The following is a 144179-nucleotide window of genomic DNA, read 5'->3' on the forward strand; positions in this document are numbered from 1 at the left end:
GACTTAGGCCTATTTTAGTTGTGTTAACTATTTTGGGCCTTTATAGTTTTAGGCTTTGCCTTAGGGAGCAAGCTAACCTAAATCTATAAATAGAGGAAGTGACCCTTATTTCTGTAAGAGATAACTCATAATATTGTATTCACAGAATTTTGCAGTTGCAAAATGAATAAAGAAGTTTTCCTCAGGTTGTGGGCAGAGAGAAAACTCTGCATAAAATGTTCTTCTTCTTATCCATCATTCTTTCTTTCTTTATCAACTGTCCTTTTATTTTCATTGTCATCGTGTGATTGATAACAATCTTGTTCATCAAGATTGATTGAAATTCTCCATAGGTTGTGGTGGATTTCCAACATCTGGTATTTAGAGCTCCAGTTTAAGCGATTTGTGAGAAGAAAATCACGATGGCAACGAATCATCCAAACAGGCATTTTCCAGCGAATCTTCTGATTCTCAAGAATAATAATTATGAGAATTTGTGCAAGTAGATGAAGGTTGTGTTCTATTATCAAGATCTTTGGGATCTTGTGAAGGAATGAGTAACAGCTCTTTCAGAAAATGCGACGAATCAAGAAAGGGTTGCATATAAAGAATTGAAAAAGAAAGATTATAAAGCTCTCTTTATAATCCATCAATGTGTTGATCCAGATAAATTTGAAAAGGTTAGTGATATAGAGTCAGCGAAAGAAGCATGGGAAATCCTAGAGAAGTCGTTTGGAGGCGGGGAGAAGGTGAAAGAGGTGAGGTTACAAACTCATAAAAGGACGTATGAATTGCTTCAGATGGAAGACAATGAAAGCATAACTGATTTCTTCACTAAGGTTACGAAACTGGTGAATCAAATCAAGGTATATTGAGAAGTGTTGACATCAAGATTTGTTGTTGAAAAGATCTTGAGGTCGTTGGCTCCAACGTTCGACCATGTGGTAGTAACCATAGAAGATTCAAAATATTTGTCAAAATTGACAAAGTAAGAACTTCAAGGGATGCTTGAATCTCATGAACAAAGAATGGATGAAAGAGCTGCAGGAAAGTCGAAAAGTGATATGGCTTTGCAGGCGCAATCAACAAAAGAAAGGAAAGGCAAATGAAGCTGGAATGGCAACAAAGGCATAAGAGGCTACAACAATTCGACTGGTCGAAATCAACAAGAAGGAAACTGGCAGAATCAGAGAAAACCCTAGAACCAAGGCAACCAAAGAGGTGATGATGCAGGTAGAGGAAGAAGTGGTGGTCAAAAGATAAATAAGAGTCACACTGGGTGTTACAATTGTCAGAAGTATGGTCACTATTCTAGTGATTGTCCAGAAAAGCAGAAGAATCAAGAAACTTATGCAAAGCTGGCGAAACATGAAGAAGAAGAGATATTACTGATGGCTGCAATGAGAGATGAAGAGAGATTCAAGGACCAGTGGTACTTGGACTCAGGATGCTCATCACACATGTATGGAAGGAAAGATTGGTTTATTAACATAAATGCCTCAATGAAGAACATGGTTAAATTTGAAAATGTCAATACTCTAGCATCTGAAGGTGTTGGTGATGTTCTGATTATGAGGAAAGATGGAAAAAGGTCAGTCATTTCAAATATGTTGTACATACCAGGCATGAAGAGCAATTTGCTCAGCATAGGGCAGTTAGTCGAAAAGAACTACAAGGTGTCGATCAAAGACAAGATGATGAGAGTTATCAAATCAAATGGAAGGTTGATCTTGAAGGCTCCAATGCCTCAGAATAGAACCTTCAAGATTGAGCTTAATGTGATGGAGCATAAGTGCCTTGCAACAGCAACCAGTAGAGATGAATGTATATGGAATTATAGACTTGGCCATCTCAATTTCAAAGACATCAATGATTTGAAGAGAAGAAATATGGTTTCAGGATTACCAGAAATTGACATTCCAAACAAAGTGTGTGAAGAATGTGTGCAGGAGAAGCAGCACAAGAACAACTTCAGTGAGGATGCAGGAAGCAGGTCGAAGGCAATTCTTGAAGTCATATACTCTGATGTATGTGGTCCTATCCAGGTGGATTCGATTAGAGGTAACAAATACTTTGTTACATTCATAGATGATTTCAATCGAAAATTGTGGGCTTACCCGATCAGGAAGAAAAGTGAAGTGATTAAGGTATTTTCCAGGTTTAAATCTATGGTTAAAAGACAAAGCGGCCGAAAGATCAAGATTCTGAGGACTGATGGTGGTGGAGAATATGTGTCGAAAGACTTCGCCGTATTATATGTGAAAGAAGGGATTATGCATGAGGTGGTGCCACCCTACACTCCACGACATAATGGAGTTGCAGAAAGGAATAATAGAACCATCATGAATATAGTGAGAAGTATGTTGAAAGGAAAGCTTCTACCCAAACAAGTATGGGGAGAAGTTGTGTCGACTGCAATATATATCCTGAACAGGTTTCCGACGAAGAAGCTAGAAGGAATCACGCTAGAAGAATGTTGGTCTGGTGTCAAGCTGAAGGTGTTTGGATCTATAACACATAGACATGTGCCATATCAGTTGATAAGAAAGCTTGATGATAAGTCGAGTTAGATGATCCTGATAAGATATCATTCGACTGGAGGATACAAGTTGTTCGACTCAGTGAATAAGCAATTGGTGACCAGCATGGACGTGATCATAGATGAGCTTAAGGAATTGGATTGGAATGAGAATGTTAAGAAGGATTTAGTGAGAATATTATGTGATGAACCAACTAGTGAAGTCGAAAGAGAAGTTCGACAAGAAGTCGGAGGTGAAGCAAGCCCAAGCAGACCTCAAAGAATAAGACACATGCCTGCAAGGTTGTGAGAATGTGTGATTACATCAGATGATATGGTCAATGAAGAAGGTGAGCTGGTACGTTATGCTTTCTACACATATGTCAAACCAGTTAATGCAGCTGAGGCATTGAAAGATTCATAGTGGGTGAAAGCAATGAACGAAGAACTGAAGTTAATTAATGTCAACAACACTTGGTCACTTGTCGAATTACCCAAAGATAAGAAGGCAATCGACGTGAAGTGGGTATACAAGGTGAAGTTGAATCCCATAGGAGAAGTGAATCAACACAAGGCGATACTTGTGGCGAAAGGATTTCTTCATAAAGAAGGAATCGACTTCGAAGAGTTTTTTGCACCTGTTGCTAGGATCGAAATAATCAGGTTGGTTGTTGGTCTAACAAGCATGAACAACTGGAAGATGTGACAGATGGATGCGAAATGTGCATTCCTGAATGGCCCCTTAGAAGAAGAAGTTTATGTTGCACAACCAATTGGGTTTGTGAAACAAGGCGAAGAAAGAAAGGTGTGCAAACTGCATAAAGCCCTGTATGGACTTAAACAAGATCCAAAAGCTTGGAACAAGAAGATAAATGGCTTTCTAAGGGATAAGTAATTTGTGAAGTGCACACATGAACATGGAGTATGTGTAAGAAGAAGTAAGAGTGAATTTCTTATACTATGTCTCTATGTTGATGACTTGTTGATAATAGGTAGCTGCAAGAATGAGATCAAAGACTTCAAAGGTGATCTCAACAAGGAATTCGAAATGTCAGATCTGGGTGACATTTCATATTTTATTGGCATTGAATTCTACAATAGTGGTAGAGGTTTGAGGATGCATCAAAGAAGGTATACATGAAAAAAACTCAAGAGATTTGAGATGCAAGATAGAAACACAACTTCGACTCCAGCTGAGCCCAGATTACAACTGTCGAAAGATTCAGAGGAAGATGATGTCGACCAAACCCAATATATAAGACTTATTAGGTCACTTAAATACCTTTGTCACATAAGGTCTGACTTAGCATACAATGTAGGTATGGTAAGTAGATTCATGCAGAAGCCAAAGGTATCGCATCTAGAAGTGGCGAAGAGGATACTAAGGTATCTGAAAGGAACCCTCGACTATGGAATTTTGTTTCCTGAAGCTGATGAAGGAAGAGAATGCAAACTAGTGGGATACACTGACTTAAGTTGGTGTAGTGATGCTGAGGACAAAAAATCCACAGTTGTCTATGTGTTTATGCTAGGTGGTGCACCAGTTGCTTGGAGTTCGAGAAACGAGCTAGTAGTAGCATTATCGTTGTGTGAAGCATAATACATAGCTACTTTCCTTTATGCATGTCAAGCAACATGGATGGTGAATATGGTCGAAGAGATAACAACAAAGAGTCATGGAGCAGTTACCATGAAGATCGACAGCATGTCAACTATCAATCTGGAGAAGAATCTGATTGCACATGGTCGAAGCAAGCACATCGAAATGAGGTTCTATCATCTGTAAGAGCAGGTAGCAGATAGGAAGATGAATGTGGAATACTACAAAACTGAGAATCATATTGCAGACATCATGACGAAGGGAGTGTAGGTCAAAGTGTTCAGAAGACTAAGAGCAATGATGAATGTAGATAGCTTAGACACAATGAATTAGGTGGTGTGTTGAATCGCAATTACTTGTGTTGAAGCAGGTTGCTTGACAGAAGCAAGGAAGTGTTGAATCACCTAGTGTGTTGAGTTGTATTAGGGTGTCGAAGTGTCGAAGCATGTTGCTTCACACAGGATTTCGACTTAGGCCTATTTTAGTAGTGTTAACTATTTTGGGCTTTTATGGTTTTGGGCTTTGGCTTAGGGAGCAAGCTAACCTAAATCTATAAATAGAGGGAGTAACCCTTATTCCCGTAAGAGAGAACTCATAATATTGTATTCACAGAATTTTGCAATTGCAAAGTGAGTAAAAAAGTTTTCCACAGGTTGTGGGCAGAGAGAAAACTCTGCAGAAAATTTTCTTCTTCTTCTCCAACGTTCTTTCTTTCTTTCTCAACCGTCCTTTTCTTTTCATTGTCATTGCGTGATTGATATCAATCTTGTTCATCAAGATTGATTGAAATTCTCCATAGGTTGTGGTGGATTTCCAACACATATAATGTTGGACGAATTTTAAAGTATCCAACATACTTTGTGTTGTTTGGGTTGTAATTGTAAACAACTGCTGCTGAATTATTAAATCAAATTGGTCTCAAGTATGAATGTAATTGCTGATAATAGCAAAAAAATTGTTTATTAAAATAAGATTCCAATTACATAGAAGGTCATCAGCTGCCTTAATATGGAGAAATATCAGATGGTAACATATTAATAACATTGTAATAAAATTGTTGAACTCAATGAAGTTTCTTGTTGGCGGTTTATTTTACTAGGTAAACAATTATTACATTAGACAATTAATACCATAGCTGTTTTTGACATTAACTAAACTCAAACAGATTGTGCATAGGGTAGTAGTCTTCGCGAGGAGGCTTTTGAGTATATATTCAATATTGGAGTATAGGGTAGTGGTTTTCATTATTATGAAAATGGAAATTATACAAATATCAATAAAAAAATTATTGTTTAGAAGATTATGTTGATTATTTATGATCAACCATATTCCTTCTTGAAAAAATATTACAGACAAAGATTCACTAGAAAATGGATCTTACCAATGATGATGAACATTCCAATTTTATACGTGGAATTAAGAGAATGAAGGCTTCAAAGGCAAGGGTAAATAGAATGAATGTACTGAGACAAAAGAAATCAAAGAGGATGAAGAATGTGAATAAGGAGAATGAATAAGGATTTGCTCCACGTGTTGAGCAACGATGTTTGGGTTTAAGAACTCCATTGGCAAGCATTTAATCTAATTATTCAACTATTGCCAATAGTAACATGTTATCACCAATAACCAACAAAATTACATCCATTTTTACTCAAAATACTCAACATATAACATATTCCAGAACCCAACCCAATACAAGGGGCAATTTCAAATTCAAAAAAGTTTCGTCCTTTCAAATAAACAAATTAGGTGTTAATTTGTCAAAGAGATTTGATACCACATTAGCTAATACATATGTTGTTCCTAAGTCAAACATAACTTCTATTGACACCTTCTAAAAATAATGATCCATTTATGGATTTTGAAGATAGCAATTCTAACAGTAGTTTTATTTTATACCCTGCTTATAGATATACAATTTATTATAATAGCTTACTGATCGAGTTGGTAATGTGTTTGGTTTTAATAGGTTATAGTTCAGAGTCAGATGATGGATCTTATGATGACGTTGACAATAATACAACAAATTTTACAACTAGAACTTCTTCTGAAGCAGGTGTTATTATGATCATGTTATTGTTTAAAATTATAATCACAGTTGCTTTAAAGATACTGATGAAGGTTTAACTGTGTTTTGTTTTTATTTGTTGAAGGATGTTACTATGACATAGAAGATCCAATTGTTCAACGCCAGGAGTGTGGTGCCAGTATGTGGTATTAGGAAAGAAAATATAAGATTCAAAATGATGCGAATCCTATATTTTCAATGTGTTGCGGAAATGGAAAGATTTAACTTCCTTTGCTAAAGATTCTACCTAAAGTGTTGCAGGACCTGCTATTTAGCAGTGAAACAAGTGAATCAATGATGTTTCAATAACACATTAGAATGTACAACATGATGTTTGCGTTTACATATTCCGGTGCAAAAATGGATAACTGTTTTAATAATGGTAGAGGTCATCCTACTTTTCGTATTCAAGGTCAGTCCTGCCACATGATTGGTAGCATGTTACCATTGCTGGGTCAAAATCCTAAATTTGCGTAGCTCTATATTTATGATACAAAGAATGAAATTCAAAATATAATTAATGCAATAAGGTATGTCCTATAACATGGTTTTTCATATTTGCAATGTATATTATGTTTACAACAATGACAAATAATACTTGAAATCTATATTTCTCTTATTGGCTTATAGGACAAAAAGTGGAGTTGACGTCGAGAATGTTTCTAAATTATCTGAAATGTTGTACGAAAACAACGTTCATGCTCAATCATTTTAGATGGCCAGGGATATATTGAAACAATTAATGTTTCTGATTTGAAACTTCATCTTATTTATGACTGGAAAAGTGATGGACGAATATACGACCAACACACTGTGTCTGAGGTGGCTGCTTTGATTGTGAGAGATGTTAATACCGCAGAAAAAAGAGATATCATAATGCAACTTACATAAAAAGATATCTCAGACAGTAACTCATTGGGTTCTGCTTATATAAAAAGTTATATAAAACAAACAAAGAGGGTTATGTCAGACAATGACTCATTGAGTTCTGCTTTGGCTTAAACATGTTTTATTTTGTACTGTTAACATATATGTATACCATTGAGTTTCAAAAAAGGGGGTTGCCTCATGCGCACATAATAATCTTTCTGCACCCATCTAACAAATCTCCCACTCCAGCTGATATTGATAGGATAATTTCAGCTGAAATTCCTAATGCTAAAATTGACCCCGAGTTGTATAATTTGGTTAGATCCCATATGATACATGGGCCATGGGAAGTTGTATGTTGCAATATCAAGAGTAAAAATCAAAAAGGGCCTTAAGATATTAATCCATGACAAGGAAAATCAAGAGTTGCAAACTACCACAATGTTGTCTTCAAAGACGCTTTTGAAAATGTGTAGAATGTATTTACAAAGTATTCATTTATTAGGTGTTTTCATGTATTAATTTTGACTTAACTATATTTTAGTTTCATTTTATTATCTATATTTTATTGTCCCACAATTGTTGGATCATATTGTTTCTGAACAAATTATTTCCCAACATATTTGTTTTATTATTATGAATTATACAGTATGACATGATATATGGATATATGTAGCAGATGCAAACATACACGAGTAACTGATATTAAATTTCAACACATATTCAATAATTAGAACGCATACATACACCAGTTTGATATTATCCATAAGTACACAACATCATACAACAACAATTTGATTACAAAGACTGGATGATTTTGAAACTATTATAAATTAAACAAAAGCCATGGCACATATAAACATGTAACAACATAATAACGAATACATCATAAAAACTAACCAAAACTTGATTATATAACTTATACAACTTCAAAACCAACCAGAACGCAATTTATATTTGTAACAACAATAACCCAACACATGTACCTTTCACCAGATGAACATATATCACATATGAAAATGGAGTTGTGCTAATATTAAACGTTTCTACTATTAATTGTTGTGTATACTCAAAACAATGAAAGCAGAAGCATTGAATTGACAGTAACACATCATATTCGCTTTTGCGTGAAGTAGAAAGCATGATACAACAGTAACACATCATTTCCCAATACAAATATTAAATATTTCTACTATTAACTATTTTGTATATTCAAAATAATAATTTTGAAACATCGAATCCTGCAAAATGGTATCAGTTTATGTTATTATGGTTGCAAGACAAAGTTATTACGATTTCCAACATTAAATTTAATACATTGACACGTTATTTTTTAATCATCAAAGATGCATTATAGCAACCATTACGCAAAATCCATTTTCACAAGCAACTGCAATATACATCAGTTAAATGCAGTATCAAAAAAATAGACTGAAAGGTGGTTGTTATAAGCAAAATAAAAAACCTATTTGCTATTTATATGATATGCAATTATATCATATAAATTCAATTCCAAATATAATATATAAAGTATTTTAAAATGTATATTGTGTGTTGTGCGTGGAATTTGAATTAACCTAACAATGTCTTCTTCTACTTCTAATGGGTAATATGTGTTTAGTTCAGTCATTATATTTTATGTATTCAAGTCTGATTTTTTTACATGCATTTCTGTTTGTCACATACATAATATATTTCATTCCCATCTATGAATTTGCAAATTGTTATCTTTTGAAACAAATGATATTTATGAAATCGTTGGAAAAACAGTTCAAGAAGTTAACCAACCTCACAATGATGTTCATGTGGATGAGAGCTTTCCTGAGATCAATTTGGCCCAGTCGAATGGTCTCAATGTACAAGTGAATCAGAATGCAGCATCGCAAGTTGATGCACTGGAGCCTGAGATCAATATGGCTCAGGAACATGGTTTGGTTGAGCAGGTGAATCAACATGTATGAGGGTTGGAACGTGATCTGTTTTGGGAGAAAAAAATACCAGGTCTCTGAAGGGAGGAAATCAAGTTCTGCTATTAAGTGACACAAATTATAATAACAAAAAATGTATATAATGTTTTGCATTTTTGTAAACAAACTTAAATTCCAATACTAATGTTGACTTGCAAAAACTCATACTAATCAACATTTCACAGCTAATGTTATAAGTAGAGGTCTTCTTCCAAATCAAACTCAATGTACCCCCATGGATCTTGAGACAATGGACTACTATGACTGTGAGATAATTTAATCGAAGAGAGACAAAATGGAAATTTACATCGGCTATGGGTGGTATGAATCCGCCAAGGAAAAAATATCAAGGTGGGAGATACATTGTTATGTCACTACCACTCTGATACTCAGATGATGTACATCAATTTGGTGATGCATGCCGAAGAAACAATGCTTGAAGGAAATGTTGCACTTTTCATCTGTCTGTTTAATTATTGTAACTAAAGTTTAATTTTGTTGTTTTAGTTGTTTGTTCTGTTAACTTTGTTGGAATATTTTATAATTTAAATAACATTTAATTATTATATTTCAATAGTTATTATATGGGCATATATATTTTAATTATATTAGTTATTTATCAAATTAAGAGTCTTAGTTTATTAAGTGGTCAAATAAATGTATAAGGTTAACTAGATTTCTATTTGGTAATTAATTAATTAATTAATTAGATATGGACTCAAATATGATTGGATGTCAGGATGATCCATTTCGGAATAATGGGAACCCTAATTGGTAATCACCTTATATATCGGCTATGGTCCCCAATATACCGTAGACAAATATATTATATATTCTCCCCATCTGAAGAGTCATTTCGGAATAATGGGAACCCTAATTGGTCATCACCTTATATATCGGCTATGGTCCCCAATATACCGTAGACAAATATATTATATATTCTCCCCATCTGAAGAGTGTTTGAGACATTAGGAGTATCGGTTGAGAAAGATCCACAAGCTAACAAGTGTTAGTCACTTGTCTTTATATTTTTTTATATTTTAGGATTATCTTTATCGGTGCCTCTAAAGCTTTCTTTTTGGATCCGTCCAGATATTCTTATACTCCTTAATAAATCAATATGTCATAGATCATAAGGTTATGTGTATGCATGCTTATATGTTTTTTGCCTTAAATTATGATTATAGATTTAATATTCGTAGTTAAGCATGCCTTGTATAAATTAGTTATTAAATTAATTCTAACAAGTGGTATCAGAGTGGGTCTTCATATTTAATTTATTAAGGTTGAATATTATAATTCATGTTTGATATATTTGTTATAAATTCATGGATGAATTGATATATGCTTATAATGACTATTTTGAGTTATTTAAATCCGGAGAAAATAAATATTGGTCTTTATCTTTTAAAGATAATATTTGGTTTTTGTTTATGGTTGTTGACAAGAAAGGAAAAACTCTAAGGACATGTTTTTTTTGCATTTTTTTTTTTTACTTTTCTATGGTTGATCGTAAGTTCATGAAACAAGGGTATAAAATTATTATTTATTTTGTTTTATTTGTTTATATCTCTAAAGGCTGATAATTATCTATTTGATTGGTTCATGATATTATAGAAGAAGAAATAAAAAGAAATTTAAATAGTAATAACGTTTTAAATTGAATATAAATATTATATTGTAATATATATTATAAATTTTAGATTTGATTCAAATATAGTTCGTTTATATGAAAGAAAAGTTTTTTAAATTTAAATTTGATAAATATATGATTCACAATTAAATTTAACTATATTTTTCTTGGAAGAAATGAATTTATGCAAATTCTAATTATTCTTAGGAGATATGTTATTTAATATATATTATACTAAGTATATTTGAAATCATATATATGATTATTATCGATGATTGAGAATCATAAAAAAAAATATTTTTAAAGTGTTTTGCTTTTCAATACTTTATTTGTGGCCAAAGAGTATATATTTAGAAATATATATTTATGACAATCATTTGGGAAAGATAAATATTGAATTTAAATTTTATTTTGGTGATTTAATTCTTGGTTTTAAAAAAAAGTTTTATTATCAAATCATTTTTATTTATTTTTAATTATTGTTTTATCTTTCAATTTGATTCATATAAAATCTGCACATTAATTTAGATTTTGAAAAATAAGCCAAATACTAATTTATTTAATATATATTTAGTCATTATATATTATTTATGGATTTTTTTTGAATATTTTGAATCTCTCAAAATTATAAGGTAAAACTAAAGATTCGATTCTTTAAATTATGGATACTTTGGATTTTTAGAACTTATTTTGTTGATTTTAAAGTAATTTATTTAAAGAATTATTTAGTGTATATGTGAATTTGTTTGACATTTATTTTAGATATATAAATATTAAATATTTATATGATTTGAAATTATACATTTAGCATGATTATGTTATTTGAGCTTATTATTATTAAGTTTTATGCAATAATATTATTTTTTTATCATGCAATTTGTATAAATCCATAAAATTTATGTTTTATTGTGAATTTGTTTTCACACTAAGTATTGTCAATAAATATTATTATTATTATTATTATTATTATTATTATTATTATTATTATTATTATTATTATTATTATTATTATTGAGAGTATGTTAAATAACTATAACTTACATTTGTGAGTAACGCCTTGTAAGTTTAAGACTCTCCCCATTTAATTTATTAAAATGTTTAGTAACTTTGATTGAGTTGGTTAATACAATAAATTGCAAAAGTAATATCTGTTGTGTAAATTTGATTCAAACAAATTTATAAAAGATGTGTTGTGTAATTATTCATGCGAACTGTTATCTGAACAATTGCATACCTATGATAGTAAATATGTAGTAATTATTAATTTTATCCATATGAGTAATGATTGATGTCAAAGACGTCAATTATCTGACATGACTTATTATTAATGTTTGATCATCACATAAGAGTACCGTTTACCGTTAATTTTTGCAATCAAAGATTGAGAATTAATGGTGTGTTTGGTATCTTGTTTGAGTCTTAATTTATAAGTAAAGATGAATATCTATATAATAATTTATTGACATATCAGTAATGATGTTGTATAAGTGTAAATCGTTCAAGTGTTTATTTGATTGCACTCACACATATAAGCGAAACATGTGACGAGGGTAAGAATCTATTGTTTATCAATATTAATTGTCAGTGTTTGATCATTGTAACAAAATATCATATTATGCACTTGGTATTTTGGTGAGTACATTTTCTTTTGTTCTCTATAACTAATATAGTTTATGTATCTGCAAAATATGTTAGATTTTGATTCTCAAAAGTTCTAACTTTTAGGAATAAAATATGAACATTATGTTTTTTTATCTAGACCTTACATAATGATGGAGAAACTCAAATTCTCTCACAATTTAGTATATTTAAAGTGAGACTCAAGTTTAAGAGTGAGTGCACATCAAATTACACAGTTCTATGATCTTAAAGCTTTGCAATCCAGAGACATTAGAGGTGTTATTTAAGATGAGATACATTTTGTCATATTATCTTTGCTTAAATTCCTGTGCTTCTAAATCATGCAAGCAAAAGAAAAACTATCATTTGAGTGATGACTTTTCTTTTATATTATTAAGCAAAGAAAATATCAGAAGCACATTATGAAACTATTTAATTTTGCTAATGCGCTATATTTCGTCAATTAGGTGACTTTGTCGAAAATTTAGTATATGCTATTCTTTTTGCACAATTAAGTGTATAACTATTAAAATTAGAAATTATTCTTTAATATAATAATTTCATAAAGTGTGCAATAAAGAAAAGATTGAAGCAAGAGAAAATAAAATAGTGCGCATCCAGTAAATACCTCAAAGGATAAGGGCAAATAAAGAATAATATGAAAATATGATTTGAACAGACAAATGTTCAATGGTGTTGAAAGATACATCAATTTAAAAATGACAAATTTGATGAAGATTGATAATTTTTATTTATTTTAAGTATTTTAGATTGTCATTATAAGCTTAAATTTGTATTTAAAAGACAATTTCGTGAATGAATAAAGTTTTGTTTTAATATTATAACTTCTTTTTTTAATGATGGATTCAATTGGTCTTTTAAAGTCAAATATTATTATAGTTAATTCAATCATGATTTATGACAATTTAGAATTGTTGAAAAGTTTGACAAATATAAACATTAGTCTCAAGTTAAAGAATATTTTGAGACAAATAGTGTAATGTGTCTTGAGAATATTGAGTTTGGGGGAAAGATATGGTCAAAGAACAAAAATGAGTGGGAAAGAATTGGTTATAACTCAATTCATATAGCTGTTATTTATATAGTAAATTTTGACTCTCGTACAGATATTATTGTTCTTTCTCTCAATTAAATTAAGAAATTAATTCTTTAAGATAAAACTCAACATCCTCAAGAACTAGAGCATCAAGTGTCATAAAGAATTGATTGAAGAGAGAAATTCTAAATGGCGACATAAGATGGATATCAAGTTAGCGTTTCTTAATGGCGACATTAAGAAATACAATATGATACAATGAGAGAAAATTTTGTGTAAATAAATACAAAGTTTATGGTTTGCGAACAGATAAAATCCATTTATGAGTTAATGAGATTGTCTCATTAGTGATACACAATATTTCATATGGTAATTGTCTCGTTTGGTTTTGAGATGTCTATTATGAAAAATTATTGGGTTTTACAAGTTCAGTAGGAGTAAGTTTATGTTCCTAGTTTAATGTGTCGATTTTATTTTATTTAGTCAGCAAATATATATGATTGTTGTGTGAAACTAAGAAATATCTAACAAAAGCATAGCGATGAAAGATCTTGGGGACATCTCCTTTTTATTAGGTATTCAGATACTTGGAGATTATTCTCAAGGCATCATCGGGTTATCACAAAAGATATATATCAATAAAGTTGAAAATAAAATTGACATGAAAGACAATAAATCAGGGCATATCTCAATTAAAAAGGGAGACTATTAAGTCCCAATCATTGTCCAAAATAAAAGAATATGGAAATTTAAAAAATTAAGTTTTTTTTTTATACTTTTTCGGTTTTGGGAATCTTATGTATTATCTTATGTATATGCATCCAGAATAAGCATAATATATAATGAGATCTGGCATATACGAAAAACCAAAAGTTGAATTATTGAAATGAGGAAACCATAAGGATTGTTATAGAGAACAAAAGAACTTGTGCTCACATATTAGAGATCGAATAATTTGGAGATCATTAGGATGTTCGACTCCGATCGTTTTGGATGTCTATATATATTTGACATCCTAAATGACTATTAGTATTTAGGTCACTTGGTTTCATATAGTAAAATTTTTTGAAAGACAACTCGAGCTATATTGTGAAATAAGTCAATCGAATAATGTTTCAACAACTGTTTTATAAAGTTCATTGGCTTATAAGTTGTTGTTGTTGAAGGATAGAACATATAAATAGAAACTTTATGCTAGCTGACTTACTAATAAAAATTTTGATAACTAAGGTCTTTAATATGGTTGTTGTCACTAATGATGTCTTAGATTAGTGGGAGTTTATCTTCTTTTATGTTCTATTTTTGTGTTTGATACATAAATAATTATGTTATATGCAGAAATAAAGTATATGATGTTATTATTGTGACAACCAGTTCAGTATCACTTGCGCAAATATTGAATTTGTAAACTTTAATTTGATCTCAATAAATAATTCAGTTGGAGAAGTTGGAAATAGGCATGATTCAGAGATCACATTACATGAAATTTCCATGTCACTCATCCATATTGATCTATTTCCTCAAGTACATTGATGTGGTGGTCGTCGAGGTTCTATCACGTTATACGTCAGTGACAACAACCACGGTGGTCACATTATTAATGTATGAGGTGGACCGAATTGTAAAGTTGAAATCTAAAGATAATAACATTCAGATGCGCGCCTAAAGAATTGTGATATAGTTATTAAAATTATATTGTCCAAGTGGGAGATTGTTGGAATATTTTATAATTTAAATAATATTTAATTATTATATTCCAATAATTATTAGTGGACATATATATTTTATATAAAAAATGAATTATTTTAAACATAAATTGAAAACATTTTGGTGATTTTGCAACTTTTATTAAAATGATAGGTAGAATGGAGATTCCTGTTATATATTTATAAGTACACAAAGTGAATTGGAATTTACCAACTTTTTACTATGAATATGTGATTAGCAGATTTAAAGAAAAAGAAAGAATTAAAGATTGAGAAGTTGAATGAATTTGGACTTATTTAATGAAAAAAGAAACAAGCTACCAATGCAGGAAAGCAATAGAGATTTAACATGTGCGATGTAGTAAACTGAGGTGTTTAATAGAAATAAATGGAAAAACAAGACTTAAACAAACGGCCCATTAGCTCAGTTGGTTAGAGCGTCGTGCTAATAACGCGAAGGTCGCAGGTTCGAGACCTGCATGGGCCAGTTTTCAATTTTCGCGTGTTATTTTTTACTCTTTGCATCCGTTGACTTCCTCTTTCCACCGAAATAATACACGCACGCGTTGCTTATTTAATGAGTGAGTCACATTCTTTTAACCCTGCTCAAGTGAATGGATTAAAACGTTGGTGTTCAATTTCCATTTCTAAAATTATAAATCTATTTATTTCACAATTCATTAACTTTTTTTTTTATAAGCATTTTACAACTGATTTGTTCCTCCTAAAAAATACATAACCACTCATAATTTATATAACATAAACATATTACTATATTTATTTTATATTCTTTTTTAAATATTTTCTTAATTACTATTACAGTAATTAATTAAAAAATGACAATTAATCTTTAATTTTCAAAAACATCTGGACCTAAGCTTAAATTATTAAAATGATCAGATTTATTTAATACTGTTTTTAAAACATTCTCTTAATTAATATTTGATTTTTCAAATTCTTAATAATATTGACTCATTCTATTTGATTTTATGTCTTGCTTATTCGAGCTCGGGTTATGGAAAAAGAAGGGCCTGATACGGAAATAGCAGCAACAACTGGGTTTATTACGGGACGTCCGATGATCTTCATATCAATCTATTATACGCCTTTGCATTTGGCATTGAATATACCTCATACATTATCATTCTTACTAGTACCGTATCTTTTATTTTATTTTCTATACCACAATGACAATCATTTCTATCGGTCGACTTGGATATCCGACCTATCTTCTGGATACAAGGATCCGTTTTTGGAGGATTATGGATATAAGAATCCAAACTCAATACGTAATTTGAGGATTTACAAAGTATTCTTCAATAATCTTTTGTTTCAACTGTTTTATCTCATTGTTGTTCCAAGTTCAATCTTACTAAGAGTAATGAACATTTATCTGTTTCGATCCAATAGTAAATTATTATTCTTAATAAGTAGTTTTGTTGGGTGGTTAATTTGTCACATCTTTTTTATGATATGTATTGGATTGGTATTAGTCGGGTTAAAACAAAAAAAAATCGATCAAGTCTAAGATAACTATGAGATTTGATAAATACAGTCTCCTACAATTGTGAAATTATACTGCACAAATGTTTGGAACTTTTACATTTTTCTTCTTTGCACTCTATTTAGACAACTCACCGTCCCCGTATTATTATGGTGACGAAATGGGAGACTACGACGAAACCCAGACGGAGGAAATCCAAGTTGCAATAGATGCAGACGAAACTAACCAAGAAGATATTACTGTTTATTTTTTTCGGAATGAGAAAAAAGAGACGACTTCCAACAAAATAAATATTGACAAAAAAAAACTGGCCCCGTTGGAAAAATATCTTGTAACGACTCTTTTCGATTATAATAGAGGAAGGATGCCTTTGCGATATATAGAAAATCATAAGTTTATCAGCGTTGAAAAAGATGAAAATTCACAATTTTTCTTTCAAACATGTGAAGTGATGGAAAATAAACGAATATCTTTCACGTATCCATATCTACTTTTCAGAAACTCCTAGAAAAAAAATGGATCTCTTCATAAGCGATAAAACCTCCTATAATGATAATGAATTATTTAATTACTAGAGTTCGATTAATAAAGAAAAACAAAATCAACTAAGCAATGAATTGTTTCAAAAGGCAAAAAATTTGGATAGGAAAGATAAGAAGAAAATTAATCATGCAGATGTATTTGACATTCGAAGGCAATTGTTGGATGATAAGCGAAAACGAAAATACTTACCTAAAATATATGATCCTTTCGTGAATGGATGCTTTCATGGAGAAAGCCAAAACAACGTTTCACTTGGACCCTTTATTACAAATGAAACTGACACAACAAACTCCATTTTGGTAAATAAGATTCATGGTCTCCTTATTTCTAGTAATAGTAATTCTCCAGAATTTGACTAGAAAATAGATCAATTTGATAGAAAGTTATTATTAACTGAAATTGGGTTTTTTGTTAAGTTAATCAGTCAATTTTTGGAAAAATAAGTATCAAGTTTGTATTTTGACGCGCTTCACTTATTTCTAGAACATGAATAAGGAAAAATGTATTCCGAAGAAAAAAAAACAAAAAGAACTTTTTTTTGACGCAATTCGGACTACTCATACCAGCGATACAATTTTCACTAGACGTTTATCTAGTGAAATAAATGAAATAAGTAAAGAAGTTCCTCGATGTGAATACCAATTTCTCGACGACATCGAGATAGGGCTAGACCCTATATTATACACAAAGGAGCCTCAGATTTGTTGCCGATTGTCGGGCGAGCAAATTTTTTTAAGTTGTGAGGCACTGTTCTTTAACACGGATGAGGCTCACAATCTGGATTTTGCGAGGAAGCATCCATCAATAGACCCAACTACGAAATTTGGTGTCCCGCACTATCTACTGGAAATAGATTACGACTGAGAGACTATCAGAGGATTCGTGTACGGTCAAAGGCGTAAAATAGAATTTTTGAAACTCTTTCAAGCAAATGTCCATTCCCTAACTTTTGTAGAAAACTACCCATTTGGTGGTCTTTTCGATGATATCGCCCAATATATGAAAGAATATTTCAGGAAACCTGGTACTGATAATTCACAATTTTTGCAGTTTCAGAAAGTTCAAGAAGAGAGACGGAAAGAGGACCAGAAAGACGAGATTGAAAACAAACTTAAGAAAATCGAAGAGGCCTGGGAGAGCATTCTATATGGTTTAATAATCATAAGCTTTGTAATATTATTCAAATCAATGTTTAGAAAATATATTATATTACCTTCATTGATAATCACTAAAGGTATAATTCCTATCTTATTATTTCAAAAACCGGAATAGTCAGAAAACTTTAGGGATTGGAGAAAAGAAATCCATGTTAAATGCACCTATCATGGAGTTCCAACAAGTAGCAACTCATTGTCATGCCAATGATTCTGGGACGGTCTTAAGATAAGGGTCTTATACCCTTTTGTTCTGAAACCTTGGCACAGTAAACCTAAGGTACGATCTACTGGGAAACAAAGATACGCTCAAAAAAGTGTACTTGAAACAACCGCCTTTGAACTGATGCTAAAAGATTAGAATTAAAAATGACAGAAGACAAAAACGAGGGGGTTATAACTGATGCTAAAAGATTAGAATTAAAAAAAATCATTTCCAAATTCTACAAAGAAGAAACATTCGATTAATCCGTAAATTCTATTTTTTTTTTTAATTTTCATGGAAAGGCTATACATACATATCCTTACTACTAATTATGTAGAAGGTTTCCTTACTTCAAGCATTGTACAAAGTTATCTTAATTATATTAAATTTATTTGCTATTTATTTGAATTAACAAATAAAATTGTAAAGAAATCCATTTACAATTACAATAAAAACAAAAGAACAAAAGGTTGAAAAAATAAATCAAAGTATAATTCCCTTTATGACTATAGACAAACCTTGGAATATGAATTCGGAGAATTCTTGTGATGTATCTTCTTTGTCACAAGCCTATGTATTGTTTAAATTATCTCAAAGCCAAGTTAGTAATGGATATAAGTTAAGATCTATTTTTGAATCTCATGGAAGATCTTTTTTTATGAACAATGAAATAAAGGAGTATTTATTGAGAATACAAGGAGGAAGACTAAATTCAAAATTAAGAGATAAGAACCGACCCGATTCTATAATGAATAAATGGACAAATTGGTTAAAGGTTCATTATCAATATGCTTTACCTCAGAGGGCATGGTCAAGATTAGTACCACAGAAGTGAAGGAATAGAATCCATGAACAACGGGTGGCTGAAAATAAGGATTTAGATGAATATGGTTCATCTCAAAAAACCCTATTATATTTTTCTAAAAAAGAACAAGTAGACTTAGTAGAATTAGAAAACGGAGCAGAAGTGAACTTAGTAAAAATGAAAAAAAACAATATAAATATGATATTTTCTCCTATCAATATATAAATTATGCGGATAATAAAAAATCCTATATTTATGGATATAAATCACAGTCTTATATCACACCTAAAAATCTCAAAGAATTATTTGATATAATGGGCGATAGCTTTATCCAAAATTATATAGGAAAAGACGGTGTAGATATGGATAGAAAGTACTTTCATTGGATGGGAAAAAGAAAAAAGAATTCCATAATGAATCAAAAAGTATTGACCACAAGATTTGTTTTTTTTTCAAAAGTAAGTGCATATAATAAGAATCCTCGGATCTTACCACTAGATTTCTTTTTTATGTCGTTTTATACAAATAACAACATTACCGATGTTGCGCGGTTAGAGTTAGAAAAGAAAGAATATGAGATTACATAAAATCTAAATTTTTATCTCGCAAAGTATTATACGATCCGTCCCCCTCATCCCCATCGTCGTCGTCGTGGTTCTAAGATAAGTACAGAAAGGCCGAATTTATTTAAAGAACATGATTATTTAATAAACAAATATTTGGGTTATTCTGTGGACTGTCCGCGTGACATCACAAACGATATGTTTCAGAATTTTATTATACAAGGTTACTTGCTTGAGTTGAAATTTTTTAAAAAGTTCACTATTTTGGCTATAAAAAAGGGATATAAATATAGAAAATTTGGTGCGTCGGAATAATACGGACTTTTCTTATGCAAACTCTAGGGACACAACAGATTTGCGGGACTACCTAATGTTTTTTATTGAACCCAGTCGTGTTTCTATAAAAAATTATGAACAAATCTTTATATATCAAACCATAAGCATAGCATACAAGCGCAAAATTTCGAAAAGAAACTCAAAAAGTAGTCGTCTTGAGAATTATGATTTACTTATTCCCAAAAATCTTTTGTCCCTTAGACGCGGTAGAGAATTGAGAATTCTAATTTCTTTGAACTCTAGGAATAAAAAGACTGTGGATAGAAACACAATAAACGAGAAAAAAAATAATTCTTCTCAAGTTTTGACTAAAAATAAGGATCTTGATAGCGATACAAAAAAACTAAAGAATTTAAAATTATTTCTTTGGCCAAATTATCGATTCGAAGATTTAGCTTGTATGAATCGCTATTGGTCTGATACGCATAATGGAAGCCGTTTCAGTATATTAAGAATACATATGTATCCTCGATTGAAAATTTGATTCAAAATCTAGATTTTGGTTCTATTTATCATTATCATAATTTTTCTTGTAACATATCTATCTAATATATATATATATATATATATATATATTATATATAATATATTATATATATATATATATATATATATATATATATATATATAATAAACACTCACACGCATTGTGGGATTGATACGAATTCAAAGATGTCTCCATTAGATAGAATGGATAGAGAGAAATCTATAGAAAAATTCAAAAAAAAAGTGTCATTACTATTACTGATCAATAAAAATATCTACCAAAAAGGAGGGGGGAAAGCTTTCATTTTATGATAAAAAATTCATTTATACCGGTTATTTCAACAACAAAAAAAGAGAAGAAAATCAGGGATCAGTTGAATTTCAAGTATTCAACTTCACTGATAAGATACAAAGACTTACTTCACACTTTGAATTACACCCAAACGACTATTTATCTCAAAGAAAAACAAAATACATGATAAAAATATAATAAATCAGTTGGGTATTCGGGATTCACAAATTAGGTAGTTTCAAGAATCATTTTCAATTATTCGATTTATTAGATACTGAATTTTTATGAATTTTTTTTTGAACGATTCATGGAAGAATAAATTGAGGAAAAACTTATGAATATCCCAGCTACAAGAAAAGATCTCATGATAGTAAATATGAGGCCTTAACACCCATCGATGCATGGTGTTCTTTAACTTATTGTTACTCTTGATGGTGAAGATGTTATTGATTGTGAACCAATATTGGGTTATTTACACAGAGGTATGGAAAAATAGCGGAAAACCGAACAATTATACAATATTTGCCTTATGTAACACGTTGGCATTATTGAGCTACTATGTTCACATAAGCAATAATTGTAAACGGACCAGAACAATTGGAAAATATTCAAGTACCTAAAAGAGCTAGCTATATACGAGCAATTATGTTAGAGTTAAGTGTATAACTTCTCATCTACTATGACTGGGACCTTTTATGGCAGATATTGGTGCACAAACCCCCTTTTTTTATATTTTTAGAGAAAGAGAATTAATATATGATCTATTCAAAGTTGCGGCAAGTATGAGAATGATGCATAATTTTTTTTGTATTGGAGGAGTAGCGATTGATCTACCTTATGGTTGGATCGATAAATGTTTTGATTTTTGAAATTATTTTTTAACAAGGGTTATTGAATATCAAAAACTTATTACGCGAAATCCCATTTTTTTAGAACCGATTGAAGGAGTGGGTGTTGTTGGTAGAGAGGAACTTATAAATTGGGGGTTATCATGACTGATGCTTTGGGCTTCCGGAATACAATGGGATCTACATAAAGTTGATAGTTATAAGTGTTATGAGGAATTTTATTAGGAAGTTCAATGGAAAAAAGAAGGAGATTCGTTAGCTCGTTATTTAGTTCGAATTGGTGAAATGGTGGAATCCATACAAATAATTCAACAGACTTTGGAAGGAATTCCAGGGGGGGCCCTATGAAAATTTAGAAATTCGCGGCTTTGATAGAGAAAAGGATCCAGAATCGAATGATTTTGAATATTGATTCATTGGTAAAAAAATCGTCTCCTACTTTTGACTTGCCGAAACAAGAACTTTATGTGAGAATTCAGGCCCCCAAGGGAGAATTAGGAATTTTTCTAATAGGAGATCATAATGGTTTTCCTTGGAGATGGAAAATTCGTCCACCTGGTTTTATTAATTTGCAAATTCTTCCTCAATTAGTTAAAAGAATGAAATTGGTTGATGTTATGATAATACTAGGTAGTATAGATATCATTATAGGAGAAGTTGATTGTTGAAATGATAATTGATACAACGAAAGTACAGGATATAAACTCCTTTTCCGGATTGGAATATTTCAAAGAGGTCTATGGAATTCTATGGATACTTATACCAATTTTGATTCTTGTCTTGGGAATCACACTAAGTGTACTAGCAATTATATGGTTAGAAAGAGAAATGTCTGCAGGGGTACAACAACGTAATGGACCTGAATATGCTGATCCTTTTGGAATTCTTCAAGCTCTAGCAGACGGAACAAAACTATTATTCAAAGAAAATCTTATTCCATCTAGGGGAGATATTCATTTATTCAATATCGGACCATCCCTATCTGTCATATCCATTCTAATAAGTTATTCAGTCATTCCTTTTGGCTATAACTTCGTTTATCTGATTTCAATATAGGTGTTTTTTTATGGATTGATATTTCGAGTATTACTCCCATTGCACTTCTTATGTCAGGATATGGCTCAAATAGTAAATATTCCTTTTTGGATGGTCTATGAGTTACTGCTCAATCGATTAGTTATGAAATACCATTAACTCTATGTGTCTTATCAATATCTCTACGTGTGATTCGTTGAAACCGAAAAAGCTATCCGATGCTATTACTATGCTCCTCTCTTTATAGTACTATATTTCTATATAGTACTATATAGTAAAGGAGGCTAATAAATGGAATAGATACCTTCATTATCCTTATTTTCTTTTTCATAACTCTGATTGAAGAACTAAATTAGATAGTTATATGAGTGAAATAAAACAACTTCTATTTAATCTAATTTCAAAATACTTTATTACTTCTAGTTAGTAGATAGTATGATCATTTGAGTGAAAGAGAAGTAAAAATATGGAGTCTCATTTTCTATGTATATGAATGAAATAAAATTATAAACAAAAGAGGTCATTTAACCCAAGATTGGATAATTTGTCATCATGTTTTGAAGCGGTCTCAAAAGATCAACCTTATTGAGTTTTAGTTACCATTTTTATGAATTCTCATAGATATATAAAAATAAGGGGGATTAATAAAAAAAAAGTGGATGGTTAGAAACACCAAGATACACAAAGGATTAGTAACACGGATTTTGTAAATTATCCAAAAGACAATTTACGTAGAATATAAAAAGAATACTAATTGGGGCTTTAAGTTGGTAGAAAAAAGAAAGCAGTACTCCCCATAACTCCGATCTAGAGTATGCTTCCATCCACTCACTAAATAAATTACTATCAGGAACGGAAAAATCCTTTAAAAATTTTGCAAGTCCCTTTTTCATAGCACAAAAAAGAAGAATAGGAAGGAAAAAATAATAATAAATCAAAAATGAAAAATAGATTTCTCTTTCTTTTTTGATTTATTATATCCATATTGATGCAGATCAAATACACATTATAATTAATAATTAAGAAAAGAATGTGTAATTATTTTTCGTCATTCAAAATCATGAGGATTATTGAGAATTATAAAAGAGTATTTTATTGAAGAATTTAGTTATTACTCAACAAAGTTTATTTTTTAGGGGTGAGATCAATTCAGAAGTGCCTTAATTGGATCTTTTATTAAAATAGATTTCTCTTTCTTATTTTGTTATTTGTAGAACAGTCAGAATTGAATTGGTCTAATTCAAAACCGTTTGATAGATTTTCATCTTCTATATCTTAGGGATATATCAAGAGATAAATAATCGACTCGGTCCTTAGATTTACTTAAGGCTTTCCAAGAGTCGTATGAGGTGAAAATCTCATGTACGGTTCTACAATAGAGATGGGAACAATAATGTTATCACCGACTAGGATTATTTAACAGTTTAAGTACAGTTGATATAGTTGATGCGCAATCAAAATATGGTTTTTGGGGTTAGAAATTTGTGGCGTCAACCTATGGGTTTCATCATTTTTCTAATTTCTTCGCTAGCAGAATGTGAAAGATTACCTTTTGATTTTCCAGAAGCAAAAGAAGAGTTAGTAGCTAGTTATCAAATAAAATATTCAGGTATTCAATTTGGTTTATATTACGTTGCTTCTTATTTAAACCTTTTAATTTCTTCATTATTTGTAACAGTTCTTTATTTGGGCGGTTCAAATATTCCTATTCCGTACATATTTGTTTCTGAATTTTTTGAAATAAATAAAACATACGGAGTTTTTGGAACTACAATTGATCTCTTTATTACATTAGCTAAAATCTATTTTTTTTCTTATTCGTTTCTATCATAACAAGATGGTCTTTTCCTAGGCTAAGAATGGATCAATTATTAAATCTTGGATGGAAATTTCTTTTACCGATTTTTGTCTTAATTGTTTTCGCTGTAAAAGAAAGATGGGTCTTTTATATTCATTACTTGTCTCAAATAAGAGAAAGAAATCAAACAAAACTATATTATTCATTGATATTTATGCTATGTTCCTTATGGTAATTGGGTTCATGAATTATGGTCAACAAACACTACGAGTTGCACAGTACATTGGTCAAAGTTTCTTGATTATCTTATCTCACACAAATTGTTTACCTGTAACTATTCAACATCCTTATGAAAAAGTAATCACATCATAATGTTCCCGCGGTCGATTCCATTTTTAGTTTGATAAATGCATTGCTTGTGAAGTATGTGTTCGTGTATGTCCTATAGATTTACCCATTGTTGATTGGGAAATGGAAACGGATCTTCAAAAGAAACAATTGCTGAATTATAGTATTGATCTCGGAATCTGTATTTCTTGTGGTAACTGTATTGAGTATTGTCCAACAAATTTTTTATCAATGACTTAAGAATATGAACTTTCAACTTATGATCTTCATGAATTGAATTATAATCAAATCACTTTGGGCCGTTTACCAATGTCAATAATTGATGATTATACAATTCGAATAATTCAAATAAAAAAAAGACAACTTTTTATAATTAAATACAATTCTTAAAAAAAATTAAAAAAATAATATTCTATATATAAATCGATAATATATAGAATATATAAATAAAATAATCAAAATAAAATGTTTTCAAAAATTGTATAAAAAATGAATAATCTAGTCGATATCAGATTAGGAATATTCTATAATTATTAGAGAAGTATACTCTTAAATAGAATATATCAATATATATTATTGAAATTGAAAATCTTATTGAATTTCAATAAGATTTTCAATGTTATATATGTTCTATCTACATTTATACTTTAGTTTTAATATCGTTTCAAACTACTCTTTCGTATAAAGAGTGGAATGACATTGATTATGTAACCCTAACTATATCAATTTAAAATACTTAGGTTTTTCAATGCAAAGAAAAGTTGAAGCATATAAAAAAAAATCCTGGTCATATAAATAAGGTCACGAAATTTCTATTTCTTTGTCTTTTTTTTTTTACATATAATGGATCTGCATGAAACGCTGCATGATTTTCTTTTAGTCTTTCTGGGACCGGGTCTTCTATTAGGAAGTTTAGGATTAGTATTGCTTACCAACCCCATTTTTTCTACTTTTTCGTTGAGACTGATTCTGGTTTGTATATATTTATTATATATTTTAGCAGCCTCTCATTTTGTAGCTGCATCACAACTACTTATTTGCGTGGGAGCTATTAACATTTTAATCATATTTGTTGTGATATTGATGAAGAGTTCTGAATATTACCAAGATTTGAATCTTTGGATCATAGAGGATGGAATGACTTTGATAGTTTGTACAAGTATTTTTGTTTCACTAATAACTATTATTTCAGATACATCATGGTACGGAATTATTTGGACTACAAGACCAAATCAGATTATTAAGCAAGATTTGATAAGTACTAATCAACAAATTGGAATTCATTTATCAACAGAGTTTTTCTTCTATTTGAACTAATTTCAATAATTCTTTTAGTTTCTTTGATAGGTGTAATTGTCATAGCTCGCCAGTAAGAATTCTTTATAAAACTAGTAATAGAAATCAAGATTATATCTGAAGCTAATAATCAATGGAAAGAACCCTTATCTTATTATAGTCTTAAACTTAGAGGAATTTTCGATTCAATACATCGAAACAAACAACCAGGAAAAAAACAAATTTTATTTTGTAGTACTTGATCTGGTCACTGATTGTGAAATTTCGTTGTTGTGTTCCAAGAAGGATAGCTATACTGATTGCATCTACTCGAAAGAGACCCTTGGTACTCCATTGATGATCGTAACACAAAAATTCAATTTTAGTAAATTTCTACTTACTGGTCTGATCTTTTATGGAATCGATCCCCCTTTGACTATATAAGTGTTGGTGTAAGACATAGAGGCCAATAATTTTGGTACTTGTATCGAATTATTTATTAATAATAAAAGGCTTTTTCTTTATTATGTTTGTTTAATAAATTCCCTAGAATAGCTAGTCCGTTTAATGTATCAAATGTGACTTAATCATGAGATCCCATTAAACATAAGGACATTATTCTTAAAGTATCTGTAGTCGAGCTTTGTTGTGAAATAGGATAACATTAAAGCATTAAGACTATTATGTATATAGACTGATGATCACATCTAATGGATCATGGATAAGGAGTTATCAAGTCTTAAACATAAGTATGAATATTAAGAGTAATATTTTTACTGGATTGACCCGCTATGAGAATACTATATAGAATGTTATGCAAAATGTCATAAGTTATTCTCATGGTGATAATGTTATATACCACCCTTTGACCTGAAACCACTATGGACCCTAGATGTAGAGTCGAGTGCCTTATTGTTGATCAAACATTGTCCGTAACTGGATGACCATAAAGACAATTGATGGGTACTCCATGAAGCATGCTGAGGGACATGAGTGACCTAGATGAAATTTGCACATCATGCGTAACAGGATAAATATCTACGGGCCCAATATTGAACTGGACAAGGATGACATGGTTTATGCCTTGTGTTCAATATAGACATAAGGGCAAAAGGGTAATTGTACACATAAGTATTATCACAAAAGGATTTGTCAGATCACATGACATTTTCGTGTTTTGGGTAGTAATGATGTGTTGCTAGATACCGCTCACTATTTATCATATTAAATACGTGATTTAATATAATTACGAATGTCGCGAGAACCTACAGGGTCACACACAAAAGGAAGGATTGATGAGAGATAGAGTAAATAAGGAACACCGTAAGGTACGGTGCACTTAAGTGAATTGTAGAACATCGTAAGGTACGGTGCACTTAAGTAGAATACTAAATATGGTAAGGTACCACGTGGTTAAGTGATTTTGGTATATCATAAGATATGGGTCACATACACTTAAGTGGGCTTTTTAGCTTACAACCTACACAAGTGGTTCTATAAATAGAACCCTTGCGCAGAAGCATTTGTGCATATGAAATTTCATTTCTCTCTCTCTCTCTCTCTCTCTCTCTCTCACACACACACACACACACACACACACACATACACACACACACACACACACACACACACACACACACACACACACACACACACACACACACACACACACACCTACACACACACACACACACACACACACACACACTCAAAGCCTTCATTCGTAGCAGCTAGCACTGAGATTGAAGGAATCTGTTCGTGTGGACTGAGTAGAGGTGTTGTCACCATTCAACGTTCGTGATCACTCCTTAGATCTGCATCAAAGGTTTCAATCGCCACAAGAAGTAACGATTCTATCACTGATCATTCCCATTCGTAAGGATCACTAAAGGAGAAATTTTAAATTACGTTGCGTTTTGGATCGCTATTCTCCTTCAATAAGAATATGTGGAGCTCGACATGTCTGGAAGCACAGGAGAATGTTATTTTGCTGATATTATTACCAGTATTCGATACTAGATTATTCATAGCATTACTATACCCTCCCTATTCATTACGGGTTGGTTATTTGTCAACACGGGTTTAACTTACGATGTATTTGGAAGCCCCCGCCAAACGAGTATTTTACAGAAACCCGACAAGGTATTCCTTTAATAACTGTTTGTTTTGATTCTTTGGATAACTCGATGAATTTAATATATCTTTTTAGGAGGCTCCAATGACCATAGATAAGACCTATCCCGTTTTTAGAGAAAGATAACTATGAAGAATGAAATAATTAATTCATATATTTTTTGTTGATTATATTATTAACTATTTCTTAATTTTATTTGGAATAGGAGAAACTTATCATTAATCCATTGATTGTTGCTGCTTCTGTTATCGTTGTTGGGTTGGTCGTCGGGCTTGCTTCTATTGGACCTAGAGTTGGTCAAGGCACAACTGCAGGGTAAGCTGTAGAAGGGATTGCAAGACAACCGGAAGCAGAGGATAAAATACAGGGTACTTTATTAATTAGTCTGGCTTTTATGGAAGCTTTAACTATTTATGGGTTGGTTGTAGCATTAGCGCTTTTATTTGCCAATCCTTTTTTTTAATATTTATAAAAAAATACATATTGTTTTTTCCATGGATTTTTGTTGCTGCTCTTGCTAATTTTATTTCTATTTGACTCCTACAATTTTTTTTCCATTCGGATTAACATACAGATTTACCTTATTCCCTTTCTTTAGTCCAATGACCCCCTTTCTTTTATTTAGAAAGTGTTGAAAACAACTAAGTATTTACTTCTAAGAAGTATAATTCTTATAGGAAATCTTTCAATTAACTAACCAATTCAAAATATAAAATAGTCTTCTTAGTATATTTTTATTCTTACTACTATTCATTATTAGTAAGAAGAAAAATAGAATAAGTTGATATATTCATATTCAATAATTCGATTATAGAATAAACTATCATATACAAAAATAAATTAAAAAAAACTTGGAATCATAGAAAGAAAATTAGTCTATCCATAAGAGGAGATGCGATCATATGAAAAATATAACCGACGGAAGTTTCGGGTTTGATACCGATATTTTAGCATCAAATCTAATAAATCTAAGTGTAGTGCTTGGTGTGTTGATTTTTTTTTGGAAAGGGAGTGTGCGCGAGTTGTTTATTTCAAAGAATAGATTGGATCCACCCAATTGCACTTTTTTTGTTATAACTAGAAAAATGTGCATGATTCGGCAAATGACTTCTTACTAAATAACGAAAAAAAGTAGTTAAGAACCATAACATTTTGCGATTCATTGGTAAATCTACTTTGATTCTCTATCAACCAAGAATTTTGGAACATTACCATGGTTAAAGCTAACGAGTTTGAAGTTTTGATGCAGTCTAGTATTCTTTCTACCACTATGTTAATAGGGAAATTATAATTTTTTTGATATAGAACACTCATGTCGATAAAATGACTTGAATTCTCTTTATGATGAAAAATAGGAAAAAAGGTGTTTTGTTTACACTACGCCAGAAAAGGGAAAAGAGGGCGCTTATTTTGGCCTATAACAGTGCTTTTAAGCGCCCTCTAAAGTGGCACTGGCATAGGTAAAGACAGCGCTTTGTTTTCCTGGAGAAAGCGCTGTCTAAAGTGGCCACATTATAGTGCGCTTTCAGGAAAAAGCGCCCTCTGGAGTGGTCCATAAAGGAACACCTTAGAGAGCGCTTTCTGGAAAAAGCGCCCTCTAAAGTTGTCAATGTAAAGTGTTTAGAGGGCGCTTTCAGGAAAAAGCGCCCTCTAAAGTTGTCAATGTAAAGTGTTTAGAGGGCGCTTTCAGGAAAAAGCGCCCTCTAAAGTTGTCAATGTAAAGTGTTTAGAGGACGCTTTCTGGACAAAGCGCCCTCTAAAGTGTTAGTTATTTTAAAAAAATTTGTTTGAAAAACAGTGGATATTTAATTGGTAACCTGTTCGAATGCTGCAAAAGTGTAAAATTCATATTGATTTCATCCTTTAATCCAATGTTATACACCATTAATCCATTGATATATACAACATGAATCCATTTATATACAACATTAATCCTCCATATATACAACATTAATATATGATTCTTTGATCAACAATATACAACAACATATTCATGATTTAGTAAAAGTACAACAACAATATACAACATATATACAACAACAGCATACAACAACAACATTCCATACATATATGTACAACAATATACAACCTAGCTATATGATTCTTTGATCAACAATGAATTGACACAATTCATCCTTCATTTCATCCAAATGAGCTCTTGAGTAAGATTTGTATTCCTCAAAGTACTACAATTAAGAGAATAAAACATATTCATGATTTAGTAACAAATTAGATGAAATATCTGGCAGACATAATTAAATATACAAATACACACGAATATTTAGGGGAATTTCACTTACGCGTCAAACCGTCTTCTTCATACTCGGATATTTACTCCAATCACCCGATAACGAATCGAGATTATACACTATTAGTCTCGAAAGATATATAGCAACCAACACCTAGTGACCACTGTATCCAAAAGCTGTCTAGTAGTTCTAACCAATACTAAACAAAATAACGCCCATCCACCCATGGTGAATAATAGCAAGTGTGCATAATAGGCAGGAGGAACTGCATACAAGATAACATTTTTGTTAAACTAAAGTTTTGTATAGCCTAAAACAAAAACAAGCAAAGGGAATCGAGTAACAAACCTATTGAGACAGATCGAGTACACCTCGCATAACTGAATGGAAAAAAATAGTATCAGAAGGCTTCTAAAATTAAATGAAAACAGTACAAGTTTAGAAAACATTAATTAAGATTAAAAAAGCAAATCATATCATTACGTGTAACACAAGTTATTGGTCAAACTCTGTAGCTGGTCTGCAGTGAATTTATTTTCATCATACAGCACATGATAATGCGTTGGTCGACTAGTCCCCTGCAAAAAGAACACGTCCAAATGCAAATAACACAGAACTGTCAAAAGGCGATTGAGCAACAAATAGTAAACAATGGCATAAAGTTAAATGACATAGCTAATATTACCTGAATTCCTGCATGGCTGTTAAGGTAAAAATCAAATTCCCTAGGGTGACAAATGCTGGTGTCTACCACGGTTCCTTTGACAATTTAGAACAACAAAATCAGCAAAAAGTGATAAATTCAAATGATAATATATACCAGCTGCGTTGAGAAATATATTGAAAAAACCTGGCATAATATTTCCACTTCTATCGGTCTCTTTGGGGTTGACAGGAAAGAGACGGGTGTGATGTCTCTTTTGGACCACTACAAAAGTAACTTTAGGTAGATACCCATCCTCTATTGAGACACAAGCCTGATGAAAAAAAATTAGTTGGTCTTCAGCACTCCAATGTACTTCAAATTTTACACCCTTGTCTCTTGCACGAATGATTGACTTCATAATAGCCATTTTACCTGTAATAAAGAAAACAATTAAAATCAGATGACAAATGTAAAAACAATTAAAATCATAAAAGTCATTTTACATGTAATAAAGAAAACAATTAAAATCATTTGACCTGTACCTTTTTCACTAAGTTCTCTTTCTTTTCTTGGTCGGAATATGTTCTACATGTCTCTTAACAACACGGACGGTTGGATTGATCCAAATACCCTCATTATGATCATTTCTAATATATGAATCATTTGATATAATATTCTCATCTTGATCATTTCTGGTAAACGATTCAATCTCAACATCAATATCACCTTGATCTCCAGTGTTTTCATCAATTACTTTGTTGGAAAAAAGAACTATAGGCCATTTCGTACTTTTCGGATCATTGACATAGAACACTTGTCTAGCTTGAGAGGCTAGAATAAAAGACTCATCTTTGTATCCCACCCTATTAAGATCCACTTGCAAAAATCCTGACTTATCCATTCGAATGCCGTTATTATTTTCAACCCACTTGCAACCAAATATAGGAATCTGAAACTTCTCATAATCAAACACCCAAATGCGCTCGATAACACCAAAATACGACAGATTTGCAAATTTGGGGTTTAAGTCCTTCACACTTGATATGTGCATTGCTTCAGCTACCACGGTGACACCACTATTCTGCATAGTACTTTTATCATCTTGTTCTTTGGTATAAAATGTGTATCCATTAATCGCGTATGCGCTATAAGAAAAAACATGGAAACTTGGACCATATGCTAAGCATCTCAACCTTTCTGTTATTGAAGCGGGATCTGAATAATACTTTGAATAAATATGATCCTTAAACCAAGGTATAAAACATCGATTGTGCTCTCGTACTATCCAATTTTCATTTCTATTGGGATTTAAACCTCGGAGAACATCCTTGTGAATTTCAACATACGGCTCAACCTCATTCTCATTGTGCAAAACATACAAATGCACTTGATCCCGTTCGACCCTTGATACTGCCACGATTTTATTTCCAATTAGATTTTTTCCTTCTTTCTTTTCGACAAGCTGAGACTTGGGGAGTTCGATTGACTGAACATTAGACAAATATTCAGTACAAAACTCAATCGCTTCTTCAACAATGTATCTTTCAACCATACAACCTTCTGGTCGACTTCGGTTCTTCACGTACCCTTTTAATATTTTCATATAACGTTCAACAGGGTACATCCATCTCATATAAGCTGGTCCACACAATTGTGTCTCTTTCACAAGATGAACAACTAGATGTACCATTATGTCAAAAATGATGGAGGAAAAAACATTTCAAGCTCACACAAAGTAATAACGATTTCTTTTTGCAACATTGGTAAGATCGCAGGATTGATCACCTTACTGCAAATTGACTTGAAGAAAGAACACAACTTAGTTATAGAGCTTCTTACTTTTTCTGGAAGAATAGAACGTATACCTATTGGGAGAAAATGTTCCATTATAACATGGCAATCATGGGTCTTTAAACTCTTTAACTTGAGGTCTTTCATAGACACAAGTCTTCTAATATCTGAAGAGTACCCTTCTGGAACTTTAACTTCACTTAGAAACTTACACAATGTTTTTTTCTCCTTTCTAGATAGAGTATAAGCAGCAGGAGGTAGATATGTTCGTTTTCCTTTCTTCAAGGGTCCTAATTCAGTTCTTATTCCCATCGCTATCAAGTCCTTTCTTGCCTTAAGGCCATCCTTAGACTTTCCTTGTATATTGAGTAACGTGCCAATAACACTTTCAAATACATTTTTTTCAATATGCATAACATCAAGAAAATGTCTCACATACAAGGACTTCCAATACGGCAATTCAAAAAAAACTGACCTCTTCTTCCACCCACTTTTGACAAGTGTGTGGGCAAAAGGCTTGCCAAACTGAGTATCCAAATCTTTCACCTTTTCAAAAATTTGATCACCCGTCAATACAGGTGGAGCTCTGCCTTGTTCTGTCTCTCCATTGAACGCCTTTCTCCATCCACGGTAGTGATGATTTGAATTTAAGAATCTCCGATGACCGAGAAAGACATTCTTTTGACCAAACTCCAAGTGCTTCCAATCTGTTTTATCTTCACAAATAGGACACGCACATTGACCTTTTATGCTATACCCTGATAGATTTCCGTATGCTGGAAAATCATTAATTGTGCCAAACAACATCGCCCTCAAGTTGAAACTTTCTTTCCTATATCCATCATAAACCTCCACACCGGTCTCCCACAAAATCTTTAAATCTTCGATTAAGGGCTTCCAGTACACGTCTATGTCATTCCTTGGTTGTTTAGGTCCAGAAATCAACATAGACAACATCATGTACTTACGCTTCATACATAGCCATGGAGGTAGGTTATAAATCATAATAATCACAGGCCATGTACTGTGTGAGATACTCTGGATACCGTGTGGGTTCATTCCATCAGTAGATAATGCCAAGCAAAGGTTTCTTGATTCTTCTCCAAATTCAGGATAATCATTATCAATTTTCAACCACTGTGGTGAATCTGCCGGATGTCGATACTTTCCATCTATAATTCTTTCATCTGCATGCCAGGTCAAGTGTCTTGAATCGGTTTCACTATGAAACATGCGTCTAAATCTCGGAATAACAGGAAAATACCACAAGACTTTTGCTGGAGACAACTTGTTCTTATATCGCGAGACACCGCATTTAGGACACTCATTTAACGATGCATACTCATTTCGAAACAAAACGCAATCGTTTGGACATGCATGTATCTTATCATAGCTCATGCCAATAGAGCACAACATCTTTTTGGTCTCATATGTTCGATTGGGAAGAACATTATCCTCAGGAAGCATATCTTTCAAAAGGGCTAATAACTCTGTGAAACTTTTATCCGACCACCCATTGCCCGCCTTTAAGTTGTACAACTTTAATACCGCAGACAATCTTGTGAATTTAGTGCAACCATCATACAAAGGTTTCTCTGCATCACTTACCAACCTCTCAAACATTTCGGGACAATCCTTAAGATCTCCTTCAAGTGCTTCTGCAATCTCTTCAACTCGATCACAATCGTATGTATCTGCGCCACTATAGTTTGAGGCATAGGTCGTACTATCCCCCGGTTCAACATTCTCGTTACTTTTCTCACCATGCAAATTCCAACATGTATAACTTCGATCAATTCCATGCCTCATTAGATGCGATGTCAACTGAACTGCGTCAACCCGTTTCCCATAACAACAACCCAAGCAAGGACATATCATTCTACTGGGGTCTTCGGCGTGCGCAACGGCAAACTTAACGAATTCTGATACCCCATTCTCGTACTCTCTCGACAATCGATTGGAAGACATCCATGTATTATCCATTACTAATTAGAATAAACAAAAAACAATTTCAGAAGAGTTCAAACACATTCGGACCTAGGCTTCTAATGATATTGGTATTGACACAAAATCATATGTTCATCGGTCGTATAACCCTAACTACTGGGTAATGTAGTCCCATTGCATGCGCTATCATGGTCACTAAAAACCAACCGTCAATTTCCTATTGCATGCGCTATCATGGTCGAAACAAACGTAGAAGGAGGAAACGCGCAGTAATAATGTAAAACAGAAATTGGGCAAAGCTAAAACAAAGAAATAACATAAAACAGAAATTGGGAAAAGCGTGTACCTTTGATTGGTAGAAGGAGGAAACGCGCAGTAATAATGTAGATCTAACAGAGGTGGAAGGAAAACGCCTTAGAACCCTAACGTGAAAAAGAACGAAAATAACAAAACGCGCAGTATGTTATAATTTTAATGTTTACTAAAGGGGACATTAGAGGGCGCTTGTGGAAAAAAAGCGCCCTCTAAAGGGGGCCTAAGAGGGCGCTTATGAAAGCGCTCTCTAAGGCTTTCCAGAAGCGCTTTATAAGCTGGAAATGCACATGGACTTATAACAGCGCTTTATTAAAAGCGCCCTCTAAGGGTAACCTTAGAGGGCGCTTTCTAAAAAGCGCCCTCTAAGGGTAACCTTAGAGGGCGCTTTCTAAAACGCGCCATGTATTGTTGTCCCTCTATCTCCTCCTTATTTTTTCGTTTCACCTTAGAGGGCGCTTGTGGAAAAAAAGCGCCCTCTAAAGGGGGCCTAAGAGGGCGCTTATGAAAGCGCTCTCTAAGGCTTTCTAGAAGCGCTTTATAAGCTGGAAATGCACATGGACTTATAACAGCGCTTTATTAAAAGCGCCCTCTAAGGGTAACCTTAGAGGGCGCTTTCTAAAAAGCGCCATGTATTGTTGTCCCTCTATCTCCTCCTTATTTTTTCGCTTCACCTTAGAGGGCGCTTTGTTACAAAAGCGCCCTCTAAAGTGCGCTGTCTATTGCTCCTTATTTTTTGCTTCACTTTAGAGAGCGCTTCTGTAATAAAGCGCCCTCTAAGGTGCGCTGTCTATTCCAGTTTTTGGCGTAGTGTTAACGCTTGCGTTTCTACTTTTCTATAATGCAGAATTGATGACCTACATATAAATTAATCAGAATTCTTTGGATTTCAAGAAAAAAATAACTTTGCTGACAATTATTTGTTTGGTCAGAAGAGTCCTCCCAATATTTGGGTCTTATGTTGATAATCATTTTCAATATTTTTAGAAATAGAGAAAAAAGGATAGGCTCATTCCATAATATGGGGAAATCTCCTATAAGGAATTGAGTGTGAGAGCCAAATGAATTGAAAGATTCATGTTTGGTTCGGGAAGAGATCATATACATTTTGAAATGAATGGAAAGTGAATCTACTTTCATTAAGTCATTTATTAGATAATTGAAAACAAAGAATCTTGAGAATTATTCGAAATTCAGAAGAACTGCGGGAAACCGCCATTGAACAGCTGGAAAAAGCATGGGCCCGTTTAAGGAAAGTAGAAATGGAAGCAGATCGATTTCGAGTGAATGGTTATGCCGAGATAGAACGAGAAAAATTGAATTGAATTAACTCAATGTATACAATTTTGGAACAATTCAAAAATGACAAAAATAAAACCATTCATTTTGAACAACAAAGGGCGATTAAACAAGTCCAACAAAGTGTTTTACAACAAGCATTACAATGAGCTTTGGGAACTCTGAATAGCTGCTTAAACAACGAGTTACATTTAAGTACGGTTGGTGCTACTATTGGCATGTTTGGGTCGATGAAAGCAAAAAATAATTGATTAGTTGTTCTACTATAGAACTGATTAGTTGTTCTACTATAATAGAGAGTATGAGGAGGACTTATTTTTGTTTTTCTTTGAAAAAGAATCAAATTTAGAAATATTCATGGTAATCAGTCGTGCAGATGAAATTAGTCAAATTATCCGTAAACGTGTTAAGCAATATAATACCAAAGTAAAAATTGTAAATACAGGTATCGTACTTCAAGTAGGCGATGACATTGCTCGTATTTATGGTCTTGATGAAGTAATGGCATGTGAATTAGTAGAATTTAAAGAGGGTATCGTAGGCATTACTTTGAATTTGGAATAAAAAATGTTGTTGTTGTATTAATGGGTGATGGTTTGATGATACAATAGGGAAGTTCCGTAAAAGAAACAGGAAGAATTGCTCAAATACTAGTAAGCGAGGGTTGTTTGGGTCGTGTTGTAAATGCCTTAGTTAAACCTATTGACGGCCGAGGAGAAATTTCAACTTCGGAATCTCGGTTAATTGAATCTCCCGCTCCCGGTATTATTTCCAGACGTTCTCTGTATGAGTCTCTTCAAACAGGACTTATTGTTACTGATTTTATGATCCCTATAGGGCGTTGATAACACTGAAATTTACCGTATTTTCGACTCCGATTTCACATGCATTCTAGTTGTTTTATTGTTATTTTGTTGTGTTATTGCTATGTTTTCCTTTGTTTTCAGGTTTTTACTTTAATCGGAGCCCCGATCGAGAAAAGGAGTGAAAAAGAGCTAAAAACCCTAAAATTCAGCATTTTGTACATGTGGCCTACCCCATGGCTGGCGCCATAGACCCTGCCATGACGTGTCCAAGCTCAACTTCCCTCAACTACCACATTCCCCACTACTTCCACTAAGGCGCCTCAGATTGGCCTTGTGGCGGGCGCCACAAGAGGAAAAGTTTTCCCTCCCATTTTCAAGTTGAAGGGCATCCTTGTCATTTCCATCTTTTTACTTGCTTATAAATAGAAACTCGAAATCACTTTTACAATCATCCAAACTTAGAACAGAGGCAAACTCAGAGCAACTTTGTTTCACTTAGGCATATATTAAGTATTATAAAGTGGTAACCGCTTCGCATTGGAGTGTTACCACAATTGTGTAATCAAGTCTGTGATAGAGTCTGTAATCGAGTTTGGAGCACTTTGGAAGGAAGTTAATCCTGCCGCCATTTTCATTTCCGCTTTGCAATTTATTCAACCCTCCGATTGGAGCAGGTTTTTATTACTTGTCTTTACTTTATTTATTTTCCCGCACTCGCTTTAAATTATTTATTTTCCCGCACTCGCTTTACTTTATTTATTTTCCCGTACTCGCTTTACTTTATTTATTTTCCCGCACTCGCTTTAAATTATTTATTTCCTCGCACTCGCTTTAAATTATTTATTTCCTCGCACTCGCTTTAAATTATTTATTTCTCGCACTCGCTTTAAATTATTTATTTCCTCGCACTCGCACTACTTTTATTTACTTTCCGCACTCGCACTACTTTTATTTAAATTAATGCACTTTTACTTTACCATGTCTAACTAAATCTATAAGGTTAGAATGTAAGAATCGTAATTGAACCGATAATCCGTACAATTGTTCGTAGAAATACTTAAGGGTTATTTTAACTTTCAACTTAAGTTTTCCCGCACTTCAATTCCGTTGGGTAAGATCGAAAGCCGTCCAACGTCTATCTAAACTTAATTGTTTTTAACTATTTCAAAAACAGCGAAAGCGCTTTGTTTAGTTCATTAGGAGTTTTTAACTTAAGAAGAAAAGAGATTTTAAAACTATTTTCGGATGCGTTTATAAGTTTAGAGTCTGGTTCGTGAGAACCTCTCTTGGTTAAGAAATCCAGGTTATAATACTTTTCAACTTAGTCAAGATACTATATTTCTTAAAAATAGGTTTACTACTCTAACGCAATGCGCACCTTTTTATAAGTGACAATAAGAGGGTTTGATTAGGGGGTACAACTCGGTTCTAAATACGCGAAAGCGACAGTTCCTGTTAAATTAGTTCTTTTCAAAGTAGGAAACATTGCCCATAAGTAGCTCTATTAGCAAGTACTTGGATTATTAATTGATTACGTGAATTACATTCGACCCTGTCTTTATTAATTAATCTTTATTCAACACTTTACTTTTCATTGCACACTCCAAAAACACCTATTTTGATTGCCTTTGATAAACACCATAACAATAGATAACGATAGATTGACACTTGGTCTCTATGGATTCGACAATCTTTTATATTACTCTGACACGTTCGTATACTTGCGAAACACCGCATCAAGTTTTTGGCGCCGTTGCCGGGGACCAATTTCGTCAAATTTCATTTTCCTGTTGTCATATCGTTTAGACTTAGGCTATTTCCCGCCGGTCAATTCGAAGAACTCGCAGCACCAGAAGTTTAAGCTTAGTATACCCTCTTGCGGAACCTGAACGTTACGCTCGCGCACGTTTATTCTTTCATAGAATTAAGAGAGCTATGACCGATGATTAAAACCAAAGACCTCTTAAGGATTTCGCTCAACCATCAAATGAAGAACCTAGTTCTAGTATAGTAAACCCAACCATCCCAGCTAATAATTTTGAACTTAAACCATCCTTGTTGCAACTAGTGCAACAAAGACAATTCGCAGGTCTCGCTACTGAGAACCCAAACCAACATTTAAAAATATTTCTTCAATTAGCAGACACTTTTAAAACCAATCGAGCTTCTCCTGAGGCAATACGTTTAAGATTATTTCCTTTTTCCCTCAGAGATAAAGCCCTATCATGGTTAGATTCCCTTCCATCCAATTCCATTACGACTTGGGATAACCTTAGAAGAGTATTTCTTGCTAGATATTTTCCCACGAGTAAGACCGCCGTTCTTCGAAACCATATAACTAGATTTACCCAAAACCAAGGAGAATCGTTGTTCGAAGCTTGGGAGAGATATAAAGAGTTGTTACGAGCATGCCCACATCATGGTTTAGAAAATTGGTTAATCATTCAAACCTTCTATAATGGACTTCATTACAACACAAAGATGACCATCGACGCTGCCGCAGGCGGTGCTCTGATGAACAAACCTTATCCTGAAGTTAGTGCCCTCATCGAAGATATGGCTCAAAACCATCAATCATGGGGAGTCGAACGAGCGACAGTTGAGAAGAAGGAAGCCCAAGGAGGAGTGCATGAACTAAGCTCTATAGACATGATGCAAGCTAAAATGGACACATTAGCCCTCAAAGTCGAGCATATGTGCATAAACCCGAATACTGTAGCCGCAGTTTCGTCGGATTGTGAGATATGTGGAACCAAAGGATACCAATCTGCAGAATGCAGTCTATTAAATGAAACCCACTATGAGCAAGTGAACTACACCCAAGGGAACCCATACTCGAATACCTATAACCCTGGACGGAGGAATCACCCGAACTTCTCCTATAAAAATAATAACCCTATTCAAAATAATGCACCTCCGAGACCTAGTTATCAAGCCCCTAGATCAAATCAACCTATACAACTTGTACCATCAAAGCCGAGCCTTGAGAAAATTATGGAAAATTTTATCACCGCTCAAACCCAACAAAACAAGGAGTTCATGAACCAAAACATTCATGTTAACAAATTGATTACTCAGTTAGGAACCAAGGTTGACCAAATAGTTACTCATACCAAGATGCTTGAAACCCAGATCTCTCAGGTAGCTTTAAACCAAGCCCCTCAGACTACACCTGGAGAACAATTCCCTGGACAACCTCAACAAAATCCGAGAGGACAAGCCAATGCCATTACTGTAACACCCCGATTAAAATAAGAGAATTATTTAATTGAGTTAATAGTATTTTATTAATTTAATTAAATAAAGTTGAATTATTGGATTATTATTATTATTATTATTATAGATATTATTTATGTTAATAATAATTAAATAAATAATATAATTGGAATATGAAGAGTGGAAGGGTAAAAGTGGAATTGGGTAAAAGAGGCCAAAGGAGATAACTGAAGGTTTTCATTTTCACGTATTTTGCCTCAGAGTCAGAAAAGGGAGAAGCGCTGAAGAGAAAGAGAAGGAAGAGGAAAAGACCAAAGATTGCTCAGAGCTTCCTTCAATCCAAAGAGGTAAGGGGTCTGAACCTTATTAAACGATAATATGCGAGCAATTACATGATATAGGATTGGGTTGTTGATAAATTTGGGGAATTTAGGGAGATTGGGAAAGTTGTGGTTTTTGAGAGAAATTGTCCGATCTGTGAGTATGGTGGCGTTATATACATTGTAATCGAAGTATGTTGTGTATGTATGATTGTAAATGTTGATATTGGGTTGTAGGCTTAGAAGCCGCGCGTCCACTGTTTCTGCGCTTAAAATCTTGTTTATGCACATAACAGCCAAATGACGTTCGCCATTATGCCTTTGGCGCTCGCCATTTGGGCCTTTTTCCAGAATAAGAGCGTTTAACGCTAATGGCGTTCACCATTAGCCTAACGGCGTTCGCCATATCAGTTTGACAGACAGTTTTCAGAATAAGAGCGTTTAACGCTAATGGCGTTCACCATTAGCCTAACGGCGTTCGCCATATCAGTTTGACAGACAGTTTTTCCAGAATAGGAGCGTTTAACGCTAATGGCGTTCACCATTAGCCTAATGGCGTTCGCCATATCAGTTTGACGAACAGCTTTCGCGTTTTAAACCCCTAGATGTGATATCGTTGTAATGTTGTTGTTGTTTTGTTGAGTTGTATGTCATGCTATTAATGATGATGATAACATGACTATATGATACTGTTGTTGCTATGTTGATTATGATGCATGGTTGGTGTGCATGCATTCATGAAAGGCCGATGCCTAGTGATGAACGGACTGAGTTCCAATGATGTTGTTGACTCCGGGCTTGTGGAGAGGCTTGGTTCCTTGCGGGGAACTCGGATTCTATGGTGATGAATCTGGGAGTGGTGATCCTGTAGTTGGTCACAAAATGGGTATACCGAGTCGTGTTGAGTCATGCATGGGTGTGTGCATTGCATTTGATATGTTGTTTTCTTGATGTTCATGAGTATGTTGATTATGATGATTATGATGAGCTGTGTTGGCATATGTGAAATATATTTATGTTTATATTTCTGTCGTTATATTATTGTTTAATAATGTAATTCTCACCCCTTCTGCATGTGTTTATGTTCATCTATGATGAGCAATGTGCAGATAATGAGGAGTAGCTTTTGTTGAGGTGAAGAATAAGTGTAGAGTTATTCTACAGAGTCGAGTCAATGCTCTGGTCATGTGACACCGGGGTTATGGGATTCAATAGAGATTATATTATTATTTAAGTTGTGTATGAAGACTAAATTATTGATATGTTTTGTTGAAACATTTTTATAAATCGTTAATTGTGTTGTTGTCCGCTGCGAAGTTTTATTAAAATAAATGAAATATTTTTATGTTGTAAAGTGATGAGTGTTAAGTTGAATGAAATGTAAACTCTTCTACATGTTGTACTCTGATAAATTCTTTAAATATGTCGTTTGGGGTAGAAGGGTGTTACAATTACCCTACAAAGTGGGAACGCTTATGATGAGCCACCAAACCCTAGATTGAGTGAACCCGAAACTTCTAAGGAATGTACCAAACCCACGGATGAAGTAAAGGAACCAGAGGAATCTGAAAACCAGGAAGGTCGAGAAAAAGGAGAAGAATATTTTCCTGCTGATGTGCGATGTAAGAAGGAGATGGAATTTCTAGAACTGAAGCAGGGTAACATGTCTGTTGCTGATTACGCTTCGAAGTTTGAGGAGCTGGTGCAGTATTGTCCTCATTATAATGCTGCTGATGCTGAGGAATCCAAGTGTGTCAAGTTTGAGAACGGGTTGCGTCCCGAGATCAAACAAGGTATTGGTTACCAGGAGATTCGTAGGTTTCCTACACTGGTTAATAAGTGCCGGATATTTGATGAAGATAGCAAGGCTAGAACTGCTCATTACAAGAGTCTTAGTGAGAAGAAGAATAAGGATCGTGGTAGTCCTTATGCATCTCCGAATGGTAAGGGTAAGCAGAAAGTGGTAGATGAGAAGAAGCCAAGTGGGGGAGGATCTTCCATAGCTAGTAAATGTTTCACGTGTGGCGAGCCAGGCCACCGTGCTGATAGCTGTACCAAGAGAGTGCTGAGATGTTTCCGATGCGGTCAGACTGGTCATAGAGTTACTGAATGTAAGGATGCTGGTCCGACATGTTTTAATTGTGGCGAGAAAGGCCATATCAGTTCGCAGTGCTCGAAACCGAAGAAGGCGGCTACTGCAGCTCATACTACTGGTAGGGTGTTTGCTCTGAGTGGGGCTGAAGCTCCTAAAGAAGATAATCTGATTAAAGGTACTTGCTTGATTAATAATGTTGAATTGCTTGCTATTGTTGACACTGGTGCTACTCATTCGTTCATTTCGTATGAGTGTGCGACCAGGATTGGTGTGATTATGTCGTCCCTAGGCGGAAGTATGGTGATAGATACTCCTGCTAATGGTTCTGTGAAGACTTCTGTTGTTTGTCGAGGTTGTCATCTGACGATCTTCGAGAGAGAGTTCGTGGTTGATTTGGTGTGCTTACCCTTGCACCAAATTGATATTATTCTGGGAATGAATTGGCTAGGATTCTATGGCGTGTTCATCGACTGCTATAGGAAGACGGTGCGGTTCTCTGAAGTTGGTGAGAATGATGAGGCAAGATTTCTATCTGCTAGGCAGATAGGGGATTTTGTGAAAGATGAAGCTCAGGTATTCGCTTTATTTGCGTCTCTACAAGCGGATAAGAAAGTAGTGAGTGTAGATTTGCCTGTTGTCTGTGAATTTCAGGATGTGTTTCCGGAGGATGTAAGTGATTTACCTCCAGAACGTGAAGTCGAATTTGCCATTGACTTAGTACCAGGTACGAGTCCAGTGTCGATGTCTCCTTATAGAATGTCGGCAACTGAATTAGTTGAACTGAAGAAGCAACTTGAAGAATTGCTTGAGAAGAAGTTTGTGCGTCCAAGTGTTTCTCCTTGGGGTGCACCAGTATTGTTAGTGAAGAAGAAAGAAGGTACGATGAGGTTGTGTGTCGATTATCGGCAGTTGAATAAGGTGACTATCAAGAATCGGTATCCATTGCCGAGGATTGATGATTTGATGGACCAGTTGGTTGGAGCTCATGTTTTCAATAAGATTGATTTGCGATCGGGTTATCATCAGATCCGAGTGAAGTCAGATGATATTGCGAAGACTGCTTTCCGTACGAGGTATGGTCATTATGAATACACTGTGATGCCGTTCGGTGTATCTAATGCTCCAGGTGTGTTTATGGAATATATGAATCGTATATTTCATCCGTACCTTGATGATTTTGTTGTGGTGTTCATAGATGATATATTGATATATTCTAAGACGGAAGAAGAGCATGCAGGACATCTGAGAATTGTTTTGCAGGTGTTAAGAGAAAAGAAATTATATGCAAAGTTATCTAAATGTGAGTTCTGGTTGAAGGAAGTGAGTTTCCTTGGCCATGTGATTTCGAGTGGTGGGATCTCTGTTGATCCTGCTAAAGTTGATGTTGTATTACAGTGGGAGACTCCGAAGTCTGCTACTGAGATACGCAGTTTTCTGGGGTTAGCTGGTTATTATCGCAGATTTATTGAGGGCTTCTCTAAGTTGGCATTGCCGTTGACGCAGTTGACTAAGAAGGGTCAAGTGTATGTGTGGGATGCAGCTTGTGAAGCGAGTTTTGTTGAGTTGAAGAGGCGGTTGACCAGTGCTCCAGTGTTGATCTTGCCTAATCCTGGTGAGTCCTTCGTTGTTTATTGTGATGCTTCTTTGATGGGTCTTGGTGGTGTTTTGATGCAGAATGGTAAAGTTGTAGCTTATGCTTCTAGACAGTTGAGAGTTCATGAGAGGAATTATCCTACGCATGATCTAGAGCTTGCAGCTGTTGTATTTGTGTTGAAAATGTGGAGGCATTATCTGTATGGTTCCAGATTCGAAGTGTTCAGTGATCACAAGAGTCTGAAGTATCTGTTTGATCAGAAAGAGTTAAATATGAGGCAGAGAAGGTGGTTAGAATTACTGAAGGATTTTGACTTCGAATTGAGTTATCATCCCGGTAAGGCTAATGTAGTTGCAGATGCGCTGAGTAGAAAGTCTCTACATATGTCTATGATGATGGTTCGGGAGCTTGAGTTAATTGAACAGTTCCGTGATATGAGTTTGGGTTGTGAAGTTTCCGCTGATGGTGTAAAGTTGGGTATGCTGAAGTTGACTAGTGGAATTCTGGAAGATATTCGGAATGGTCAGCAAGTTGATGTCGCTCTAGTTGATCATATTACTATGGTTAACCAGGGTAATGGTGGTAATTTTGAGATTGATGAGAATGGCATCCTGCGATTTAAAGGTAGAGTTTGTGTTCCCGAGGTGTCTGAATTGAAAAAGAGTATTCTTGAAGAGGGCCATAGGAGTGGATTGAGTATCCATCCAGGTGCAACTAAAATGTATCAAGATTTGAAGAAATTGTTTTGGTGGGCGGGTATGAAAAGAGATGTTGCTAAGTTTGTGTATGCCTGTTTGACTTGTCAGAAGTCAAAGATTGAACATCAGAAACCGACAGGTATGATGCAACCTTTGAAGATTCCTGAATGGAAGTGGGATAGCATTTCCATGGATTTTGTGACGGGACTGCCGAGGACGGTGAAAGGTAATGATTCTATTTGGGTGATTGTGGATCGATTGACTAAGTCGGCGCATTTCTTGCCGATGAAGATTAATCACTCTTTAGAGAAGTTGGCAGAGTTGTATATTGAGGAGATAGTGAGGCTGCATGGTATTCCATCCAGTATTGTGTCTGATAGAGATCCCAGATTTACTTCTAGATTTTGGGAAAGTTTGCAGAAAGCGTTGGGGACTAAGTTGAGGTTGAGTTCAGCTTATCATCCTCAGACTGACGGTCAGACTGAAAGAACTATCCAATCCTTGGAGGATTTGTTGAGAGCTTGTGTGTTGGAGCAGAGTGGTTCTTGGGATAGTTATTTGCCGTTGGTGGAGTTTACTTACAATAATAGTTTTCATGCTAGTATCGGTATGGCTCCATATGAAGCATTGTATGGTAGGAGGTGTAGAACTCCATTGTGTTGGTATGAGTCAGGTGAGAGTGTTGTACTCGGACCTGAGATTGTGCAGCAGACGACTGAAAAGGTTAAGATGATTCAGGAGAAGATGAAGATTTCTCAGAGTCGTCAGAAGAGTTATCATGATAAGAGGAGAAAAGCACTTGAGTTCCAAGAGGGAGATCATGTGTTCTTGAGAGTTACTCCGACGACAGGTGTGGGTAGAGCTTTAAAGTCTAAAAAGCTTACTCCGAGGTTTGTGGGTCCGTATCAGATTTTGAAGAGGGTTGGGGAAGTGGCGTATCGGATAGCTTTACCGCCGTCGCTTTCTAATCTGCATGACGTGTTTCATGTATCTCAGTTAAGAAAGTATATTGCGGATCCGTCGCATGTTGTTCAGTTGGATGATATCCAGGTGAGGGATAATTTGACCGTTGAGGTGTTGCTAATTCGGATAGATGACCGAGAAGAGAAGACCCTGAGAGGTAAGAAAATTGCTCTAGTGAAAGTTGTTTGGGGAGGTCCAGCTGGTGAGAGCTTGACTTGGGAGCGTGAAGATCAGATGAAGGAGTCGTATCCGGCTCTATTTGCTTGAGGTATGTTTTCGAGGACGAAAACTTCTAAAGTGGGGGAGAGTTGTAACACCCCGATTAAAATAAGAGAATTATTTAATTGAGTTAATAGTATTTTATTAATTTAATTAAATAAAGTTGAATTATTGGATTATTATTATTATTATTATTATAGATATTATTTATGTTAATAATAATTAAATAAATAATATAATTGGAATATGAAGAGTGGAAGGGTAAAAGTGGAATTGGGTAAAAGAGGCCAAAGGAGATAACTGAAGGTTTTCATTTTCACGTATTTTGCCTCAGAGTCAGAAAAGGGAGAAGCGCTGAAGAGAAAGAGAAGGAAGAGGAAAAGACCAAAGATTGCTCAGAGCTTCCTTCAATCCAAAGAGGTAAGGGGTCTGAACCTTATTAAACGATAATATGCGAGCAATTACATGATATAGGATTGGGTTGTTGATAAATTTGGGGAATTTAGGGAGATTGGGAAAGTTGTGGTTTTTGAGAGAAATTGTCCGATCTGTGAGTATGGTGGCGTTATATACATTGTAATCGAAGTATGTTGTGTATGTATGATTGTAAATGTTGATATTGGGTTGTAGGCTTAGAAGCCGCGCGTCCACTGTTTCTGCGCTTAAAATCTTGTTTATGCACATAACAGCCAAATGACGTTCGCCATTATGCCTTTGGCGCTCGCCATTTGGGCCTTTTTCCAGAATAAGAGCGTTTAACGCTAATGGCGTTCACCATTAGCCTAACGGCGTTCGCCATATCAGTTTGACAGACAGTTTTCAGAATAAGAGCGTTTAACGCTAATGGCGTTCACCATTAGCCTAACGGCGTTCGCCATATCAGTTTGACAGACAGTTTTTCCAGAATAGGAGCGTTTAACGCTAATGGCGTTCACCATTAGCCTAATGGCGTTCGCCATATCAGTTTGACGGACAGCTTTCGCGTTTTAAACCCCTAGATGTGATATCGTTGTAATGTTGTTGTTGTTTTTTGAGTTGTATGTCATGCTATTAATGATGATGATAACATGACTATATGATACTGTTGTTGCTATGTTGATTATGATGCATGGTTGGTGTGCATGCATTCATGAAAGGCCGATGCCTAGTGATGAACGGACTGAGTTCCAATGATGTTGTTGACTCCGGGCTTGTGGAGAGGCTTGGTTCCTTGCGGGGAACTCGGATTCTATGGTGATGAATCTGGGAGTGGTGATCCTGTAGTTGGTCACAAAATGGGTATACCGAGTCGTGTTGAGTCATGCATGGGTGTGTGCATTGCATTTGATATGTTGTTTTCTTGATGTTCATGAGTATGTTGATTATGATGATTATGATGAGCTGTGTTGGCATATGTGAAATATATTTATGTTTATATTTCTGTCGTTATATTATTGTTTAATAATGTAATTCTCACCCCTTCTGCATGTGTTTATGTTCATCTATGATGAGCAATGTGCAGATAATGAGGAGTAGCTTTTGTTGAGGTGAAGAATAAGTGTAGAGTTATTCTACAGAGTCGAGTCAATGCTCTGGTCATGTGACACCGGGGTTATGGGATTCAATAGAGATTATATTATTATTTAAGTTGTGTATGAAGACTAAATTATTGATATGTTTTGTTGAAACATTTTTATAAATCGTTAATTGTGTTGTTGTCCGCTGCGAAGTTTTATTAAAATAAATGAAATATTTTTATGTTGTAAAGTGATGAGTGTTAAGTTGAATGAAATGTAAACTCTTCTACATGTTGTACTCTGATAAATTCTTTAAATATGTCGTTTGGGGTAGAAGGGTGTTACAATTACCCTACAAAGTGGGAACGCTTATGATGAGCCACCAAACCCTAGATTGAGTGAACCCGAAACTTCTAAGGAATGTACCAAACCCACGGATGAAGTAAAGGAACCAGAGGAATCTGAAAACCAGGAAGGTCGAGAAAAAGGAGAAGAACCTAAAGATAAAACTTACGTACCACCCCCGCCATATAAACCACCTATACCATATCCGCAAAGACTCAAACAAACCCAGATCAATAAACAGTATCAAAAATTTATTAAAGTTATAGAAAAACTTCATGTAGAAATCCCTTTCACAGAAGCCATCACCCAAATACCTTCTTATGCAAAATTTCTCAAAGACATCCTTACCAACAAACGTAGACTTGACGATCCGAAGCCTTTGGAATGTAATGCTATTTCCGAGGACAAATTAGCGAAGAAAGATAAAGATCCTGGAAATTTCTCCATTCCTTGCCTTTTGGGTAATCATGTCATCGAAAAAGCTTTTCTAGACTTAGGAGCTAGTGTGAGCCTAATGCCTTTAGCAGTTTGTGAGAGGTTAAACTTAGGAGAATTACAACCCACTAAGATGTCACTTCAGTTAGCCGATAGATCTGTTAAATATCCGATAGGCATTTTAGAAGATGTTCCTGTTAGGATAGGTCAGTTGTTTATCCCTACTGATTTCGTTGTCATGGACATCAAAGAGGACAATGATATACCAATCCTTCTAGGTAGACCATTCCTATCGACTGCAGGAGCCATAATGGATGTCAAGAAAGGAAAATTGACATTTGAAGTAGGTGACGAGAAAATAGAATTTATACTTTCGAAATTTCTTATGGCACCTATGATGGGAGACTCGTGTTATGCCTTAGATATCATTGATGAATGTGTTAGAGAATTAGAACAAAAAGAAATTATAAAAACAATTAAGTTACCATCAACTCTCATAAGGGAAGATGATGACTTTAAGAAACCCTACATCGATGATAACCTTTACGAATGTTTATCCCTTACTCCAGATCATATGCCATGCCCTAGGAAACCAACATTAGAACTTAAGGAACTGCCTAAGAACCTGAGATATGAGTTCCTTGATGAAAAGATGAACTGTCCAGTTATAGTCAGTGCTACCTTGAGCCAAGAGGAAACGAACCAACTTTTAGACGTTTTACGAAGATATCCCTCAGCCTTAGGATATAATATCTCTGACCTGAAAGGTATAAGCCCATCCGTATGCATGCATCGGATTTCGCTCGAAGAAGATTCAAAACCCTCCAGGGAACATCAGAGAAGGATAAACCCTATAATGAGTGATGTCGTTAAAAAGGAAGTTCTTAAGTTACTTGAGGCAGGTATAATCTACCAGATCTCGGATAGTAAATGGGTGAGCCCTGTGCATGTAGTACCTAAAAAGGGAGGCATCACAGTCGTGCAAAACGATAAAGGCGAACATGTAGCAAAATGTTTAGAAGGATGATGGCGGATGTGTATAGATTATAGAAAATTAAATAAAGCAACTAGGAAGGATTATTTCCCTTTACCATTTATAGACCAAATGTTGGAGCGTCTAGCCAGACACTCTTACTTATGTTATCTAGATGGATACTCTGGATTCTTTCAAATACCTATCCACCCCGAAGATCAAGAAAAAACTACCTTTACATGCCCTTATGGAACTTTTGCCTACAGACGAATGTCGTTCGGCCTCTGTAATGCCCCAGCTACTTTCCAACGCTGCATGATGTCAATCTTTGCAAATTACCTAGATGGTATCATGTAAGTGTTTATGGATGATTTCTCGGTTTGCGGATTTGATTTCCACAATTGTCTTGTTAACCTTGAGAAAATCCTGGAGAGATGCGTGGAGGTGAACCTCGTGCTAAACTGGGAAAAGTATCATTTCATGGTGACCGAAGGAATAGTTTTAGGACATATAGTTTCCGAAAAAGGTATAGAGGTAGATAAAGCCAAAATAGAAGTTATAGAAAACCTAAAACCACCAAAAACCATCAGAGAAGTCTGAAGCTTTCTTAGACACACTGGATTCTACCGGCGTTTTATTAAGGACTTCTCCAAAATAACCAAACCTTTAACTGGACTTTTAATGAAAGATGATGAATTCATTTTCGATGAAAAATGTAATGACGCATTTAATCTAATAAAGCAAGCATTGATCTCAGCACCCATTATGAAACCACCTGATTGGTCAGAACCTTTTGAGATAATGTGTGATGCTAGTGATTATGCAGTTGGAGCCGTTCTAGGACAAAGGAAAGATAAAAAATTACATGCCATTTATTATGCAAGTAGAACCCTAGATGCTGCCCAACTTAACTACGCAACAACTGAAAAAGAATTACTCGCTGTAGTTTTTGCTATAGACAAATTTAGATCTTATCTAGTAGGAGCAAAAATTATAGTTTACACCGATCATGTTGCCATTCGTTACCTATTAAGTAAAAAAGATGCCAAGCCCAGGTTACTCCGATGGATTCTATTACTACAAGAGTTTGATTTAGATATAAGAGATAAAAAAGGCACTGAAAACGTAGTAGCCGATCACCTTTCTAGGCTAGAACATCTAAAACCTGAACTAGTACCCATAAATGATAATTTCGCCTATGATAGACTGATAGCTAGAGTAGAAACCATTGAAGATAATAACCTAGATCCTTATGAGCACTCCCAAAATTCCTTAGCAATAAGTAATGTACCCTGGTATGCAGACTTCGTTAATTACCTAGCTGCTGATATAGTACCCCATGATCTTGACTACCACCGCAAAAAGAAATTCTTCCACGATGTTAGAAACTTCTATTGGGACGAACCGCTCCTTTTCAAAAGGGGTAAAGATGGCATTTTTCGCCGTTGCGTTCCAGAAGAAGAGGTAAATAATACTATCAAGCATTGTGATTCTGCACCCTATGGTGGACATGCGAGCACCTCTAAGACATACGCCAAGATTCTTCAAGCTGGCATATTCTGGCCTACCATGTGGCGTGATGTCTATGCTCGCATTGTCAAGTGTGATAGATGCCAACGCACTGGAAACATTTCAAGGCGTGATGAAATGCCTCTAAGAAACATTCAGGAAGTAGAACTCTTTGACGTATGGGGTATAGATTTCATGGGACCTTTCCCACCATCCTTAGGAAACAGGTATATCTTAGTAGCTGTAGACTATGTGTCTAAGTGGATTGAAGCTATAGCTGCACCCACAAACGACACTAGGATAGTAATCAAACTATTTAAAAACTATATATTCCCTAGATTTGGAACACCACGTTTAGTCATAAGCGATGGAGGATCACACTTTATATCGAGAATATTTGACAAACTTTTAAGAAAATATGGAGTTAGGCATAGAGTAGCAACACCATACCATCCACAAACTAGTGGCCAAGTAGAAGTATCTAATAGGGAGATAAAACAAATCCTAGAGAAAACTGATTCTATTTCTAGGAGAGACTGGTCTTAGAAGCTTCAAGAAGCATTATGGGCCTATAGAACCGCTTTTAAAACCCTTATAGGAACTACTCCTTATCAACTAGTCTATGGAAAATCCTGTCACTTACCGTTCGAATTAGAGCATAAGGCCTATTGGGCCATTAAAACTTTGAATTTAGACTACCTAGCCGCTGGAGAAAAGCGTACCCTAGACATTCATAAACTAGAAGAACTTAGGCAATCTGCCTACGAGAATGCAAAAATATATAAAGAGAGGACAAAAGCCTATCACGACAAAAGAATAGTAAAGAAAAACTTCAATATAGGCGATCTTGTTCTCCTTTTCAACTCGAGGTTACGACTCTTCCCTGGAAAGCTACGTTCAAGATGGACTGCTCCCTTTGAAGTATCCAAAATTCTAAGATCCGGAGCCGTAGAAATCAAGAACGAAACCTGTAGTCCATTCATTGTAAATGGACAAAGACTGAAGCTCTACGAAGGAGGAGACATTCCAGCATACTACTCAAGTCACACCCTGATTGATCCATCAATCCCTACTACTACAGGTATATAAATTCTAATCGTCAAGCTAATGACGTTAACCAAGCGTTGCGTGGGAGGCAACCCATGGTTTTTCTTTCATTTTACTTTTTCGCATTTATTTTATTTTATTTTTATTTTATTTTATCATATTTTGCATTGAGACTAAAATTTGAATGGTTTTCACTTTCAGGATCACTTTCTTAACTTTTACAGAATGCAGGATTTCGATGACATGCACGTGGCCTATAGAGATAATGCTCAGAGAGAGCGCTACATCGCTCTGTATCAGCGCCCTATGGCACCCACATGTTATCCTGATCAGCACTGTATGGAGGCACTGGGTATCGAGCCGAGTATCTGATTCCTTAGCCACCAGCTTCACTAGGACGAGTTTGCTGATGACTTGAGTAACACCTACGGGAACCTGACATTGGAGTTCCTGAGTTCATTCGACTATGACCCATACTCTGGACCAGATGGGTATGCTGCTTTCAGGCTCTTTGGAGTTGAGTACTCTTTCAGCCAGAAAGAGTTCGACGACCTATTGGGCTTCCAGACCACTCCTGATGCTATCCCGGAGACACCTATGGGATATTTTATGGGTAAGGAGGTTGAGAAGTTTTGGAGTGATATATCAGGTGGCGGAAGCCAGGATCCATCTACGCAGCTATCTCATGTTATACATAACCCCGCCTTTAGATACTTTTAGATGATATTAGCACATTCCTTCCTGGGAAGGCCGGATGCAGAGACATTACTGAGTGAAGAGGAGATCTTCCTATTATTTTGTGCATCCCAGTCTCGCCCAGTAGCATGTGGGAACTTTTTATTATACAGTCTCAGCGGTATCTCCAGATCTACCGAAGGAGTCATCCATGTGGGCGGAATCATCACGCAGATTGTTGTCGCTTTAGGTCTGTCTCGCAAGCTGTTACATCTTCGGATCTACTGTGGGTACACTACCATGGACATCGACTTCTGTTTGACCAGAGGGTTGATGAGGAGAGCCTCTTTTCACCCATGTCAGTTCTGATTGCTGTTCGACAGCGAGGCTATCCATTATTTCACACTGCCAGATCCTATGATGACCAGTGTGCATGATCCAGCGAATTGGAGTTATGCTCTGGAGGGCCAGGGAGAGACCGTCGAGGAGCCGAGATCACCACCCATTGCTGAATACACGCCTACACCACCATCTCCCAGAATCACTATTTTCTCTAATAATCTTTCATTACAGACCCCCGATATCCGCACCCAGATTGGCTGACCTCACTTTACAGATGGGAGTGTCTGATCTCACCCATGCTACTGAAGCCGACTGTCTATATCAGGAGATCGCATAGCTCAGGCAGGAAGTAGCCATGCTCCGTGGATCCACTCAGGAAGACGACATCCCTACTATATGATCTCACCATTCCATCTTATTTTATCTTTCTTTTATTTTATTTTTCTCGTATTTACATAACTCATTTTATACTATCGCATTTGGAATATTATATAAACTACGTCTACACATTGATATTTCTACTTTTATCTATATATGTCTTATGTTTGTTTTATTTGCATTTTTTTTATTTTAGTTGTTTATTTATTTATTAGTCTAATATTTAATTTTTGTTTCATTTTTATTTTTATTTTTACTTTTATAAAATTATGCAAGTCAAGGATACTAGGAAATCACAAGACAAATGCTATTCGGACCCCTCAAAGCCAAAAGACAAGAGAAGCCCAAACCAAAGGACCAAAATCCGGCCCAACCAGATTTTGCCTTTTGGCGCCCGCCATAGACCCTGTGGCGCCCGCCACAGCGTCTGTAAAAGGTCGGGGCAGAACCCCTTTCTTCACCATTTTCACACCTTACAACCTTCCAAATCCATTTTTTCACCTTGGAAAAACATCCTTGAACCCACAAAAAGCTCATACTTTTCTAACTACCACACCGTACAAATCATTTTTCCGATTTCCATTTTCATTTTCATCCGTCAGATTTTGTAAAAATCCAACATTTTCACATTCCACTTCATCTTCTTCATCACTTTTCAAGAGCTTCCAAATGGAGTTTAATGGATTCATTCTTCGAGGAGGGAAACCGGGGGATAGACAAAGAAAAATTATCGAACGGTTGCAAAATCGGGAAATCCTCCCGACAAGGTATGTTGACGAAAACTGTCTCTACACTTTAGGTATCTATCATAGCATATTTCATTTATTAGATAATTTAGGTTTGCATAATTTCTTTTCCAACAAAGAACCTACCTATGAGCGGTTGACAATTGAATTCTTGAGTTCCTTAATTTATATTGTCAACCCTAACACTGCTAGCATAGTTGGTACTGTCAGATTTAGAATTTTTGCTGTTGAATATGAAATCAGTACCGACGAACTAGCCAGCTTGTTAGGAATCCCTCATGGGGACGGTGCTATTTGTGAGGCCCCTTTGGATTCAGAATGGTCAGTTGAGGTATTTTCCTTCTGGGAGCGTTTATCAAACACTTCCATAAACTCCTTTGAAGGAGTTCTTGCCTCAACTATCCATAACCCGGCCATCAGAGTTTTTAGATATCTGTTGGCATGCACTATTTTTGGCCGGGAGAATCCAAATAAGGTTAATGCTAGAGAGATTCTATTTTTACAAGGAAGCCTCACAAATAGACGAATTAATTTGGTCTCGTTCATGCTTGCTCATATGACTTTAACTTTGAATAAAACGGGACCGATTTCTTTTGGTGGATTGATTACATCTATTGCTCGGGCGCTTAACCTGAACAATGAGATGGCTACCCTAGACCCCTTACCTCCTCGCACAATTAACCTAAAATTTCTGAGAGACATGAAATTATTCCGTTTGAGGAGAGAAGGAGGCTATATGCTTATGGTTTATGGTGTATCCATCCCATCTGTTGTTTTACCGTGCACTAGACGTACAAATGTACGAGATGAAAGGAATTGGACCTACGCTTTAGATGCTCCACCTATTTAGGGTCCTCTTCCTCCTAACATTCCTGATGAGGCGGGACATGACACTGATGATGAATACGATCGGAGAGAGATCTCCCGTACCCCATGTGTCCCCCCATCATCCTTCACCATCACACACCGCACCATCTTCTTCTTCTGCAGGTACCACTCCTGGCTTTTATATTACGGAGGAGATGTGGCGAGACCACATGGCTAAAGAGCAAAGGCGTGACGACCTACTCTCTACCATCCAACAACAGCTGGTGAATAACATGAGCTTCATGCAAGAGTTGCAGCGGAGGACAGACAGGTCCTATGACACTGTTCTACAGTCCCTGCAAACAATCACAGATACACAAGCCCGTCAGCAACACCACCACCGTCAGCATATTGCTCTCATAGAAAACACTCAGGGTACCATTTTAGGTAACCTTCGAGAAGTGAGGACCGCTCAGGATGCCCTGCAGGCGAGGATGGATCAGAGAGACCGTCGTCGTACCCGATCCCGTCGCCCACCTCAGGATGGCGAGGGCACTAGTGGTTAGCAAGAGGTTGTCAGGTAACTCTTCCCTTATCTTATTTCGAAACATTGGGGACAATGTTCGATTTAAGTGTGGGAGGAGACTCTATCGTCTTTTCTTTATTGTTTTTCTCGTTTTTCCTTTATCGTTTTTTCTTTGCTGTTTTTAGATAGTTTATTTCCTTTTAGTTGTTTATTTTGCTTTTTAGTATAATGCATGAGTCTGACGAGTCACCAAATATAGTATATCTTTAGTACAATCCTACCTCCCCATACCTTTAGCCCCACCGAAATTTTTTTGCAAAAGAAAATAGTGTTATTCCGAAAGTTTTCAGGTTTTAAGGACATGTTTTGAGTAAGGATATGGTGACTTGGGAGAACTTTGCGAAACATCAGTATTATTTTAGCACCATAGACTTCGTGAATATAGGAATCACTCCCGAAACCCCATATATCATGGCCTTAATCATCAATTCCGTATAAGTCCTCAGTAGTTTATCTCAGCAGTCAGCTCCGGCCTACACATCCTCTACGTAGGGGACCGATGCAAATAAGTGAATGATCCAGCAAAAAAAGAAGCAAAAAGGCAACTCCGGTATAGGTGACCCTCACAAAGTCATTTAAACCAAAGAATTGTAAAAATTTGCTACAAAAAGAAAAAGAAAAAGAAAAAGAAAAAGAAAAACTTACCCACTGTTAGTTGGTTCAGAGGTATCTGGCACTGAACTCGGTAGGGCGGATTACGATCCGATCCCCCACAACTACAGTTGGGTCCAATAAAAGGGTTTACACATATTTATGTGCCAGAAACCCCAGACTCAGATCATAATCACTAACAGGCCACTCTACTATGAAGCATGTACGGATAACGAGCTTAATGTGATTGCGCCTGAATGAAAAGGACACAAAAAGAGATGAAGAGGCAGGCCTAGGTATTGTGGGATAATATGGGTTGGTTAATATAGGAATAAAGTTTATGTCCGTATTTGCGGAATAGTGTCATCATGATACCCTTAGTTCACTCAGTTAGTACCTATCACTACATCCCGACTCGAACTTAGAATTTTTACCTAAAGCACTTGTTTGCACCAGTTTTTCTTTTATGAGCTTTTTAATGTTTTGCTTGAGGACAAGCAAAGGTTTAAGTGTGGGAGAGTTTGATAACACTGAAATTTACCGTATTTTCGACTCCGATTTCACATGCATTCTAGTTGTTTTATTGTTATTTTGTTGTGTTATTGCTATGTTTTCCTTTGTTTTCAGGTTTTTACTTTAATCGGAGCCCCGATCGAGAAAAGGAGTGAAAAAGAGCTAAAAACCCTAAAATTCAGCATTTTGTACATGTGGCCTACCCCATGGCTGGCGCCATAGACCCTGCCATGACGTGTCCAAGCTCAACTTCCCTCAACTACCACATTCCCCACTACTTCCACTAAGGCGCCTCAGATTGGCCTTGTGGCGGGCGCCATGGCCTTGTGGCGGGCGCCACAAGAGGAAAAGTTTTCCCTCCCATTTTCAAGTTGAAGGGCATCCTTGTCATTTCCATCTTTTTACTTGCTTATAAATAGAAACTCGAAATCACTTTTACAATCATCCAAACTTAGAACAGAGGCAAACTCAGAGCAACTTTGTTTCACTTAGGCATATATTCAGTATTATAAAGTGGTAACCGCTTCGCATTGGAGTGTTACCACAATTGTGTAATCAAGTCTGTGATAGAGTCTGTAATCGAGTTTGGAGCACTTTGGAAGAAAGTTAATCCTGCCGCCATTTTCATTTCCGCTTTGCAATTTATTCAACCCTCCGATTAGAGCAGGTTTTTATTACTTGTCTTTACTTTATTTATTTTCCCGCACTCGCTTTAAATTATTTATTTTCCCGCACTCGCTTTACTTTATTTAATTTCCCGCACTCGCTTTACTTTATTTATTTTCCCGCACTCGCTTTAAATTATTTATTTCCTCGCACTCGCTTTAAATTATTTATTTCCTTGCACTCGCTTTAAATTATTTATTTCTCGCACTCGCTTTAAATTATTTATTTCCTCGCACTCGCACTACTTTTATTTACTTTCCGCACTCACACTACTTTTATTTAAATTAATGCACTTTTACTTTACCATGTCTAACTAAATCTATAAGGTTAGAATGTAAGAATCGTAATTGAACTGATAATCCGTACAATTGTTCGTAGAAATACTTAAGGGCTATTTTAACTTTCAACTTAAGTTTTCCCGCACTTCAATTCCGTTGGGTAAGATCGAAAGTCGTCCAACGTCTATCTAAACTTAATTGTTTTTAACTATTTCAAAAACAGCGAAAGCGCTTTGTTTAGTTCATTAGGAGTTTTTAACTTAAGAAGAAAAGAGATTTTAAAACTATTTTCGGACGCGTTTATAAGTTTAGAGTCTGGTTCGTGAGAACCTCTTTTGGTTAAGAAATCCAGGTTATAATACTTTTCAACTTAGTCAAGATACTATATTTCTTAAAAATAGGTTTACTACTCTAACGCAATGCGCACCTTTTTATAAGTGACAATAAGAGGGTTTGATTAGGGGGTACAACTCGGTTCTGAATACGCGAAAGCGACAGTTCCTGTTAAATTAGTTCTTTTCAAAGTAGGAAACATTGCCCATAAGTAGCTCTATTAGCAAGTACTTGGATTATTAATTGATTACGTGAATTACATTCGACCCTGTCTTTATTAATTAATATTTATTCAACACTTTACTTTTCATTGCACACTCCAAAAACACCTATTTTGATTACCTTTGATAAACACCATAACAATAGATAACGATAGATTGACACTTGGTCTCTGTGGATTCGACAATCTTTTATATTACTCTGACGCGTTCGTATACTTGCGAAACACCGCATCAAGTTTTTGGCGCCGTTGCGGGCACAAATAAATTAAAGATTAATTGTCATTTTTTAATTAATTGTTGTAATAGTAATTAAGAAAAGATACGGTACTAGTAAGAATGATATTGTATGAGGTATATTCAATGCCAAATGCAAAGGCGTATAATAGATTGATATGAAGATCATCGGGCGTCCCGTAATAAACCCAGTTGTTACTGCTATTTCCGTATCAGACCCTTCTTTTTCCATAACCCGAGCTCGAATAAGCAAGACATAAAATCAAATAGAATGAGTCAATATTATTAAGAATTTGAAAAATCAAATATTAATTAAGAGAATGTTTTAAAAACAGTATTAAATAAATCTGATCATTTTAATAATTTAAGCTTAGGTCCAGATGTTTTTGAAAATTAAAGATTAATTGTCATTTTTTAATTAATTATTGTAATAGTAATTAAGAAAATATTTAAAAAAGAATATAAAATAAATATAGTAATATGTTTATGTTATAGAAATTATGAGTGGTTATTTATTTTTTAGGAGGAACAAATCAGTTGTAAAATGCTTATAAAAAAAAAAGTTAATGAATTGTGAAATAAATAGATTTATAATTTTAGAAATGGAAATTGAACACCAACGTTTTAATCCATTCACTTGAGCAGGGTTAAAAGAATGTGACTCACTCATTAAATAAGCAACGCGTGCGTGTATTATTTCGGTGGAAAGAGGAAGTCAACAGATGCAAAGAGTAAAAAATAACACGCGAAAATTGAAAACTGGCCCATGCAGGTCTCGAACCTGCGACCTTCGCGTTATTAGCACGACGCTCTAACCAACTGAGCTAATGGGCCGTTTGTTTAAGTCTTGTTTTTCCATTTATTTCTATTAAACACCTCAGTTTACTACATCGCACATGTTAAATCTCTATTGCTTTCCTGCATTGGTAGCTTGTTTCTTTTTTCATTAAATAAGTCCAAATTCATTCAACTTCTCAATCTTTAATTCTTTCTTTTTCTTTAAATCTGCTAATCACATATTCATAGTAAAAAGTTGGTAAATTCCAATTCACTTTGTGTACTTATAAATATATAACAGGAATCTCCATTCTACCTATCATTTTAATAAAAGTTGCAAAATCACCAAAATGTTTTCAATTTATGTTTAAAATAATTCATTTTTTATATAAAATATTTGAAATATATTTTTATTAAAAATTTAAATTATATTATGCTTAAAACAATTGATTCCATAATTTTAAAATTTTACCATAATTTAATGCTTTGAGATTAGAAAGACAACATACCGAATTTGGGACAGGTTTTACCTTCTCGAACAATTTCCTTTCTTCGACAGAGATGAAGAATTAACATTCAAACTTGTCTCAAACTTTTTTAAAATAAAAATATTCATTTTTTCCAACATCAAATTATATTACAAATAATAAAATAAAACAATCTCAAAAAATTTCATACATACATTTCAAATAATAAACTATAAATCAAAATATCAAAGCATTGACCATATATTTAATATTTCAAATTATCAAAAACTAAATAATAAAATACATAATGAAATTAATGGAACAAGTTTATGGTGTGTACTAGTGTCTCGATTATCTGACACATTCCCATATTTTATAATCAAGAAAAACTCAAACAGACTCAAAGTTGGTTTTCTCCGTCAAACTCGGGGTGGATTCGAGAGTGTCTCCACCAGTACGATTTATGTTCTCATGTCATGCCTGCTTGAGACCAACTAATCCAATTGATAACAATTAATTTGATTGTTGAGATTTTAATGAAATTGTATATCTTGAAGCTGACTCTCACTTCTCAAGCCCTCACCAGCTAACTCGTAAGGGTTAAGTTTTATAATTAATTGGTCTTAGTTTGATAAAGTTATTTGTTTTAGAAATGGATTTTTTTACTAGATCCATTTCTCTTACTCGATCATTATAGAATTATGACTCAACAACCACCACCACCAAGCCTTATCCAAAAAAATCTCTCTAGGCACTCTATTATACGCCTTCTCCAATTTAATAATAATTAAGTGCAAGTCATGTTGGTCCAACCGATACCGCTCCACCATCTATCGTAGTAGATATATCGCTTTCATGGTCGACCTCCCAAGCATAAAACCAAATTGATACTCAGTAACTTGAGTCACTTTTCTTAGTCTCTGTTCACTCACTTTGTCCTATAACTTCTTGGTATGAATCATAAGTTTAATTCCCCTATAATTTACACAATTTTGTATATCCCCCTCAATCTTGGTGAGTCACTCAATACATCTATCTCCAAGAACTTTCCATACTTCAGTAAGTATGTTATCTGACCCAACCTCCTTACTATTACTCATAAAATATGATCGTCGCAACCAAAATTGAATCAAATTATTGATTATGCGGGGGGGGGGGGGGGGGGTATTAACACCCTACAATATCCATTGTAAACAACAATTGCCTTTAATTAGTTTCATGGGAAAAAAATGTTAGCCTTAAAGTGTTCAATTTCTCATAATTATCACGACGTATTTACATGAAAAGGAAAACATGTTTTTTTATTAAAGTATTTGACAAGACGTTTAATCTTACTCATACATATCCTACGAGTGGTAGAGAATTCAAAGCTACATAGTTCTTTATAGCAAAATCTTGTGCGTTGGTTGATTTTAAATAAGAAAAGTTTGATTAAAAATAAAAGGAATTTGCTCGCGCTAAAGCGGAAAGAAAAGTTGTTTGGTTGGTTGTAGTTGTTTTTAGAAGGAAGACAAATATTCAAACTAACAAACTATAAAAGTTGTGTCAGAATGCTCGGGATCAAAGATATATACATTCAATTGATCCTTTTTAGTTTGATAAAGGAAGAAAAGAATTCAAACAAACAAGCTATACGGTTTGTGTCCGAACACTTGGGATCAAAGATTTATATATCCAATTGATCATTTTTAGTGTGATAAGGTAACAAGCTCAAAATGAATTATGGTATTTCTTAATTAAATAAATTAATAATAAGAACTAAAAAAATAACTAGGCTTAGAACTAGGGGTCATTTAGCAATAAGATGTAAATCTAAAATAAAAAACTAGAATAGACTAGATCCAATAGTACTAAATAAAGTAAAAACCAAATTAGAAAGGTGTGAATAGTAAAACATTTCAAAATTTACTTGAACTTAAATAACAAACAAATATTAAAACTAAATGTAATAAATAATAAATAATAATATAATAATAAAAGGAAAAGAAAAAAATGGAATGAAAGAGGGAGAGAGAGAGAGTCTGCGTGGAAAACACAACAATCTCCCCTTATTTCATTTTGATAAAATGCAGGGGCCGTAAAAAACAACAACGCATTGTAATAATGCAAACATATTGGGATTATGGTGTGCTACTCTTTCCCCCTGCTTTCGTCATGTCGAAATTGGGCTGAACATTGAAATCGTGTCAGCATGTCGATTTTGTGCTAGCGTGCACTTGTTCGCATAAATGCTTGCTATTTTGGAGTTGTTTATTTTGAACTCGTTTTTGTTAGCAGTTTTGCATTATGATATATGATATGTCAGTTGTATTTTGATTCAATTATGATATGTGTATTCAATATTAGTGGCCTGCCTAATTTTTTTTATTCGGTTACGATATTTTGATGATGTAATATTTGTTTGTGCTACTGCTGCTCTTGTTTTTGTTGTGTTAAAATGGATTCCGAAAATATTACGCACATTAGCATTAGTTTTGCTTTTCTAATTCGATTGCGATGAGCGTGTTTTGCGTTAGTAGTTTGCTAAATATTACGCATATTATTATTATTATTATTATTATTATTATTATTATTATTATTATTATTATTATTGAGAGTATGTTAAATAATTATAACTTACATTTGTGAGTAATGCCTTATAAATTTAAAGCTCTTCCCATTTAATTTATTAAAATGTCTAGTAACTTTGATTGAGTTGGTTAATACAATAAGTTGCAAAAGTATCCTCGCTTGTGTAAATTTGATTCAATCAAATTTATAAAAGATGTGGTGTGTAATTATTCATGCGAACTGTTATAGTCCGTCAAAAGGAAGACACGGTTTGACCGAACAGTTGCATACTTGTGATGGTAAATATGTAGTAATTATTAATTTTATCCATGTGGGTAATGATTGATATCAAATACGTCCATTATTTGACTTTACTTATTACTAATGTTTGATCATTGCGTAAGAGTATCGTTTACAGTTAATTTTTACAATCAAAGATTGAGAATTAATGGCGTGTTTGGTATCTTGTTTGAGTCTTTTAATTTATAAATAAAGATGAATGTCTATATATTAATTTATTGACATATCAGTAATGGTTTGTATGAGTATAAATCTTTCAAGTGTTTATTTGATTGCACTCACACATATAAGGTAAACATGCGACGATAGTAAGAATCTATTGTTTATCAATATTAATTGTCAGTGTATGATCATTGTAACAAAATATCACTAGCAATTGATGTTATTGTCTAAAGAATTTACATGAATGATGCACTTGGTATTTTGGTGAGTACATTTTTTTGGTTTTATACAAACTAATATAGTTTATATATCTGCAAAATATGCTAGATTTTGATTCTCAAAAGTTCTAACTTTTAGGAATAAAATATGAATATTATGTTTTTGGATCTAGACCTTACATAATTATGGAGAAACTAAAATTTCCTCACAATTTAGTATATTTAAAATGAGTCTCAAGCAGTGGCGGAGCCAGATAAAAAAATTTGGGATGACCGCTAACGTAAAATAAAGATTATAATTAAAATGTAAATAGTATTTTAAATAAAACATTAAATTTAAAATAAATACAAAGTTAATTACTAAAAATTTAAATTACATGACTTAAAACTACCTTAAAGTAATGTTTTACGCGTTCCGAGTGACTTGAAATCGTCAATAATTGACTCCGAACTAATGCTTGCACTAATCTCCCTTTCAATATATACTGTCATGCTATCTCCAAGAAACTCATCATCCATCTTGTTTCTCAACTTAGTCTTAATAATTTTCATTGCTGAAAAAGACCTCTCAGTTGTGGTCGTAGAAACGGGAAGAGTCATGATAAAACGAAGTAGTCTATCAATCAAGAAGTAAGTTTCAGCCTGTCCAGATGCAACCAAACATGAACATAGTTCTTGAATAGTTGATAAATTATTCAAGTTTGATGCTTGACAAGCAACAAATAGAAAATGTTGGAGTTGAAATTGCAAATTATTCTTCTCTTGATCACTAAAATCCATAGGATAATATTTTTCAACTAAAGAACAAATAGTATCAATGTTAAAAGCTTTATATCCATCCTTAGGAGATAAAGAACAAGAAAGAGTTAACAAATCCATTGCCTGCTCACTGAATCTGCTATTCAACTCTTGTAACTGTTTGTCAATGGTAGTGAAAAAGATTTCAACGTAATGTTGAATTGTGACTTGATTCTCTTCAAGACGGGAGCGTCCAAATCTTGTTGTTGAATGAACATCATTAAGATCAGGAATCTCAATACCATGCTTTTCACAAAAAGATACCACTTTAGTAAACAATATATCCCAACCATTTTCTCTCAAACCTTGAATAAGATGTTTTGTTGAACGAACCAAGTTCATAGCACTAACTACATCTTGATTTTTTTTGTAAGGCTTGACAAAGCATATCTGTTATTCCCATGATTTCTTTCATCAAGTGCAAAATAAATATAAAATCAAATGCCTTCAAGTAATTGTAACAACTATCTGCATCCCCACGTGTAGCATAACTCCCTCTATCTTTTGCAATTTTTTTTAAAACTAAACAAGTTGCTTCATACATGTTTATCAAGCTAGAAATTGAATCGTAATGTGATCCCCAACGAGTATCTCCAGCTCGTTTCAATGTACCAACTTGATTTGCACCTTTACCAGTTACAATCTCATCAATCTCTAACAAATAAGCAATTTCTTCTAATTGGGCAGCTTGTAACTCATCATGACGCTTTGTAGAAGAGCAAACAACATTCACAACAAAGATCAGCTTCTCAAAAAATTTATGAACATGTTTGACTTCTCTTGATGATGTAACTAATGCAAGTTGCAACCGATGAGCAAAACAATGAACATAGTATGCATAAGGACAATCCTTCATAAAGAGGGCTTGTAAACCATTCCATTCTCCTCTCATATTGCTAGCACCATCATACCATTGGCCACAAATGTTACAAACATTAAGGTTATGTCGAGAAAGTATATCACATATTGCTTCCTTAAGAGTTAAAGATGTAGTGTCTTTAACATGTGCCACATCAAAAAATCTCTCTTGTATTAAACCAACTTTATCAACAAATCTTAATACAATAGCCATTTGTTCCTTTTTTGACTCATCACGAGCTTCATCAACAACGATACAAAATTTGGAATCACCAATTTCCTCACGAATACTCTTTTTCACCCTACTAGAAAGAATTTGCAAGAGCTCTTTTTGAATTTGATGTGAAGTATACTTGCAATTTTGTGGAGCATTTTCCAACACAACTTTTGCAACTTCATCATTGTAGGATGCTAAAAGTTTCAATAACTCAAGAAAGTTACCTTGATTTCTTGATTTGCTACTTTCGTCGTGACCCCTAAAAGCACAAGCTTGTAGTGTTAACCAACGAACAGTGTCAATTGAAGTCTTGAGTCGTAACCGATTATTCATTCTTTGACTTGAACTTTGCACTTGAATAACATTTCTAATATGACCATCTTGATTCAACAAGTCTTGTCAAACTTTCATTGCATTGTTGTGTGGTGAGCAAGGATCCTTCCCTATGTGTTTAAGAAAGGAACAATGTTTTCCATTCCTAACTTTCTTCCAATTTCTAAAACCCATAGAAATAAAGACAAGTGATCCGGGACGTCCACTTAGTTTTTTGATAAAAAGGTAACATGGTAAGCAATATGCGGCATCTTCAGATGGTGAATATAACCATGATGGAAATATGCTAAACCAAGTATGTTGAAACCTTCTCGGATGATCTTCGTTATCGGACAAATGATAGTTTTCTAAATAAATTTGATATGGACCCCATTTTAGATAAGCTCTTCGTATTGCATCCACTTGATTTGGTGGATATTGCCAAATCGGAGGACGCTTTCCAGGATCGCGTTCCAAAGAATTTTCAAAACCATGATGCTCTTCAATTGTTGGATTCTCAAGAACTGTTTTAGATTCGGATGTCGGGATTATAATTTCTTCATTTCTCTCTTCTCTTTCAATTTCACATGCTTTCCTTTTGAAAAAAGAATCAATTTTCCTATTATTCATCTTTACTCTTCCTATAATATCATATCAGATCCAAAAATCAATTTAGAGAACATAAAAATTAAAAGAGAAAAAAATTAATAAACTTAATTAATCAACTTTAATCCGTTTTCAAATACCGGTAACTTCACTATTAGAAATTAGCAGCAACAATGATTAAATAAACCTTATTACAGTGTATAACTATATTTGTAAATTACAGTGTTATGAATTGGCTTAATAAACCTCATATAGATTATTTTAACACATCAAGAAAGAAAGGAAATGTAGGAGCTTTTTACCTTATCTGTATTTTAACCTAACTTTGAATGAAAAAGAAAAAATAAAAATTAATTTTAATTTAAAATAAGGATGTTTTAGTAATTTAATATATATGAATTAAAAAAAAAAGTTGAGGGGTGGCCGTGGCCTTCCCACGTCCCCCTCAGTTCCGCCACTGGACTCAAGTTTAAAAGTGAGTGCACTCCAAATTACACAGTTTTATGATCTTAAAGCTTTGCAATCCAGAGACATTCGAGGTGTTATTTAAGATGAGATAAATTTTGTCATATTATCTTTTGCTTAAATTCTAGTGCTTCTAAATCAATAAATCGGAAGTAAAACTCTCATTTGAGTGATGAATTTTCATTAAGATTATTAAGCAAAGAAAATATCATAAGCACATTATGAAATTATTTAATCTTCCTAAAGCGTAATAGTTTCGTCAATTAGGTGACTTTGTCAAAAATTTAGTATATGGTAGCACAATTAAGTTTATAACTATTAAAGTTAGAAATTATTATTTAAAATAATATTTCATAAAGTGTGCAATAAAGAAAAGATTGAAGCAAGAGAAAATAAAATAATACTCATCCAGTAAATACCTTAAAGGATAAGGGTAAATAATGAATAATAAGAAAATATGATTTGAACTGACAAATGTTCAATGGTGTTGAAAGATACATCAATTTAAAACGGACAAATTTGGTGAAGATTGATATTTTATATTTATTTTTAATTATTTAGCTTAAATTTGTATTTAAAGGACAATTTGGTGAATGAATAAAGTTTTGTTTTAATATTATAACTTTTTTTTAATGATGGATTCAATTTGTCTTTTAAATTCAAATATTATTATAGTTAACTCAGTCATGATTTATGACAATCTAGAATTGTTGAAAAGTTTGAGAAATATAAACTTTAGTCCCAAGTTAAAGAATATTTTGAGACAAATATTGTAATATGTCTTGAGAATATTGAGTTTAGTGGAGAGATATGATCAAAGAACAAAAATGAGTGGGAAAGAATTGGTTATAACTTAATTCATATAGTTGTTATTTATATAGCAAATTTGGACCATCGTACGGATATTATTGTTCTTTCTCTCAATTAAATTAAGAAATTAATTCTTGAAGATCAAACTCAACATCCTCAAGAACTAGAGCATCAAGTGTCTTAAAGAATTGATTAAAGAGAGAAATTCTAAATGACGACATAAGATGGATATCAAGTTAGCGTTTCTTAATGGTGACATTAAGAAATACAATATGGTACAATGGGAGAAATTTTGTGTAAATAAATACAAAGTTTATGATTTGCGAACAGATAAAATCCATTTATGAGTTAATGATATTGTCTCATTAGTGATACACAATTTTCATAAGGTAATTGTCTTGTTTGGTTTTGAGATGTCTATTATGAAAAATTATTGGGTTTTACAAGTTCAGTGAGAGTAAGTTTATGTTCCTAGTTTAATGTGTCAATTTTATTTTATTTAGTCATCAAATATATATGATTTTTGTGTGAAACTAAGAAATCTCTAAAAAAAGCTTAGAGATGAAAGATCTTGGGGACATATCTTTTGTATTAGGTATTTAGATACTTAGAGGTTATTCTCAAGGTATCATTCGGTTATCACAAAAGACATAAATCAATAAAGTTGAAAATAAAATTGACATGAAAGACAATAAATTATGGTATGTCTCAATTAACAAGGGAGACTATTAAGTCTCAATCATTTTCCAAAATAAAAGAATATGGAAATTTAAAGAATTAATTTTTTTAAATACTTTTTCGGTTTTGGGAATTTTATGTATTATCTTATATATATGCATCCAGAATAAGCATAAAGATTAGTGGGAGTTGAATTGTTGAAATGAGGCAACCATAAAGATTGTTATAGAGAACAAAAGAACTTGTGCTCATATATTAGAGGTCGAATAATTTGGAGATCATTAGGATGTTCGACTCTGATCCTTTTGGATGTCTATATATTTGACATCCTAAATGACTATAAGTATTTATGTCACTTGGTTTCATATAGTAAATTTTTTTGAAAGACAACTCGAGCTATATTGTGAAATAAGTCAGTCAAATAATGTTTCAACAACTAATTGATAAAGTTCATTGGCTTATAAGTTGTTGTTGAAGGATAGAACATATAAATAGAAACTTTATGCTAGTTGACTTACTAATAATTTTTTTGACAACTAAGGTCTTTATTATGGTTGTTGTCACTAATGATGTCTTAGATTAGTGGGAGTTTTATCTTCTTTTATGTTCTATTTTTTTGTTTGATACATAAATAAATTATGTTATATGCAGAAATAAAGTATATGATGTTATTATTGTGACAACCAGTTCTGTATCATTTGTAAAAATATTGAATTTGAAAACTTCAGTTTGATCTCAATAAATAATTCAGTTGGACTAGTTGGAAATAGACATGATTCAGAGATCACATTACATGAAATTTCCATGTCACCCATCCATATTGATCTATATCATCAAGTACATCGATGTGGTGGTTATCAGGGTTCTATCATGTTATACATCAGTGACAACAACCACGGTGGTCCCATTATTAATGTATGAGGTGGACCAGATTGTAAAGTTGAAATCTAAATATAATAGCATTCAGATGCGCACCTAAAGAATTATGATATAATTATTAAAATTATATTGCCCAAGTGGGTGATTGTTAGAAAATTTTATAATTTAAATAATATTTAATTATTATATTCCAATAATTATTATGTGGGCATATATATTTTAATTATATTAGTTATTTATCAAATTAAGAGTCTTAGTTTATTAATTGGTCAAATAAATTTATAAGATTAATTAAATTTCTATTTAGTAATTAATTAATTGGATATGAGCTAAAATATGAGTGGATCTCAGGATGACCCATTTAGGAATAATGGGAGCCCTAATTGGTCATCACCTTATATATAGATTATGATCCCCAATATACTGTACATAAATATATTATCTCTTCTCCCCATCTGAAGAGTGTTTGAGGCATTAAGAGTATCGGTTGAGGAAGATCCACAAGCCAACAAGTGTTAGTCACTTGTCTCTACATTTTTTACAATTTAGGATTATCATTATGAGTGCCTACAAAGCTTTCTTCTTGGATCCGTCCAAGTATTCTATACTCCTTAATAAACCAATATGTCGTAGATCATAAGGTTATATGTATGCATGCTTATATGTTTATTTTGCTTTCACCTTACATTATGATTATAGATTTGATTTTCGTATTTAAGCATGCCTTGTATAAACTAATTTTTAAATTAATTCTAACAAACTTTTCTTGCATTTTTATGAAGAGATGTTCGTTTTGTGCATTACTATAATGTCTCACTTATTTCAGTCTTTGTTGCAGTTAATGTGTGAATTAAACCAGTCATAGCCTTTACTAATTATTTGATTAGAATTTTGGAGTTTGCTTGGATTTTGAATTTTGTTACAATATTTGCAATTAGATCAGCTGAAAAATGACAAGGTTAATCTGTATCGCATTGTTAGATTAATGGTAATAGAATTAGGATTTTCTAAAATTTAATTTTAAAAGGAATAAATGATGTTTTTAGTCTTCACAATAAATATATAATGCAGTTATATATCATATCAATTCTATTTTTTATCAATTGGATGTAATGATCAAGACTATTTTCTAGCAGTATCATTGATAAGTCATGCATACGGTCTATAATAATTCATGCACACACTAAAAATACTCAAACATCAACAACTAAACCATATCACATTGCATACTATTGTTGCATCAACAACAATGAGCTGCTTATACTGATCAATATAATAAGAGTTTGTACTTATAACAACTTTGAAGTTAAAATCCTCTCAGAATAATTACTTGCATTCAAATCTTTCAAACGGGACAACATAGATCAACCCCTTATTACAACAACAAACATATAACCTTCCATAGGACTCATGCTAAAATATAACATATCCCTAACTTCAAGCTTCTTATTTTTGGCTTCTTCTCTTTGGAAAATTCGTACCATCCATGGCCAATATTCTTCTCATATGAATCCCGCCGAGCTCTGTGAATAACACATTTATAACCTTTCTAATCTTCAATGTCAATCATCTTTATTGTATCCTGCTTTTCACCAAAATATTGTTTTGATATGTTCATTGGGATATGCTGCAAAAAGGAACAAAACACATTTACATAACATCTTTAAATACGATAAGAATAACAGCCAAGCAATTTGAGTGCCAAGACGCCAACCAACATATATTTCCCAGACTTATGTGCTTCTGTCAAGGTATAATCAACTTGTAATCGTTGCTAACATCGTGTGTTTTTACGGACTCATTAATCCAACCCTCCTTTATTAGAGCTTCAATTTTTGTATCCTGATCTTCTTCAAAATATTTTTTTAAATTGAATACATGTGCCCCCATGTCTTCATTACAGTAGCTTCGATGTAATAGAATTAATAATTCAATTTACTATAATTATAAATACAATTAAATTTCAACTATGATTAATTGGAATAAGATATTTGTAACAAATGAATTTTCAGAAAAATCAATCTTAGTTCCAATGATAGAATGTTGATGACATGAAAGTCATACATACCTTCCAGAAGCATACATTTCAGAGATGTTGCCAAACATAATTTCCTTTCTATAGTTCCAATGATAGAAAAGCAATGAGATGAATACCTTAATCCTTACATTATATGGCAAAGTGTATATGGGCTTAGACATGAATTTCAGCCTGCAGGCCAATTAATGAGCTTGAGCAATACAATACCCCTTAAAAACAGTTCTATAACTAACATCATATGCAATATGTATTGATATATTTATAGGTGATAACATATGTATTGTCTGTTTGCAAAACTAACTCATTTTAATTTTTTGTCTGTTAAACTTCAAATTACCAAAATTATATAAATATAACATGTAAAATACATATTTATATGAAATGAAACACATAATGCAGCTTCTACATTAAAATAACCAAGTTTACTATCATAATACATAAATATCAATTTCATTAAGGTACTTATTACAATTTGGTTCAGACATTCAAAAATTATATCAAAGTTTATATATATATATATATATATATATATATATATATATATATATATATATATATATATATAAACTCAAAAATAGACCATCCACAACATGTTAGAACTCCATGTCATGATCACCATAGACTCCAAATTCGATATTACAACTGTCCATCAACTCCTCTACAATTTTACATACTGTAGAGAGAAAAATGCAACATACTCCATGTTGGTTCTAAGTGTTGGCAACAGTTTTGGTAAAACAAAGAGTGTTCACAAGATGTTGTGTGTGATGTCTTAACATAAGATATCCTATGTACCTGCTGGAGTTCAAGAACATAATCATGCATGATTGTTTCAGAATGTCATACACGATGTCATGACATCTGATATTATGTACCTGCTGGAAATTATAAAAGGAATTATGGAATTATGCAGGATTGTTCCAGGATGTCAGACCCAATGTCATGACATCCTGTACACAGAACATTCAGTATGAATGTCTGGTGTTTTGTGATTGCGCATTTAATGGCAATCTATGTTTGATTGAAGATCTGATTTGCATGCGCATTCAATCATTGATTACAACCTGATTTACTTATTTTCCAAGGAGATCTAACCAGCTGTTATGAGAAAATTTAATTGGAAAATAGTTTTAGGGTTTTCAAGATGTCCAAGCCCAGTTGAAAGCTTCTATAAAAAGGGACTTGGAAAACCTGATTTGATACACAACCAATACTGAGCGAAATATTGAGAGAGAGCAAGGGTTTGTGTCTTGTTTAGTCGTGAGACTTGTAAGCCATTCAAGTCATCCAAAGATGATTGAATTGGTCTGATTTGTGGTTGTAATTTGTCACTCAAAGCTTGTAAGCAAGAGTGTGTGTCTACTTGATCAAAGTTGTTAAGCAAGATCAAGTGTGTGTCTACTTGATCAAAGTTGTTAAGCAAGATCAAGTGTGTGTCTACTTGATTAAAGTTGTTAAGCAAGATCAAGTGTGTGTCTACTTGATTGAAACTGTGAAGTAAAATCAAGTGTGTGTTATTGAAAAGTATCTTCTTTTCACAAGGAATTGTTGTTTAAAATCACATGTGTGATTGAGGGGGAGTGAGTGGGTTCTCATATCTAAGAGTGCTTAGGTAGAAATTGCACGGGTAGAGATTAGGTGAGAAAGACTGTAACTTGTTGAAGTGTACGGAGAGTCTTTGAACTGATTCTATTTAGTGGATTTCCTTCCTGGCTTGGTAGCCCCCAGACGTAGGTGAGTTGCACCGAACTGGGTTAACAATTGCTCGTGTCTTTTGCATTACCATTCTATATCTTTCTTCTGTTTGTGTTACTCAGATATTAGTGTCGTGACATTACCTTCGACATCTCATATCTGATACCAGAATTTCAATTGGTATCAGAGCAAGCATCCTGCTCTGGTTCTGGGTGAGATCTAGGGACAATACTTTCTGGTACAATGGAGAGAGATGGAGGATTTGTTCACAGGACACCAATTTTGGATGGTTCTAACTATGACTATTGGAAACCTCGAATGGTAGCTTTCCTAAAATCTCTTGATAACAAGGCTTGGTAGGCTATGTTAACAGGCTGGGTACATCTTGTAATTACTAAAGAAGTAGAAACCACAACTGATAAGAAATCTGAAGAACAATGGTCCAAGGAGGAGGATGATCTAGCCCTTGGAAATTCTAAAGCATTGAATGCAATATTCAATGGAGTAGACAAGAATCTTTTCAGGTTGGTAAACAACTGTGAAGTGGCCAAAGATGCTTGGGACATTTTCAAGACCACTCATGAAGGCACCTCTAGAGTAAAGATGTCTAGAGTACAGCTGCTCACCTCCAAGTTTGAAAATTTAAGGATGAAAGAAGATGAAAATATTCATGAATTTCATATGAGTATCCTTGAAATTGCTAATGCCTTAGGAGCCCTGGGAGAGAAGATGTCAGATGAAAAATTGGTAAGAAAAATACTCAGGTCACTCCCTAAGAGATCTGTTATGAAGGTGACTGACTGCCATAAAAGAGTATCAAGACATATCCAACATGAGAGTTGATGAGCTAATTGGTTCCCTCCAAACATTTGAGATAGGATTGAATGATGGTTCTGAAAAGAAAACCAAAAGCATGGCCTTCATGTCAAACACAACAGAGGAAAATAGTCAGGATGTTGATGAAGATTTGGCAAATGAAGTAGCAATGCTGGGAAGACAGTTCAACAGACTGTTAAAAAAGATGGATGTAAGATCTAAGGCAAATGTCAAGAACATCTCATCTGACATCAGTAAATCCAACAATGCTGGAAGAAGAGCAAGGTCAGATGATAAGCCCAAAGAAGGAAAAGAAGTACAGTGCTATGAATATGATGGGTTTGGACACGTTAGAACTGAATGTGGAACCTACCTCAAGAAGTAGAAGACGAGTCTTGCTGCCACTTGGTCTGATGAAAGTGAAACAGAAGAATCTGCAAATCTGGTAACTGCCTTGACTGGAAGACGGGGTTCTGATGAAGACTCAAGTGATGATGAAGTAACCTTTAAAGAGTTGGCCTCTACCTACAGAAAGCTGTGTCACAAAAGTGTAGAGTTGTGTAAACAGGTTGAAAGCCAGAAGAAGGAAATAACTCAACTTGAGAATGAAAAGGTAGAACACTTGGAAACCATCTCCAAATAAAAAACAGAAGCAGTGGTTCTGAATGCCAAGTTAGATGAAAGTCAACAAGTTGAAATACAGAAGATAGTACAACTGGAGAATGAGAAGGCAGACCATGTGGAAACCATCTCCAAGTTAAAAACTGAAGTTATATTCTTGAATTCTAAACTAGAAGAGATGACCAAGTATGTAAGAATTTTAAACAATGGATCTGACTCCTTAGACAAGATTCTCCAAACTGGACAAATAACAGGAGACAAATCTGGCATTGGGTATAATGAATCTAAGCCTGAGTGCAATTACACAAGTTGCAAACCTCAAGCCAAACCTAAGTGGAGCAAACCTGTTATGTCACATCATATGTCACAACATCAGAAGAGAAGACAACAGAAAGGGAAACACCAAAGATGGAGATGCCATTAATATGGGAAATTTGGTCACCTGAAGCCCTTCTGCTATAAGCTGTATGGTTATCCTAGCCATGTTCATCATCAGACTCACTATCAATCCAGACCCAAACAACACATGCCTGTCAACAAGAAGCAATGGGTTCCTAAGACTAAAGTTACAAGTCTAATAGCTCACATTCCCCTCAGAGTCTCAGCCAAAGAAGAGTGGTATTTTGATAGTGGTTGTTCCAGACACATGACTGGAAACAAAGACCTGATAACTGGTCTTCATCCTCATGCCATAAGCTATGTAACCTTTGGTAATGGAGCAAAGGGTGAAATCAAGGGGATAGGCAAGCTTGATTATCCTGGAGTTCCTAAACTTGAAAAGATCCTACTGGTTAAAGGCTTGACTGCAAATCTAATAAGCATCAGTCAACTATGTGATCAAGGTTTGAATGTTAACTTCACTAAAACTGAATGTCTGATTACTAACAAAGACATTGAAGTGATTATGAAAGGAATCAGGACCAAAGACAACTGTTACATGTGGAGCTCTCAAATTGATTATTCCTCAAAGTGTACCTATGTCAAAGAAAAAGGGATGAAGATGAGTATATCTGCTGGAGGAACTCTCAAGAGTGATGAAAGACAAGTCTGTGGGAAATGTCAGACAAAGATGTCACACCAGAAGCTCAGACTTAACATCACTTCCAAAGGAGAAAAGCTCATGATGGCTCAAATAGATAGGAGGTTGGATCAGATAGGTGGACATGTTACTAGTCATATGCAGTCTGAAGTTGGAAAGAGCTTTGTTGGACTTGGGCTACAAGTCAAGCAGATAGAAGGGACTATGTGTCTATCTCAAAGCAAAAGTGCCAAGAACAATGTTGAGAAGATTGGGATGGAGAGTGAAAGGCCACCTGCTCCTACACATTTGAAAGATGAAAATGGTGTTTATGCTGAAGATATAGCAGATGTAAGTAGCTGTTCTCCACAGGGTTGGTTGAAACTATTGATGATTGCTTACAATGTCACACACGATGTCATGACATTGTACTATGACAACCTGAATGCTACAACTATGTCCAAAAATCCTATTCAGCACAGTTGGACCAAGCACATTAATTGCTGTCATCACTCCATTAGAAAATTTGTGGAAGACAAATTCATAGCTCTAAAGCATGAAATTCAATTAGCTAACAAATTTGCAAGAGGTTTGGATGAAAATCAGTTTGAATATATAAGAGAGAAATTGGGGATTTGGATTCTTGTGAAATTATGGCAATTAAAGTGGAGGGGAAAAGAAAATAAAAATATTGTCTGTCCACTTAAAAGAAAGAGCCACATTAATGATGAATCATTACCTAGTATTGGAACTAGTATCTATGCCATTTCCACACGCTACCTAAACACAACCATTTCCATCTTCATCCAACTTCTCAGAAAACCTCTGTTAGGGCAAAGAGATTTTTTTCAAAAGTTCAACAACATGTCTCAACATCCCCCATCCTCAGGATCAAAACCCACTCATCATGCAAGGACTCCCTCCATGGAGTTTCTAGATGAAGATGTGTTGGATGTTACTCCTCTCTGTGTGATACCAGGTGACGCCCCAGGTCCTTCTTCCATGGCTGGAAGTAAGCAAGGTAACATTCCTGAAAAATCTCCTAATAAAGATGACATGCGCTTTACTGATCGTACCATAAGGAACCTAGTTACTAGGATTCTGAATGAAAGGCATGCAGTCAAGGGTGTTTCTACCCCTCTGTCTAGAAGGGACCCCTCTCCTGAGGTGGAACCCCAAGCTGAGAAAGATGATGACTTATCTAGATCAGAAAAGGAAGTGGCTGCTGAGGGATTATGTTCTCTAGGTAAAACCTTACCTAGCAAGAAACCAACAAATGTGTCTCATGAAACTGCTGAGAATATTATTGATCTGGAGGAAGAAAGTTCTGAGGAAGAGGATGACACTTTGGTCCATCTTGTGAAACCAAGTGTAGCTAAGAAACTGAGGACCAGAAAAGGGAAGACTGTGGCTGAAATGAGGACAGCAAGAAGAGAGAAAAAGGTTGATGGTTTAGGACCCTCCAAATCTTGGAGTAAAGTTGAGGTTAGGAAGAGGAAAGAAAGAGAGAGTTCTGACTCTGAAGAGGATGTCGAAGACGATGTCCCAGACATCTCCCCTGCTAAAAAGCAGGCTGTTAAGAAGTCTCCAGACAAAGTGGCAGCTGTGCACTTAGACAATATCTCCTTTCATTTAGAAGATGGTGCTGCCAAATGGAAGTTTGTCATTTAGAGGAGGGTAGCTGTTGAAAGAGAGCTGGGAAAAGAGGCTATTGTGGTGAAGGAAGTCGTGGAATTAATTAAGGTTGCTGGTCTTATGAAAACTGTTGTTGGTTTATCCCAATATTATGAGGGGTTAGTAAAAGAATTTGTTGTGAATATCCCTGAGGATATTTCTGAAAAGAGTAGCAGAGAATTCTGCAAGGTTTTTATAAGAGGTAGATGTGTGAGGTTCTCACCAACCATAATCAACAAGTTCCTAGGGAGAGGAATTGATGGAGGAGTGGATTTAGAGACTACATACAATGAAGTCTGTAGGACTATTACAGCTAGCCAAGTTAAGGAATGGCCTAGTAGGAATCACCTATCAGCTGGCAAGCTAACTGTCAAATATGCCATCTTGCACAAGATTGATTCAGCCAACTGGGTGCCTACTAATCATATCTCAACCATCTCCATTGGTCTTTGAAGAATCATTCATGCTATTGGAACCAGGATAAACTTTGACTTTAGAAGGTTTATGTTTGATCAAATTGTCAGACATGCCTCCACAAATGCAGTGAAGCTGCCCATTACCTTCCCATCCATCATTTATGGTATTATCTTGAGCCAGCAACCAGGCATTCTCAATACAAGTGACATTCCTAGCAGAAGAAAGCCTCCACTATCCATTCACTACAAGCTATTTGAGGGAAGCAATGTCAATGATGTTGTCATGACATCTGCCAGAAAGGAGCCTGCATCTCAAGGTAGCTTGATTGATCAACTAAAGGAAACTTGTAAAGAACTGGATAATGGTATTAGGGCTGCCAAGGCAAGAAAAGAGGCTTTGGAGGTTCTTATAGTTGGTGTAAGCCCTAGAGGCCAATACTTTTGGTACTTGTATCGAATTATTTATTAATAATAAAAGGCTTTTTCTTTATTATGGTTGTTTAATAAAGTCCCTGGAATAAATAGTCCGTTTAATGTATCAAGTGTGACTTGATCATGAGAGCACATTAAACATATGGACACTATTCTTAAAGTATCCGTAGTCGAGCTTTATTGTGAAGTGGGATAACATTAAAGCATTAAGACTATTATGTTTGTAGACTGATGATCACATCTCATGGATCATGGATAAAGAGTTATCAAGTCTTAAACATAGGTATGAATATTAAGAGTAATATTTATACTGGATTGACCCGCTATGAGAATACTATATAGAATGTTATGCAAAGTGTCATAAGGTATTCTCATGGTGATAATAGTGTATACCACTCTTCGACCTGAAACCACTATGGATCCTAGATGTAGAGTCAAGTGCTTTATTGCTGATCCAACGTTGTCCGTAACTGGATAACCATAAAGACAGTTGATGGGTACTCGACAAAGCATGTTGAGGGACATGAGTGACCTAAATGGAATTTGCCCATCCTGCGTTACAGGATAAATGTCTATGGGCCCAATATTGAACTGGATAAGGATGACACGGTCTATGCCTTGTGTTCAATATAGACATAAGGGCAAAGGGGTAATTATACACATAATTATTATCACAGAAGGATTTGTCAGATCACATGACATTTTCGTGACTTGGGTAGCAGTGATGTGTTGCTAGATACCGCTCACTGTTTATTATGTTAAATGCGTGATTTAACATAATTGCCAACGTCGCGAAAACCTACAAGGTCACACACAAAGGACGGATTGATGAGAGATAGAGTAACTAAGGAACATTGTAAGGTACGGTGTACTTAAGTAGAATACGAAATATGGTAAGGTACCAAATACTTAAGTGATTTTGGCATATTATGAGATATGGGCCAAAATACACTTAAGTGGGCTTTTTAGCTTGAAGCCCACACATGTGGTTCTATAAATAAAACCCTTGGGTAAAAGCATTGAAACTCTAATTGGAATTCCGTTTCCCTCTCTCTCTCACTCAAAGCCTTCATTCGTAGCAGCTAGCACTGAGATTGAAGGAATCCGTTCGTGTGGACTGAGTAGAGGCGTTGTCATCGTTCAACGTTCGTGATCGCCACAAGAGGTAACGATTCTATCACTGATCATGCCCATTCGTAAGGATCACTAAATGGAGAAATTTTTAAATTCCGCTGCGCCTTGGATGGCAATTCTCCTTCAGTGGTATCAGAGCCACTTACGAAACCATGAATTTGATAACTATTTTTTTTCTGTATTAATACGATTAAAGACAGAATGAATCAAAGATTAAATTGAGATCGATCAAGTTATATATATGATATAAGTAATCTTGATGCAAAATACATTATATATATATGATATAGTGTTCTTGTTTCGTTCATTCAAACACTCAATGGTTGTTTTCCTTTGAGCGATCAATGGTCGTTTGCTTCTTGATCCGACATTAATATGGTGAAGCAATGACGTGTTGATCAATCATACTGAATCAACAATCAAGATGTGTTTGACGGTCTGAAATTGGTGCATCAGGGTTAGTGATGGCACAAGGGTTGTGTTGTCAGAGAGTTATGCGATTGGGGTTGTGACTGCACAAGAGTTGTGCTTTCTAAACACTTTTTCGAACAGTGTTAACCGGTTAACGCATATGGTTAACCGGTTAACGCGAAACGAAATACAACTTTCTAACTGGTTTTCAAACAGTGTTAACCGGTTAACGCATATGGTTAACCGGTTAACGCAATACGAAATAAAATTTTAAGTTTTTCAAACAGTGTTAACTGGTTAACGCATTTGGTTAACCGGTTAACGCAAGACAGAAAGCAAATTTTGAACAGATTTCCAACAGTGTTAACCGGTTAACGCATTTGGTTAACCGGTTAACGCAAGGCAAAATTCACCTGTTCGGCTAACTTTGCGTAATGTGATCGGTCGTCGAGATTTAATTTGGTTTTAATTGATTAAAAGAATTAAAATTGATAATAATAATAATATGTTTATTATTGTCTTGTGGTGATCGGTTATGACCTTAGTCTTCCTTTATTTTTTTTGGGTTTTAAAATACGACCTGCGTGTCGTGCCTCTCTTTTAATCTCTCAATGTAACTTCTTTTCTCATCTCACTCCCTCGTATGTAAAACGAGTTTCTTTATGTAATGTAATGTTATGAAGAAAGCAAAAAAGTCAATGCCAAAGGAGGACAACCTTGAAGATCTTGCTTGGGGAAGTTTAGATCGTTATTAGGTTAGCTTAGGTTCTCTCATTGGCTTGGGAGAACAACTGCGCTAGGGGCCATAACTGTTTCATTATGTATGTATGTATGTTGATGCATGGGAATGTATGTTGATGCATGTGAGAGACGATTTATATGATAAATAAGCCGGTGAGATCAGAATAATTGCAAATTCCCTCAAATTAAATATTAAGTTTATGCTTTCCAAGTTTTAACACTCATCAAGACTAGTATCGGATAATGTAGGTTTCGCCTACGCGAGGTGCATGTTCTATATTAGTAAGGTGCGATGGGATAATTGTAATATCCAATTGTTAAAACAATGGGTCAAACTTAACTAAACAAATTATAATAATATTATATATGTTTGCTTTCCAAGTTTTAGCACTCATCAAGACTAGTATCGGATAATGTAGGTTTCGCCTACGCGAGGTGCATGTTCTGTATTAGTAAGGTGCGATGGGATAATTGTAATATCCAACTGCTAAAACGATGGGTCAAACTTAATTATAATAATATTATATATGTCTAGAAGCAAGAGTTGGGAATGATCCATATGATGGATTGGAATAAGGAGTTATTCACCCAACTGAAATTTTTGAGAGTTGTATGAGATACAATTGGAAGGAGTTCCTACCTAAATAACCTAGTTTTGTGTAATCCGCCTACGCGGACTTAGAACGAAGTGAAATATGGATCTCGACCCACTAGAAAATCTTCCAACGGGATTTTCCGAATCAAATGATGAGGGTCATTTGTTTTGAGTAAAATAGTGGGAGCATATTTAATTAAGGGCCTAATTAAATATGTCAATGATACTTATATTTTCATTAATCCTTATGTAGATTACCATGACAACAAACACCTCTAACAACATCTTGCGATCAATCCTTGACAAGGAGAAATTGTCTGGGACAAATTTTCTGGATTGGCACCGAAACCTGAGGATTGTCCTCAAACATGATAAAAAGTTGTATGTCTTGGAGAAACCTGTTCCTGAAGAGGAACCTCCTAGTTCTGCACCTAAGGCAGAAAGAGATGCTTATAAGAAGCATGTTGATGATGCCAATGAAACTGCTTGTCTCATGCTAGCTACCATGAACTCAGAATTGCAAAAGCAACATGAGAACATGGCAGCGTTCGATATGATCGAACACCTGAAAATGCTCTATCAAGAGCAAGCAAGGCATAAGAGGTTTGAAGTTTCAAAAGCCCTTTTTCAAGGCAAGTTAGCTGAGGGAGCCCCTGTAGGTCCCCATGTGCTCAAGATGATTGGGTATGTGGAAAACCTTGAGAGATTAGGTTTCCCCCTCGGAAAGGAACTTGCGACTGATTTAATCTTGCAATCGTTGCCAGGTGGATTAAGTCAATTTGTCCTAAATTTCAATATGAATGATATGGACAAATCTATTCCTGAACTGCTAGCCATGTTAAGAACTGCTGAGCAGAATCTGAAGTCGAAAGGGAAGTCCATTCTGATGATCGGAAATGGAAATAGACAAAACAAGAGGCCCACCAAGCAGGGTGATAAAGGGAAAGGCAAGGAAGTTGCCAAACCCAAACCCACCGTTGCTGCTTTAAAGCCTAGTGGAGGCATAGCAAAAGAAGGAACCTGCTTCGATTGCGGTAAGACCGGACACTGGAAGAGAAACTGCCCAAAGTACCTGGAAGATAAGAAGAATGGAGTAGAGACTTCAACTTCAGGTATTTTTGTTATTGAAATTAATTTATCTACTTCTGCATCATGGGTATTAGATACTAGTTGATTGATTGAAAAAGGAGCGCTGTTATTCAACAGGTTTTTGGAAAAGTTCTGAAGATTTGCTTTTGAATTGGAACTTCCAAAAGAGCTTTTGGAAGAGTCTGTGAAATTTGCTTCAAACTGCCGTGTTTACAGCTTATTCCAATTTTTTAAATAAAATTATTTCTGATGTAACAGAGACCTTTTGGATTATGAACTTAGGGATTGCTTGTAACATGTACAAACTTAATTTGGAATTTCTCTTTTTGGTCAAGTATTTAATTGTTTTGGATTATTAGGAATTTTTGGATTAGTTAGGATATATTAAATTGTAAGAAAAAATTGGGTTAGACGTGTAACCCTTTGGATCATTTGCAAAATTTACATAATTTTAATTTAAGTTTTTTTGTTATTTATGTGGATACTTTTGGGTTATTATGTAACATTTGGATTAAATTGGAATATTACTTGGAGCATTATTTGGAATATGATTTGGGAATATTATTTTTGTAATTAGTCTCTCTTTTTTTTTTTTTTAAATTAAACTTTGTCTTAGCAATTTAATTGTATTAACCAGAAGAATATTTAAATTATAATTCAAACCAAAAATGAATTGGGCCCAACAATGCAATTTAATGGACTTTTAATTTGATTGATTTTAACACATTAATATTATCGAAAAACACATTAATATTATCGAAAATAAAATATGCCAAAAAGGCCTAAAATAAAAACATATCACAAAATGTTGCACTTTCAAACTTTGATCATAGAAAACTAATTAAATACCCATGCACGCAATATCTTAATCCTAAACCAACATACTCACTTAGCTTAAGGATTTTTATGAATGGTTTAAAGATTTGGCATATGTACTTGAGACGTGCAAATAGGTTTAATGATGAGTGATCATAAAAACATCCATGGCTCTTAATACCTTACTAATAATCAAATGCATTTTGAATTAGTAGTGTAAAAAGGTTCAAACCACATTTTAAATTATGGACACATTTATGCAAATGGGCTTTTGAAACAAAGAGATCTTATGGGTAAACCACAAATGGCCGGACAAAATTGGGGTATGACAGGTGGCGTAATGGGGATGCCGAACTCAACCCGAATCCGTTTGAGACAAGTTTGAATGTTAATTCTTCATCTCTGTCGAAGAAAAGAAATTGTTCGAGAAGGTAAAATCTGTCCCAAATTCGGTATGTTGTCTTCCTAATCTCAAAGCATTAAATTATGGTAAAATTTTAAAATTATGGAATCAATTGTTTTAAGCATAATATAATTTAAATTTTTAATAAAAATATATTTCAAATATTTTATATAAAAAATGAATTATTTTAAACATAAATTGAAAACATTTTGGTGATTTTGCAACTTTTATTAAAATGATAGGTAGAATGGAGATTCCTGTTATATATTTATAAGTACACAAAGTGAATTGGAATTTACCAACTTTTTACTATGAATATGTGATTAGCAGATTTAAAGAAAAAGAAAGAATTAAAGATTGAGAAGTTGAATGAATTTGGACTTATTTAATGAAAAAAGAAACAAGCTACCAATGCAGGAAAGCAATAGAGATTTAACATGTGCGATGTAGTAAACTGAGGTGTTTAATAGAAATAAATGGAAAAACAAGACTTAAACAAACGGCCCATTAGCTCAGTTGGTTAGAGCGTTGTGCTAATAACGTGAAGGTCGCAGGTTCGAGACCTGCATGGGCCAGTTTTCAATTTTCGCGTGTTATTTTTTACTCTTTGCATCTGTTGACTTCCTCTTTCCACCGAAATAATACACGCACGCGTTGCTTATTTAATGAGTGAGTCACATTCTTTTAACCCTGCTCAAGTGAATGGATTAAAACGTTGGTGTTCAATTTCCATTTCTAAAATTATAAATCTATTTATTTCACAATTCATTAACTTTTTTTTTTATAAGCATTTTACAACTGATTTGTTCCTCCTAAAAAATACATAACCACTCATAATTTCTATAACATAAACATATTACTATATTTATTTTATATTCTTTTTTAAATATTTTCTTAATTACTATTACAATAATTAATTAAAAAATGACAATTAATCTTTAATTTTCAAAAACATCTGGACCTAAGCTTAAATTATTAAAATGATCAGATTTATTTAATACTGTTTTTAAAACATTCTCTTAATTAATATTTGATTTTTCAAATTCTTAATAATATTGACTCATTCTATTTGATTTTATGTCTTGCTTATTCGAGCTCGGGTTATGGAAAAAGAAGGGTCCGATACGGAAATAGCAGCAACAACTGGGTTTATTACGGGACGCCCGATGATCTTCATATCGATCTATTATACGTCTTTGCATTTGGCATTGAATATACCTCATACAATATCATTCTTACTAATATCGTATCTTTTCTATTATATAGTCTGACAGATCAAGAAAAGGCTGCACATAAAGAACTGAAGAAGAAAGATTATAAAGCTTTCTTTATAATCCATTAATATGTTGATGCAGATAACTTTGAAAAGGTTAGTGATGCAGAGCCAGCGAAAGAACCATGGGAAATTCTGGAGAAATCGTTTGGAGGCGTAGAGAAGGTGAAAGAGGTGAGGTTACAAACTCACAAAAGGATGTATGAATTGCTTCAGATGGAAGGCAATGAAAGCATAACTGATTAAGGAAAGGCTGCACATAAAGAACTGAAGAAGAAAGATTATAAAGCTTTCTTTATAATCCATTAATATGTTGATGCAGATAACTTTGAAAAGGTTAGTGATGCAGAGCCAGCGAAAGAACCATGGGAAATTCTGGAGAAATCGTTTGGAGGCGTAGAGAAGGTGAAAGAGGTGAGGTTACAAACTCACAAAAGGATGTATGAATTGCTTCAGATGGAAGGCAATGAAAGCATAACTGATTTCTTCACCAAGGTTATGAAACTGGTGAACCAAATGAAGGTAGTGGAGAAGTGTTGACATCAAGATGTATTGTTGGAAAGATCTTGGGGTCGTTTGTAACACCCCGAATAAAATAAGAGAATTATTTAAATTAAGTTAATAATATATTTATTAATTTAATTAAATAAATTGAATTATTGGATTATTATTATTATTATTATTTGGAATAATAATTAGTGGAAAATATATAAGTTGGAATAAGAAAAGAAAAAGGGTTTCCATTGGTTGGTAAAGAGTTTTCACGTGAAACAGAGAAGCGGCTGAAAGGTGAAAAGTGGAGAAAGGGCAAAGAGGAAGAGCTAGAGAGCAAAGGTCGAAGAACGGAAAAGCTCGAAGCTTAGAGATTGCCGGATTATCTCAGGTAAGGGGGGTTTATCGTCGTTTAATGGGTATTATAGATTAACATGTCATGGGTAGTGATAAACCGTTGAAGTGACCCTAATTGGGATGTCGAATGCTGAAATATTGTGATGAATAAGTTGTATTAAAGCCGTAATTGAGTCCGTAATTGTGTGAGTCGTGTTCCCCCGAACGTATAGCTTTTTACGGAAATTGAATCAGAGGTCCGGAAGTCCTCCAACGGCGGAAAATGCGGAGAACTCTGCATTCTGCCTTATGTTAGCGCAGGAACTGCTGTTTTGTCTGCGTTAACCGGTTAACCCAGGGCGTTAACCGGTTAACACTGTTGGAAATTGGAAAAATTGATATTTTAATGTTGTGAACATAATTAGTGATTGGCCTATTATCGTTAATTTTGATGAGTAATTTTGTTGAGTTTATGTTATGAAGTGTTGATACAAATATGTTGATCAGTTGTGTTAAAGTTGTTGAAAATACTGAGTTGTAGGCTTGGCGAGCCAAAGTTGATTATAAGTTGATTTTGTTGAAAACATTGTTGTATTGCTATTATTATTATGTTGTCGACAGTTTAAAGTCGTGTATGCCATGTACATTCATATGCATTAAGTCGGAGCTTTGCTCACACCACGTTGGCCTGGATTGGCAAATTTTAAGTTGAAAGTTGAAGGCTTATGCCTTGATGCCCAATAAAATGGCAATGATTTTAAGTTGGGAGTTTTACTCCGAATGGTACCACATGCATGACGAGTCGAGTCTCATTAGAGTTGCATTCTTGTTGGCTTGTTGTATGGATATTTAATTTAATTGAGGAGTGGAATTGTGTTGATATTAAGTATGATATTTGAGTTGATGTGCCGTTACTGAATGTATGTTACGATTAGGGTGATGAAATGTGTGCATTTACTTAGCATTACATGATGATTTATAATGCTTATTATATCGATTGAGGAACTCACCCTTACAACTATTTTTCAGGTAACGAGCAATGAGTTGAGTAGAAGCTAATGCTTGGAGTCTAGTGTAGTCTCCTAAGTGGGTCATGCTCTGATAGATGTAACATCGGGAGGGAACATTTTAATATTGTTGTTGATGATTGTTGAACCAGTTTACATGTAGTATGTTGCATGTTTTGAATGATCGATTTGATCTCTATCCGCTGCGTATTGTGCAAATGTTTTATGTTTTGAGTTAATAAAAGAGCATGACAGTTATTATGGTGTGAAATGTTGTGTGACACCCTTGGTGCATAATTACTCTGATATATATTTGTTATTGTTATTTTAATTAGATATTTGGGGTGTTTTAGAAGGGTGTTACATCGTTGGCTCCAAAGTTCGACCACGTGGTAGTATCCATAGAAGAGTCGAAAGATTTGTCAAAATTGACAAAGGAATAGCTTCAAGGGACGCTTGAATCTCATGAACAAAGAATGGCTGAAAGAGCTGCAGGAAAGTCAAAGAGTGGTATGGCTTTGAAGGCGCAATCAGCAAAAGAAAGGAAAGGAAAAGGAAGTTGGAATGGCAACAAAGGCAGAGGAGGCTACAACAATTCGACTGGTCGAAATCAGCAAGAAGGAAACCGGTTGAATAAGAGAAAACCCTGAAACCAAGAAAATCAAAGAGGTGGTATTGCAGGTAGAGGAAAGGGTGGTGGTCAAAAGCCAGATAAGAGTCATATTCAGTGTTACAATTGTCAGAAGTATGGTCATTATTCTAGTGATTGTCTAGAAAAGCAGAAGAATCAAGAAACTTATGCAAAGTTGGCGAAACATGAAGAAGAAGAAGAGACGTTGTTGATGGTTACAACAAGAGATGAAGAGAGATTCAAGAACCAATGGTACTTGGACTCAAGATGCTCATCATACATGTCTGGAAGGAAAGATTGGTTTGTCAACATAAAGCTTTCAATGAAGAACATGGTAAAATTTACAAATGACAATACTCTAGTAGCTGAAGATGTTGGTGATGTTCTGATTATAAGGAAAGATGGCAAGAGGTCAGTAATTTCAAATGTGTTGTACATACCAGGCATGAAGAGAAATTTGCTCAGCATAGGAAAGTTAGTCGAAAAGAGATACAAGGTGTCGATCAAAGATAAGATAATGAGAATTCTCGACTCAAATGGAAGGTTGCTCTTGAAGGTCCAATGTATCAGAATAGAACCTTCAAGATTGAACTAAATGTGATGGAGCATAAGTGCCTTGCAACAACAGCCAGTAGAGATGAATGGATATGGCATTATAGACTTTGCCATCTCAATTTCAAACACTACGCCAAAAACTGGAATAGACAGCGCACCTTAGAGGGCGCTTTATTACAAAAGCGCACTCTAAAGTGAAGCGAAAAAATAAGGAGCGAACAACTGGAATAGACAGCGCACTTTAGAGGGCACTTTTGTAATAAAGCGCCCTCTAAGGTGAAGCGAAAAAATAAGAAGGAGATAGAGGGACAACAATACAGGGCGCTTTTTAGAAAGCGCCCTCTAAGGTTACCCTTAGAGGGCGCTTTTAAAAAAGCGCTCTATAAGTCCATGTGCATTTCCAGTTTATAAAGCGCTTTTGGAAAGCCTTAGAGAGCGCTTTCATAAGCGCCCTCTTAGGCCCCCTTTAGAGGGCGCTTTTTTTCCACAAGCGCCCTCTAAGGTCCCCTTTAGTAAACATTAAAATTATAACATACTGCGCGTTTTGTTATTTCACTCTCTGTTATTTTCGTTCTTTTTCACGTTAGGGTTCTCACTGCTACGATTTTCGCTACTTCTAAGGCGTTCTCCTTCCACCTCTGTTAGATCTACGACGTTTCCTCCTTATATTAATTCGTTGTTAGCTGTTCGATTTTGACACCATAGGTATTTTTCTAATCTTCATATTACTTGGTTTCTCTTCTGACGTTCGCTATTGTTCATTTTTGGTTTCATTTTTCTTGGTTCATACATTTATTGAGTATTCTCAACAATAATTATTGTGTTGCAATGCTAGCAATGGAGACTAGGCATTATGGGTTAAATTTCACCAACTGTTCCATTTGTTTCTCGATGTAGAAAAAGGAGGCAGCAATATCTAAAACACCTTCTACCAATCAAAGGTACACTATGCAGCTTATGAGTGTATTTATTCTAGCATACATAGCGTAGCTAGTAACTTAAGAAGTTTAGGTATGGATGTTATTTGATAGAGTAAATTAGAGTCGACTATTCTTCTGTTAGCTTTCAGTTAGACCATTATACAATTCTACATATATATTTTCTAGTCAATGTTTATCTTTTGTAAAAACTATATGATGATATATAACTATGCTACAAATTAGTGCATACCACTAATGCTTAATGCATGGTTCATACATTCTCATGCTATTGAAGTCAAAGATATCTGAAAATGTTGAGAAACTAACTCAATAAACCAAAATTGTTTTGGTTTTGGGTTGTTGTTGGAGACATGAATGCCCTGCACAGAGACTAACTCAATAAAGCGAAATTGTTTTGTCTCATCCCATTTTTGGTTTCTCTTCTGAAATTGTTTTTTGTTTATTCTAATTAGTAATGGATAATACATGGATGTCTTCCAATCAATTGTCGAGAGAGTACGAGAATGGGGTATCAGAATTCGTTAAGTTTGCCGTTGCGCACGCCGAAGACCCCAGTAGAATGATATGTCCTTGCTTGGGTTGTTGTTATGGGAAACGGGTTAACGTAGTTCAGTTGACATCGCATCTAATGAGGCATGGAATTGATCGAAGTTATACATGTTGGAATTTGCATGGTGAGAAAAGTAACGAGAATGTTGAACCGGGGGATAGTACGACCTATGCCTCAAACTATAGTGGCGCAGATACATACGATTGTGATCGAGTTGAAGAGATTGCAGAAGCACTTGAAGGAGATCTTAAGGATTGTCCCGAAATGTTTAAGAGGTTGGTAAGTGATGCAGAGAAACCTTTGTATGATGGTTGCACTAAATTCACAAGATTGTCTGCGGTATTAAAGTTGTACAACTTAAAGGCGGGCAATTGATGGTCGGATAAAAGTTTCACAGAGTTATTAGCCCTTTTGAAAGATATGCTTCCTGAGGATAATGTTCTTCCCAATCGAATATATGAGACCAAAAAGATGTTGTGCTCTATTGGCATGAGCTATGATAAGATACATGCATGTCCGGGGTTATCGATTTGGTTCTTAACAGATTGCTTCTTTTAATCATTGGAATTCCTCTTGAGAAGAAATTTGGTTTTGGTAAGGTTCTGGTTATTGGCGGCTGGTTTCTTCTATGTGCCAATTTTGAATATGATAACTGTTTTACTTGGTTTTTTTAGTTCGAATTGGATTGGTGTATGTGATATCGGGTTTGGGAGGAAATTTGTTGTGTGCTTTATTCCTCCATTCAATCATCTACGTTGGTGCATCTGGTGCAATATTCGGCTTACTAGGAGTGATGCTATCAGAGCTTTTAACAAATTGGAAAATGCATACTCATAAGGTAAATAAATAGGTTTATAAGTTATTAAGCTCAATGATGGTGTCTAATAGATATATTTTTGTTATTGTTTTGCAGTTTGATGAGATGTTGATTCTTGTTGTGATCATTGTTTTGGACTTAGCTCTTGGAACTTTTCCATTTGGAAGTAATTTTAGTAACATTGGAGGGTTTACATCAGGATTTCTTCTTGGATTTGTCATTTTGACTCGCCGTCAGCATCATTGGCTTAATCTAAACAAGTCTAATACTTTCCAGAAGCAAGAATCTTATCAATATGCGCTTCGGATTATCTCTTTTGTGCTACTTGGTGTTGGGTAGTGTCTCTCTCCTTTTTTTGTTGTTGTTATTGTTAGGTGAATTACATTGTTATGTACTAGTGTCTCCAATGTGAAAGTGGTTGTTTACAGATTGGTCGGCGGCGGCGTCTTGTTCTTTAAAGGGGTGGACTTGAATGATTACTGCTCTTGGTGCCATTATATAACCTGTGCCCCTCCGAGCTGTAAACCAGGCTACATTTCTTGTGAGGTGAGTGATGTTGTTATGCTACTTCCTTATGTATTTGCTTGATCTATGCAGCTTCTATGAAGCACCGGCATAAAAGTGATTACAACTGATATAACTAATCTTTAGTTCTGTTGACACATATTAAGAGAACCAGTTTCGATTCTGCATATATGGTTAATTTATTTTCCAAACAAATTTTCTTATGATGATTTAATGCTTGAAAAGTTCAACAATGAAACTTGAAATGTTACTGATGCTAACATTTTTGTGATGTAATGCTGCAGGATTACCAGATCGGAAACAAACTTAACGTGACATGTTTGAACAATGGAAGAAGTGGCATTTTTTCTCTGTCAAATCGTAACCCTGACGAGCAGGCTGAAGAACTATGTTATCGCCTTTGCGGTAAATAACCAGACACAGAAATACAACATCTCTTAGGGAGATTTCATTCAATAAACTTATGTATATGATTTGTTCTTACTGTTGCTGCTGACAATAAGAATGAGTCACAGTGGTTGTTGCCATAGTTGTTATCTCGTTATATATATTTCTCCTTGCTATGAAATTACTGCAGGATGTATATTTATAAGTTTGTCTGAAGGAATATTATATCAAATGATTCATATATTAGAAATGATCATAATGAGGATATTTGGATCAATCCAACCGTCCGTGTTGTTAAGAGACATGTAGAACATATTCCAACCAAGAAAAGAAAGAGAACTTAGTGAAAAAGATACAGGTCAAATGATTTTAATTGTTTTCTTTATTAATTACAGGTAAAATGGCTTTTATTACAGCAAATCGAGTCAGTTGCATAAAAAAAAAGGTATAAACACAATTATATGATATTTATGCATAGAAAATGTTAATTCTTGATCTTATACTTCACCTAACTAATTTTATGATATTTTAGGTTCATGCTATTGATATTGAACAAAAAGAGGTTGTTGCTCAGAAGACTGCGGCTAGCAAAAAAAACATACATCTCAGAGATGCTTTTGCTACTTAGTTTTATTTCTTTTTAAGTTATGAATTGGTTGTATATTTAGAATCTTTAGAAGTTAAACGATTATATATCAGTGGATTGTTGTATATGTATGGATTGTTGTATATAAGGCTTGTTGAATGCAATATGTGAAAAAGGGCTTCAAATTATACAGTTTTAGGTGTACTGCTTCAATATACAGGTTGTCTAAAATAAATAAAAAAATATAGCGCTTTTTAAAAAAAAAAAAATTAAATAACCACCCACTTTAGAGGGCGCTTTCCAAAATAAGCGCCCTCTAAACCCTTTAAATTTCCACTTTAGAGGGCGCTTTCCAGTAAAAGCGCCCTCTAAACCCTTAAAAGTTTCCACTTTAGAGGGCGCTTTCCAGTAAAAGTGCCCTCTAAACCCTTAAAAGTTTCCACTTTAGAGGGCGCTTTCTTTAAAAAGCACCCTCTAAAGTGGCCCTTAAAGGGCTTAAAGAGCCACTTTAGAGAGCGCTTTCACCAGAAAAAAAAAGCGCTGTCTTTACCTATGTCAGCGCCAGATTAGAGGGCGCTTTAAAGCGCTGTTATAGGCCAAAAAAATCGCCCTCTTTTCCCTTATTTGGCGTAGTGAAAGACATTAGAGATTTGAAGAGAAGAAATATCATTTTAGGATTACCAAAAATCGATATTACAAACGAAGTCTGTGAAGAATGTGTGCAGGCAAAGCAACATAAGAACAACTTCAGTAAGGATGCAGGAAGCAGGTCGAAGGCAATTCTTGAAGTCATATACTCTGATGTATGTGGTCCTCTCCAGGTGGATTCGATTGGAGGTAACAAATACTTTGTTACATTCATAGATGATTTCAATTGAAAACTGTGGTCTTACCTGATCAAGAAGAAAAGTGAAGTGATCGAGGTATTTGCCAAGTTTAATTCTATGGTCGAAAAACAGAGTGGTCGAAAGATCAAGATTTTGAGGACTGATGGTGGTGAAGAATATGTGTTGAAAGATTTCGATGCATTATGTGTGAAAGAAGGGATTGTGCATGAGGTGGTGCCACCCTGCACTCCATAACAGAATGGAGTCGTAGAAAAAAAGAATAGAACCATCATGAATATGGTCAGAAGTATGTTGAAAGGCAAGCATCTACCCAAATAATTAGGGAGAGAAGCTATGTCGATTGTGACATATATCCTGAACAGATGTCCAACGAAGAAGCTAGAAGGAATCACGCTAGAAAAATGTTGGTATGGTGTCAAGCCTAGCTTGAGTCATCTAATGGTGTTTGTATCTATAGCACATAGACATGTGCTAGATCAGTTGAGAAGAAAACTTGATGACAAGTCGAGTCAGATGATCCTGATAGGATATCATTCGACTGAAGGATACAAGTTGTTCGACCCAGTGAATAAGCAAGTAGTGATCAGTAGGGACATGATCATAGATGAGCTTAAGGAGTGGGATTGGACTGAGAATGTCAAGAAATATTCAGTGAGAATCTTTTATGATGAACCATCTAGTGAAGTCGAAAGAAAAGTTCGAGAGGAAGAAGTCAGAGGTGAAGCATGCCCAGGCAGACCTCAAAGAATAATACACATGCCTCCAAGGTTACAAGAATGTGTGATTACATCAGATGATGTGGTCAATGAATAAGGTGGGCTAGTACATTATGCTTTCTACACAGATGTCAAACCAGTCAATGCAGCTGAGACATTGAAAGATTCTAAGTGGATGAAAGCAATGGACGAAGAGCTGAAGTCAATCAAAGTCAACAACACTTGGTCACTTGTTGAATTGCCCCAAGACAAGAAAGAAATTGATATGAAGTGGGTATACAAGGTGAATTTGAATATCAAAGGAGAAGTGACTCGACACAAGGCGAGACTTGTGGCGAAAGGATTTCTTCAAAAAGAAGGAATCGACTTTGACGAAGTTTTTGCACCTGTTGCTAGGATCGAAGTAATCAGGTTGGTTGTTGGTCTAGCAAACATGAACAACTGGAAAATGTGTCAGATGGATGTGAAATGTGCATTCCTGAATGGCCCTTTAGAAGAAGAAGTTTATGTTGCACAACTAGCTGGATTTGTGAAACATGGCAAAGAAAGAAAGGTGTACAGGCTGCATAAAGCCTTGTACGAACTTAAACAAGCTCCAAGATCTTAGAACAAGAAGATAGATGGATTTCTAAGGGAGAAGGAATTTGTGAAGTGCAAATATGAACATGGAGTATATCTAAGAAGAAGTACGAGTGAATTGCTTATACTATGTCTCTATATCGATGACCTGTTGATAACAGGTAGCTGCAAGAAGGAGATTGAAGACTTCAAAGGTGATCTCAACAAGGAATTCAAAATGTCAGATCTGGGTGACATTTCATATTTCCTTGGCGTCGACTTCTACAAGAATGGTAGAGGTTTGATGACGCATCAAAGAAGATATGCAGGTGAAATACTTAAGAGATTTGAGATGCAAGATTACAACCCAACTTCGACTCCAGTTGAGCCCAGATTACAACTATCGAAAGATTCAGATTCAGATGATGTCAATCCAACCCAATACAGAAGACTTATTGGGTCACTTTGATACTTTTGTCATTCAAGGCATGACTTAGCATATAGTGTAGGTATGGTGAGTAGGTTCATGCAGAAGCCAAAGGTATCAAATCTAGCAGTGGTGAAGAGGATACTAAGGTATCTGAAAGGAACTCTCGACTATGGCATTTTGTTTCCTGCAGATGATGAAGGAAAAGAATTCAAACTAGTGGGATACACTGACTCAAGTTGATGTAGTGATGATGAGGATCAAAAATCTACATTGGGCTATGTGTTTATATTAGGTGGTGCACCAATTGCTTGGAGTTCGAGAAAAGAGCCAGTAATGGCATTATCATCGTGCGAAGAAGAATACATAGATGCTTCTCTTTGTGCATGTCAGGCAACGTGGATGGTGAATCTGGTCGAAGAGATAGCAACGAAGAATCATGGAGAAATTACCATGAAGATCGACAGCATGTCATCTACCAATCTGGCGAAGAGTCCGATAGCACATGGTCGAAGCAAGCACATCAAGATGAGATTCCATTATCTTCGAGAGCGGGTAGCAGATGGGAAGATGAATGTGGAACACTGCAGAATTAAGAATCAGATTGCAGACATCATGACGAAGGGAGTGCAGGTCGAAGTGCTCAGAAGACTAAGAGTTATGATAAATGTAGATAGCTTAGACACAATGAATTAGGTTGTGTGTTGAATCGTAATTCCTTGTGTATAAGCAGGTTGCTCAACAGGAACAAGGAAGTGTCGAACCATCTAATGTGTTGAGTTGTGTTAGTGTGTCGAAGTGTCGAAGCATGTTGCTTTGCACAGGATTTCGACTTAGACCTAGTTTAGTAGTGTTAGTTATTTTGGGCTTTTATAGTTTTGGGCTTTGACTTGAGGTCCAAGTTAACCTAAAATCTATAAATAGAGGGAGTAACCCTTATTTTTGTAATGAAGTGAATAAAGTATTGATAACATTGTATTCACAGTATTTTGCAATTGGAAAGTGAATAAGAAGATTTCCACAGTTTGTGGGCAGAGAGAAACTCTGCAAAATTTTATTACTCTTCTCCTTCATCGTTCTTTACTTTCTTTATTTCTCCATTGTTCTTCTCTTTTCATTACTATTGTGTGGGTGATAACAATCTTGTTCATTAAGATTGATTGAAATTCTCCATGGGTTTTGGTGGATTTCTAATAAATACTGATTTATTTAATATATATTTAGTTATTATATATTATTTATGGATTTTTTTTGAATATTTTGAATCTCTCTCAAAATCATAAGGTAAAATTAAAGATTTGATTCTTTAAATTATGGATACTTTGGATTTTTAGAACTTATTTTGTTGATTTTAAAGTAATTTATTTAAAGAATTATTTAGTGTATATGTGAATTTGTTTGACATTTATTTTAGATATATAAATATTTAATATTTATATGATTTGAAATTATAAGCATGATTATGTTACTTGAGTTTATTATTATTAAGTTTTATGCAATAATATTATTTTTTATCATGCAATTTGTATAAATCCATAAAATTTATGTTTTATTGTGAATTTGTTTTCGCACTAAGGATTGTCAATAATAATAATAATAATAATAATAATTATTATTATTATTATTATTATTATTGAGAGCATGTTAAATAATTATAACTAATGCCTTATAAATTTAAGGCTCTTTCCATTTAATTTATTAAAATGTCTAGTAACTTTGATTGAGTTGATTAATACAATAAGTTGCAAAAGTAACCTCTGTTATGTAAATTTGGTTCAATCAAATTTACAAAAGATGTGGTGTATCATTATTCATGCGAACTGTTATAGTCAGTCAAAAGGAAGACATAGTTTGACCGAACAATTGCATACATGTGATGATAAATATGTAGTAATTATTAATTTTATCCCTGTGGGTAATGATTGGTGTCAAATTTACAAAAGATGTGGTGTATCATTATTCATGTGAACTGTTATAGTCAGTCAAAAGGAAGACATAGTTTGACCGAACAATTGCATACATGTGATGGTAAATATGTAGTAATTATTAATTTTATCCATGTGGGTAATGATTGGTGTCAAATATGTCTATTATCTGACTTTACTTATTACTAATGTTTGATCATTGCGTAAGAATACCGTTTACAGTTAATTTTTGCAATCAAAGATTGAGAATTAATGGTGTGTTTGGTATCTTGTTTGAGTCTTTTAATTTATAAGTAAAGATGAATGTCTATATATTAATTTAATGACATATCAGTAATAATGTTGCATGAGTATAAATCTTTCAAGTGTTTATTTGATTACACATATAAGGTAAACATGTGACGATGATAAAAATCTATTGTTTATCAATATTAATTGTCAATTTGGTATTTTGGTGAGTACATTTTTTGTTCTCTATAAACTAATATAGTTTATATATCTACAAAATATGTTAGATTTTGATTCTCAAAAGTTCTGACTTTTAGAAATAAAATATGAACATTATGTTTTTGGATCTAGACCTTAAATAATTATGGAGAAACTAAAATTTCCTCACAATTTAGTATATTTAAAGTGAGACTCAAGTTTAAAAGTGAGTACACTCCAAATTACACAGTTCTATGATCTTAAAGTTTTGCAATCCAGAGACATTAGAGGTTTTATTTAAGATGAGATAAATTTTGTCATATTATCTTTGCTTAAATTCTAGTGCTTCTAAATCAATAACTCTCATTTGAGTGATGACTTTTCATTAAGATTATTAAGCAGAGAAAATACCATAAGCACATTATAAAACTATTTAATCTTGCTAAAGCGTAATAGTTTCGTCAATTAGGTGACTTTGTCAAAATTTTAGTATATGATATTCTCTTTGCACAATTAAGTTTATAGCTATTAAAGTTAGAAATTATTATTTAATATAATAATTTCATAAAGTGTGCAATAAAGAAAAGATTGAAGCAAGAGAAAATAAATTAGTGCTCATCCAGTAAATACCTCAAAGGATAAGGGCAAATAACGAATAATAAGAAAATATGATTTGAACTCACAAATGTTCAATGGTGTTGAAAGATACATCAATTTAAAACGGACAAATTTAGTTAAGATTGATATTTTTTATTTATTTTTAATTATTTAGCTTAAATTTGTATTTAAAAGATAATTTGGTGAATGAATAAAGTTTTGTTTTAATATTATAACTTTTTTTAATGAGGGATTCAATTTGTCTTTTAAATTCAAATATTATTATAGTTAAATCAGTCATGATTTATGACAATCTAGAATTGTTGAAAAGTTTGAGAAATATAAACTTTAGTCTCAAGTTAAAGAATTGTGACATAATTATTAAAATTATATTGCCCAAGTGGGAGATTGTTGGAAAAATTTATAATTTAAATAATATTTAATTATTATATTCCAATAATTATTATGTGGGCATATATATTTTAATTCTATTAGTTATTTATCAAATTAAGAGCCTTAGTTTATTAATTGGTCAAATAAATTTATAAGGTTGATTAGATGTCTATTTAGTAATTAATTAATTAATTAATTGGATATGGGCTAAAATATGAGTGAATTTCAGGATGACCCATTTCGAAATAATGGGAACCCTAATTGGTCATCACCTTATATATAGGTTATGGTCCCCAATATATTGTACACAAACATATTATCTCTTCTCCCAATCTGAAGAGTGTTTGAGGCATTAGGAGTATCGGTTGAGGAAGATCCACAAGTCAACAAGTGTTAGTCACTTGTCTCTATATTTTTTACATTTTAAGATTATCGTTATAAGTGCCTACAAAGCTTTCTGTTTGGATCTGTCAAAGTATTCTATACTCCTTAATAAACCAATATGTCGTAGATCGTAAGGTTATGTGTATGCATGCTTATATGTTTATTTTGCTTTCACCTTAAATTATGATTATAGATTTGATATTCGTATTTAAGAATGCCTTGTATAAATTAATTATTAAATTAATTCTAACAAACTTTTCTTGCATTTTTACTAAGAGATGTTTGTTTTGTGCATTACTATAATGTCTCACTTATTTCAGTCTTTGTTGCAGATAATGTGTGCATTAAACGAGTCATAGTCTTTACTGATTATTTGATTAGAATTTTGGACTTTTCTTGGATTTAGAATATTGTTAAAATGTTTGCAATTAGATCAACTAAAAAATGACAAGGTTAATTTGTATCGCATGTTAGATTAATGGTAGCAGAATTAGGATTTTCTGAAATTTTATTTTAAAAGGAATAAATTATTCTTTTAGTCTTCACAATAAATATATAGTGCATTTATATCATATCAATTCTATTTTTTTATTAATTGTATATAATGATCAAGATTATTTTCTAGTAGTATCATTAATAAGTCATGCATACGGTCTATAATAGTTCATGCACACACTACAAATAGTCAAACATCAACAACTAAACCATATCACACTGCATCCTACTGTTGCATCAACAATAATGAGCTGCTTATACTGATCAATATAATAAAAGTTTGTACTTATAACAACTTTGAAGTTAAAATCCTCTCATAACAATTACGTGCATTCAAATCTTTCAAAGGAGACAACATAGATCAACCCCTTATTACAACAACAAACATATAATCTTCCATAGAACTCATGCTAAAATATAACATATCCCTAACTTCAAGCTTCTTACTTTTGGGTTCTTCTCTTTGGAAAATTTGTACCATCCATGGCCAATATTCTTCTCATATGAATCCCGTCGAGCTCTGTGAATAACACAGTTATAACCTTTCTAATCTTCAATGTCAATCATCTTTATTGTATCCTGCTTTTCACCAAAACATTGTTTTGATATGTTCATTGGGATATGCTGCAAAAAGGAACAAAACACATTTACATAACATCTTTAAATATGATAAGAATAACAACCAAGCAATTTGAGTGCCAAGACACCAACCAACTTATATTTCCCAGACTTATTTGCTTCTGTCAAGGTATAATCCCACTTGTAATCGTTGCTAACATCGTGTGTTTTTACGGACTCATTAATCCAACCCTCCTTTATTAGAGCTTTAATTTTTGTATCATGATCTTCTTCAAAATATTTTTTAACTTGAATACATGTGCCCTCATGTCTTCATTATTGTAGCTTAGCTGTAATAACATTAATAATTCGATTTACTATAATTATAAATAAACTTAAACTTCAACTATGATTAATTGGAATAAGATATTTGTAACAGATGAATTTTCAGAAAAAATCAATCTTAGTTCCAATGATAGAAGATTGATGACATGAAAGTCATACATACCTTCCAGAAGCACACATTTCAGAGATGTTGCCAAATATAGCTTCATTTCTATAGTTCCAATGATATAAAAACGATGAGATGAATACCTTAATCCTTACATTATATAGCAAAGTGTAAATGGGCTTAGACATGAATTTCAGCCTGCAGGCCCAATTAATGAGTTTGAGCAATACAATACCCCTTAAAAACAGTTCTATAACTAACATCATTTGCAATATGTATTGATATATTTATAGGTGATAACATATGTATTGTTTGTTTGCAAAACTAACTCATTTTAATTTTTTGTCTGTTAAACTTCAAATCACCAAAATTATATAAATATAACATGTAAAATACATATTTATTTGAAATGAAACACATAATGCAACTTCTACATTAAAATAACCAAGTTTACTATCATAATACATAAATATCAATATCATTAAGGTACTCATTACAATTTGGTTTAGACATTCAAAAAGTATATCAAAGTTTATATATATATATATATATATATATATATATATATATATATATATAATATATATATATATATATATATATATATATATATATATATATATATATATATATATATATATATATATATATATATAAACTCAAAAATAGACCATCCTTAACATGTTAGAACTCCATGTCATGATCATCATAAACTCCAAATTCGATATCACAACTGTCCATCAACTCCTCTGCAATTTTACATACATGTAAGGAGAAAAACGCAACATACTCCAGACCGAGGTATCGCCATTACATAGGTTTTTTCTCTTTTCAAATTCATATCATCCTAAAGACATGTATTTTTCATAGGCGCTTGGTTCGTTCTTCCATTTTGCAATGTGAACCCGACATTTGAATATTTTGGTTTCTTCTACATCAACGACTTTGATCTCAGATAGATTTGTTCTAAGGAATATTTTTGCTATTGTTCTTGGAAAATATTGCAAAGATATCAATTGCACAACACTCCAAATTATAAACCCTTTGAAATATAACACAATAGATCAAATTCAAATATGTGCTTACCATAACATTAGATGTGCATGTTTTTGCATTTCCAATGTGGCTCTTCCAAGAATATTGTTGAGACTCGTGCATTCTCTACAAATTTTTATTTACCTTTCTTATCCATAGATTTTCCAACATATTTCTTCTTGCCAACATGTTTTTTCTTTGCAACACACTTTTTAACATGTGTTTCCTTTTCCTTCATAAATCTATTAACATCTACATATTCAAACATTAGCAATTATTTATTTATCAATTTCGTATTTCATTTGTCAATTGCAGCAACAATAATTAACATTTTTATTCATTTAACAGTTACTACTAATTAAGTATTTCTGACATGTGATTTGCAATGAACTCTACTTTTTTTCAATGTGGTTGTTTTTCATTCGTATGGAAGGATACTAAATATAAACGAAAAAATAAAACATTGTAAATCCAAAACAAACTTAAAGTCATACTAAAAAAACCATAGTACACTAATTTGCCAAAAACTACTGACCTAAAATTTCAGAACTACCCAACAATATAAACAAATTTACCTTTCTTATCCACAGATTTGCCAACAGATTTCTTATTGCCAACATGTTTTTTATTTGCAACACACTTTTCAACATGCGTTTCGTTCTCCTTCATAAATCTATTAGCATCTGCAGTATCAAACTTTCTTCCTTAATACATTGAATAACAACTTTTCCATTGTCTGTGAGGTGATTTACAACGGCAGCAACATTAGTCACTTGAGCGATATTCGCAGTTTTCTTAGCAGGGATGTTACCAGTACGACATTTCTTTGCACACTTCTTTCTCTTAACTGAACATTCACCAATCTCAGACACCATATCCCAAATGATCTCCATTGCAGTTTCTTTGTTAAAATTCAAAAATTATAAATGACATCAACAATGTAATATTAATACCAAATTAAAAATTCATATATATATATATATATATATATATATATATATATATATATATATATATATATATATATATATATATATATATATATATATAAAATCTTTACATGCCAACATTTATAATCAACATATATAATCAAAAATTATAATATCTACAATCAGCATATATAATCAGCATAAATAATCTCTACAACTTCTTGAAAGTTTTACATCAATAACCAACATCCATAATGACATTCTATCATCAACATCTATTATCAACATCTAAAACATACACAAATTCTTATAAGTATCACTATATTCAAGATGTAATCAACTGATTTATTGAGTAAAAAAACTGGAACTCTAATTTCGAAAGTTTAACTACAAATTAGGATATAAAATTGCTCAAATTTTGGAAAAAAATATTCATATTTTTGTCAATCAAATTGAGTAGAAAACGAACCCTAAATAAACATGAATTGGTTAGATGAGACAAATTCAATATCATTTGCGCAAAAAAGTATTACAGTAGAAGAACAACGATAAAATGACATATGCTTAGCATCTCATTCTTCACCCATTATAGTCCCAAATTAAACCCTAATATCGGAAATGAAATTTCATTTTTGGAATCTGGAAAACTCAGATTATGTTTAAACATTATTGTGTTATCACAAAATTGAAGGAGTAGAAAATTGAACCATAGGAGAATATGTTTGGCAATGCATGACAATAAGAATTTCAGACGCGTTTTAAATAATTACAGAAGAAGAACGTAGTCTATACAACATCGTTTCATACCTCATGCTTCCACCATTATCATCTGATTTGTCGCCATGACAACGTGCACGCGGATCATCTGCAGACATGTTACTATCGGATTTTTCCTACAGAGAGGTTTGTAATTGGAACCCTAAATTTGATATGTGGAGAGATGGAATACAAACAACTGTATTGGTATTGTGAATATCTAAACTAAATACACTAAAGCAACCCTTTTATTTATTTTATTAAATGTTAAAAGATTAGTTATACTATCATTTCCCAAAGTAAATATTAAACCATTTTTTTATTTATTTTCATATTGTATTATCTAAAAAAAATTGGATATATCTTGTCCCAAATTCGATATGTTGTCTTCCTAATCTCAAAACATTAAATTATGGTAAAATTTTAAAATTATGGAATCAATTGTTTTAAGCATAATATAATTTAAAATTTTAATAAAAATATATTTCAAATATTTTATATAAAAAATGAATTATTTTAAACATAAATTGAAAACATTTTGGTCATTTTGTAAAGAATGGAGATTCCTGTTATATATTTATAAGTACACAAAGTGAATTGGAATTTACCAACTTTTTACTATGAATATGTGATTAGCAGGTTTAAAGAAAAAGAAAGAATTAAAGATTGAGAAGTTGAATGAATTTGGACTTATTTAATGAAAAAAGAAACAAGCTACCAATGCAGGAAAGCAATAGAGATTTAACATGTGCGATGTAGTAAACTGAGGTGTTTAATAGAAATAAATGGAAAAACAAGACTTAAACAAACGGCCCATTAGCTCAGTTGGTTAGAGCGTCGTGCTAATAACGCGAAGGTCGCAGGTTCGAGACCTGCATGGGCCAGTTTTCAATTTTCGCGTGTTATTTTTTACTCTTTGCATCTGTTGACTTCCTCTTTCCACCGAAATAATACACGCACGCGTTGCTTATTTAATGAGTGAGTCACATTCTTTTAACCCTGCTCAAGTGAATGGATTAAAACGTTGGTGTTCAATTTCCATTTCTAAAATTATAAATCTATTTATTTCACAATTCATTAACTTTTTTTTTTATAAGCATTTTACAACTGATTTGTTCCTCCTAAAAAATAAATAACCACTCATAATTTCTATAACATAAACATATTACTATATTTATTTTATATTCTTTTTTAAATATTTTCTTAATTACTATTACAATAATTAATTAAAAAATGACAATTAATCTTTAATTTTCAAAAACATCTGGACCTAAGCTTAAATTATTAAAATGATCAGATTTATTTAATACTGTTTTTAAAACATTCTCTTAATTAATATTTGATAAATGATTTCCAATGACCGAGAATAAATATCTTAAGTCTTGTTACTCAAAGGTATCAAGTTATGTGTTAGATATATTCTCCATTTGGTTGTTGTCTAGTTCTTAGAAAATAAAATCTAGAAAAATTGGACAAATGTAGTTCTTCATCATATGATAGATAGTAAAAGGAAAAACAACATCCTACCATATGTCGAACTGATCACCAAGATCCTTCACTACTGCTGATATTCATAAAATAAGAACCTATCCATGTATACACAAATATATGGCAAGGTGTTATAAACAAAATGAGATATGTAATTCAAGAGGAGAATTTGTCCTTTAACAACCAAGAAGAATAAGGGATCGAAGAAACACTCATATATCCATTTTCCTCAATGAAATCTATAATGAGAAAAGAAAGATGAATGCAAAAATCAATATGATCATTGAGAAAATGGTAAGGAAAATTCTTATATCTCCAGTGGATTCCAGTGTGGATGATGATGTTGAGATGAATTATTTGTTTCTTAGATGTTTTCATTTTTGTTATGCATTTTATTTCTTGTACCTTTAATTAAGCAAATTTCCTTTTGCATCTTAAATTTCCTAAATAAATTAAGTACTTGTTTTTTTTCAAAATGACTAAAATGCTCTTGTATGCATATTTATTTCTTGCAATGCATCTTTATTCGCCTTTTTAATTTTGACAAAGAGAGAGAAGTATACTCTTAGGGGCAGTAGGGTATATTCTCTATTTAACTTAGGGGAGTTTAATCACTACAAATATATTTGTATTTTTTTTACCACCTTCCTTGAGAGATGTGTTGTCATCATCAAAAAGGGGAAGAATGTAGAACTTTGTTTTGCAGGTGATATGCTTTTAACAAGAACGTCTGCTTTTGATGATGACAACTAATATGATAAGTCAAGCATGAACAAATAAGTGAACAAAGATGCAAACATTAGGTTTGATAGACTTAACTATCCAATGATTACAATCTAAATGAAATATAAGCTAAAGTCGCATATCAAGCTACTCATAAAAATGCTAACATGAGAGAAAGCATCTAGCAAAGTCTTGAAGAAGTATGATACCTTCTATTTTAGTAGTGAGTGAACAAATTGAAAAGTAAAAGGGCTTTATCGTAAAAATGCATGGCTAAAAGCACACACACACTAAAATGCTTTTCAAAATTATTTTTACCAAAAAAATATCTTTTTCTTACTTTTATAAATTTACAATCAATTGTATTTCAAATTTCTAATCGATTGTGAATATGTATCAATCGATTAGAATGTCATAAAAAACATTTATTAGAATTTTATTTTTGAGTCAACCTCTAGTTTATAAATAGAGGTCCCCTTTCTCATTTTATTTCATTCAAAAATGTGTGTGTGTGTGTATATATATATATATATATATATATATATATATATATATATATATATATACTTTTTTATTTAACTTTCTCTCACTAATGTTTTAGCCTAAGTGCTTGCTTTTGTGAAAAAATTCTTATGTAAGTGAGGATATAATTGTAATTTTGAAAAGGGTAGAATTGTAAGTTCACTAATCGAATATTTTATATACACATTAGTTGAATATTATCCATTTAGGGATTTGTGTGGGTTAGAAGTTAAACCATTAAAAAGATTTGGTTTGGGATTGTGTGATTCATTCCTAATTAGGTTGAAGATCAACCTGTGATAAAATGTCATAAGTTCTTGGTTAGCCAGGTAATAAAATCAAGATAGGTTGAATTTTAGTCCGGTATTAAGAGCTTCTTAGATTTTCAAGATCATATCGGTGTTAAAATATCACAGATTATTGGTTATCCCGTGTAAGACCAAGGTTTAAGGTTCATGACCTCAGCCCATGTAAAAGCTTACAAGGTTTAGGAACTTGAAGACTAACCACTCCAAGGTCCTCGTTTGTGAAGAAAGGACTGGCCGTCGGGATTCAATATTTGGAAGAGAATAATTAAACTGCTAAATCCTGAAGTCTTGTATTATTTGATTGGAGGTCAACCATCGTTTCCTTATATAAGGGAGGTTGTGAATCTTTCCTACTAAAATCTCTCAAAGTTTATTGGATACTCTCAAGATCAATTTCTCGTCTACTTGAGAGCGTCATACGGCAGTTCGGCTATACTCAAACTATTCACAAACACCATAATGTCTCTATTTCTCATGATATGACGCGTAGAGATATGGATGTCATGTTTGATGATTATCTTAGTCATTTGGTACCAAAGGAGACACAGAGTACCATAGCTGAGAGTCACATTTGTATATGGTGCAAGCTGCTTTATAAGATCCATCGAGGTCAATTCATCAGGAGATACTAGAGGTGGAGCATGCACAATTAGATCATGCTCATGATGTCTTGCCTAGATGTCGTTGCATTGTGGAGATTGCGCATGCAGACATTAACATATGTATCTTCGCTGGTGGATTTGAGGTGAGGCATATCCTAGATGTCACTATGACGGAGGCACGAGAGACACTAATGTACCAGAGACAGCGTCGGAGGACGGGGATAAAGGAGGTCGATTATATGCAGTCCGACATATGCAGTAGTATATAGTATTTGTACTTTGGATTAGTTATCGATTGTATTTTATTTTGACTTATTTCTACTTTATTGTGTATTTCGACTTCATTGTGTATCGGATGATGTCTTATTTTGATCATCTGGATTTATATATGTCATTTTTTACATAACAAAGTCCTTAACATTTATAAATCGTCATTTTCATCTTAATAACCATAAAACTAACATAACTTGCATTGTTCTGATAGGTTACAGAGATGCATCTTCGTAAATCCTAAACGGAGATGCATCTTCGAAATAATAAACGTGTAAAATGGACATTTCAGAGAGGGATGTACGGGGTATGTGTTAAAATATTTTGAAGATGCATCTCCGAATCAATTAATTTTTTGACTTAACACAAGATACGTCCGAAAATAAATCTCCGAAATTTAAGGGACATTTTGAATTTTTTATAGGATGTTTTTCCATCCCATAAAATTGGATAAGAAATTCCCTTCCCTTTATTTAAGGGATATTTTGAATTTTTCATATGATGTTTTTCCATTCCATAAAATTGGATAAGAAATTCCCTTGTCCTTTTTTACCACATCACATAAGACTTCAAAGCTTTCATAGTAGTAGGTTTGGACTTGGCATGTCCCCTGCCCTTACCTTTGCCCACACATTTGTTGGGTTTCTTGTGATTCATGTCTTCCTTCCAATTTCCTTTGTTAATATTTTCTTCGGCACTTAACATGCCCAACAGTTCGAACAAAATTTTGTCCATGTCATTCATATTAAAATATACTACATGACAAACTAATCAAAACTATGCCTAAGGGAATATCCTAATCAATCAAGATTCTCAACGTGCCTAATCTCATCCTAACATTGAACGCTTTCATGTTCTCATATTACAACTAAAATATTTTCATTTCTTTTTTTGCATTAATATAAATAATCTAAGTCTTTATATGATTTGTTTTAGGATTATTTAATTATAATTTAATCAATAAATTATGAGATTTAACCTTTTAAATTCTAATAGTTATTTTTAAAAAATGCAGGCTATCTCTAAGCCACATTAAAGTGGATTAGACTGATACTTGAAACACATCAAAAAACAAAAGCAAAATTGCAAACACGAATATTGACTACAATTAGTGGTAGAGGATAATCAATACAAGTCTTATTTCATCATATACAAATTGTGTTTTTCCTTTTTGTGTTTGTCATTTCCATTTTTCTAAAGTAACTACAGGATCTATGCCTTCATTTCATGAGATAGCTTTCTTGCTGGAGGAACCATAGATCTAGCATATGCAAGTGGTAAAGAAAGAAACTTCTTGGTTTTGCTCACATAAGCCCTCTTAGTGAAACTGTTGTAATCGTTAGCTTCTATTTCGTCCAATATCTGCCTATACAATAGCAATGCCGCCCAAACCTACAACATCCACATCACTCTTATGTCAGATACTAAAATGTCAGCTCGACGGTAAGAGTTTGACATGATAATCTCAAAGAACGGAGTTAAAAGGAGACAGTTGTAAAATGACTATTAGTATCATATATATCGCGAAACAAAGAAATTTCAGCTACTAAGAAGGTTTTGAATAATGATATCTGATTGAAAATTCTTACCGGCCATCTGCTAGCTTCATTAAGCTCCATCACTCCCTTTTCCGCCTCGTCAAAAAACATTCTCGCTCTTTTAATTTGGCTCTTCATGAAATTCCTCCACTTGTCTGTCACCTTACCAGCAAATATATCGTCGTCTGAAAGCCCTGCCAGAGCCAACTCATCTTGTGGTAGATACACTCTTCCTCTCCTAGCACTGTTTGAAAATTCAACATGTCATAAGAATGCTGAATCCGAAATGAAATGCAGGGTCATTGTTTTCATCCATTAGAGATCCAATATCACAGTGCAACTTGCACATTGATTAAAACTTCACAGTCTATAAGTATTTTATTTTTCATAAAATTTATGATATGAATTAACATAAACATTGATAGTTCTGAACTCACTCCTCTCCGACATCTCTGAGTATGTTGGTTAGCTGATTTGCAATTCCTAAGGCCAACGCAGCATTGTATACACTCTCAGTTGTGGCTTGCGATTGCGTTGAAATTCCCATGACTGGAACACTCATTAAACCAACAGTTCCAGCAACATAGTAACAGTAGAGATATAATTCATCAAAGGTTTTGTATCTTGATTTCTTTAGATCCATTCTCATTCCTTCTATCATATCTTTAAACGGCTGCATCAACACAAACAAAAGATCACCATTGAAGGTGAAATCAGGTTCATCAGAGGCTAATTACTGAGAGTTTAGAGCAAGTTGAAGTCAGGTTCATCAGAGACTAATTACTAATAATCCATGTTACATCATAGAGCATGTTTAAAAACAACATTAACAATGGTTTTCATGTCGATATCTAGTTTGATGAACAAAACTTATCAATACCTGTATATCAACAGGAAATTTGGCAACCGTATCTGATAAAGCAGCGTCAAGCATATCAAACGGACGTCCTTGGAAAAGTTCTTCCAATCTTGATTCCCACCTATCCATAGCAGTTGCTGTAATATGCGATGCATTAGGGCCATCAACAAGTTCATCCGTTCTCCTACACCACACTGAAAAAGCAGTGATATCAAACACTGATTTTTGAATTTTAAAAGTACTCATTCAAAACTTCATGTATATAAGCCATTATAAATATCAATTGAAAAGAAACATTTTCAAGCTTGCAGATCCTTGTGCAAAAAAGGGCCAAATTTTTTTATCCATTTAACGTTTTGTGATAGATACCTCTCAATTCAAAGACAGTTTGATAATTACCAAAATCATAAAGAAAATTACAATTGGTTGATTATCATTTAAAAGAAATGAGTCTACAAACATAAGAAAGATATGCAAATGAAATGAGCATAATCACTCACCATATATCGCCCAAATAGCTCTTTGCCTTTCGGAAGTCATTAGAAGAGTTCCTGAGAGATAAAACTCCATGTAAATAAATTGGACTCAAACCATGTCAGAAAACCTAAATAAGTAAATCAAAAGTCAACATCCTCACTCGAAGGAAAGTTAATAGAAAGCTAACCCAAGTAAAACGTTTTAGCATATTCTGCACAAATTTCTCCACAGCGATCATAGGCTTCACTCAACAAGCTCAAATTCCCAGGCAAAACAATTTCAGGTTTCACCTCAAGTTCACCGGTAGAGCTCAGCTTCCTCTTAACCAAAGATGCCTGCTTCAGCACCACATCGTAGACCTTCTGCTCGGATGAAACAGCTACTTCTCCTACTGCCGCGCTTCCGAGCACATTCGTTAATAAAGGAAAGTTATTAGCACTCTCTAAGCCAGACTGACCAACACGTGAATACTTCATATCTGTACTCAAAGAACAAAACCTCCATCTCTTTTTCATATTATTCTTTTTTGCTCTAATCGACACAAAGTCCCTACACAAGAACCTCGACGAATCGACGAGCTTCACAACCCCGAAAGAATCAAGTAAACCAGTCGAATTGGATACCTCTAAGCTAGATAATGTCGCAGACATGACTAAACTCTTGTTTCTCGGAACCTCCTCGTTAAACTTGAGTTCCTAGTCCCTACTATTCCTCAAATATGAATCCTTCCGAAAAGCACTAAACTCTCTTCATAGAAAAATCCCAATTGAAAAAACACAAGCAAACCAATGCAAAGAAACTTGCTTTTATCCAATAAAATCCTTTTCCAGCAAAGCTAACTGTGATTGAACCAAAACAAACACCATATTTAGTATTACATAAACAAAACATCAACAGAAAATGAAAAACAAAAACAATAAAACTTCATCCTATACAACAACAACAACAATTTACAACCATGACAAGAAGTAACACAATGAAGATCTGAACTCAAACAAGAGACTTAAAAAAAAAGGAAGTCACATTAGTCACAAATAAAGTATGAAGCAACAGCTTAAGTTTGCTATAACTTAAACACTTTTAGTCCATTGAAGCAAATTAATAAAATTAAAAAAAATAAAAAAAATTGAAAATTATGAAGTTGGTTAAGCTTATGTATATGTATTATTAGGACTCACAAAGCTACACGGAAACCCAAGCAAGCAAGCAGAAAGATGAGTATTGATCCTGTAGAATTAGCATGAAACAGGGAAAGAAAGAAGCAAACACTTTTGTAGGGTGTTATTGATAACAAATTGAGTTGACCTATTTAAACGAGTTTGCCATTAATTGAATATAACTATAAAAACATCAACATCATGGAGAAAAAACCATATAACAAATGGGCACTGAGAAAGAGCAATTTATCTGATTACCTCACAATTTGATATGAATATCAGTATATGACCCACCAAACTCTCCACTCTTCCAGATTTTGCTTCTAATAATTCTTTACTCGATCTCTATTTTTAAAAAAATATATATAATAGATTAAAATAATATGAACCTTTTTGTAGAATGGAATTGCAGTGGCTCTTGAAATTCCTTCTATAATATGGGCTTTGAAGCTTTCTCTCTCAGTTCTATACTGTCTTGTGCCATTTCTGGCACTGTCTTGTTACCCGCCCACTCATAACGGGTCGGGTTGGATTGATTCGTTTGGGAAACGGAGTGGTGTTTTAGAAGAGAAGCTGTACAAGAAATGGTGTTAAAAAAATAGAACTGAGAATACAAAGTAAGAAGAAAATAAGAAAACATTGGTCAAATTTTAAAATTCAATATTTACAAACATTTATATTGAAATAATATAAATAAATTATAACTAATTATACTTACTACATAATAGTAATTAAATCATTATTAAATTATTTGGCAAAATTTACCTTAGTTCTAAATTTTATTTTTATGAAAATTGACAGTTTAATTTTATCAGGTTGTGTTGACAAGTTGATATTTTGTTGAAAAGTAAAAAAAGATAAATAACCAGTGACGTTGATCATACTATAGCCACGCAATTCTCATCCAAAAGCTTCTCTTCATTTACATTTACATGCAGTATCCAAGGAAAATGTATGGGTATCGGGTCGACCCGAATCTGTAAACATGAAGCGGGCAAACCCGAGAATGACGACAGGACGTAAAGTGCGCAACAAAAAAGGGCAATCCAACATGGACAACACGTGGATGAAATCACCCAATCAATAGAAGATAGCGTTACCTTATCGCATGCAACAAAGCGGTGCCATAACGGTGGTTTAGACTCAACACGTGTCGTGTTATAAATGGCTTATCAATGAAATATTCGGATTTCGCTGATCATGGGATTAGTCTTAGCAAAAATGCGGGGCCCGCAGTATTTCCCATTAAAAACCTTTTGTTGGGCTTTATGGGCCCATGTGGGCCTAGTCGGTTTATTCATATGGACACAGCAAAATTTCCATACGTTAACTGCAGCCACTAATTTGACACGTACCCATTTTCCACCTTGTGTGGATCTCATAGCATTTGGAGTATTGTTTGATTATATAATTGTAAAAAGCTATTTTTTTTTTATTATTGTTTACTAGTCTGGATTCAGAACCCTTGCCACCTGTTGATATTTTTATTTATTTAAATGAACCTGTCGATTTTGTTAACTGTTAGTACCTAATAATAACTGCCTCCTTTGTATTGCGTTGTGTTGGGTGAAGTTCAATTTTAAATGATTAAGATATTTGGAGGTTTTTACGATTAATTAATTAGCACAGTCCTAATGGTGGGGAGAGTTTTTGATTCAGATCTCATTAGTCACTTAAATAATTGAAAAAGGTAGGTAAAAGCTCGTGGTGTTCAGACTTGAGATTAAAAAGTTCGGTTGATTTGCGAATCATGATTAGTTAAATTAAATAGTCATAGTTTGGCAATGTTACTAATTTATATCGAGGAGAGAGGGAAATGGTGCCAAAAGAGGTCCAAGTTCGTGTGTATAAATAAATGCTATGCGGGAGTTTTGGTGGGATAGTCGTTTCTTATTTATTTATATACTACTATATATGGATAATTGGAAATGGTTGGTTGTTTTCTTTGTCATTGCCATATAATGAAAGAAACATGTCATCCTTGTCTTGACATGTATTATTATCGTTTAGTTAAGATGTATATTCGGTGTGATGGTCTTCTCTTAGGGTGTGTTTGTTTCAAGTTTAGAAATAACATTTTTTGGAATCTTATTCCTATCATTATTATTATTTGGAATAATATTCCTATCCAAATGTTTGGTAAAAACTAAATTTCTTAGGAATGTTTATAATATTTATTTAATTTAAAAATTATAAAATAAATAAATAAATGTGAGTAATAGTGGGGAGTTGTAGTTAGTTGAACTTTATTCCTATGGGAATGTTGGATTCCCACCCTTTAAACCTTGGAATAAAAATAAAAGAACCATGTGAAAATAAAGTTCCTGGGAATAAAATATACCTTGAAATAATTTTTAAAAAATTGAATCAAACATGGGAATGTTGCATTCCCATGGCAATATTCCCAGGAATATTTTTTAAAAACTTGAAACAAACACACCCTTAGAGTATTGACTTACTTGTTTTTTATTTTTCCATGCTCTCTCGATAAGTGATATTATTGGGAGTTCTGTGTTGTTTGTTCTAGAGTTCACTTTTTTTTTCTTGTTGTTATGTTTTTTTAATAATCATTCTTGTCCCTTTGTAGTTGGGTGTGCGAGAGTGTTCAATTTTAGGTTTTTGAGCTTCCCTATTTGCAGCAGAGTGTTTCAAAACTTGTTTGTTGTTTTCGATTATTATGTGTATATTTTTTAGTTGAACATTGGAGTTTCTTCTTCTCTGTCAGCGGTGTGTGTTGATTTTCTTCTCAAAAAATTGTTGGTTGTGCCAATTTTTCTAGGACTTGGATAACTTGTTATTTTTAGTATTGTTGTGTAGTTTTGCATTCTAGTTCAGTGGAGTAAAGGAGTTTTGATCTATGGTGTCCTCATATTTTGAGTGTGGCTTAGTGTTGTTGGTTAGCGGAGTTTGCTCTTGAACCAAAGTCGATGTTAGTGTTGTGCTAATCTCATTCTCGACATTGTTTTGAGCAGATGCAGTGCTGATAGTAGGATATCAAGTCAGCAACAAGTATAGTTTTTGTTTTATTATCGAGTAGATCTATGGGTGTTCATTAGTTCAGACAAATACGAACCAAACCAGAATCCAAACCAAATCAAAGTGTTTGGGTCAGGGTTTTTTTTAGTTTGGACAAAAACTGAACCAACCCAATGAAATCCGATGTTAATTGGTTCGGGCATCAGATTTCTAAAATTCTACCTGCGAACCTGTTTATCCGAACCAATCATAATTAATTCGCATACTTCATATGATCATTATCAGGGAAACTGGTACAAAGTATTCAACTTCAAAAAAATGAAACGTTATTTGATCTGTTCACAACATAGATAGATAAACGAAAAAAAAACTAAGAATTTTATAATATTATGGAAAATTAATTGATATAAAAGTTATTTTTTAAAAATATTTTACACGTTTATTTTTAGTGTATCCGATCAATTCAACCCAAACCAACATTTTATTTTTAGTGTATCCGATCAATTCAACCCAAACCAACATGTTATTTTTCGGTTTGGTTTGGGATTTAACACAAAAGTGTATAAATCCAATCCAAACCAATCCATTAATTTTTAATCGGTTTGAGCATCAGATTCTCTTAAAATCGAATCAAATTGGCCCACAAACACCCATAATTAGACCAATTGTATCATTTCAAGAACTTGTAGTTTTTTTTTTGCAAAAGATTCTTTTTGTTGTATTGTTTTTGTGATTATTGTGTTTTTATGGTTGGGGTCAAACTCTTTGTATTTTATCTTACTCTTTTCTTAGCATGTCTTGTACTTAGACTAGAGTTTAATAATGTATTTATTTGCATCTTAAGAAAAACTAAAATGTTATCTTCATAAGAAAGATAACTCGTATGCCTAATACCTTAATATTTTATAAGGAGGTGTGACATTTCACTATCTTGTGATTTTAGAGCATTAACTCAGTGTTGTTCTTGGTTTCTTTAGACTCCTAAACGAATAGTGTAGCAAGTGTGAATTATGAGTAGTGACATAAAAGTGAAATATAAACAATGAGAAGATTTATATGCATAACTTTTAAACTTTTTGGATTTAGATAGTGTACAATCCATTTGTGCGGCAATTTCTAGTCTATTAGAATGGTCTATGTATTCCATTAATGGTGCAACTCATGTGTTTCACCTCATAACTTTGATATAAACTGATGGATGTAAACAATAATAAGGTGATGATTGTTTTCACGCTAAAAATTGATCCATCATACATTAAGTTTAATACAATGACTTAGTTTAACTATGATGATCATCATGAGTTATGTAAGCATCAAAATCCCAAATAGGGATCAACGTCACTAAAACTTACTTATGTATTTGCTCATGAATTTGTCTTCCCCCTGGTCCAAAATAATCATGGTGCGGAGACTCCAAGACTTTAAGCTCGTACAAGGTTCAGACCACCTTAGCCTCATTAGTGATGATGTAAGTATAATTGTATCTAGTGATCGTCGCGAGACTATTCGTTCAAGCGAGGGGAAATTCAAGGGTGTCATTCGCCCTAGTGGTGACTAAAGAGGAACTATCTCGTCCTGTCATCCTCAGAAGATTGTCATTCCAACCTTTAAATAAAGCTCTCTCAAGCAAAACGTCTAGGGTTACTCATCCCCAACAAACATGTGCCTTGGTGCCATAAAAGGAAAAAAATTACAATGGTATGATAAGATCCTAGCCGCCGACATAAAATTTCAAATGCCTTAATTAGGCTACAATATGAGTGTGGTTGGGAGGGAGCCACATTGAGCATAATTAGAACCTTCGCCTCAAAAGAAGAGAAGGGGAGATAAACTCCAACATCACAAATGATGGGTATGTATAAGTAAAAGAATGGGTATAAGAGGATTTAGAAGCGACCATGTTATCCCTTTCCTCTATAGAGCATGCCTCTAAAATAAAATCTTTTTCATCGTCGAAAAAAGAGAAAATAAGTTGTTGTTGAAGGGAGGTTACATGGCTCTCAGTGGTGTAGATAGACCCGACTTCCCTTACACCCTTGGGCTTTGTGTTGGAGATTGTCATAATCTTCCATTTCTTGAGAAAACATAACGAAAATGGGAATCAATATCACTACCACCATTGTTATCAATATCACTACAACAACTTATTTTCTATTCTGTCTTTCAAATGTGAAAATTTAGATCGTCTATTTATTATAAACTTAGTAACACATGTATTATGAAAATTAAAACTAGATAAGTTATCATTCAAATGTCTCACCTTTGACGTGAGCATTGATCATGTATTGTGGTGAATGAACCATTTTTGTGAAATGCAATGTATTTTAGTGTATTGGTGGTGATAATGCAATGTGAGTTGGTTATAAAATGAATACGCGTGCACTTAAATAGGATCCAAATAGCAAGGCCAAAAATGAATCCTTGTGCCATAGCGTATGGCGCATGCTTTATGATCTTCACAAAGGCGCCATAGGCAATGGCTTGTCACATGTTCTACAGCATTGCATGCATGCCACCCTGAACCCTAGCCTCATTAGCTTACCACTTTTCCACGTTGTACAACATGCATGGCCCTTGGACACGCCACTTTAACAGGTGCACGTGTACAAAACAAAGCCCATGCGCCATAGGCTATGTCGCATATGTGGTAGGCTATATGCAAAAGAAAGTTCACGTGAATGCTTTCATACACTATAAATATAGTTATTTCTCAACATATTTCCATAAAAAATAATCAACATATAAATTTTATCAGTAACAAACATGCAGAAGCATTCCAAAATATGGTTATATTAACCATGGGTGATACACATCAACAAACTATCAACAACATTGTGAAGTTTGTAAGTCATTATTTCGAATGTGTTACTAAATTTATCGTTAATACTTTTCCTTAATTGTTTCTTAATTAATTTTTGTTAGGATCCAAAGAGATTTTGTTGCCTTGTACATGAATATGTACCACATGATGAATTGATAGAACCATATTTACGATCAGGTGGTTTTGGTCATTTACTCAACATAGTCTCATACTCTGTTGATTGCAAATTTATCCTCGATGTGGTAGAAAGATGGAGACCCGAAACACACACATTTCGCTGACTGATCGAGAATTAGTGGACATGTTCATGGATACGCTGACTGGTCCATTCTACAGCCATCTACTGGGAAGTTCTTCATCGGGTTTCACTGACCTGATATTGACAGGTGAACGTGTTGAAAGCGGTATTCGAAGTGGAAAGATACAGGCAGCTACCTCCGCAAGCACCAGAAAGACCCATCAGGGAAAGAATGAATCAAATGCCGTGTACGGTGAAAGGGGTCATAACAAGAAAAATCGTGACCATACCATTGGAGCAGTTACAATTGCAGCACCGCCAGCTCAAAACTTCCAGCACAGACAAGACAGGCCGAGAAGGCAGTTTACCAAGATCAATATGACTTTAGCACAAGCACTGCAAGGTATGCTAAAGGCAAATTTAATCACTCTCAGAGGCCCTCCTGCAAATCTCAACACTACTTCTCCTCGTTATAATCCCAATGCCAGGTGTGCATATCATTCCGATAGCCCCGGGCATGATACAAACGATTGCTGGTTGTTGAAGAATAAGATTCAGGATATGATCGACGCTGGAGAAATTGAATTTGATCCTCCGGAGACTCCTAATGTCATCACTGCTCCTATGCCTAATCATGGCAAGACTGTTAATGCTGTAGAAGATGCTGATAGCGATTGTGACTGGGATAGCTGGATTTTCCCAATAATTAGCGAAGGACTCAATAATTGGAAGGCTGAAGACACTATCCCGATTTCCTTTAGTCAGGAGTAATTGTTATTGCTTATTTTAATGTATTAAATTTTGTTAAAAGGCTTTGTCATTTTCATAAGCATATTCACATTCAATGAATCAATGGACCTTTTTGCATTCAAATATTGTGCTCTTTATCTTTCCTGTCATCTTTCAAATAAGCTATGTTTTCTTGCACACACTCACGTAACAAATTGCGTATCCATATCCACTCTGGATCCTGTTGATAATAGTTCTGCTACTGTTAATTATGACTTCGAAAATCCGATCTACCAAACCGACGATGGAAGTGAGGAAGATTGTGAAGTACCTGGAGAACTTGCCAGACTGGTACTGCAAGAAGAAAAGACCATACAGCCGCATGAGGAATCAACTGAATCTGGGTATTGAAGTAGACAAGAAAATTACTGAGAAAAAATCAAGAGATAATATGGAATGACGAATGTCAAGAAGCTTTTGACAAAATCAAGAAATATCTCCAAGAACCTCCAATTCTGATGCCACCAGTTGAAGGAAGACCTTTAATCATGTATTCAACCGTGTTAGAAGATTCAATGGGGTGTGTGTTGGGGCAACATGACGAGTCTGGTCGAAAAGAGCATGCAATATACCACCTTAGCAAAAAGTGTACCGACTGTAAAACAAAATATTCACTGCTTGAGAAGACTTACTATGCTTTGGCTTGGATTGCTCGCCGACTAAGACAGTATATGTTGAATCATACCACTTCATTGATTTCTAAGATGGATCCTATCAAATATATATTGGAGAAACCTGCTCTCTCCGGAAGAATAGCAAGAGTTATCATTGACAATGGTACTAATTTAAACAGCAAGATGATTACTGAACTTTGCACGCAGTTCAAAATAAAACACCATAACTCTTCTCCGTACCGGCCAAAGATGAACGGCGCCGTGGAGGCTGCTAATAAGAATATTAAGAAGGTTATACAAAAGATGACAGTGACGTACAAAGACTGGCATGAAATGTTACCATTTGCTCTTCGCACTTCAGTACGCACTTCGACAGGGGCAACTCCCTTCTCTTTAGTCTACAGAATGGAAGCCGTTTTACCAGTGGAAGTTCAGATTCCCTCTCTAAGAATCATGAAAGAGGCAGGCTTAGATGAGGATGAATGGATTCAGACTCGACTCGATCAGATAAATTTGATTGATGAGAAGAGACTCGCGGCTGTTTGTCATGGGCAGATATATCAGAAGCGCATGACCCAGGCATTTAACAAAAAGGTCAAAAGACAGGTGTATCAAGTTGGCGACTTGGTGATGAAGCGTATCATTCTACCACAAGGCGATCCCAGAGGCAAATGGACTCCCACATACGAAGGACCATTTGTAGTTAAGAAGGTATTCTCTGGTGGAGCCATGATACTTGCTACAATGGATGGCGAAGACTTCCCACATCCCGTGAACGCAGACATAGTCAAAAAATACTACGCATAAAAGAGACCCGCTGGGTCGACGTACCTAGGCAAAAGTAAGGGCATCCCGGCGAACCAAAAGGGTTCGGGCAAAAATTAGGGATAAACATATGAAAATGTACACCCGGCAAGTCGAAAACCTGAAAAGGCGGCTTGGGCAAAAAAGGGTATCCTGGTGGACTGAAAACCTGAAAAGGCGGTCCAGGCAAAAATTAGGGATTAAAAGCGTATGACTATGTCCCGTTCTCAGACAGCTTCATCCAAGTTCAAGGGACTGAACAAGCCAATCACTTCTATCCGACAGCAGGAGATGAGATGCTTGAAGACATAATGACAGTAGTAGAATTAAAATCCACAGGGCTTTTCCTTCATAGCTTTTTCTTTGTTTTCTCGACAATTTCCTCTTACTAGGATTTCTGTCTCCTTGTATCCAAATTGCCTGTTTATAGGCCCTCTTTCAAAATCAATACAATTGTATTTCCAAAAAGATGCTTTTGTTTTACTTTCTCTGTTTTGTTTGCGTAAACGTCCATTGATTTAATTTGAATTAATATATGCATTTGAATATGATCGATGTTTACCAAAAATGCATGCATAAAATAAAAATAGCGATTACTACAAGACTTCGGGATCGAGGATAAGGTCTAACCACGCTTTCCAATGAATCCGCTGCCAATTCTACTCCCCAGCAAAGCCAGTTATTCCCCAGAAGAAATTGGCATCACTAGACAGACTGATCATCTCTTCCATCCCCAACCAAGCTCTGTTGAATATTTCTACCATCAGACAGAAATCAAATACCCCCAGCTGAGAAAGGGTCATCAATACAAATATCTCCAACCAGGATATGGGGATTTATTTTCCCCTGGCAAAATTCTCAGACGCATAATTCATTTCACATCACATACATGCATACAATGTTCGCATTTATTTTCAAAAGCATAAAACATCTCATGCATCATGACATAGCATGAAGCTAACTTTATTTTTCAGGTTAATTATCCTCATGATACAGTCAAAACAAAGGTTCATTCAGACGGACATCTTTATCAATTACATTCAAGATTCAACTACATCTCTCAGATATAACCCATATGAACATTCATTCTGACAAGCATTCTGATATCCTCCTAATGGTGGCATCTTTAAGCCCACCCTAGATATTCATTGCAAATACAACATATACAAATACTATCAGATACGATCTAACGTACGATCCATTCTGATCTTCATTCCTCAGATACTACCTAGCGTATGGTACATTCCGAGGTGTAGTCTAGCGTACGACTACTTTCTTCAGATACAGCCTAACGTACGGCTCATTCTACAACTCAGATACGATCTAACGTACGATCCATTCTGACCCTTTTCTCAAATACAGCCTAACGTACGGCTCATTCTGCAACTCAGATACGATCTAACGTACGATCCATTCTGACCTTCAAATCCTCAGATACTGCCTAGCATACGGTACATTCCGGGGTGTACTCTAGCGTGCGACTACTTTCTTCAGATACAGCCTAACGTACGGCTCATTCTGCAACTCAGATACGATCTAACGTACGATCCATTCTGATCTTCAAATCCTCAGATACTGCCTAGCGTACGGTACATTCCGGGGTGTAGTCTAGCGTACGACTACTTTCTTCTTCAGATACAACCTAACGTACGACTCATTCTGCAACTCAGATACGATCTAACGTACGATCCATTCTGATCTTCAAATCCTCAGATACTGCCTAGCGTACGGTACATTTCGGGGTGTAGTCTAGCGTACGACTACTTTCTTCTTCAGATATAGCCTAACGTACGGCTCATTCTGCAACTCAGATACGATCTAACGTACGATCCATTCTGATCTTCAAATCCTCAGATACTGCCTAGCGTACGGTACATTCCGGGGTGTAGTCTAGTGTACGACTACTTTCTTCTTCAGATACAGCCTAACGTACGGCTCATTCTGCAACTCCAATACGGTCTAACGTACGACCCATTTGGATCTTCAACTCATATACGATCTAACGTACGATCCATTCTGGCCCCTTTTTCAGATACAGCCTAACGTACGGCTCATTCTGCAACTCCAATACGGTCTAACGTACGACCCATTTGGATCTTTAACTCAGATACGATCTAACGTACGATCCATTCTGGCCCCTTTTTCAGATACAACCTAACGTACGGCTCATTCTGCAACTTCAATACGGTCTAATGTACGACCCATTTGGATCTTCAACTCAGATACGATCCATTCTGATTCTACCTTCGTCAAATACAGCCTAACGTACGACTCATTCTGCGACTCAGATATGATCTAGCGTATGATCCATTCTGATCTTTCATCCCCAACGAAGTCACCCGCCTAATGGATAACTCATTCTGCTACTCAGATACGATCTAGTGTATGATCCATTCTGATCCTTTATCCCCAGCAGTGTATGACCCATTTTGATCTTTCATCATCAAACTTCCTGGATGGCATCTTTAAGCCCATCTCCATCAAGACTAACCTTTGATTAACAAGTGCAAATTTCGGGGCATTCTAGTGTTCAATAATCTTCCACCTCCAGACCACGAATGGCATACATACCATTCTAACTCTCTCGGTTCAAGAATATTGAACAGGGGCAGCTGTCATACCCCAAAATTTTCCCGTTAATATTACAAGGCATTTTTCAAGGCACTCCAACCTATTTTTCAAGGCATTGATCTTAAAAGAACAAAGACCCAACACACAGATGGCCAAATCCAGAAAATGGCCTAAACTGGCTTGCTCGCTAGGCGAGCAGAATCCTTCGCCTAGCGAACCCTTCGCTACACCGCTCGCCTAGCGAAGCTTGCGAACACCAGAAATTTTGGGCTTCATTCTGAGCCCATTAGGTTACAAAAAAGCATTATAAATAGCAAAACTTCAGTCAGAAAAAGGGAAAGGAAAAAAGGAGGAGAACGAAAACGGAGGAGAAAGACAAACACTCACAGACAACAAACCCTGGAGGCTAACCCAAAGAATTCATAGCAACCCTAAAGCAAACCCTGAGGGAAACTCATCTGCACAAAGGTTACCTCCGCCCAACTCAATCCGGCACCGACCCTAAGGGTGATCCGCCAATCCAACGTTGCAATTCAATTGCAAACAGGTTTGCACTACCATTACCGTTTTATGCTCTCAATTCACATGTGATATTATGATTGAATTTATAAATATGTCTTAGATTTTGCATGCGGATTTAAGTATGGATATCTTGAACGTTTAACCATGTAATTTCTGTAATGGATGCCATAGGGTTTGGAGCTTTCTGGAATTGTACTATTATTAAAACAAGAACCCGCAGCCGCTCGCTAGCACATCGCTAAGCGAGCATGTAGCGAGCATTCGCTAAGCCTTCGCTAGGCGAGGCAGGAGCGAACGTGACAGTCGCCGATTTTTCTGTTCTGTTTTATGCTTATCGGATCTGTTTTATTCTAACCATGTGTTATTTTGCCTGACATTCCTACCGCTGTGTTCCTTTTGTTTGGTGCAATTCTCGATTGCACCCTGATTTGGTATTCTGACCTGTTTGCTGAATTTTGTAAGGGGCTCACGTATTCCCGGAAAGGTAGCTTGCTAGGTATTCCACTTTATTTGTGGGATACCCTTGTGGAGATTCACCCTAATTACCTAATTGATTATAATGTGGACCTAATTACCTAATTAATTACAACTACCTAATTGATTGTAAAATATTGCCTTTGAATATGTGATCTTGGACCTCTCTTTGTTGCCTTACGGTATTACGGTATTATGGTATTATGGTCATGTCCCGCGAATGTGGGGATACACTTAGCAAATACCCTTCGGTTAAATCATCATGTCCCTATAAGATAAATCATAGTCCCTCGGATGTTGCCTTCGAATATATGATTTTGTCCCTCGATGTCCCGTCGTTGTAGCCTACGGTTAAATGATGATCGCCCCTTCGAATGCTAAGGTATCCTTACAAATGTTGCCTTCAATGACCAATCGATGACCCTACGATGTCCCTTTACATCCAAAAGGATAAGACTACTTACTTCTCAATAGTAAGGACAATTTTACCCTCATAAGGATAGGAAATACACATAAAGACCTCGGGTAGGTGTAACTCTTAAATGCTTACTCACAACTTAAAATACTTTTCACACCTCACACTTTTCAAAACATCTTTTAGAAAATCACCACTTGGTATACATTCGTACTAGGACAGGTTGAACCAACCAAACTTCAGTGGGGAGGGTACTTACCTATGGAACTCATGCAAGCCTTAAAACCTAGGAATGATTGTTGTGTGACTTGTTTGTTCTTATTGTTTACTTAACATCATAACATCATAACATCATAACGTCATGACATTGCACTAATCATTTCAAGGACTTAGGGATTTAACTTTGCTCTGTTTCGTAAGGCTATGGCCCCCAGGAAGACTATCCTGATCAATTTTATAGCGATCTCTCCTCAACTAAAGGATTTAGTGTCAGAACTTCCTGATCAGGCTCAGTTCATCAAGAAACATGGTTCTCTCCTTAATTTGGTTACCACTGGTTTCAAAGAAGATATGATGAGAGTTCTATTCCAGTTCTTCGATCCTAAACATCATTGCTTCACTTTCCCAGATTATTAGTTGGTACCCACATTAGAAGAATTCTCCAAGATGCTTGGGATACCTATCCTTGATCAAATACCTTTCAGTGGTTTAGAAAAGATTCCGAAGTCTGAAGAAATTGCCGCAGCTTTACACATGACAAAGTCCGACATTGAAACTAATTGGGTAACAAGAAGTGGAGTTAAGGGTTTACTTGCCAAGTTTCTGATAAATAAGGCCCGAGAATTCTTAAAAGATATGAATGTCCATGCTTTCGAAGATGTCCTAACATTACTAATCTATGGTTTGGTGCTATTTCCTAACCCGGATCAATTCATAGACATGAATGCTATTAAGATATTTCTCACTCATAACCTTGTGCCTACCTTGCTTGGAGACATTTTGCATTCCCTTCACACTTGTACCATGAAAAGGCAAGAGACTCTCATGTGCTGCGTACCTTTATTATCTAGGTGGTTTATTTCGCACCTTCCTCAATCAGTATTGAGGAATGAGCAGAATTTGAAATGGTCTCAAAGGATAATGTCACTCTCCCATTCAGACATCCGTTGGTGTCCTCATCTCGAAGAAAATGTTATCCTCATTGACCGTTGTGGAGAATTCTCTAACGTACCACTCCTGGGGATGAGGGGAGGTATTACTTATAATCCTGCTTTAGCCCTACGTCAGTTTGGTTGTGCTCGAAGAGATGCTCCACATGAAATAATTATCCAAGGCACTGTGTTTGACTATGACAATGATTCCCAAGGTCTCCGTCAAAGATTTGTAGGAGCTTGGGGCATGGTGAAAAGAAGCACTTTAGGACAGAAAAACTCTATTCCTATGGAACCTTATCTCAGATGGGTACGCGCCAGATCTCGTGAACTTGTCATGCCATATCTTGCAGTCAGACCGCTGATTGTTGAACCAGAAGTTGAAGGAGGTACTCCTCAGATCATTCCTTATCCAGATATGCCTACCGATATTGAAGAGTTAAAGAAATTCTGGATCCAGTTGAGAGAGGAAAGGGATACTTTTGAAGCTCAGTTCTATGCTGGAAGGAAGAAAGTGTTAGAGCTCACCAGCCAGCTTAATGAGGAACGAAGACTCAACGCATATCTTCGCCCAAAAAGAAGCCGCCCCTGGGAGACTTGAGCTTTTATTGTATTTTATTATTTTTTGTAATAAACGTTGATTAACAAATTATTAATAAAAGTTCCTTTCTTGGTGGTTTACGCAAAGTTAAATTCCAAAAGTCCTTGAAAACATTTCATACATTGCATAGCATAACATAACATTGCATAACAGGTATTCTAAAGGATCAATATTCTCACGGTCTTCCTATTGCAAACAGAAAAATGGCTCTCGAACAAACTGTCAAAGATCTCTAGGATCAGAATGCTCAATTCCAGGAGATGATGTTGAGCTTATCCAAGGGGCAGGAGGAACTGAAGGCTCTCTTGCTCGAGAAGAAAAAGGACCAGAAACCTGTGAGTTATATTAACTCGGGAAGAAGGCGTAAAGGGCAGACTGCAGGAGTCAAGATTAGGTTTCCGAAGGATCAAGAAGAGGGGACAGATTCAGAAGATGAGAATGCTGATCCTTTCAGCCAGGAGGACGAAGATGAAGATTATGAGAATGAACAGTACTCTCCAAAAGATGATAAGTACAAATTGCTGGAAGAACGTATGCTAGCTATGGAGGGTTAGAAGGCGCCCGATCTGGATTTCAAAAGCTTGGGTCTAGTCTCTGATGTGGTCATTCCTCGCAAATTCAAGACCCCCACGTTCACTAAATACGATGGGGCATCTTGTCCTCAGATGCATCTGAGAGCTTACGTGAGAAAGATTCAGCCGTATACCACTGATAGGAAGCTATGGATCCATTTCTTCCAAGAGAGTCTGTCTGGCACACAGTTGGAGTGGTATTATCAGCTCGAGAGCTCTAACATCCACACCTGGACTGATTTAGCGACAGCTTTCTACAAGCATTACCAGTATAATTCTGAATTAGCGCCTACTCGGCTACATTTGCAGAATATGACTATGGGCTCTAAGGAAAGCTTCAAAGAATATGCTCAAAAATGGAGAGATTTGGCTGGCAGAGTCAAACCCCCTATGACTGATCGAGAATTAGTGGACATGTTCATGGGTACGCTGACTGGTCCATTCTACAGCCATCTACTGGGAAGTTCTTCATCGGGTTTCACTGACCTGATATTGACAGGTGAACGTGTTGAAAGCGGTATTCGAAGTGGAAAGATACAGGCAACTACCTCCGCAAGCACCAGAAAGACCCATCAGGGAAAGAATGAATCAAATGTTGTGTACGGTGAAAGGGGTCATAACAAGAAAAATCGTGACCATACCATTGGAGCAGTTACAATTGCAGCACCGCCAGCTCAAAACTTCCAGCACAGACAAGACAGGCCGAGAAGGCAGTTTACCAAGATCAATATGACTTTAGCACAAGCACTGCAAGGTATGCTAAAGGCAAATTTAATCACTCTCAGAGGCCCTCCTGCAAATCTCAACACTACTTCTCCTCGTTATAATCCCAATGCCAGGTGTGCATATCACTCCGATAGCCCCGGGCATGATACAAACGATTGCTGGTTGTTGAAGAATAAGATTCAGGATATGATCGACGCTGGAGAAATTGAATTTGATCCTCCGGAGACTCCTAATGTCATCACTGCTCCTATGCCTAATCATGGCAAGACTGTTAATGCTGTAGAAGATGCTGATAGCGATTGCGACTGGGATAGCTGGATTTTCCCAATAATTAGCGACGGACTCAATAATTGGAAGGCTGAAGACACTATCCCGATTTCCTTTAGTCAGGAGTAATTGTTATTGCTTATTTTAATGTATTAAATTTTGTTAAAAGGTTTTGTCATTTTCATAAGCATATTCACATTCAATGAATCAATGGACCTTTTTGCATTCAAATATTGCGCTCTTTATCTTTCCTGTCATCTTTCAAATAAGCTATGTTTTCTTGCACACACTCACGTAACAAATTGCGTATCCATATCCACTCTGGATCCTGTTGATAATAGTTCTGCTACTGTTAATTATGACTTCGAAAATCCGATCTACCAAACCGACGATGGAAGTGAGGAAGATTGTGAAGTACCTGGAGAACTTGCCAGACTGGTACTGCAAGAAGAAAAGACCATACAGCCGCATGAGGAATCAACTGAATCTGGGTACTGAAGTAGACAAGAAAATTACTGAGAAAAAATCAAGAGATAATATGGAATGACGAATGTCAAGAAGCTTTTGACAAAATCAAGAAATATCTCCAAGAACCTCCAATTCTGATGCCACCAGTTGAAGGAAGACCTCTAATCATGTATTCAACCGTGTTAGAAGATTCAATGGGGTGTGTGTTGGGGCAACATGACGAGTCTGGTCGAAAAGAGCATGCAATATACCACCTTAGCAAAAAGTGTACCGACTGTAAAACAAAATATTCACTGCTTGAGAAGACTTACTATGCTTTGGCTTGGATTGCTCGCCGACTAAGACAGTATATGTTGAATCATACCACTTCATTGATTTCTAAGATGGATCCTATCAAATATATATTGGAGAAACCTGCTCTCTCCGGAAGAATAGCAAGAGTTATCATTGACAATGGTACTAATTTGAACAGCAAGATGATTACTGAACTTTGCACGCAGTTCAAAATAAAACACCATAACTCTTCTCCGTACCGGCCAAAGATGAACGGCGCCGTGGAGGCTGCTAATAAGAATATTAAGAAGGTTATACAAAAGATGACAGTGACGTACAAAGACTGGCATGAAATGTTACCATTTGCTCTTCGCACTTCAGTACGCACTTCGACAGGGGCAACTCCCTTCTCTTTAGTCTACAGAATGGAAGCCGTTTTACCAGTGGAAGTTCAGATTCCCTCTCTAAGAATCATGAAAGAGGCAGGCTTAGATGAGGATGAATGGATTCAGACTCGACTCGATCAGATAAATTTGATTGATGAGAAGAGACTCGCGGCTGTTTGTCATGGGCAGATATATCAGAAGCGCATGACCCAGGCATTTAACAAAAAGGTCAAAAGACAGGTGTATCAAGTTGGCGACTTGGTGATGAAGCGTATCATTCTACCACAAGGCGATCCCAGAGGCAAATGGACTCCCACATACGAAGGACCATTTGTAGTTAAGAAGGTATTCTCTGGTGGAGCCATGATACTTGCTACAATGGATGGCGAAGACTTCCCACATCCCGTGAACGCAGACATAGTCAAAAAATACTACGCATAAAAGAGACCCGCTGGGTCGACGTACCTAGGCAAAAGTAAGGGCATCCCGGCGAACCAAAAGGGTTCGGGCAAAAATTAGGGATAAACATATGAAAATGTACACCCGGCAAGTCGAAAACCTGAAAAGGCGGCTTGGGCAAAAAAGGGTATCCTGGTGGACTGAAAACCTGAAAAGGCGGTCCAGGCAAAAATTAGGGATTAAAAGCGTATGACTATGTCCCGTTCTCAGACAGCTTCATCCAAGTTCAAGGGACTGAACAAGCCAATCACTTCTATCCGACAGCAGGAGATGAGATGCTTGAAGACATAATGACAGTAGTAGAATTAAAATCCACAGGGCTTTTCCTTCATAGCTTTTTCTTTGTTTTCTCGACAATTTCCTCTTACTAGGATTTCTGTCTCCTTGTATCCAAATTGCCTGTTTATAGGCCCTCTTTCAAAATCAATACAATTGTATTTCCAAAAAGATGCTTTTGTTTTACTTTCTCCGTTTTGTTTGCGTAAACGTCCATTGATTTAATTTGAATTAATATATGCATTTGAATATGATCGATGTTTACCAAAAATGCATGCATAAAATAAAAATAGCGATTACTACAAGACTTCGGGATCGAGGATAAGGTCTAACCACGCTTTCCAATGAATCCGCTGCCAATTCTACTCCCCAGCAAAGCCAGTTATTCCCCAGAAGAAATTGGCATCACTAGACAGACTGATCATCTCTTCCATCCCCAACCAAGCTCTGTTGAATATTTCTACCATCAGACAGAAATCAAATACCCCCAGCTGAGAAAGGGTCATCAATACAAATATCTCCAACCAGGATATGGGGATTTATTTTCCCCTGGCAAAATTCTCAGACGCATAATTCATTTCACATCACATACATGCATACAATGTTCGCATTTATTTTCAAAAGCATAAAACATCTCATGCATCATGACATAGCATGAAGCTAACTTTATTTTTCAGGTTAATTATCCTCCTGATACAGTCAAAACAAAGGTCCATTCAGACGGACATCTTTATCAATTACATTCAAGATTCAAATACATCTCTCAGATATAACCCATATGAACATTCATTCTGACAAGCATTCTGATATCCTCCTAATGGTGGCATCTTTAAGCCCACCCCAGATATTCATTGCAAATACAACATATATAAATACTATCAGATATGATCTAACGTACGATCCATTCTGATATTCATTCCTCATATACTACCTAGCGTACGATACATTCCGAGGTGTAGTCTAGGGTACGACTACTTTCTTCAGATACAGCCTAACGTACGGCTCATTCTGCAACTCAGATACGATCTAACGTACGATCCATTCTGACCCTTTTCTCATATACAACCTAACGTACGGCTCATTCTGCAACTCAGATACGATCTAACGTACGATCCATTCTGACCTTCAAATCCTCAGATACTGCCTAGCGTACGGTACATTCCGGGGTGTAGTCTAGCGTGCGACTACTTTCTTCAGATACAACCTAACGTACGGCTCATTCTGCAACTCAGATACGATCTAACGTACGATCCATTCTGATCCTCAAATCCTCAGATACTGCCTAGCGTACGGTACATTCCGGGGTGTAGTCTAGCGTACGACTACTTTCTTCTTCAGATACAGCCTAACGTACGACTCATTCTGCAACTCAGATACGATCTAACGTACGATCCATTCTGATCTTCAAATCCTCAAATACTGCCTAGCGTACGATACATTCCGGGGTGTAGTCTAGCGTACGACTACTTTCTTCTTCAGATACAACCTAACGTACGGCTCATTCTGCAACTCAGATACGATCTAACGTACGATCCATTCTGATCTTCAAATCCTCAGATACTGCCTAGCATACGGTACATTCTGGGGTGTAGTCTAGCGTACGACTACTTTCTTCTTCAGATACAGCCTAACGTACGGCTCATTCTGCAACTCCAATACGGTCTAGCGTACGACCCATTTGGATCTTCAACTCATATACGATCTAACGTACGATCCATTCTGGCCCCTTTTTCAGATACAACCTAACGTACAGCTCATTCTGCAACTCAGATACGATCTAACGTACGATCCATTCTGACCTTCAACTCAGATACGGTCTAACGTACGATCCATTCTGATCTTTAAATCCTCAGATACTGCCTAGCATACGGTACATTCCGGGGTGTAGTCTAGCGTACGACTACTTTCTTCTTCAGATACAGCCTAACGTACGGCTCATTCTGCAACTCCAATACGGTCTAACGTACGACCCATTTGGATCTTCAACTCAGATACGATCTAACGTACGATCCATTTTGGCCCCTTTTTCAGATACAACCTAACGTACGACTCATTCTGTAACTCAGATACGATCTAACGTACGATCCATTCTGACCTTCAACTCAGATACGATCTAACGTACGATCCATTCTGGCCCCTTTTTCAGATATAGCATAACGTACGGCTCATTCTGCAACTCCAATACGGTCTAACGTACGACCCATTTGGATCTTCAACTCAGATACGATCTAACATACGATCCATTCTGATTCTACCTTCGTCAGATACAGCCTAACGTACGGATCATTCTGCGACTCAGATACGATCTAGCAGATGATCCATTCTGATCTTTCATCCCCAACGAAGTCACCCGCCTAATGGATAACTCATTCTGCTACTCAGATACGATCTAGTGTATGATCCATTCTGATCCTTTATCCCCAACAGTGTATGACCCATTCTGATCTTTCATCATCAAACTTCCTGGATGGCATCTTTAAGCCCATCTCCATCAAGACTAACCTTTGATTAACAAGTGCAAATTTCGGGGCATTCTAGTGTTCAATAATCTTCCACCTCCAGACCACGAATGACATACACACCATTCTAACTCTCTCAGTTCAAGAATATTGAACAGGGGCAGCTGTCATACCCCAAAATTTGCCCGTTAATATTACAAGGCATTTTTCAAGGCACTCCAACCTATTTTTCAAGGCATTGATCTTAAAAGAACAAAGACCCAACACACAGATGGCCAAATCCAGAAAATGGCCTAAACTAGCTTGCTCGCTAAGCGAGCAGAATCCTTCGCCTAGCGAACCCTTCGCTACACCGCTCGCCTAGCGAAGCTTGCGAACACCAGAAATTTTGGGCTTCATTCCGAGCCCATTAGGTTACAAAAAAGCATTATAAATAGCAGAACTTCAGTCAGAAAAAGGGAAAGGAAAAAAGGAGGAGAACGAAAACGGAGGAGAAAGACAAACACTCACAGACAGCAAACCCTGGAGGCTAACCCAAAGAATTCATAGCAACCCTAAAGGAAACCCTGAGGGAAACTCATCTGCACAAAGGTTACCTCCGCCCAACTCAATCCGGCACCGACCCTAAGGGTGATCCGCCAATCTAACGTTGCAATTCAATTGCAAACAGGTTTGCACTACCATTATCGTTTTATGCTCTCAATTCACATGTGATATTATGATTGAATTTATAAATATGTCTTAGATTTTGCATGCGGATTTAAGTATGGATATCTTGAACGTTTAACCATGTAATTTCTGTAATGGATGCCATAGGGTTTGGAGCTTTCTGGAATTGTACTGTTATTAAAACCAGAACCCGCAGCCGCTCGCTAGCACATCGCTAAGCGAGCATGTAGCGAGCATTCGCTAAGCCTTCGCTAGGCGAGGCAGGAGCGAACGTGACAGTCGCCGATTTTTCTGTTCTGTTCTATGCTTATCGGATCTGTTTTATTCTAACCATGTGTTATTTTGCCTGACATTCCTACCGCTGTGTTCCTTTTGTTTGGTGCAATTCTCGATTGCACCCTGATTTGGTATTCTGACCTGTTTGCTGAATTTTGTAAGGGGCTCACGTATTCCCCGAAAGGTAGCTTGCTAGGTATTCCACTTTATTTGTGGGATACCCTTGTTGAGATTCACCCTAATTACCTAATTGATTATAATGTGGACCTAATTACCTAATCGATTACAACTACCTAATTGATTGTAAAATATTGCCTTTGAATATGTGATCTTGGACCTCTCTTTGTTGCCTTACGGTATTACGGTATTATGGTCATGTCCTGCGAATGTGGGGATACACTTAGCAAAGACCCTTCGGTTAAATCATCATGTCACTATAAGATAAATCATAGTCCCTCGGATGTTGCCTTCGAATATATGATTTTGTCCCTCGATGTCCCGTCGTTGTAGCCTACGGTTAAATGATGATCGCCCCTTCGAATGCTAAGGTATCCTTACAAATGTTGCCTTCAATGACCAATCGATGACCCTACGATGTCCCTTTACATCCAAAGGATAAGACTACTTACTTCTCAATAGTAAGGACAATTTTACCCTCATAAGGATAGGAAATACCCATAAAGACCTCGGGTAGGTGTAACTCTTAAATGCTTACTCACAACTTAAAATACTTTTCACACCTCACACTTTTCAAAACATCTTTTAGAAAATCACCACTTGGTATACATTCGTACTAGAATCATTGCCGAGTTATATTTTTCTAAACAACTTTCAAAACTAAACGAGATAACCACTTTGTATACATTCATACAAGAATCATTACAAAGTTAAATTCTCCTTTCAAAACATTTTCTAAACATTTCTCAAACACTTTTTCAAACAAGAAAAACATAAGTGATTAAGCAATTAAGAGCCCATAGATAACCATGGATACAAAGGGTGCTAACACCTTCCCTTTGTATAATGTACCTCCCGAATCCAAAATCTAATCAAGGTCTTTCCTGTTCTTTTCCACCTTTCCTTATTGGATAAAAGAAAAGTCGGTGGCGACTCTTGCTATCCGCGACATTTGCTTTCCAAAGCAAAAACACACAAAGTCAGTTCACCGTATGACAAACTCATTATCTCGTTAATTTAGTTTTAATATTACCAATTTACAAATCTTCTAATAATGCATTTTTTCTATACAATTTATTTGAAGGTCGTATTTGGGTATCAACCATGAGGTTAACCCTGAGGATGTTATAGTTTGGACTGCAAAAACAACAATCATCAGGTTCACTATTGTGGTCGTGTCAAACTGCAATTCGACATATAACAACGAATCCCATCCCCCCAACTTGTTTGGGACAATGTCATCAACTAAGAGTCGATCCATTGACTCAGCAACACTGCACCAACCTTTATTATGGTCAAGCATTATGACCACGTCTGTGTTATCTTTGGTAGCTTCCTCCTTAATGAATTTCATTGAAGCATCAATGAACAGCTGTCGCGATTGTAACACTGAACTCCATTTTGAACGTCTGATCTCAAATAGTGACCCTAGCCTAAAATAGGTTGCTCTCACCAAATAGGTTATCGGTAGGTTTCAAATGCCTTTGAAGAAAGAGTTCATTGATCCCATGAGATTTGTTATCACGTGGCCTCATTGTTGACCATTGTCGTATGCCTTGGTCCACTTCTCAAATGGAATATTATCGAACCACCTTACTGCATTTGCATTTGTCAATCTAATGTATTCGCGATAGTGTTTGAAAGAAGGTTCATTTAATGCATACCATGCGTTCACAACCTTCTTCAACAGTGTCCTATCTTTGATCTCCCACATGAAGTTTTGAGTGATGTGTCGAATGCAGTAGACATACGTTGAAGGAGGATTCTGTCAGCCGTTATCAAGGTTTTTATATGTCGTCCCAATTGATGGATGTATGTCTAAAATCAAACATAACATAGGCTGAGGAGCAACATGTAAATGAAGAGTTTTTAGGAAAAATATCCATCCACCAGTAGTATCCCCTTTAACCAAAGCAAAGGCGATTGGAAAAATATTGTTGTTGCCATCTTGTGCCACTACTATGAGCAGTGTTCCTTTATATTTCTCGTACAACCATGTTCCATCAATTTGTATAATAGGTTTACAGAGAGTGAAACCTTTGATGCGTGACTCATATGCCCAAAAGAGTCGGTGGAATATGTCATTTCCACTAACACAAGTCCCTTCTGGGGTATATGCCGACAAGGTCCCCAAAATGACAACAATCCCAAAGCATAATGCTTAAGTGCCACCAAGTATTTTGGAAGTTCTTTGTATGACTCCTCCCAATTTTTGAACACCGTTTCAACCGTCTTAGTCCTATTTATCTATGCCTTTCTATACGAGGGAGTATAATTGTATTGTGTAATGATATGCGAGATTATTGTACTCACCTTCAACAATGAGTTGTCGTTAATGACAGACAAAATTTCATCATATATTAGTTGAGAGCTGAGTTTGTGATATCCTGCATCGGATTAGTGATTATGCAAGTGTGAGCTAGACCTATAAAACCTATCTCCCAATAATCACTCCTCTTCCGGTAAGATGCTGTCAATCGGGACATGTAGAGCTTATTACGACACAAGATCTTGTAACTCGTCACATTAGTTTGATCGACCCTATAATCAACTGATAATTCCATGTGATAATTTTCAAGATCTCTAATACAGTCTTCTTTTGTGTGAAATATGTTTCCCACTTTTAATGATCCTTGCGTTTACATATACATATTGTGAAATATATCTAACGATGGTTCATCTACACCCAAGTTTAAGCTTGTCATGTGTTGAGATGGACAATAAACATGACTAACAGGTAATGACTTTTGCTCGTGGTTGACAGTCTCATTGTTCACCATTTGATCAACCAATATGTCATCTTCTTCTTCTTCCTCGTCAACAACATCGACTTCAGCTTGTTCATCGTCGTCAATTTCACAAAAAACTTGTGACGGATCAAGCATCTGAGACAACTATTTTTGTTGTTGTAAAATATATAACTCAATATCGTTTAACTATGAATGTTCATGATTGAGAAATATATTATAAACAACTTCATCATCTCAAATCTTTAGTTGATAAAACTTACCTTGGTTGTCTGCAAAAAACACTGAATTTTTATAGATGATTTGTGCCATCGAACTACACTGCAACTTCTTTTCTATTCTCTCTTTCAAATATGAAAATTTTGATAGTCTATTTATTGTAAACCGAGTAACTTCAGTATTACGAAAACTAAAATTGGATAAGTCACATTCAAATATCTCATCATTGATGTGAGCATTGATTATGTATTGTGGTGATGGAGCCATTTAAGCGAAATGCAATGTATTTTTGCGTACTGGCTGTGACAATAGAGTGTGAGTTGCTTCTCAAACGATGTATCATGCACTTAAAATAAGGATGAGGTTGGATTGACAAAAAGCAACCCATACATCATAGGGTATGTCACATGCTTTTTTGTATTAACCCGTGCGCCATTTATACTGACTTGTACTTTTGTTTGCATGCATGAGTCTAGTGATTAACCTACCACGAATCTTGCATGCATGACCCTATAACACAGTCTACAACGAATCTCTGCCACGATTCCCTGCCACAAATCTCTTCCCTAGGAGGCATCATTTTGATCGTCGCATGCTCTAAAAAAACAACCCATGCGCCATATCCAATGGCACATACATTGGAGGTCACATTCAACAAAGCTTCGCGTGAATGCATTCTCCCATCTATAAATATTGTTATGTCTCTTAACATTTTCATCAAACACACTCAATCTATCCACTTTGTCTGCAACATACACTAAATCTATCCACTTTGTCAGCAACAGATACTCAAAAGCATTCCAAAAAATGCATTTACTAGCCATGGGTGACGAACAACAAATTCCAGACCCTCCGACGTATTTGGAAGACTGCATCAACTAAGAGTCGATGCCCAATAGGGTTATTCCGATTGGAAAGACTTCACTAAAGAGACGTGTCAACAATGGAGGAATCGACATCGACACATCTTAAACGAACCTATCTTACAAGGTGGTAGAACAACTCAACATTATATGAATTGGTTTAGGTCGGTTACAACGACACAATTTGTGCCTGAGCCGAGGTATTTGATCGACCCACGTCAACGAGCTTCGTCATCATACACCCAACAACAAACCCCTGCCCAACAACCAACCCCACACCATTACCAAACCCAACAACAATGTCAATCCATCCAAATCCAACGACCAACCTCATAATGTCACCATACCATATACACCCAACAACCAAACCCCCAGTCTCACAACGTCACCATACCATATACACCCAACCACCAAACCCCCAACCTCACAATCAATATATGCCACACACCCAAACACAAAACCAAAAGCATGTCCCATACCACCAACAACCGTATGCAGCCACCACATCTGTTTATAGCCCCGAAAATTCATATGATTCCATCCCTATCCCACCATAGCCCCTACCAATGAACACCCAAACATCCCACCGACAAAGCACCCAGCCACTATATGACTTTGTTACACCATAAGAATAATTGCTTCGTTCCAAAATGGTTCAATGTCCTAATTCAATAAATCATATCGCCCACACATAATCCAACCACAACGAGCCAATTACGATAACATGGGCACCAAACTCAATTACGGTAGTGTTGTTGGCGACACCCCCCGCTCTTGGGGAGAAATGATTAAAAATATGTCAACTACGTCAGAACCCATACACCAACAACCTTTCTTTCAGGCCAATACTCAAAGACCCCAAACATCTCAGAAAAATCGTGGGAGATCTCGAAGGCAGGTGAATGCGTTGGGATGTGAAACCGGTGGACGTTTTGATCGGGTGGGTCATTGATTTTCTATTGAATTGTTGTGTAATTGAATTTTATGAAATAATATTATAAATTAATTTTAATTTTCTTTTTTATTTCAATTTTTTAAATTAAAATTATTAAAAAAAAGCAAAATAAAGGAATAGTCATTGTATATGATGCATGCTCCTAGTGGATGTATGCACCACTTGTATTGACATCATGTGCATGCAGTCGTCACTCTCAATGACACCGCTATACAATATTTTAATGCACGCGCCAAACCCTTGTAGCTACTTCTCCTATCGTATATCTGAAACATTTATACTTTGATAAATAAATTAAAATGTTAGATTATTTTTGTATATAATTTTAAAAAGATGATTATTTTAAAAAGGATTTTTAAAAAATCAAAATTTCTTAAATATAAAATAATTATATCCTCTTACCATTATTTTAAACATGATTATTTTTAAAATTTATTAAATAATTAATATATTATATATATAATAATAATCTGATATATTATTTATTTAATAAATCTAAAATACTGGGAAAAAACAAACCAAAATAATTGAACAACAAATTGAACTAAAAAAATTGAATAAATAACATTAGAAATCAAAATTGATCGAAAAAGAAAAAAGAAAAAGAAAAACATTAGAAATCAAAATTTCCCTTCCAGTAAAAAAACACACCATGCGAGTTCCGAAGAAAAAACTAGGTTAGGGATTTTGTGAAAACGAAGATGGAGCAGGAACAAGAAACCTTCGAATGCTTCCTAACATGGACATCACAGCTTGGAATATCAGACTCAACAACCACCAACCAATCTCAACACTCTCATTCCTCTTTGGGCCATTCTCTATGCGTTTCCATCTTTCCTAACTCTGGCGGGTACACCATGAAAACTCTGCATTTTATGTATTTTCTTTATTACAATGAAAAGCCCTTTTCATGATTTGTTTTCTGGGTGATTTTTCAAAGGGTAGTGATAGTAATTCTGTAAATGTTGATGCTTTGGACTTGTTGATGTTAACAAGTTTGACCCTTTTATTGTTTTGTTTGGAGAATTCTGCAGTAGAGGTTTGGGTGCTGTGAGAGATCTTAGGAGGGGAGAACTTATTCTAAGAGTTCCAAAATCTGCTTTAATGACTACAGATAGTGTAATCATGGATGATAAAAAGCTCTGCCTTGCTGTCAATAGACACTCTTCTCTTTCATCAGTTCAGGTTTTTGTTCTTAACTGTACTTAATTGAGGTAGTTCTGTTAATGGTTTTGTTTAAATGGTTGTAACTGTTTTTCCTATATTGTAATTACTCAATTTGACCCCTGAAATTGTAGGACTATATCAACATAATCTCCTGTGTTAACAATATTCCAAAATTTTCCGTGAAATTGCATAATGTCAAGTAGATTTGTCTCTCTGTCGTTATTCGTAGAGACTAAAGTAACGCTAAGTTGGTAATGTCAGAGATGCATTTGAAACTAAGTGAATAATCTTATGGTCTGGATACATTTGGTAACATATCTAGATCAAGAGACAAACTTGCTTAACATTTTACAATTCTAGATAGTGTTTTGGAATATTGATAGTGTGGAGGACTAAGTTGATACAGTCCTGCAATTTCAAGGAAAAAATTCGGTGTTTACTCTTTCTAAATTAACTTGTGAAAATGGATAAAGCCAATAGTTTTTGTGTGACTCATCATTTTAATTCTTGAAATTGTAGGAATTAGACGTTTTGGTTCTTGAAACTATAGAATGATAATTGAAATTGAAAATTTTGTGATCACATTAGTCCCTTTGGGTCAGTCAATTTAGTCCTTGAAATTGCCATGAAAAAAGTCCAATGTGATTGATTGTTTTTAATTAAGGGATTATTTCGAAAATTTGAAAATTTCAGAAACCAAATAGCCTGAAACCTACAATTTTAGAGACTAAATTGATGCGATACTTTTAGGTTTTATTACCTTCTTTTTCTTTTCTTTTTTAAGTTGGGAAAGGGGGAAATTTATTAATTCAACTGGCACCAATGACCATTTTAAAACTTCCCGAAGGGATTCGAAGTCAGTTCCTCGAGGTTACAAGACCTATCTCTTGCCAATGAGGTAACCTAACAGTTCAAGTGTTTATTACCTTCTATTGGTTATTGAACAAATCCAATATATATATTTTTTTAAATTTATTTTTAGGAATAAATAGATAAAGGAAATGAGAAACCGGTGAGGGGATAGTTATTGAGTGGTTGAGAGGAAGAGACTAAGCTCCTGAATTCCTGGAAGGGAGAGACCAAGCTCTCAAATTTCTTGGATATGAGTTTTCTTCTAACAACTCTCCTTAGTTTATGTGTGAATTATGTGTTTTCTATAGTGTGTGTAATACTGTTTCTGTTGTTAACCTGTTCTACCATTAATAAAAGTCAGTTTCTACTGCTAAACTGTATTTCGATACCACTTTCTGACAATATAGCTAGTCTTATTTTTATACTTATTTCCAAGCTTGTTTACACTGCAGATATTGACTGTTTGCTTGTTATACGAAGTTGGTAAAGGAAAGACTTCAAGGTGGCATCCTTACCTTGTGCATTTACCACAAAGTTACGACTTGCTAGCCATGTTTGGTGAATTTGAGAAACAAGCACTGCAAGTTCAGTTTCTGTTAGAAATTTTTAGTTTATCTAATTAGGTTAGATTATAGTGTCTTGGTTGATGATAACTATCTGCATTCGATACTTACTTTATGTTTTAAATAAATCATCTTGATGTTGTGGTTTTCAGATGGATGAAGCTATGTGGGTAACAGAAAAAGCTATACAAAAAGCCAAATCAGAATGGAAAGAAGCTCATGCTTTGATGGAAGATCTCATGTTTAAGCCTCAGCTCTCAACATTTAAGGCTTGGGTTTGGGCTGCGTCAACGGTTGGAAACTTTTTTCTTTTCTTTGTACATTAGATGCATCTTCATGCACAATACATCAGAACTCACACTCTTGCTTTATCATTTAATCGCATATAAACTCAAAAAACAGATATCTTCTCGGACGCTGCATATACCATGGGATGAAGCTGGTTGTTTATGTCCTATCGGCGACTTGTTTAATTATGATGCGCCTGGAGACGACCTATCTGGTATTGAGGACATAGTGATAGACGAAGAGCAGATGGATTTTCATTCTCAGAGACTAACAGACGGCGGGTTTGATGAAGATGCTAATGCATATTGCCTCTATGCAAGGGCAAATTACAAGAAAGGCGATCAGGTAGTACACAATTCTTGTAAATTTTACCATCATTGTTAAGAAAGATCTTGAGATTAACGATTTGGATAGAACCATGATCCTGGATAGAACATTATGGCGGAAGTTGATCCATTTTCATTTAAATATTTTCAATAGGAGTCAAATTACACAAATAACCTTGTTTTCACCAGGTTCTATTATGCTATGGAACATACACAAATTTGGAGCTTCTTGAACACTATGGATTTCTCTTGCAAGAAAATTCAAATGACAAAATTTTCATCCCTTTGGAACCTGCTATGTACACTTCTACTTCATGGTCTAAGGAGTCACTCTATATCCATCATAACGGGAAGCCTTCATTTGCGCTACTAGCTGCGTTACGTTTGTGGGCAACCCCTCATAATAAGCGAAGGTCTGTCGGCCATCTTGCATACTCTGGTTCCCAACTGTCTACCGCCAATGAAATTATCGTTATGAAATGGTTGTTGAAAACGTGTGACGCCGTCTTAAAGAACTTGCCAACATCTATTGAAGACGACACCATACTTGTGAATGCATTGGATAGTAATCAAAACTTTTTAACATTCATGGAGATTGCAAAACTTATGTCTTCCATGGATGAAGTATATAACTTCTTAGAAGCTCATAATATATCGGATCCGCTTAGTTTTAGTGATGTACTTTTATCGAAAAGAGCGAGAAGGTCAATGGAGAGGTGGAAACTAGCTGTCTTATGGAGGCTCAGGTATAAGAAAGTCCTTGTTGATTGTATATCTTATTGCAATGGAATATTGGATTCTCTCATGAGATAATGCTATATCATTGATGGCTTGTAATGCAATTAAGGTTTTTCCTTTTATGGTTTTACTGGAAAAAAGTGAAAGATGAAAGCTAATTTTGTAGCAAATAAAATAAGTTTTTTACTTGCTACAAGGTTGTGAACACAAATTACATAAAAGGTGTCAACTGGGTGGTTGATCTTATAAGATTTTGTGCTCAAGTTCAAACTAACTTAGTAACTGTTTTACTATTTTTTTTTAATCAGAGTCTTATGTTTTATGTTTTAGTATCATCTTTATAGTAATATGGAGAGTTTTGCTGTCCTCCACAATGATGGAGGAAAATAATACTAATACCTCTACCACTTAATACACCTGGGTAAATAAAAAAATTAACAAACTAGTTAATATTATTAAATTCATTGATAATTAATTTTTTAAATAAATTTATCTAGGGCGTGTTTGTGGGCTGGTTTGTTCGGTTTCGAGAGAATCTGATAGCAGTTGGTTTAAGTTGGATTGATTGTACATTATAAACAAATGGACAAAAATGTTTTTTAAAAATCTAATATACATTATCTGTATTTTTAAAATAATATAAAATCCTTAGTTTTCTCATGTCCATATAAACTTTAAATTATGAATGTTACAAATGCCGTTTTTTCAAAGTTGAATATTGATACTAATTTTCATAATCATGATATAAATTATGTAAATCAAATATAGTTGGTTGGGATAGACGATGAGAGTAGAATTTTGAAAATCTATTATCCAAATTAATTAGCATTGAGTTTTATTATTTTGATTCGATTTTTAATCAAAATAAAATAATATCGATTTTTAATCAAAATAAAATAATATCCAATTCAAACATCTTGGTTTGGTTTGAATTCCATTTTACTTTGAATTTCCCCAGACCAATAAACACTTTTAAATTTATCTTATAACAGTGACATTATTTTTTCCCTCCAAATATCCTAGTGGCTTAATTTCACTCTTTGAAGATAAATAAGTGAAGCTCAACTTAATGGGACAATGACATTAATTTGATGTTATGAATGTTTATTGTGATTGTTAGATTCTCTAATAAACATAATTTCTTTTTTATTAAATAATTAGAATTTTATCTTTAAAAGTTATAGCATGTTTAAATATGTGCTTATGCAGTCAAATATTTCAGCAGAACTAGTTGGACAAAATTCTAATCAATAATTTACTTTAAATAAATTATTTTTATTTAGTGGATTTCATTGTGTTATCTCATATTTATACAATCCATCATATTCTTACTTAATAATATGGTTAAATATACAATATCCTCTGTAATATAAGTGAGATCTGTAGTCTTTGTAATTTTTTTTATTCCCCCTCGTAATATTAAGATTCTCTCTGTAAAACCCCGTGCATACTATTTTAATCTAGATTTCCTTATTTTTCTAGCGTGACATATATGTTAATGCGAGGTGGATTATATTATATTTTTTTTCTTCACACAACTTGTAAATGTTAGAGTTTCAGACAAATCCCAAATTAAGCAACTTGTGTTGAAGACGAAGACAAAGACGAAGCTGGACAGTTAAAGACGGAGACGAAGGTTGTTTGTGGACTATTGAAGATGACATTGAAGCTTATCATGTATGAGGTAAGTTTTTCGATTTTTCTTATCTTCCAAAGATTTTTTTGGTTGAAGACGACATTGAGATTTAAATGTTGTTTTGAATCTATTTCATAGGATATGCAACATTTTAATGTGAGTTTTCACCATGGGGGTGAATTTATATTGGTCAAGCAAAATGACATCATTTACAGAGGGGGTGTTGATACACATGTTTCTGGGCAACACATAAACAAATGGACAATAGGAAGCATTCGTACGTTGGTGAATATGTGGGGTTATAAAGAAGGAACTTATAGGTTGTGGACAAAAATTATGGAAATGGATGAGGGTTTCTTTCAGATAACGAAGGATGATGATGCATACGATTTTGCTGCATATTCTTGTGCAACTCAAGTTGATGGAGATATATTTTTTGAACATGATGTTGATGACATGAAACTGAGAGTAAGGGTTCCTAAGTGTGTTAATAGGGTGACAGGTGTGGAAGGATTAGATGATGAGGTGGTTGAAAGGTTAGATAATAGTGAGGATGATAAATTTGGTGTAACTATACTTATAAATCAAGGGGAGTTAGTTGCAGGATTACTAGGTAGGTCTAACAAGAGAATTGACGATGATGGATATTATAGTGATAAGTTGGACAACTCAGATCCAGATGGATTTGGTGATGAAGAAGGACCTAAGTTTGAAAGGTTTAGGAAATAGAAACTCAATAAGGACTACAAATTTAAGTGGAGTATGGAATTTAATTCTCTTGTTGACTTTAGAGAGGCAATTTGTGAGTGGTCGGTGTTAAATGGTATGGAAATTACATTCGTAAAAAATGAGAGTTATAGGCTAAGGGTAGAATACAAGGCTAAATGTTACTTTTTTAGTCTTATGCTCTAAAATGGGCCAGACACATACATATGCTATTAAAACATTGGTGGATACCTACACCTGTGCTAGGGTTTTGAATAATAAATCTGCAAGCTCAAAGTGGGTGGCCAAGGCTGTAGTCAAGAGAATGCAAACATCTGAAATAGTGAGAATCCGTGATATTATGCAAGATATCAGAGAAAATTTATTTATAGGTATCAGTGTTGCTAGAGCATGGAAGGCAAAGTTGATAGCAGAGAAAATTATTGAAGGGGATGCTGATAAACAATATGCAAACCTATGGAGGTATGCTGCTGAATGTAACATAAATTTTATTTGTATGCATTGTGCTGTTTTGAATGTAACATAAGTTTTATTTGTATGAATTATGCTGTTTTGAATGTAGAGGAAACCAAAATTAGAACAGGCTAGAGCTGAGCTAAAGCAGAAGAATATGCAGAAAAATGTCAATGTGCAGCCTGATGTTCATGTTGATGTGCAACCAAATGTTAATGTTGATCTGCAGCTAGATGTCCATGGTGATGTGCATCTTGATGCAAGTCAAGCTGATAACAAGGTTGATGTAGATAACAACGTTGTTGCAGATAAAAATGTTTCTCCAAGTCAAGCAAGCTCATGTGTGGTTGACATAAGTCAAATTGGTTTAAGTTAAGTACAAGAAAAACAAAAGAAGGGAAAAAAACTTGTAATAAAGATGAGAAAAAGACAGTGTGAAAGAATTAAGTTGAGATGTTTTCGAAAACCAATCATAGGCCAAGGTTCATCTAGAGACCAACCAATCACAGTAACATAACATGATGAAGGGACACGTACAAGGGGAAAAAATGCTCATGGACATGATTCAAAGCCTGGGATGCTAACCAGATCATTGAAGTCTTGGAAGAAAAATAAATAACAGATGATGAACGTTATGTATGCATTAAGATACTAGTAGTATGTTTAAGTTATGTTTAATTTATGCTTGTACTAATGCATATTATGTGCCATTTTGTTATCTCTATAATGATGCACTTCATGTGCCATTTTGTCTATGACTTATGCATTCTATGTGCTACTTTGTAATGATGTTCCATAATTATTATTCGGTTTTACAGATTACAATATTAGACCAGAATTTTAAACAAAGTACAATATCATACCAGAATTTTAAACAAAGTACAATATCAGACGACAATTTAACCAATACCAACTTTTCATTACATAAAATGTCAATTGATAAACTCATACATCACAATAAATTAACAAAGATTGATAAACTGATACAACATCTAGTACACAATATTACATTAACTTAACAAAAATTGAGAACAAAATCCATGACACAACAAGTGCAATCATCAACCAATGGTTTTTGTTCTTCTCCATTACAAGATTTTTCTTCATCTTTTCAAGATTCTTTGAACTGAATTATACACCAAACTTCTTGCCAATATCAGTCCCAACATCCTTGCCAATGTCCTTCGCATATTCCCTCAGATACACCATTGTCATTTCACATTCACAACATTTTCTAGAAATCATTTGAGTCTTTTGAACTAGACCAACCTCATCGTTCCACATGAAAAACTCACAGCTTACCCCACTTTACAATTAGGTTCACAACAAATGTAAGAGTTAAAGTAAACAGAAAAACAAAGAGAAACATGAACATATACTTACCCCTGAATTTTGACATTTCCAGAATTTTTGATTAGGGATTTCATTGGTGTTTGATACCCACATCTTCATTGGTTAATTACATTCATATATGGGCAAACTAAGTCTACTTGAGTTACCAATAGATGATGTTTTGCTTCCACCCATGTTTTCAAACCCGTGGAAGATGATTATCGATGAACTAGGAACTTGTATGCAAGATGAAGCTATGAAATCTAGCGCGACAGAGTAGAATAGAAGATGAACATATGTAATTTATGCATGGCTTCAACAAACGGTAGGGATGAAGAAAGAGGAAAAATTGGAATCCTTCGAAACTCTAGCAGAAATGCAATATAACATTTAAAAAACTAATGAAATTCCACGTCTGCTAATAAAATTTAAATTTAATCCACCTGACATTAGCATATATGCCACACTGGAAAAATAAGGGATTTTAGACTAAAATAGTGCGCACTGAGGTCTTATAGAGGGAATCTTGATATTATAAGGGATGAATAATTTTTTTTCACAGAGGACTAAAACGAATCTCGTTTACATTCTAGATGTGTTGTATATTTAACCCAAAATAATATTAATATACATATTTAAACAACTCTTATTTTATTTTTGTATGAAATGCATTAAATCACATTCTATTACCTTTCTTTATATTTTGTACCTTTAATTTAAGCAAAATGAATTGTTTTTGTCTATTCCTTCATGAAATATTTTGCTTTACTTTATTCTAGTCTGTGCCATTCGGCTTTTAGTTTTGCAATATCAAAATCTAGCCTTTAAGTATGGTAGCTCAATCAATTTTTATGCAAGTGAGTTACAAACATAATTAATTTTATATCTATATTAAAAAATAGCTTAAATATGATAATCAACCGTTTTTTTTATAAAATTTATATAGGTATTAGATTGACAGATTGACTCATACTTACTATGTACCTTAATTTTTTTTCTCCATAATTGATAGGATAAAACCTCACAAAATAGACTAGGACATGAACACAGATAAATATTCATTAAAATAAGCGGGTATAAATGCAATACGAGTACTTTAGTATCCAACCTGCCCCATA

At 34.7% G+C, this 144179-nt stretch overlaps 4 protein-coding genes, 1 long non-coding RNA gene, 5 other non-coding genes and 1 pseudogene across 13 annotated transcripts; 7 read left to right on the forward strand and 4 right to left on the reverse strand.

Annotated features, from left to right (window-relative positions):
* Nucleotides 1-15431: 15431 nt before the first annotated feature.
* Nucleotides 15432-15505, forward strand: TRNAI-AAU (transfer RNA isoleucine (anticodon AAU)). The gene has a single exon. It is a non-coding gene; the product is annotated as a tRNA-Ile (tRNA).
* A 6892-nt stretch (nt 15506-22397) lies between these two features.
* Nucleotides 22398-22989, forward strand: LOC127121192 (NAD(P)H-quinone oxidoreductase subunit 1, chloroplastic-like; annotated as a pseudogene).
* Nucleotides 22990-36945: 13956 nt separating this feature from the next.
* Nucleotides 36946-37433, forward strand: LOC127122123 (ATP synthase subunit alpha, chloroplastic-like). The gene is made up of 2 exons (XM_051052514.1): nt 36946-37086; nt 37200-37433. Exons 1-2 carry the CDS (start codon nt 36946-36948, stop codon nt 37431-37433), a joined length of 375 nt encoding a protein of 124 aa, XP_050908471.1.
* Nucleotides 37434-39713: 2280 nt separating this feature from the next.
* Nucleotides 39714-39820, reverse strand: LOC127125057 (small nucleolar RNA R71). The gene has a single exon (XR_007804522.1). It is a non-coding gene; the product is annotated as a small nucleolar RNA R71 (small nucleolar RNA).
* Nucleotides 39821-43079: 3259 nt separating this feature from the next.
* On the forward strand, nt 43080-90210 carry LOC127122124 (uncharacterized). The gene is made up of 6 exons (XM_051052515.1): nt 43080-44235; nt 88960-89049; nt 89130-89293; nt 89369-89607; nt 89701-89818; nt 90082-90210. The coding sequence occupies exons 1-6, from the start codon at nt 43302-43304 to the stop codon at nt 90208-90210; spliced, it is 1674 nt and encodes a 557-aa protein (XP_050908472.1). The 5' UTR covers nt 43080-43301.
* On the reverse strand, nt 59435-59508 carry TRNAI-AAU (transfer RNA isoleucine (anticodon AAU)). The gene has a single exon. It is a non-coding gene; the product is annotated as a tRNA-Ile (tRNA).
* TRNAI-AAU (transfer RNA isoleucine (anticodon AAU)) lies at nt 83172-83245 on the forward strand. Its single transcript has one exon. It is a non-coding gene; the product is annotated as a tRNA-Ile (tRNA).
* A 9135-nt stretch (nt 90211-99345) lies between the features above and the next one.
* LOC127121193 (uncharacterized) lies at nt 99346-101447 on the reverse strand. Its single transcript, XR_007803342.1, has 3 exons — nt 101320-101447; nt 100159-100484; nt 99346-99825 (listed from the first exon to the last, which is right to left on the reverse strand). It is a non-coding gene; the product is annotated as an uncharacterized LOC127121193 (long non-coding RNA).
* A 631-nt stretch (nt 101448-102078) lies between these two features.
* On the forward strand, nt 102079-102152 carry TRNAI-AAU (transfer RNA isoleucine (anticodon AAU)). Its single transcript has one exon. It is a non-coding gene; the product is annotated as a tRNA-Ile (tRNA).
* A 4112-nt stretch (nt 102153-106264) lies between these two features.
* On the reverse strand, nt 106265-109791 carry LOC127118326 (phytoene synthase 2, chloroplastic). 4 transcript variants are annotated; one of them, XM_051048497.1, is made up of 7 exons: nt 109471-109791; nt 108243-108894; nt 108079-108129; nt 107600-107772; nt 107157-107392; nt 106771-106963; nt 106265-106573 (listed from the first exon to the last, which is right to left on the reverse strand). In XM_051048497.1, the coding sequence occupies exons 2-7, from the start codon at nt 108703-108705 to the stop codon at nt 106394-106396; spliced, it is 1296 nt and encodes a 431-aa protein (XP_050904454.1). In that variant the 5' UTR covers nt 108706-108894; nt 109471-109791; the 3' UTR covers nt 106265-106393. The 4 variants fall into 4 exon arrangements, with proteins under 4 accessions (XP_050904454.1, XP_050904456.1, XP_050904455.1 ...); XM_051048499.1 differs by having other exon boundaries at nt 109602-109785; XM_051048498.1 differs by lacking the exon at nt 109471-109791 and adding an exon at nt 109234-109463.
* Nucleotides 109792-135563: 25772 nt separating this feature from the next.
* Nucleotides 135564-139036, forward strand: LOC127118328 (protein SET DOMAIN GROUP 40). The gene is made up of 6 exons (XM_051048501.1): nt 135564-135830; nt 136015-136165; nt 137452-137583; nt 137715-137855; nt 137965-138195; nt 138366-139036. The coding sequence occupies exons 1-6, from the start codon at nt 135682-135684 to the stop codon at nt 138987-138989; spliced, it is 1428 nt and encodes a 475-aa protein (XP_050904458.1). The 5' UTR covers nt 135564-135681; the 3' UTR covers nt 138990-139036.
* The last annotated feature ends 5143 nt before the right edge of the window (nt 139037-144179 follow it).

Source organism: Lathyrus oleraceus, chromosome 2 (genome assembly GCF_024323335.1).
Source record: "Lathyrus oleraceus cultivar Zhongwan6 chromosome 2, CAAS_Psat_ZW6_1.0, whole genome shotgun sequence".
In the NCBI taxonomy this organism is placed as follows: Eukaryota; Viridiplantae; Streptophyta; class Magnoliopsida; order Fabales; family Fabaceae; genus Lathyrus; species Lathyrus oleraceus.

Excerpts from the sequence above, each read along its gene's own strand:
- LOC127118326 (XM_051048497.1), bottom strand. The coding sequence starts at position 108,705 with ATGTCTGCGACATTATCTAGCTTAGAGGTATCCAATTCGACTGGTTTA. Across the intron at positions 107,773-108,078 it reads AGCTATTTGGGCGATATATG|TGTGGTGTAGGAGAACGGAT; the intron begins GTGAGTGATTAT and ends CTGCTTTTTCAG. Across the intron at positions 107,393-107,599 it reads AATTTCCTGTTGATATACAG|CCGTTTAAAGATATGATAGA; the intron begins GTATTGATAAGT and ends GTGTTGATGCAG.
- LOC127122124 (XM_051052515.1), top strand. The coding sequence starts at position 43,302 with ATGTCGTCCCTAGGCGGAAGTATGGTGATAGATACTCCTGCTAATGGT. Across the intron at positions 89,294-89,368 it reads GGAAAATGCATACTCATAAG|TTTGATGAGATGTTGATTCT; the intron begins GTAAATAAATAG and ends ATTGTTTTGCAG. Across the intron at positions 89,608-89,700 it reads TTTGTGCTACTTGGTGTTGG|ATTGGTCGGCGGCGGCGTCT; the intron begins GTAGTGTCTCTC and ends GGTTGTTTACAG.
- LOC127118328 (XM_051048501.1), top strand. The coding sequence starts at position 135,682 with ATGGAGCAGGAACAAGAAACCTTCGAATGCTTCCTAACATGGACATCA. Across the intron at positions 136,166-137,451 it reads CTTCTCTTTCATCAGTTCAG|ATATTGACTGTTTGCTTGTT; the intron begins GTTTTTGTTCTT and ends TTTACACTGCAG. Across the intron at positions 137,856-137,964 it reads GGGTTTGGGCTGCGTCAACG|ATATCTTCTCGGACGCTGCA; the intron begins GTTGGAAACTTT and ends CTCAAAAAACAG.
- LOC127122123 (XM_051052514.1), top strand. The coding sequence starts at position 36,946 with ATGGTAATCAGTCGTGCAGATGAAATTAGTCAAATTATCCGTAAACGT. Across the intron at positions 37,087-37,199 it reads GTATTTATGGTCTTGATGAA|GGAAGTTCCGTAAAAGAAAC; the intron begins GTAATGGCATGT and ends ATGATACAATAG.